The sequence below is a fragment of the Muntiacus reevesi genome, chromosome 9 (assembly GCF_963930625.1).
Source record: "Muntiacus reevesi chromosome 9, mMunRee1.1, whole genome shotgun sequence".
Taxonomy (NCBI): domain Eukaryota; kingdom Metazoa; phylum Chordata; class Mammalia; order Artiodactyla; family Cervidae; genus Muntiacus; species Muntiacus reevesi.
This window is the reverse complement of record NC_089257.1, coordinates 74,020,702-74,142,597: the sequence shown is the minus strand read 5'-3', so window position 1 is coordinate 74,142,597 and position 121,896 is coordinate 74,020,702. Positions and strand designations below refer to the sequence as shown.

General features: G+C 38.7%; 1 protein-coding gene and 1 pseudogene across 3 annotated transcripts; both read left to right on the top strand.

Moving 5' to 3' along the window:
* The first annotated feature begins 363 nt into the window (after nt 1–363).
* On the top strand, nt 364–84,523 carry ELMOD1 (ELMO domain containing 1). Of its 3 annotated transcripts, none has more exons than XM_065944355.1 (11): nt 364–634; nt 24,857–24,958; nt 38,121–38,266; nt 38,404–38,432; nt 39,415–39,512; nt 43,702–43,831; nt 61,388–61,521; nt 64,447–64,515; nt 67,950–68,000; nt 69,100–69,233; nt 83,147–84,523. In XM_065944355.1, the coding sequence occupies exons 2-11, from the start codon at nt 24,942–24,944 to the stop codon at nt 83,317–83,319; spliced, it is 981 nt and encodes a 326-aa protein (XP_065800427.1). In that variant the 5' UTR covers nt 364–634; nt 24,857–24,941; the 3' UTR covers nt 83,320–84,523. The 3 variants fall into 3 exon arrangements, with proteins under 3 accessions (XP_065800427.1, XP_065800429.1, XP_065800428.1); XM_065944357.1 differs by having other exon boundaries at nt 38,083–38,266; XM_065944356.1 differs by lacking the exon at nt 364–634 and adding an exon at nt 18,695–18,794.
* Nucleotides 75,852–75,978, top strand: LOC136176082 (5S ribosomal RNA; annotated as a pseudogene).
* Nucleotides 84,524–121,896: the final 37,373 nt, after the last annotated feature.

Genomic DNA, 121,896 nt, shown 5'->3' with positions numbered 1-121,896 from the left:
TCCCTGCAGGTGAGGTCCCCAGGCTCAGGAGAGCAGGTGAGGGGTGAACGTCTGGATTGGAGAGATCTCACTTGGTAAAATAAGCTGAGCTAAAAAACAAAGTTGGCCCTCTGAACAATTTTCTGGGAAGGGAGCGAGGAATACAGCTTGCCTTCTTATTCCAGGACTCTTTAGGAACCCCATAGACTAGCCTCCTGAGGTTCACCATCTTCCAGCCTGTACTCCTTGCTTTCTGCTCAAGCAGCCAGGTCTGCAGATTTAACCCTTCCGCTCCAGGCGCCCGCGCTCCCTCCCCCGCGACTGGGCATGCTCAGTGGCCTCCCGGGTTGTGCTTCCAGGGAAACCTCCGCACGCCCTACCCGGGGCTGCTCTCGGTTGCCTGCTCGCCGCCCGCCGCCTGGGGCCCATCCCAGCTTGCTCAGCTCCTAGCGACCCAGATTCCGGCCCTGCCCCCGCCCCGCCCGCGTCCGCAGCTAGTGCGGCAGCCGCGGCCGCCCTGGTCCAGGCTCTGCGCTGGGACCGACCTCGTCCAGCTCCGGGCGGAGCGCGCAGCCGGAGCGCTTGAGAGAGCAGAGATGGAGACCCGACAGCCGCACGCCGGGACCTGCTGAGCTTCTGCGGCCGCCGAGTTCACGTGAGTAGCGGCGTCCTGGGGCTACCCACCAGGAGCGGAGAGGAGAGGCGCGAATGCCCTTGAGGAGGAGCGAGGTGGCAGCGAGGACGCGAGGCATCGCGCGAGCAGTGCAGCGTGTGGGGCGCAGCAGGAATGCTGCGGGTGTGGGCAGAGGGTGTTGGAATGAAAAGTGCATGCTACCTCGGTGCAGGGGCTTCGTGGTCATTGAGGACCGTCACCGGTCCTCCCATCTTGCCACCCCAAATTAACACCCAGGGAATGCAGGTCGGCAGGAGAGGCTGTTTACATCTTGGCTGGGGCGCCAATCACCTATTGACCGAACGCAGAGGGCTTCTGAGGAGGCATGGTAGGCAGAGACCAAAATAGGAGCCGAGACAAGGGCGGCCGGGCCGGGCGAGTGGCCCGTCGGGGTCTCGGGGCCCCTTGCCCCACGGCCTGAGGCCCCGGGGCAGTGCAGGACTTCGGGTCGGCGGGCCGCAGAGCTGGAGGGTCATCAGCGCCGGGAACCCGGGGACCTGTCTGAGGGGCTGGCGCGCGGTGCCTGCTACTACCAGGAAACCCCTCACTTAGGAGAACATCTCTTTCCTAGGCAGGTAGAATTGAACAGGCGACTGGGGAGCGACGGCTGACAGAGCTGTTAAAAGCAAAACAGTTTAGTTTAGATAGATGGTGGCGATAACCCTATATGCAAAACAGAAAAAGAGACACAGAAATACAGAACAGACTTTTGAACTCTGGGGGAGAACGTGAGGGTGGGATGTTTTGAAAGAACAGCATGTATATTATCTATGGTGAAACGGACCACCAGCCCAGGTGGGATACATGAGTCAGGTGCTCGGGCCTGGTGCACTGGGAGGACCCTGAGGAGTCGGGTGGGGAGGGAGGTGGGAGGGGGGATCGGGATGGGGAATACATGTAACTATATGGCTGATTCATGTCAATGTATGACAAAACCCACTGAAATGTTGTAAAGTGATTGGCCTCCAACTAATAAAATAATATTAAAAAAAAAAAAAAAAAAAAAGAATACAAAAAAAAAAAATAAATAAATAAATGTTTCAAAGAAACAAAAAAAAAAAAAAAAAAAAAAAAAAAAAAAAAAAAGCAAAACAGTTAGTGTGGTGGTGAGGTGTGCGATTGTGAGTGCCTTGGCCCCCCCCCCCCGCCCCCCAAGTGTGGGTGCTCCTATTCACCGCGTTTCCTCCCGACCTCTACGTGGCGAGTCCGGTAACACACCTTATAAATATTTCAGCAACGACCTCGTCGGCTAGGTTGCTTCAGATCAAGTTTAATGGATATGTTTGTCAGCCTTTATGCTCTGCACAAACAGGTGGAAGCCCCGTGCCTCAGTTTGCCAGGTCTCATCCCTTTCCTATACCCACTAGGGAAAAGATGCTGCTAACCCCCCCGGTGAGCTTTAGATTGGTACCGTAAATTTGACTTTGTCGTTCAGAGAGACTAGTCTTGGGCAGATATCCAAGCGTTGTTCTGCATCTCTGCAGTGTGCGTGTTGAGCCTGGAGCTTGACAAACCGGAGCTTCCAATATGGTGGAAAGCAGGTAATATGCTTATGTTGGAATAAACGTCTTAATTCATTATCATCTTAAGACACCAAGTAGTTACACAGAATTAGTCATTCTCTCCCTAGAAGTTGAACCTGAGATCTAGTTGAAATTTGGAGGAAGGCAAAATTTGTATTCCTCTACAACTTGGAGGCATTTATCTCTCCTAAATTCTTCCATGGGAATAAGAAATGAACGTCTTTTCCATAATCACTGTCAAGAATACTGAAAGAACACAGTAACGTAGGGAACTTTCAGGATTGGAACAAGCTGTAGGGCATCTTTCCTTACACTTTGGGTTATAACTTCCACTATAACACACACACCATTAGTGCTCTACAGTGGTACTCCTTTGCTGAAGAAACCTGCTTTTTTTTCTCCCTTAGTGAGACTCTTAGTATGTCTCTAAACAACTTCTGAGGAATTCCTCTGTTGACCAAGATTTCAACCTCTAAGATTTACATTATGCTGAAAGAGACAAGTCTCTTCTCTTCTAAGACCATGCACATTGAAGCTGAACAATATCGGTATACAGATATTTTTCATTTAGAGAAGACTTTTCCAGCAAAGACCCACTGCAGTTACATCACAGGCTCCACCCCCGCCTCCCAGGCTGCTTCTCCCCAGCCTGTTAGTGAAGACAGTATGTCTCACTGTGCTTGATGAAGAAAAGGAATCCCCAAACGAAAGACATATATTTCTCATATTGTTTTCAAAATTAAATTTTCAAAAAATTTTAGTTATTAATACATAAATGCAAGGACTTAATTCAGGAATAGTATTGATAATGACTCTGAATGTCAGCTTTCCAAGAAATCTGGGGCAAAATTACAGTATTCTCTGTGCTGAAATTATTGATAGATGGTATTAGACAGGAAGTCTATGAAATTAACAAACTAAGTAAAAATTTTGTATAAGAAAGAGCATTTCCTAAAGTATGATACTGACTTGCTCAGAAAGTAACCCAGTATCATTAACAGACATTAAATATGACCAGTTGAGAAGTTTGCAGAGCTCAGATACAAACCTCCAGGTGCTCTAAAGATGCATTCTTTGAGTCCTGTGAGAATTTTTAAAGAGTCACTGGTAAAGCTATCCAATTTAGCAAATAAAAATATAAGCTGCTCAAGAGTTAAATTTTAATTTCAGATAAACAATGAATAATTGTTTTTAGTATAAGTATATCCCGTGCACAATCTGGGGTATACTTATACTAAAAATTGTTTTACTTGTTGTTCATCTAAAATTCAGTTTTGACTGAGCAGCCTGTATTTTATCTGGCAACTCCATAGCCACTGGAAATGTTTCGGTCCTCTTTTTGGGGTCACTGTGTTTTGAAAAATGAAAGTAGAGCGGAAATCATATGCTTTTCTACAGACAATCTGGGACAAGACCAGTTCTGGTTCAAGCTATTGAAAATAACTCATGCTTAAAAGTGAGCTGCATACACATTCCGACTCATCTTGTTGTATAGCAGAAACTAACACATTGTAAAGCACTTATATTCCAATTAAAATTTTTTTTAAAAATGCTTTTTAAAAGTGAATCGTTCAACACATCTCTGCTGGCTAGATTTAGTGAGAGGTGCCAAAAGATCCAAAGATGAGTAAGGGAAGTGGGGGGAGAGGAAGATATGTAAGATATGAGACTTTCAGGGTCCCCTCGAGGAGCCTGGGAAAGCCACTGAATTCTGCTTAGCGGCTCTAGTCAAAAATGATGAGCAGTTTTGACAGGTGTGACCTTGAATGAGAGAGATCTTACCCTGGGAGGCAAGGAATAAAGAAATTCATGCCTTTATACCTAATGGAGTGGAGCTAGAGGTTGACGGCCTCAGTCAGAGGACAAAGAAGCGTGCTGAGAATGGGGAAAATGAAAAGGGAACACTAAAGGATATTACATAGTTGGTGATGGGAATGGAAATGGGAGCTGAAAAGGGACAAGTCCAAGGATTGGTAAACAGTACTTGGGTGAATGCATCTCACTGCGTTTTAAAAAATAGTTGGTTTGCCTTTTGACTGATACCTAAAGGACTTCTACACAGTTCTGCTACCTTGCTGGTTTCCTCAGGTTAAAAAAAATCATCAAACAAATCTGGTGTATAATATTTTTAAGTTTTGTTATTTTTATGTAAAAGATATTTAAATTTGATATTTGTGATGCTGATCAATATTTGGTTGCTTCAGCACAAATTCCTGAAATAAGATAAGCAGATGTTTTGGCTTTAGCAAGTCTGTTGCTTCCAATAGGAAAAGATACTAAATTGCAATCATTTTCTGATTAGTCCAGCTATTTTTAAGGAAGCAGATTCTGATAATGGAAAAAAATGTAGATTTTACAGAAATAGAACTATGTGAAAATGACCATATGCTTGTAGTACTAGAGAATACCTACTCAGAATATTTCAAATGTAATTAATTCTGAAAACACACCACTTAACATTTGTGTCTCTGAAGACCCAGTGGGTACTTTCACTATTGATCATTATAGGAATTTTCCAAAGATCAAACTACTATGGTCCAAGTAGAGAACAGAAAATCTCCTTTTTCTGAAGGTTCCCATTTGCCAGTCTCAAGCAAATGATGATAGAGTGCCATTCTAGATGGCGCGTCTGTCAACAGATGTGGTTATCTCTAGGGACCATCTTCAGAAAAGCTTCATATGATTGAGTATCCATGCAGTGCTGTGCTTAGTAGCTCAGTCGTGTCCAACTATCTGGGACGCCATGGACTGCAGCCTGCCTGGCTCCTCTGTCCCTGGGATTCTCCAGGCAAGAATGCTGGAGTGGGTTGCCATGCCCTCCTCCAGGGGATCTTCCCAACCCAGGGATCGAACCCAGGTCTCCCACATTGCAAGCAGATTCTTTACCATCTGAGCCACCAGCGAGGCCCAAGAATGCTAGAGTGGATAACCTACCCCTTTTTCAGGGAATCTTCCTGACCCAGGAATCGAACCGGGGTCTCCTGCATTGCAGGCAGATTGTTTACTAGCTGAGCTACCAGGGAAGCCCTGAGTATCCATATGTATGGTTAAATTTCTACTTTATATTACAGTAAATAAGCATATAAAATACAAACTTTAAATTACAGCAAGTTTTTAAAATCACAAATTTACTCTATGCTAAAATGCGTAGTGAAGCAGTTAATTCAGGTTTTTCTTATCAAATTCCTTGAAAAATTCCTTATCAAATTCCTTAAAAATAGAACAGAAAACACTCTATTTCAAGTATTTGTATTGTTCCTCTTTGTAGTGTCTGGCAAACATACTGCCTTATAATTCTGATAGTACATGAGAAAAAGAGTGATCAAAGACATATTGAAGTTGCCAAAATCTCAAAGCAATTAGACTACAGTTTCTATTTTCAGCAGGGTTTCACTTATTAAAGTGATATGACTTATTAAAAAAGCCTTACTTCAGTGATCTCTAAAGACAGCTTATGTGAACTGTCACCCAAAAAGAGCTTTAACTGAAATTATGTGCTCAGTTCACATTCTAAGTCTTCAGTAAATAGTCTGAATTTAGAGAATCTGAAGACAGTATGTTTTTGCATCGCAGGAATTTTTAGCCCTCCAGTTCATTTATGCTGACCATGAATAAGTCTTATTTAACACTAGTTTCTGTGCTGAAAAATGAAAGATATACACATTTCGAAAGAGAATATTGTGTCAACTCCAATCACCTTTGTCTATAAAATGAACATTAATTGTATTCTAAGGGATAAATAACTTCAATCTCAATGTAATTAGACAATTTCTATATTGTCTGTGTACAACCTGTAATGTTTTTGATGCCATCAGAATAATTCAGAATTTGCTATGTTTGATCTTTTGCTTTTTTTTTTTTTTGTATAAATCGAGATGATTGTGGTAAATGTTTAAGGAGAGCTCATTAAGCCCCCTTAAAATCAGTTTCAAACAAGCTAATGACTACAGATTCAAAAGTCTTTATATGACTTTTAAATGTAGTTTCCATTTTAATTATTGGGATTGGGACTTTGTTAATTAGAATGTGTGGCATAAGGTCTTATTTCAGCTGATATAATTCTCAGTCCTTTTTCCCTTGTATAAGTAAAGATGCTGTACGTTTAGAAGCTTTCATTCATGATGAAACTAATAACTTATTTATACCACGGCTGCATTTTGGTTTAGCAAATGGTCATCAATGATAACATAAACTCTGTTCCCCCCCTTTTTTTTACATTGCAGTTTGCCATTATAAATATTTTAAGTGTGAATCAGTCTCTGAAATGAATTAACTATACAAGTATATTTCTTCCTTTTGCTTCAGAAGAAGAATCAAGATGCTGTACCCTTCAGTATTTGAAAGCCAGATTTTCTGAAGATTCTGTATTGTAGTAGAACAGTTACATTTTAATTTCAGATTTTCTTTGGTCTTAGAATCCATTTGGATTAGCAAAAATCTTAAAACAGTTGTTTTTAATTGAGAAGTTTTATCATATATTCTTTAAAATGGTAAACATTTATCAAAGCTATTTTAATTAATATATGTTATGCACATCATTAATTACAATAGTTGTAAATATATATTCACCCAACATAGGACCACCTAAATACATAACTTAAAACTTTGAAAACTTACATTAAAATATCTGGCATAGAAATTTGATTTTCATATTCTGTCTCATGTATGATCTATATGTAGCCCAATATGTGAACTAGTACATGAAAATCAAGACATAAAACAGAAAGATTGGATTAAAGTTTTTGAATGTTTTGTATCAAGTGTTTTTTCTATTATTCCTTTAAATTGTAGATAACCTAGAATATTTAAAATAGAGCCAGACTTATCAAATTTTTACATCTGCACCAACCTTCTGGAATATATCTGTCAACTAGACTCTTGAGTAATCTTTGTAGATGAAATGAAAAAATGAGATCTGGGATGAGATCTAATAGCTGGATTCATCAGCTGTAACCAAAGAATGTTTCTAAGTGTGATAGCCACATAGAACCTTGTTTCTGTTGGCCTGCTTCAGATCTCTTCCCTTGACCCTGACATTTCTACAATTTTATCAATGACTCAGATATACTTTGACTTCCCAGGTGGCTCAATGGTGAAGAACTCCTCTGCTAATGCAAGAGATGCTGTAAAGACGTGGGCTCTATCCCTGGGTCAGGAAGATCCTCTGGAGGAGGAAATGGCAGCCCACTCCAGTATTCTTGCTGGGAAAATCCCATGGACAGAGGAGCCGGGCAGGCTACAGTCCATGGGGTTGCAAAGAGTCAGACGCAACTGAGTGACTGAGCACATACACACACAGATAAACTATACATATATCAGGTTTGTTGATAATGCAAAGCTCCAAGAACTAGTGAATTTGAATGACAATCAGGGTTACACTTAATATCCCTTAGCCCAGAGCAAGAGCTGAAACTAAACTTATGTGCAGAAAGAGTTGGTTTCATTTAGTTTCTAAAATTAGTTACCTAAGGCCAGGGAGTGGGAATCCTTCTTTAACAACAGTTTGAGTTGTAGAAGTTAGTTCACTTGAGTATTAACCAACAGTACAGAAGAAATTAATGCTTTCTTTGGTTGGATTCATGGAGTCCACATGAAAAAATAAAAAATAGACACTATTAATGTGCTGTACTGACAGTGATGCATTTTGGGCAATCTATCAGGAAAAGTAGTAAGGGAATGCCTGACTGTTGTGAGCCTGGGTAGGATGTTGGCTCATATGACTTTAAAAGCAGCTCCTAAATCTGATTATGCATTTTACATTGAGTTCTTAGGCATTTATATATGAATCTGCCAACATCTAATTAGTAACATTTATGTAGCACATAACTATTGTACTTCCTTTCCTTGATTAATAATGAATATCTCTCCTCATTCTTTTCTACTTAAATATTATTCTTTAGATAATTAACCAATCATCACTTAAATGCTTCTACTTTGTGACCACCAGTGGGTTCACCTAGTTAAGATCAGACTTGAAATTCTTAGATAAAATAATATGTTCTTTGAATAGCCACAAAGTAGCCACAAAAGATCATGTCCAGGTTCTAAAATAAAATGGCACAAACTAGACAAGATGAAAGGCAGACATGTATTCACTCAGTGTATTCTATGTGTACTGTTTGCAGTGTGTTTTGGCTTTCAAAGGTATTTGTTTATAGAGTGGACGCCTATCTTTACTCTTGAACACTGCTGTCTTAACCCCTTTCCTGTGTTGAGCAGGCTGTCTCACATTACGAGACAGAGGCCACTTCTCACTATAGCAGCTGAAAGTGCCAGATGCTTTCTCTCCCGGGCATCCTTGCGTGCGATAAGACATGGACTCATCAGAGACATGGACGCAGACTCTGCCCCAGCAGCACATATTTTTTTGGCAACACTCTTGATTAGTCCTGGGGAGGGGTCAGTGGAGCCAGCTATTGAGTCTGGACTTGATAATGGAAGTAAAGGTGTCTTTATTAGACTGGCTGTATGTTGTCATTTTAAGCATTATTTTTGTCTATGTAACCTCTAAACCCACTTCTCCAGTCCTTCTGGAGATTCTGTAGATTACCTTCAAATTCCTTTTCTGCTTACATAGGCAGAGCTAGTTTCCATTCCTTGTGATAATAAAAAACCCTGACTGGTACAAGGCAAACAAGTCCATGCTTACATTGGCATCTTAGTCAGTCACTGGGACCTACTGAGTACAGAGTACTCTGAAAGGCTCAAAAGGAAATATTTATTCATTTTCTGAGTATTTCTGTAACAAGGCATCTTGCTTGTCATTTGGTAGGAGAGGCAAGCAAAACTGGTATTTTCAAATTAGTGCTATGAGGACAAGTAGGAGAAGGTAGGGATGCCACTGTCAAACTTTGATGAAGGCAAATATTCTTTGAATTCCTGACTCTCAAGATTGATTTATTGTAGGGATGAAAGATTGGGGTGAGAAAGAATGCTTTGGGGGGAAAATATATGTTTCATACGAGTCAAATTGTTTTCTTTTTTTTTCATTTATTTTTATTAGTTGGAGGCTAATTACTTTACAGTATTGTAGTGGGTTTTGTCATACATTGACATGAATCAGCCATGGATTTACATGTATTCCCCATCCCGATCCCCCCTCCCACCTCCCTCTCTACCCAATCCCTTATGAGACAAGTGCTCGGGCCTGGTGCACTGGGAAGACTCAATTTGTTTTCTTCATCTTAACTTTTATGAAATTAGAAAACATTAGAAAAATTAGAAAACAAGTGTGTCATGTTTTAATTGCCACCTTTCTCTCTCCAACCCATCTAACATATTTCACCAAGTCTAAGATGTCACTGAATATATACTACTACATTTTTACTATTAAGAAAAAGGCTCTGTAAGTAATTATTAAAAAATGATGATATGTAACAGCATATTGGGGGCTCTAGAGTAGATTTAAGGAGAACTTAAGATAATTAGATCAGTCATGGAAATGTTGTGAGTTAAACACCAAATTCCGTTTCATTGTTCTAATAGTCTCCCAAAGCTGTTATAAAGTAGTAGATTTACGTTATGAACAAATTCAGGTACTAATCATTTTAGCTTTGTTTGACTATAAAATATGCCTGTATACTTACAGTGATTCTCAGTTTTGTGGATGGCACATTTATTTTTTATGACTTTTCTATTTGTACAAAAGTCAACAGAATAACATAATGGATTCTAGTACTCGACAATTATCAATCCATGATCGACGCTGTTCGATTTTTAGCACCTACTCTCTATCCACCCAATTTTATTTTGAAGCAGATCTCAGACATCATACCATACCATTTGTGAATATTTCAGTGTATAGCTCTAAAGCACATACTTAATATATTGTTTCTACTTTCCTAGAAATAAAATTTATAGTTTGTAGCACCTTTTAAAATAAACCAATTGTGTGTTTATTTTAATTATGTTTTAAGCTACCTTTTGGGGGAGATTTTTAAAAAGAAAACCATATGAAGAATACACCAGTGCCCACTGATTTCTTTTTAAGACATTTATATGATGCTAGTAGGTCATATCATAATCCTGCACTAACATTTATCTTGATTTTGCACTCTGCAACTTTCTTTTGAATATGTTCTCTAGTTGAAGATTTGCTTAAAGAAAATACTGCTGTTCTTGCCATTTCCAAAGCAACCTTCAGAAATGTCATATCTATTCTGTTATTATTTTTGGCCCCAAGAGGAGGATTCCTAGTTATTATATCAAATGACTTGAACTGTGTCAACATTTGTCAGCTCAAACTCTTCCATTTTCCCATTAAATATTTTCAATACATTTTAATTTGTGTCAAATTCAACAAACAACCTACAGTGTGTGGTCTGGTGGCACACTATTATAAAGTAACTTGGTCTTTTTGAATCTATCTACTTGATGTAAGCAACTGACTAGGAACCTTACTTTCTAATTTTTTGTTTTTTTAAAGTGTGGGTTCACAGGGTTTCAGGGCACTGGACCTCAGGAGGCTGGAAACACCACCCTATGTATGTCACCTTTTTAAAAAAAAAGTTTTTGTCTTTAATCAAAGTAATACATATCATTTAAAACATTATATAGTTATACAGTATTATAATGTAAAGTAGACCTGTTGCCCAGTCCTTCTCCATTCCACATGTGTTTCTCAGGTATACTCACTTTAATTCTTTTAGCTTATTCTTCTGGTGTATTCCACCTTACTTTTAAATAATACACTAATATTGCTATTTCTCAATATTTAAAAATATCAGATCTACTGATTTTCTACTATGGAAGTGAAGATTTAACTTTCATACCTAACATCTTTCCCTTATATACATTCTTTTCTCTTTCCTCCGTTCTCCCATTATCTCTGTTTTTACCTAAGAGGGTTTCACATGTGTCTTGGTTTGGATGGTTTTCTGAAGGGTAAATCTGAGGACTAGTAATCTGTCTGCCACTGTTCTGGGAGCTGAATGGGAGAAGAAGGCTGGATAAATCTCACCTTTATCATGTAGACTTTCATTTAACTTCCTAATATTCAGTATAGAGCTCAGCCTCATTTCTTGTTTCTAGAAATTCAGAACTTATTTAGCTCATCCCCTTCAAGAGTTAATCTCACCTCTTCTGATGGAATGGAGAGGGGTTATGCCTATTCCCTTTAAGTGGGGAGGAGGTCCAGGCCCTAACTTGTCCTTATGAAAACTTTCAATCAAGTTGTGTTGTTTCATTCTGCATTCCCATTTTTAGAGGAGTTTGGCACCCCTAACTCCTGAACATGACTGAGATTCTATACTCTAAATTATATTGCCTTTGGGTCACTTCCCTCACTGTAGGTTTAGTCAGGTAGGTGAAGTAAATTACCATTTGCTTAACTTTCAGCTTCCAGATCCTGCTGACATCTCATGTGCACTCCTGTTGCCCTTAGTCTTATGGATTTGTGCTTTTTGATTTCTTTATGTTAGTTGGATTCAGTTCAGTTGCTCAGTCGTGTCTGACTCCTTGTGATCCCATAGACTGCAGCATGCTAGGCTTTCCTGTCCATCACCAACTTGGGAAGCTTGCTCAAACTCATGTCCTTCGAGTCGGTGATGCCATCCAACCCTCTCATCCTCTGTTGTCCCCTTTTCTTGCCTTCAGTTTTTCCCAGCATCAGGGTCTTTTCAAATGAGTCAGTTCTTGGCATTAGGTGGCCAAAGTATTGGAGTTTCAGCTTCTGCATCAGTCCTTCCAATGAATATTCAGGACTGATTTCCTTTAGGATTGACTGGTTTGACCTCCTTGCAGGCCAAAGGACACTCAAGAGTCTTCTCCAGCACCACAGTTCAAAAAAACATCAATTCTTCAGTGCTCAGCTTGCTTTATAGTCCAACTCTCACATCAGTTCATGACTACTGGAAAAACCATAGCTTTGACTAGACAGACCTTTGTTGGCAAAATAATGTCTCTGCTTTTTAATATGCTGTCTAGGTTGGTCATAGTTGGATTATGTGTTGGAATACATGTGTTTTATTTTCATGTTTAGATGGAAGTCTATAAACATGTTTAGATGGCAAGAATACACGGAAGAACTATACAAAAAAGATCTTCATGACCCAGATAACCACAATGGTGTGGTCACTCACCTGGAGCCAGATATCCTGGAATGAGGAGTCAAATAGGCCTTAGGAAGCATCACTACAAACAAAACTAGTAGAGGTGATGGAATTGCAGCTAAGGTAGTTCAAATCCTAAAAGATGATGCTGTGAAAGTGCTGTACTCAATATGCCAGCAAATTTGGAAGATGCAACAGTGGCCACAGGACTGGAAAACGTCAGTTTTCATTCCAATCCCAAAGAAAGGCAATGCCAAAGAATGTTCAAACTACCACACAATTGCACTCATCTCACACACTAGCAAAGTAATACTAAAAATTCTCCAAGCCAGGCTTCAACAGTATGTGAACCGTGAACTTCCACAGTACATGAACTGTGAACTTCCAGATGTTCAAGCTGGATTTAGAAAAGGCAGAGGAACCAGAGATCAAATTGCCAGCATCCATTGGGTGATAGAGAAAGCAAGAGAATTCCAGAAAAACATCTACTTAGGCTTTATTGATTACGCCAAAGCCTTTGACTGTATGGATCACAACAAACTGTGGAAAATTCTTCAAGAGATGGGACTACCAGATGACCTTACCTGCATCCTGAGAAATCTGTATGTAGATCAAGAAGCAACAGTTAAAACTGGACATGGAACAACAGACTGGTCCCAGATTGGCAAAGGAGTACGTCAGGGCTGTATATCGTCTCTCTGCTTATTTAACTTCTATGCAAAGTACATCATATGAAATGCCAGGCTGGATGAAGCTCAAGCTGGAGTCAAGATTGCTGGGAGAAATGTCAATAACCTTGGACATGCAGTGGACACCACCCTAGTGGCAGAAAGCAAAGAGGAACTAGAGTCTCTTAATGAAAGTGAAAGAGGAGAGTGAAAGCTCAGAGCTTCTATATTGACTTCAGAAAGGGCAGTAGATCCCTTACGTGAGATCTGCTCGATTTCACATTGCTTGTGGGCAAAGACTTTTACTTATTTTGAGTCTCTAGTGAACGTAATAAGTGCACAATGATGTTTATTGACTAGAATTAAGAACTGAGGTCTGTTCCTACCAATTGGATGTATGTCCTTGGATAAATCATTTATTGAATTTGTTTGAGGCCACACAAGGTCACTTAGGAAAGGTATAGCAGAAGAATAGGAACATTGGGGAACACCTAAACTTAAAGGGCAGGCAGAGGAAGAGTGTGAGATAGACAGAAAATCAGGAGAACATGGAAACATGGAAGCCAAAAGCAGACCTTTCAAGAAGTAGCATCACATGAAATCATATCAAATGAAGATAGGAAAATAGAGCTTGGATTAGACCATGTTCTGCCTTCAACCAAACATTTATATACTCACTCACTCATTCTATGTGTAGATAAATGTTTATCATTCCTGAGACGTTTATGGTCAGAGTGATGTTAGTAGTATAAGGAAGTAGTCTTGAACCCTGTGTATAGGTGAGAATATGAATGGAATGACTGTGATAGCAGAAGGGAATCAGAGCTCAGAGAGACTATGCAGTATAGAGTTGGGAGGCTGCTTTTGAGGCTAAGAAGGACATGAGTTAGTCATATGTGATCACCCTATAACATATTACAGACTTAATTAACCTGGTTTACCTGGAGAAGGAAGTGGCAACCCACTTCAGTATTCTTGCCTAGAGAATCCCATGGACAGAGGAGCCTGGTGGGCTACAGTCCATGGGATCGCAGAGTCAGACATGACTTAGCGACTAAACAACAACCTGGTTTAACCTGAATAAAAATGTTTGAGTCAGAGAATATGTTTTCTGTTTCATCATACTGCAGATGGTGGTTGCAGCCATGAAATTAAAAGATGCTTACTCCTTGGGAGGAAAGTTATGACCAACCTAGACAGCATATTAAAAAGCAGAGACAGTACTTTGTCAACAATGGTCCGTCTAGTCAAGGCTATGGTTTTTCCAGTAGTCATGTATGGATGTGAGAGTTGGACTATAAAGAAAGCTGAGTGCTGAAGAATTGATGCTTTTGAACTGTGGTGTTGGAGAAGACTTGAGAGTCCCTTGGACTGCAAGGAGATCCAACCAGTCCATCCTAAAGGAGATCAGTCCTGGGTGTTCATTGGAAGGACTGATGCGGAAGCTGAAACTCCAGTACTTTGGCCACCTGATGTGAAGAGCTGACTCATTTGAAAAGATTGAGGGCAGGAGGAGAAGGGAATGATGGAGGATGAGATGGTTGGATGGTATCACTGACTCAATGGACATGGGCTTGAGTAGACTCCAGGAGTTGGTGATGGACAGGGAGGCCTGGTGTGTTGCGGTTCATGGGGTCGCAAAGAGTCGGACACGACTGAGTGACTGAACTGAACTGAATTGAAGCTTCATCAAGTTAATGTCAGCAGGCTGGTGTATAAAATACTTGAGAAGTCTATCAGGGCTACTATTTTGTTAGAGTGCCATGCAAACAAAAAGTAAATTCAAATTTTCCCTGAGCTTAGGCCATGCCCAGCCACTTCAGAAATGCTGTTTTGGCTACAAAGGAGTAGATTAACTCAGCACCACTTATGGAAAAACAATTCAAAGGACATTTCTCATCAGTAGTGTCTCAGAGCATCATACATTGCATACCAATTATGATTTGTTCCTGTCTTTTATATAGATTTTCTAGTTAACAGTAATTAGTATATTAGCAGGTATGCCTCCTTTAAAACAAAGCTAGATTTAACAAATAAAGTAATTCTTTTTGCTTTCTATAGAAAACATTTGGAGAAGTTATTTAATGAGCACCCAGTGAGCCGGGACGTAATACCATTTGCAAAATGCTTTCTTCTACCACCCAAAGCCATTTTTGGTGTTTCCTCTTTAGGGACAGATAATTAGAACTAATTGCTATTTTTGTTTTCTGTTTGGAGAACAAATAATTAGGACTAATTACTATCTTCCTTCCCGTCACTTGTCCTACACAATCAGCAAGTCAGTTTGATTCTACCTTTGAATTATTTTTTACTTCTGTTTGCTTCTCTTTAACCCATCTTTGGTATGCCAGTTCAGGTCATAACCTGCCAGAATTTATCTAAACAGTCTCCTAAGTGATTCTTGACAAAATGAGCTTTTTACTGTAGGGGAGGATAAGTTAAGAATGACAAAGCATTAATAATAATACTAGAAATGAGTAGCAACTCATTGATTGGATATTGCATTTAACTATGCCGTGCTTTGGTTGATTCATTTCTTAGAGCATTCCTTTTAAAGGTAGTTGTGATTTCTCTCCCCATCTAACTGAACCCCGGAGTGATTAAGCAACTTGTCTAAAGCAATTTGGCTATTGGCGAAACTCAGACATGAATTCTGTCTCCAAAACTTGTGCTCTTAACCACCATGCATCTTCTCTGCCATATTTGACAAACTTCCCTTAAATAGTAAGGATCCTTTGTAGTGTTAAACTATGTTGCCTTACCCAGAAAGGGCTCCCCCTGTGGTTCGGTGGTAAAGAATCCACCTGCAGTTCAACAGCCCCAGGAGATTCAGATTCGATCCTTGGAGGATGGCATGGCAGCCCACTCCACTATTCTTGCCTGAGAAGGTCAGTGGACAGAGGAACCTTGTGGACTACAGTCCATTGGGTCGCAAAGAGTAGGACACAATTTAGCGTGCATGCACATGTTACCCAGAACAGTACCGGCACACAAATATTCAAGAAGTTTTTGTTTTGTTTTAATGGAAAGACTCAGGAACCACTATGTACAGGTCATGAAGCTGAAGTATTATGATGCTTCATTTGTCCTGCATCATTATGAATTTTTTTTTTAGGTAAACCAGTTTTCTAGCTAACTGAAATTAAACCATTAAGTATAATTTTTAAAAAATTTTATAAAAGTCTTTCTGAAATGTACTCCATTACTTTATTGCCTTAGTACTATGACAATCCTAATTTAATATTATCCTGATGACAAAAAGCATTGTTAGGAACAACAAATGTTGCGTATGCTATTTATTTATCATTTCCTCTGGTTTGTAGTTTTAACTACCACTTATATGCTGAGGAAACCCAAATCTTTGTATACAACTAAGATTTCTTTCCTGACCTTCAGAAGCATGTATATCTACAACCCCTCTTGAACCTGAAAATTCAAAATGAACCTAAGATCCCCAGATACACCCAGACCCCCAAATCTGCATTTCCAAAATTCTATATCTTAGTAGAAAATTCCACTGTCTACCTAGTTGCTAGCCATAAACATGGGCATAATGTTGGACTCCTCCTTTTCCTTCACTAATCACCCTCAATCAGTCAATTAACAAACGTCCTATTGATTTTACCTTCTAAATATCTCTCAGATCCATCACACTTTGTCTGTCTTTTGCCTTATCCTGTGATTATTGTTTGCCTAGATGATTGTAATAACCTTAAAAATGATGCACCTACTTAATAATTTCACCACAATCTAATTTATTCTCCATTCTACAGTGAGATTACATTTTTAAGAGTATAACTCTGATCATGTCACATCCCAGTCTATAACTTTCAATAGTTCTTCACTGCTCATGGAATAAGTTTGAAAGGTCTTTAATATTACATAAAGCCTTCAATGACCTGATTCTTTCTTGACCATCCATATTTTGCCATCTCCGTTTGTACCTGTTCTTCTCATTGAGCACTACACTAGGCCATATTGAATGTTTTCCCCTCCATACATTGTGTATAATATATTCTTGCTTCTAGGACTTTGCATGTGCTATTTGGGGGAACCCCCAAGCCCTACATCTAAGGTAAGCATCTCTTACATTCACTGTCACAGCACCCATTTCCACTTGTAATATTGTGGTTAAGTACCTATTTGTCTTTGTATTGGTATACCATCTTCTCTTCTCCCTTCCTTAAGACTGTTGGGTGTGGAAGATGGAATTCATAACCTTTTGTTCACCCTATATCCTTAGTGCCTAACTCTGTGTTTAGAGCATAGTAGGTGCTAACATATTGTAATAATTTTTTAAAATAGCTTTAGATGTACAGAAGCATTACAAAGATACTATAGCGCTTCCTTGTACTAGTGCCCATTTTCCTCTGTTGTTAATTGTGTGTGTGTGTGTGTATGCATGTGTGCTCAATTGTGTCCAACTTTTTGTGACCCCATGGACTGTAGCCTGCCATGCTCCTTTGCCCACGGAATTTTCCAGGCAAGAATACTGGAGTGGGTTGCCATTTCCTTCTCCAGAGGATCTTCCTGACCCAGGGGTCTAACCCACATCTCTTATATCTCCTTCATTGGCAGGCAGATTCTTTACCAGCTGAGCCATTACTCAGCCACAAAAAGGAACAAAACTGGGCCATTTGTAGTGAGGTGAATAGACCTAGAGTCTGTCATACAGAGTAAAGTAACTCAGAAAAAGAAAAACAAATATCATATGATATCATATATTAACATATATGTGTGGAATCTAGAAAAACTGGTACAGATGAAGCTGTTTGCAAGGGAGGGATAGAGACGCAGATGTAGAGAACTGACATGTGGACACAGGGGAGGGGGAACAGATTGGGAGGATAGCACTGACATGCGTCCACTGCCACGTGTGGACAGGTAGCTGGGGGAGCTTCTGTGTCGCACAGGGAGCTGTGTGGTGCTCTGTGATGACCTGGGGTGGGATGGGGGGCTAGGAGGAAGGTTCAAGGGGGACAGATGTATGTATACACACCACTGATTCACTTAGTTGTATAAAACAAACTAAACAACATTGTGGAGCAATTATACTCTGATTTTTAAAAACCTTATGCTAATATGCTGTATTTGTCACAACTAATGGACAGATATTGATCCCTATTAACTGAAATCTATGCTTATTCAGATTCCCCTAGTTTTAACTTAATGTCCTTTTTCTGTCCTAGGATCTGATCCTTGATACCACATTGTATTTAATAATCATGTCTCCATAGGCATCTCTTGACTGGGACAGCTCCTCAGACTTTCCTTGTTTCTGATCTTGAGAGTTTTGAGGAATACTGGTTATTTTCTGGTATATCCCTCATTAAGTATTTGTCTGAGGTTTTTATCATGATTAATCTGGGTTTAAAGGACAAAAACCACAGAGGTAAATTGCTGTTATTTTTCTTTCTTTAAAAGATTTAATTTTTGCCCCTCCAAATCTGAAATACACTGATGCTCCAAGAAAGTGCCAGGTTTTATCAGTTTTGTCAAAGATAAACATCACTGGTTAACAACTTTCATATATACATAAACCTCATCTTCTATACTGTGACATACTTTCTGACAATCACACTGCTGTAATTTTATATCTTTGTAGTTTCCTATTCACCCAGCATCCCAAACACTGAGTCCCATATTCAGACACATCAAGGCCTTCCTAAGCCCAACCCTATTCCAAAAGCATATTCTAAGTAACTAGCCAAAGCTTTGTACATAGCTCACAGATCTCAGCTGTTCACCCCCCCAACAACTTCTGCATCCTCACTCCACAGGGTATTGACCACAAGTCACAAGTCCATGGAGAAAGTCCTACATCATGTATACTTTTGTCTGAACCTGGACATCTAGAAGCTGGACCAAAACTCTTAGGATTCCTTGGAGGTGTCCGGGCAAGGTCAGTAAGTCAGTGTGGACTGAGCAGACCAGCACCTGGGAGAAAGGATGACCATCCTCTTGTGGGTTCAGCAAATTTGCAGTTTGGGGCTGCATTTCTTAAAGTGCCATTTCATTACATCAAGGGTATATACTGTCAACATGAATTATCGCTGTAATATTCATCTTTATCATCCACCCAAGTTAATATTTCTCAGCTTTCTCAACTGTAAAGTTACTTACTTCTCCACTTTCCATATTATACTCAGGAAGTCACTACAGGCATACCTCAGAGATTTTGCGGGCCTGTTTCTAAACCAATGCAGTTAAGTGAATCGTAAGAATTTTATGGTTTGCCGGTGCATATACACGTTATGTTTAAACTATACTGTAGTCTATTAAGTGTGCAGTGGCATTATGTCTAAAAAATGTGCATGCCTTAATTATTAGTATAACATATTTACTGCTAAAAATGCTGGTCATCACCTGAGCCTTCTGTAAGTCATAATCTTTTTTCTTGTGGACTTTCTTGCCTTGATGTTGAGGCTGCCAACTGATCAGGGTGGTGGTTGCTAAAGACTGGAGTGACTGTATCAATTTCTGAAGACAATAGCAAAGTTTCTTGAACAATTTCTCTGTAGTGTTTGATGGCACTTTACCCACAGAAGAACTTCTTTCAAAATTGAAGTCAATCTCTCAAAGCCTGCTTCTGCTTTATCAACTAAGTTTATGTAATAAATTCATTGTTGTCATTTCAATAATCTTCACAGCATCTTCACCAGGAGTTGATTCCTTCCCGATAAACCACTTTCTCTGCAACTTCTCATCTGCTCAAGTTTTATGAGATTGCAGCAATTCAGTCATAGCCTCAGACTCCACTTCTAATTCTAGTTCTCTTACTGTTCCCACCATATTTGCAGTTACTTCCCCACTGAAGTCTTCAGCCCCTCAAAGTCATCCATGAAAGTTGGAATCAAACTCTTCCAAAATCCTGTTCATCATGAATGTTCTCAGTAACATCTGGAATGGTGAATCATTTCCAGAACGTTTTCAATTGACTTTGCCCAGATCCATTAGAGGAGTCACCATCTATGGCAGCTTTAGTGTTACTAACATATTTCTTAGTTAATAAGACTTAAAAGTTGGAATGACTCCTTGACCCATGGCCTACAGGATGGATGTTGTATTAGCAAGCATGAGAACAATATAGATCTCATTGTATATCTCTGTTAGTGCTCGTGGGTGATGACCAGGTGTATTGAGTAGTGATATATTTAAAGGAATCTTTTTATCTAGCAAAAGTTCCCAACAGTGGGCTTAAAAGAGTCAGTAAACCATGTTTTAAGGAGATGTGCTATCATTCAGGCTTTGTGGTCCCATTTATAGAGCACAGGAAGAGTAGATCTAGCCTAATTCTTAAGGGCCCTAGGATTTTCTGAATGATAAGTGAGCATTAACTTTAACTTAAGGTCACCAGCTGCATTGGCCCTTAACAAGAGAGTCAGCCTGTCTTTTGAAACTTTGAAGTCAGGCAGTAACTTCTCTTCTTCATCTCTGAAAGTCCTAGATGGCATCTTCCAGTATAAGACTGTTCTGTTTACATTGAAAAACTGCTTCATGAAACCACATTCATGAATTATCTTAAACTTCATACTCTTTAAAAGACACAAAAGTACAAAGAATAGTATACAGTCCCACTACTCAGAATGAACACATTTATCATTTATTTTGCTTTTTAATAAATAGAATATTTAAAAAATTGGAGGCCATTATCTCACTCCTCAATCCTAAAACCCTCCTTCTTCTCAGAAGCAACCACAATCATTTTTTTTTCCATTTATTTTTATTAGTTGGAGGTTAATTACTTTACAGTATTGAAGTGGGTTTTGTTGTACATTGACATGAATCAGCCGTGGATTTTAAGTTGACACTTAACACTTTTTTCACACATAAAATATTTACAGAAATTGCTGTGTATTAAAATATTGGCAAAACTCCCAACAAACAAAAGTCTAGCCACCAGATGGCTTCAAAAGTGAGTTCTACCAGGCATTTAGAGAAGACTTAATACCTGTCCTTCTTAAACTACTCCAAAAAATTGCAGAGGAAGAAATTCTTCTTAATTCATTTGATTAACTCACCATGATACCAAAACCAGACAAAGATATCACACAAAAAGAAAATTAAGGCCAGTATCACTGATGAACATAGTTGCAAAAAACTCAAGAAAATATTAGCAAATCGAATTCAACAATACTCTAAAAGGATCATTTACCATACTCAAGTGGGATTTATCTCAGGGATACAGGTAACCATAAATCAATCAATGTGATTGATTAACAAATTGAAGAATAAAATCATACTATTGAGAGGGGCAAGATACAAGATGGTGGAGTAGAAGAACTTGAGTTTAACTCCTCTCATGAAAAAACCAAAATCACAGCTAACTGCTAAACAGCCATCAACAAAAAAGACTCAAACCTATCCAAAAAGATATTCTACACCAAAAGACAAAGAAGAAGCCACAATAAGATGGTAGAAGGAGCGCTTTTATGATATAATCAGATCCTATACCTGCCAGGTGAATGACCCACAAACTAGAAAATAATTGTATTTCAGAGGTTCTCCCACAGGAGTGAGAGTTCTGAATCCCAACCTCAGGGCCTGGCATTGGGAGAAGGAGCTGCCAAAACATCTGGCATTGAAGGCCAGTGGGACAGGAGTGCAGGAGCTAAGCAGGACCTGAGGGAAACAGACTCTATTCTTGGAGGATGCACACAAGCTTTCATGTGCACTGGGACCCAGAGAAAAGCAGTAACTCCACAGGAGCCTGGGCCAGGCCTACCTGCAGATCTTGGAGGGTCTCCTGGGAGATAGGAAATGGCTGTGGCTCACTCTGGGGATAAGGACACTGGTGGGGGCCCCAGAGAATGTTCATTGGTGTGAGCTCTCCTGAAGGACACCATTTTGGCAGCAAGACTGGCCCCACGCAACAGTATACAGGCTTCAGTGCTGGGACACCTCAAGCCAAACAACCAACAGGATGGTTAAAAGTGCCTAAAGTCATCCTGAGCCTACTGCCAACTCTAAATGCACCCCTTGATGTGGCCCTGTCCACCAGAGGGACAAGAACCAGCTCCACCCACCAGAGGACAAGCCGGTCCCTCCCACCAGGAAGCCTGCAATACTCACCAGGGGGCAGACACCACAAAATAAAAAGGAACTACAGTCCTGCAATCTGAGGAATAGAGACCGCAAACACAGAAAGGTAGACAATAAGAAATGGCAGAGAAATATGTTCCAGATGAAGGAACAAAATAAAACCTTGGAAGAACAACCAAGTGAAGTAGAGATATGCAAACTACCTGAAAAAGAATTCAGTGATGACAGTAAAGACCATCCAAGATCTTGGAAAAAGAATGGTGACACAGACTGAAAGGATACAGGAAATGTTTAATAAAGAGTTAGAAGCTTTAAAGAACAAACATAAATGAACAGTATAAATTCAACACCCATTTATAATAACAACAGCCCAGAAAGTGGACATAGAGGGAACATACCTTATCATAATAATGTCATATATGACAAACCCACAGCTAACATCATACTCAACAGTGAAAAGCTGAAAGATGTTTCCTCTAAGATCAGGAACATGACAAGGATGTCCACTTTCACCACTTCTATTCAACACAGTTTTGGAATTCTGAGCCATGGCAATCAGAGAAGAAAAGGAAAAAGGAATCCAAACTGGAAAAGAAGAAACAAAAGTGTCACTCTTTGCAGATGACATAATACTATACATAGAAAATCCTAAAGATACTACCAGAAATTTCCTAGAGCTTATCAACAAATTCAGTAAATTTGCAGGATACAAAATTAATACACAGAAATCTGTTGGTGCCATCAGAAAAACAGAAATAGAGATCAATGGAGCAGGATGGAAAGCCCAGAAATAAATGCACACACCTATGGTCAATTAATCTATGACTAAGGAGACATTGAAGGCCGGAGGAGAAGGGGCGACAGAGGATGAGATGGTTGGATAGCATCACCAACTCAATGGAGATGAGTTTGGGTAAACTCTGGGAGTTGGTGATGGACAGAGAGGCCTGGCATGCTGCAGTCCATGGGGTCACGGGAAGTCAGACATGACTGAGTGACTGAACTGAAAGAGGTGAAAATATATGGTGGAGAAAGATTGTGTATAATAAGTGGTGCTGGGAATACTGAACAACTGCATGCAAAAGAATGAAAGTAGAACATTCTCTAACACCATATATAAAAACTCTAAATGGATTAAAATCCTAAGTGTAAAGCCAGATACTATAAAACTTTTAGAGGAAAACATAGGCAAAGCATTCATTGACAAATTGCAGCAAGATCTTTTTTATCTACCATGTAGGATAATGAAAATAAAAACTAAGCAAATGGAACCTAATTAAATTCAAAAACATTTGGAAAACAAAAGTAACCATAAATGAATTGAAGACAGCCCACCAAATGGGAGAAAATATTTGCAAATGAAGTGACAACAAGGGATTAATCTCCAAAATATACAAACGGCTCATGCAGCTCAATAAAAACACACACACACACACACAAATAGCCCAATCAAAAATGGGCAGATGATATAAATAAACATTTCTCCAGAGAAGACATACAGATGGCCAAAAATACATGAAAAGATGTTCAACATTGCTTGTTATTCATGAAATACAAATAAAAAAATACAATGAGGTATCACCTCAAACTGGTCAGTATGGCCATTATCAAAAAGTTTACAAACAGTAAATGCTGGCATGAGTGTGGAGAAAAGGTCAATCTTGTCTACTGTTGATAGGAACGTAAATTGGTGTAGCCACTGTGGAAAACAATATGGAGCATTCTTTAAAAACTAAAAATATTACTACCATATGACCCAGCAATTCCACTCTGGAGTATGTTCCCAAAAAATATGAAAGCACTGATTTATAGAGTTAAATGCACGCAATATCATAGCAGCATTATTTACAGTTGCCAATGTATGGAAGCAACCAAAGTGTCCATCAACAGATGAGTGAGTAAAAATGGATGTGGTGTATATACACAATGGAATACTACTCAGCCATAAAAAATGAACAGATTTTTGCTGTTTGCAACTTGGAGGGTGTTATGCTAAGTGAAATAACTGAATACTGTGCTGCATGGTATCTCTTATATATGGAACATAAAAAATAAAATCAACTTGTAAGTAGACAAAAAAGAAACATATTCCTAGGCTGTTCTAGTTGGTAATTATGTCTCTACTGAAAGCCGTTTGTCCACACATGTAGTTTCTTGCATTATCCTTGTTGCAGCTAGTGTTGTTTTTCTGTCTCTCATGAGGTAACTTCATTCTGCTGTTGCTCTCAACCATTCTCTATTCTCTGGTCTGTTTCTTCATATCTCATCCCAGTTTACTGCTTTGTAGGCAGCTGCTGGTGTCCTTCCTTGTTGGAAGACCATTACCTTGATATTGTAGATTTTGTGAACGTGTGTTGTAAACTGACATGCATGAAACAAATACATAATTTCACCATTTTATTTAGAGTGCCCTCCAGAGATGGGGTTAGGGACATATTATTCATTTGTTTGGAGTACTTGCTTTTTATCAGCTTTTTTTTTTTTTAACTTAAAAAACATCACCAGTTGCTTCTAGTTATTTTTTGAGTTATACTTCTGAAAGGTTGAGGCTGCCAGATTTAAGACCATCTGATATCTGGAAATCAGAATAGTTAATTTATTGGTTCTTCATTTTTATCTTTCATATGAATACTGTTCTTCAAGATATAGGAACAGTATCCAAAATAGATGAAAAGTTTACTATTGAGATTGCTCATGAAACTAGCAATTTCTCCAGCAAGTGACTTGGAAGACATTGTGTAATTATAAAGTGAAAGGTTTTAGCTTTAATCTCCACCCATTGAATTACATTGTTGTGTGGTAAATTTGGTTGATAAAGTTTTGGGTACATAGCACCTTATCCGCTTACTAAGATTAGCAGAAATTTGAGGTTTGATTTTTCTAGCCCCATTAACAGTAAATGTATCTAATTTCTTCCCACAGTTTACATTTACTTTGACAAAGGCAAATTTGGAAACAATTACTTAAGAACAGTTTGTATAACATCTGGATAATCAAAATAGTCACAATGAAGCACTTCCTGAGGTGAGTATTTATGGTTTCCTAGATGAGCCCTATGAAATGGAGAGACTTCCTTAACAATTAGTATAGTATTTCTGTTCACCATATGTGATCCTATAAGCGGGTCTCTTTGGATTGCATGAAATAGCATTGTATTTTGGCTAAGAATAATTTGAACATAGAGTTCCTTCTGCTAACTTTATTTGCATACTGATGCTGAGAGAGAGCACTTGCAAGTAGGAGATTACAAGAGATTATAAAAGAATATAGGCACAAAAGCAGGTATACTTCAATGCTTTGTGTTTATAAAGCCCAAAGGTTTAGGTTTGAGGAATTAGTAGTCAAGGAATCAGTATAATTTGTATAGAATCATTTTCTTTGAAAAAAGTAATTTTAAATATAGATTTTGGTTGGCCAGCCAATCCATACAAGCATTTTCAAATCTTCATTTTTGGGGAAAAATATATAGTCTAAGATGTTGCATTTTCTGCCTCGGTGATTCTTCTGAAATCTGCATTAATTCTTGGTTCCCTGAATATTATGCTGTATAGGGTGCCGTATATGTTTGTGTATTTTAGAATGATCTTGTTTTGTTTTGAAAACCATTTAGTTGGACATACAGTCATAATTATTTTTAAGAGTATTGACTTCATTCACAATTCTATAAATGCTCAGAAATTTTACATTAAATTAAAATATGACAAACTAAAGTTAATTTGGTCCTGAATGTTACAAAATGAAACACACTTTCTACAATATTGAGTTTCTTTCTTGCAAGATGGTGACCTACCTATATTTCATATTCTCATCCCTTGTTCTGGCTATTTTTTCTAAGAAAATAATTAGTTGGCTTATTTCTTTTAGGAAATGATTTAATTCTTTCAGTAGATGCAATTTAAGATTTTCTTTTTCCCACTGGTTTTCATTGCATTGTTATTTCTGGAGCACCTAAATCATTTGTGTGGAATTCACTATGTTTTGGTGTGTCTACTGGTATTTATTCAATCTTAGAATTGTGAAAAGTCAGAAGGTTGGAATTAAATCATTTACATGCATTAGCATTTATTTTGTTGTACAGAATATTCCTCAACCTGTTTATTTTAGATGTGTAAAAAGATAGTATTTGAAAAATCATTGGGACATTTACCATCAAAGTACTTAACACATACATTTTTGGTTGCCATGGCAATTAAACTATCTGTTTACACATTCATGAAAAATGAGTAACTATAAATCTCCCTTGAATGTAAATGTGGTATTTGTTAGCTATAGAATCATATTAACAGATAGCTTTAGTATTGGTTGAAGATTAGGAGTTCCTTTTGTAAAGGCGGGTTGGTAGTGGTGAAGCGTGTACCAAGCCTTGAACTACTGAATTTCTTCTTCAGTGTTTTATTTGTTTTAGAAAAACTTGAGTGGCCTCAAAACCAGCCATTTAGAGAGAAATAGCATTTGTTTCTATTAGTTTTTGTTAAGTTGAATAGGTATAGAGATTGTATTTTTAATATTAATTTGTATTTGATGATTTGAAACTGATACAGTGGAAAATCTACCACTCTCATTTCACACAGAGCAGCACCAAGGGTGATGGAACTGACATATCCCTTTCAGTTATGTGTTCTGATACAAATTTTCCTCTTTTAACTTGGCACATTTGTTTTATAGACATGACTTAACTTTGAAACTGAAGCTAGGATAATAAATTACACATCAAGAAAGAAATGTGAGGATTTTCTCATTAACCCTTAGTTTTGAAATAATAAAAGGAAACTCAGTCATCATTTCTTCTTAGTTGATTATTGCTTTTAACTTTAATTTTTGTTTTTAATTAATTTTAATTTAATTTTAATTAATTTGCTCTTATTAAGTTATAACTTGTATGTTTTCATTATATGTTAATGTTTGTGGGATTTGGAGAAATAGGAGGACAAGGAGCAAGAATCCTGCATCACAGGGTCTATCAGGTCATTTAGATTGCCTTCTGTTCCCTGTGGTCCATTCCTACAGATGCTGGACAATTTAGCAATCTTTTCATTGGAACCAAAGAGAAGGTTACATAAATACAACTTGAACAAATCTTGTGTTAATTCCTGAGCTCAGCAAATATATTATGCAGAATAAGGAGCTGACTTTCACTGAGGAGAATCAGCATCATTTAAAAGCCCACAGAGTGATTAATCTACTTCTGAGTTACTCTAGAATAAGCAATTTCTGAGGTCATGTACAGCCTCAGAAGAAATGAAGTTAATCTTAAAGAAACAAAGGGTGGGAAAAAATGAATTTTAATCCACATTTAAGGTACATGGAACCCACACTCCTCTCTGACTACCGGCTACCATCACGTATTTTGATGGTGTAACTACTCAAAGCTTAAGGGAATAGAAAACACATTATATGAGATATTAGAAATAAATGCTATAGGATTAATACACCCAGCTGAAGGGTGTGTTTTAAGTTGACATTAGATATGGGATATTGGATAAGTACCCCATAGTCACCCAATATGACTTTAGCCTTGATCTACATTAAAAAAACACAGGGGATAAAACTGAGAAGAAAGTGTGTCTATGTGTGATCAGAAAGAGGGGACACTTTTTGAGTCTGAAATAGAACTGAAGCTTAGAGATTAGTTTATTTAGTATATTTCATTAATTTCAACATAATTGATGTTTATAATAGAGAGAACCTAACACTTATATTAAGATCTTTTCCTTTACTAGAATTTAGTTATTTAGATTATATACTTTTAAGGTCACTGGAACATTATTAATTTTGAATTTTTCTAATAAAGGGGATGTTAGAAGTCACCCCATATAAATAATTGCTTTCAACTATTTCAGCCTCAAGATCTCAGTTTCTTGGCGTGAACCTTACTGCTTACTTTCCTTCCTTAGGCAGAAGAGAGGAAAATGAAAACATCTGCCAACCTCAAACCTCCATGGGAGAAACTGAGATATAAAGCAGACTTGTACTGGCTGTGAAACAGTAGAGGGAGAAACAATATTTCCCTACTGTGATTAGTAGATACAGGCTTCCAGTTCACAAAAATATCTATAAATGGAGCTTTAGAAGTTCATGCTTGATTAATAGCTTCATCCACTGATTGAATTAGTACCATTTAGTACTACTAGTAATTTTAGTACTATGCCACATTTTAACTTTTATTTTCTCTTCATAACAACTGTAATAAAATAGGAATTAATACTTCACTTTATAGCACAGGGCATAAAGTTTATTAGCAAAGTTAAAAAATCTCATGCAAAGCACACAGATATTGAATGCATGCCTATCTGACTTCAAAGGTTTTTTCTCTTAATATCTGTATCATGTTACTCCCTTACTGTATACCTGTTGTTAGGCGTTCTGTGATACAGAAGTGAATATGAGGTGGCCTCTTCTCTAAAGTAACATACCACTTGGTAACGAGATAAAGCCACACATATAAAATTAAGATATAAGAAGGAATGTGCTTGGTGACATGCTGCAGCTATTTTGTGACAGGAATATTCAGGGAAGACTTCACTGAGTTGATGTTGAAGGAAAGAGATAGAGGATGTAATAGATGGAGAAGGTGCTTATGAACAAAGTCTGAGGAAATATGACCAGCTGCCACAAGCATCATGTGGTCAAGCTTTATTGGAAGTAAATCCTGTTTAGGGTGAGTACAAGATTAGGTGCAAAGATAAATTTGGGGGGCAATTCTTGGACACCTTTGGAAGCATGGCATAAAACAGTCCAGAAGCATGGTAACACTTTCACCAAGAAATAATATGAACCTTAAAGAAAAAGATGAACCCGAAAGTGAAAGTTAGTCGCTCAGTCATGTCCGACTCTTTTGTGACGCCATGGACTGTAGCCCACCAGGCTCCTCTGTCCGTGGAATTCTCCAGGCAAGAATGCTAGAGTTGGTTGCCATTTCCTTCTCCAGGGCATCTTCCCAACCCAGGGATCAAACCTGGGTCTCCTGCATTGCAGGTGGATTCTTTACTGTGAACCTCTAGGGAAGCCCTTAAAGAAAAAGACGTCAGGCCAAAAAAAAAACCAACAAACCACTTTTCCCCTTGTAACATGTCTGACTTTATCTTAGAGCCAGATATCTAGTCCATTGCTTCCATTATGAGTAACTTGTGCACAGTCACACAGCTCATAGTTGTATCGAGGCTAGATTTGAAGTCAGACTTCAGACACTTTTCTATTTAACTGGGTAGCATTTCCATTCAGCACCAACTAATTTCCATTGCTTTTGAAGGGCTGAAGGTGCGGGGTCATGTAGTTCTTCCAGAATTTGAGTAGCCTCGCTTGAGACTTTAACTGAGCTTATTTTTTGGATGTTTAAGCAAAGTCCTGAAAAAATGGTAGATTTATGTTGCATCTGAATACCTCTCTCATCGTAGACTGGTACTTTTAGCCATAGTTTTCTCTCTCTCTTTTTTTTTTTAGGACACATACATACACACCACATATGTATATACACACATAAATATACATGTGTATACATATATGCATATATGTGTATATATTATACATAGACCCATACATAGGTACACATGTTTACACATATATATTTCAAATTACTTTCTTTCTTGGATTAAAACAAAGTATCCATACCCTTGGTGAAATATGTCAACCTGAATAGTTTTCTAGGCGGTTTCCTATAGGTAATCTCACCAGAGCTTGCCATGACATATTTTTTGAACCTGCAATATTGGTTCTCCTGCCCTGTCTGTTTCCTTTCCCAGGTTAGGGAAGTTTTCAACTCTTATGTCTTCAGATATATTCTCTGTCTCTTTCTCTCTTTTCTCTTTCTGGGACCCTTATAATGTGAATGTTAGTATAATTGATGTGGTCGCAGAGATCTCTTAAACTGGCCTCATTCGTTTTTCTTCTCTGTTTAGCTTTAGTGATATCCACTGCTGTGTTTCCAGCTCACTGATCTGCTCCTGTGTCTCATCCAAGCTACTGTTGATTATTTCTAGAGTATTTCTTATTTCAGTTATTCTATTCTTCACCTCTGTTTGATTCTTCTTAATATTTTCTAAATCTTTATTAAAAAATTCTAATTTCTTACTCTGTTCATCCAATCTTCTACCAAGTTCTTTGAACATCTTTAAAGTCGTTAACTTTACCTCTTTATCAGGTAGATTGCCTGTCTCTACTTTACCTAGTTCTTCTTCTGGGGTTTTTTCTTGTTCCTTTGGAAGATTTCTCTGTCTTCTCATTTTGCCTGATTTGCTGTTTTTATTTCTATGTACTTGGTAGGTTTGTTTTGTTTTCTGACCTTGGAGAAGTGGTCTTTCATAGGAGATGTCTTATGCATCCCAGCAGTACACTCCCCTCTTATCACCAGAGCTCTGTGCTCTTGGGGTGCCCCCTATGTGGACTACATGCATCCTTCTACTGTGTGTGTGTTACTTGCTTAGTCGTGTCTGACTCTATGCAGCCCCATAGACTGTAGCCCACCAGGCCCCTCCGTCCATAGGATTCTCCAGGCAAGAACACCAGAGTGGGTTGCCATTTCCTTCCCCAAAAGGAACTATAGAAAGAAAGAAAGTGAAGTCGCTCAGTCGTGTCCGACTCTTTGCGACCCCATGGACTGTAGCCTACCAGACTCCTCCATCCATGGAATTTTCCAGGCAAGAGTACTGGAGTGGGCTGTCATTGCCTTCTCCACCTTCCACTGTAGCGGGCTGAATGCTGTAGATGGTCTGGTAGGCATGGCTGTCCTCACCCCTCACCCCCACCCCTGCCTTGATCCGTCAGTTGCAAAGTGAGCTTTGTGCAGAAGCTACTGGCAGCTGCTGGCAGGGATGAATCACAAGACAGCTCGGTATAACACTTTGGGGAGTCCAGAGGCTAGTGTTGGCCCTCCTATGGGTTGACCTGGGATCCAGGACAAGTGTTTGCGGGCCTGGGGGTCTTTGATCAAGTGTTGGCCTGCTGATGGGCAGAGCCTGTTCATTACATGGCTCACTGCATGGCCTAGAATGTCCCCAAATAGTTTCAGCTCATTGGTGAGTGGGGCTGGATCCCACAATGACTGGCTGAGGGGTCCACAATGTCTCAAAACTGGTATCATATCAGCCTGGGGTAGGCAGAGCCAGGTTCTGGGTTCTCCATCTGCATAGCCCTGGGGGCCCTGGAGCTGAGGTAGGATGATGTCCGTGTGTTACTGGGTGAGGCCAACTCCTGACTCAGCTGGCTGCAGGGTCTGGGGTGTCCCAAAGCTTGTATAAGCCCACTAGTGATCTAGCGGCTGGATCCTAGGGTGCCTGACAGAGAAGTCTTAGAACTGGTGTTGGCCTGCTGTTGGGCAGGCTGAGTTGTGACATTTTAGGCTGTGGGGGTACTGCCATGGTCCTGGAAGTGGTGTCTGTCTCCTGGTGGGTAAGCCCTGGTCCTGGGGTCTCAGGCTGTAGGACCCGGGGTCCTGGAGCTGGTGTCAGCCTGCTGGTGGGTAGGGCTGAGGTCCTGGGGTCCCAGGGCTAGTTAGTGCTGGGGCCCTGGTGTGTGGGGCCAGGTCTTGGGCCCTCTGGTGGGCAGGGGGTCTTAAGGCAGTAGTCCTGTTGGTAGGTGGGACCGTGTTCCTACCCAGCTGGTTGTTTGGCCTAAGGCATCCCAGTACTGGTGCTGACAGGCCGGTGGATAGGGCCAGGTCCCAGAGCTAATAGGTTCCAGGGAGGATTCCACATTGGCACTTGCCGGCATACACGTCCCTGTGGTGGGACACACCCCCCCACAAGGGCTGCTGCAGTGTCTGTGTCCCCAGGGTGACTCCAGCTGCCTCCTGCCTCTCCAAAAGGCTCTCCAAGATCAGCAGGTAGGTCTGACCCAGGCTCCTTTCAAATGACTGCTTCTGCCCTGGTTAACAGAGCGTGTGAGATTTTGTGTGGTTGAGTCACTCAGTCATGTCTGACTCTGTGGGATTCCGTGGACTGGAGCCTACCAGGCTCCTCTGTCCATGGGAATTTCCAGGCAAGAATACTGGACTGATTGCCATTTTCTTCTCAGGGATCTTCCTGACCTGGAAATCGAATCTGCATCTCCTGCATTAGCAGGCGCATTCTTTACCACTGAGCCACCAGGGAAGCCCTGTGAGATTTTGTGTGTGCCCTTTAACAGTGAGGCTGTTTTTCCTACAGCTCTCTGGGTCTCCTGACTGGCCTTCAGACCTTAACTTTTTGGTGATCATCTTCCTGGTGCAGGATCCCCAGACTGGGTAGTCTAATGTCGGACTTGAACTCTTTGCTCCTTGTGGAGACCCTCCGCAGTTGCGATTGTTCTCTCATTTATGGGTCACCTACCCAGGAGTCGGATTGTGCCTCATCTCCACCCCTCCTACCTGTCTTGCTGTGGTTCCTTCTTTATAGCTTTAGCTGGAGAAGATCTTTTCTGAAGATCTTTTCTGCTAGTGTTCTGGTCTTTCTTATCAACTGTTGCTCTGTAAATAGTTACAATTTTGGTCTGCCATAGAAGGAGGGGAGCGAACAGTCTTCCTACTCTGCCATCTTGGTCAATCCCCTTGACTAAATGTTTCCTGAATGTCAAGGCATAATGTGTTTGCTGATTCCCTTACAAATAAACTAGTAAATATGTTGTCCAAATAGAAAAAAAAATCTGAATTTTAAAAATAAATCCTGTAAAATGTATGGATTTAACATTGTTTATAATTGAATAGTAATCTCATTAGTAATCTAAGAGATGCTTATGTCTCTTTTCTTTGAAAGGAAAAGAATAAACCGTTAATTTATTATTTCAGTTGTACCACAGTCAGCTATTGCTCTTTAATCCCTCACATGAAATGTCCCTGGAATTAAAAAATAGTGCTCTTTACTATAGCAATAGCATTTGGAATAATGTCTATTTATGATAGATTTACACCCACTACTTTTGAAAGGCAGCATGTCTCTTCAGATAAAGAATGATGGAAATGAGTGGGGGAGGGACTTCCTTGCTGGTCCAGTGGCTGGGATGCTATGGTTCTACTGCAGGCCATGCAGGGTCCATCCCTGGTCAGGGAACTGAGATCCCACATGCCACAAGGCCAAAAAAAAAAAGAATGATGAAATTCCATCCAAGGGGCTGCATACTGCCTCACTACCGCTCAATGTGGGGGAAATAATCTTGTTTCTCTAGAGGCTCACAAATAGTTTATTTGTATGATTTCACATTTCTAATTCATGTATCAAGTCCTCCAGAGCCTCTTTTCCTATGGATTCTCATTATTTAGAAGGGCCCATTTACTAGGCCAAATACCTGTTGACAAGTTAATTTCCATCTGACTGCCAGTGCTCCTAATTGGGAACTTCAATAGAGCAACTAAAAATTTTTAAAATGTCATTTCAGAAAGTATATATGATGTTGGAAACATTCAGTAATGTGCTGTTCGTTATGGCCATTCAGATGAAAAGTATTTTGTTTAAGAAAGTTGGTTTGATCCAAGAATTATGATTATTTTGCATGTGTCCTTCCTCACCAATAGTGTACTTCTTGTTTATTATAGGATTCCTTCAAGCAAGAATTAACTTTCAGTAGCAAAATAAGCTGTTCAAAATAAGCTACTTTTCTCTTCCTGTTTCAAAAGAAGATATCAGAATCACAAATTTAAGATGATGGAGTAGTGTACAGGTACCCACACCCCCACCCCACAAGCAGGAGACTACATGGTCCAAGGTATATCTCCTGTTTTAGAGGCCTTATCACTGCTGAATGGATTCCTCTAACAAAGAAGTACAAGACAGGAGCTCACTTACTTGGTAGAGATATGATTCATTTTGAATAATTTACATTGGGTGGCTATTCTTGTGCAAACTAGAGGATGACTGTTAAATGATAAAAGTGATCATTTTTGCCTTATGGAAGGACATTGCTGTGAATTCAGCCATAAACTTCACTCTGCAGCATATTAGTAAATAACAGTAACAGAAAATGTTGGAAATAGAACATGCGTAAGTAGCTCTTGTTTATTCATTCATTTTTTGCTCCTGGACAGGGACGTGAACCCTGGGCCCTATATAAGTAGCTGTATAAGACTGTATAAGTAACTCTTACGTTAAATCAGATTCTTCCAGTGCTTAAGCCAGGCATTCATCTTTGAAACTGCAGTAGCTCCTTTTGGAACATGATCAAAAAGCTGTGATTGAAAAAAGAGAAACAAACACAAAAAAACTACTGACAGTACATATAGTTGTTAAAAATAGGAGATGGTGGGAATTCCCTGACAGTCCAGCGGTTAGGACTTTGTGCTTTCAATGTGGGCCTTGGTTCAATCCCTGGGCAGAGAACTATGATCCAGCAAGCTATGCAGCGTGGCAAACAAACTAAACACACACAAAAACACATGCATATAAAAAAAACAGAAAACAGGAGATGTGACAGTATTTTCTTTTTTTAGTCTTGAGAATTTGATTAAGTTCCTATAAATATAGCAGATCTTTACAGTAGTGATTTGAGAATCTTCCATAAGAACTAAGAAAACTGAGGATAGTGTTATGCCTTCCCTCCAGGCATGCGGTCAGAAAGGAGATAAAATTAAAAGAAGGAAAAGTACTATAAATCCAAAAGTTCCTATTCCTAAACACAGAATGGAAAGGGACACACCTTTCTCCCTTTTTCCCTCCTTCCTTTCTTTTTTTTCTTTCTTTCCCTAAACCAACTACTGATTAACTTAAGAGCATTTAAAGATCCACTTCTTAATTTCTTCCTTTTCAAGGTAAACATGACAAACCAATTTAACATTCTCCCCAAATATTTAATCATTTTTGTTGTTCTCTGGACCTTAATCAGTTTCTCCACACATTTTACAATTGATGCACTTAAATAGATTCAAACATTTAAGGAGTGATCTACTGGTAGGTGGCATTTGATGATGAAGAACAGCCATCCTGAGGTGCTTATATGGAGGTTTTGCTGATCTGGTCCTTTCATGAGGAAGCAACTTGGGTACTTGTTCTCATAAAAATAAGGCTTTCAAATTAAGAGGAAGCAGTGATTTTTCCTTCTCTGATCATGCCTTAGGTTTATGATCTAAATGCAAAATAAATAGTATCTGGCAAAACATGGTTTGATCTGATGATTGGCTGGAAAATACCTCACATAGAAAGAAAGTACAGTGCCTCCCATAACAAGCTGGTTACTTAATGAAATATTTGTGGGCATGTTGGCCGATTAAAAACACAAGGGAAAAAAATCAAAATATATCCTGGATAGTACTGATAAATAGCATAATTGGTCTATCGGCCCAGAAATTATGAAAGGGTAAGGAAGCAGTGTATAAAAGTCAGCGCCTGTAATGCAGGAGACTCAGGTTCAATCTCTGAATCTGGAATATCCCCTGGAGAAGAGAATGGATACCTACTCCAGTATTCTTGCCTGGAGAATTAATGGACAGAGGAGTCTGGCAGACTACAGCCCATGTGGTCACAGAGTCAGACACAACTGGGTGACTAACACTTTCTCAACTGAAAGGAGCATTTCTCTTTCATGGTTTGTGATAGTCTTCCTGTGATTATATGAGAGGGTTGTGATGTACTTTACAGAGCAGTGAGCCCTAAGAAATGAGGCATCATCTTTAACCCCTCATTGTGGGTTTCCACCAGATTTTGTTGTCTTTGACAGTGTGAATAGCCTCAGGGGAACTGAAAAAAAGACATGCACAGAACATGATATCTTTTCTCTCCTTTTGTGTAAGACTGTCTGATGCAAAATAATTCCGCAAGCATTTTCTTCTCATTTGCAAGGAGGCCAGTGGGAGAAATTATAGATGGGCTGAAAGTCACTTTACATCTGACTGCCCCCTACCACCTAGAAGGACACCTCTAGGTCTCAAGCCACACCTTTGTATAGATCTGATGAAGAATTTGCATGGGGGAAACTTTCTGCAGTTTAACTTAGTTGGCTTGTACCTAAGTAGGGTGAATACAAAGATACTCCTTAAACAGTAATTAGAACCTTTTCTCTAGGAAGATTTAGTACTACAAGAACCTGATTATTATGCAGTCCTAATGTATAGACTTAAAAGAGGCTTCATCTGAGTAGCTGGCCCACATGCTAGACAAAGTTTACGGGAAGTTGCACATGGGGACCATAAGGGCAGGTGTCATAGAAAGCTTTATTTTTGACTTAGTAATACGATTAATGCCAACCAGTTATTAATATCATTACCATCTGGCTGATAATCAGTTAATAAGGATATTGCTCAATTGCTTCTTCTGTCATAGCTATCCAGTAGTTGGAAAAATGGAAAATTTTTTCAAGAGAGCAAGTTGAAGTTTTGTATAATTTCTCACTCATCTAATTAAAATGTTCCATTTTAATCATTTAATCATTTTCAGGGTTATGTTTTTTTAGAAGCTGGTAATCTAAATCTTAATAGATCTTAAAACATATTTGACTAAAACAGTTGAATTGCAGACTTCACCACACAGTAAATCCATTTTTTTGTCTTTCAGTAGAATCTGACTTTATATAGAAATTTCATATGTACTTGTTTGTAATGATTTTTCATGATCACTGTTATAACTTTATTTTTTCTTAAAATAATGTATCCATATTAAAAAAGAAAATTACTTAACCAGAAAAGCAAGTAAAAATTACTCATAATTCCATTACCCAGACAAACCTCTGTTAACCTTTTTGTTGTATATCCTGCCAATCTTTTTCTCCTTATTTGTATGTCATCATTAAATTTTTTTGTTTTACTTATTATAAGAAAAGATATATTATTCCATACATGTTCTATGGATATTTTATGTAATTAGGTCCTCTAGAATCCATTTTTATTATCTACAATGGATTCTCTCATATTTCAATGTAGCAGCTTGGTTACTTGTATGTTTCCTCTGTTCCTTTTGCATTTATATGATATACACTTCATGCTTTTGTACAAGTTAGTTTGTTGGAATTGTTGTTTTTAACTTAGGCTGTTCTAGGTATTGGAGCCAGAGCACTGAACAAAGGAACACAATTAAGGTGTTTGTTCACATCAGGGCTTCATCACATCACTGAGGCTAATGTTAACTGCACTAATCCATCTGAATGACCCTGGATCACCATATGTTAGAATTGGGGGAAAGTAGTGAACATATGAGAAAGATATCTTTTAGAAATGACACCAATAAGAAGCATTATAAATAATTCTGCCTTCTAGGAAAATAACTCTACCTTCTAGGGAAGCTCTCGTATTCAGAGAAGATGAGTTGAATACAAGTTCCTGGATAATAAATCTTTACCTCTATAGCCTGAGTCATTTGAGACTCTGAACAGTATCATGAAGTAGTAGTCATGTTAAGAACTAAATATGTGGACTTACATATTAAATATGCGCATAAAACACAAATTTACATGTGCCAGAGACATTGTGAATAAGTACATGATTGGTGACAATATACTTTATAATTTGTCCAATAAAGTATAGTTCCAATACTTTATTGGAGTGAAACAGAGTGTGCAATGAAGAAAACTTTGTTTAGCAGGAACCAGGAACAAACTTGTCAAGAGGGGGAGATTTTGGAAGGTTTAAATCAGAGAGTGTTGAAGAACCAAAGGTCAACGTGCTTGTTTAGTGAGCTGATGAGGAGGCATTCTGGCACATCCAAGAAGTATTGGGATTGGTCAGCAGAGAAGACAGGTGGCCACACAATCAAGTCCTCAAAGAGGACAACAGTACCAAAACAAAAGCAGAGGGAAGGAGAAAAATGGGAGCAAGGGAAGAAATAAACAGCAGCCAAAAAAGGCACGAAGGAAAAGCTGTAAATTTACTAGGGTGAGCTGAGAGGCTGTTCATGGAGGCAGAAGATGAGAGTTGCTATAGCATGTTCTTCCCCACGTCTATAGGAGAGACAGCTTCTAAAACACAAGGATTCTGTGTTTGAGGTAGTGATCTGTTTCAACAATATTTTTAGGCAAAGGTAGGAAAAGAAAGGATTCCCATGCTTCACTCTCTGTTGGTGTATCAAATTTACTAGAACAGGCATTCTGGAACTTGCTGTCATAGTAGGGCTTCACTTCTGATGATGGATTTTGTAGCTACCTCAAATAAAGTAACATGGGATTGAAATAATGAAATACGCTTGTGAACCACGAAGTCTAATGGTTGATTTTCTTCTGGGCTTGTTGCTTGCTGGTGGTGGCTGCTTTCTATTCTCTTCCAGAGTTCTGTTGGAAGAGTGCTGTCTTTTATTTTTGACAGAATGCTGATCCAGGTCTGCCTGTATTTTTATTGTAAATTTTTGTGGCGTTGCCTGAAATTTGTAATGAGAAAACTGACTGGAAGATGTGAACTGCAACGAATCTGTTATAATACCAAGCCTGGAGCTTCTAGAACCATGAAAATTGGTAAGCATGAAACAAAGAAGTAAGCAAAATGTAGGCTTTCTGTAATTGAGGATACAGTGTTATATTTCAGTACAGTAATTGTAAACCACTTATAAAAGATAATATTTGAATAGCTTTTAAAATTATCTCTTTTGCAGAAACATCACTGAGAGATTCAAAAAGTAAGGTAAGTAAAATTGTTTCTGTATTTTTCAGCAACTTCTCACTTGGAGGCTTACCTCCAATCATCCAAAAGTAAAAATCTTAAGAAACAAAATATACCTTTGGCTATGGGCTTCCTTGGTGGCTCAGACGGTAAAGAGTCTGCCTGCAATGCAGGAGACCCAGGTTCAATCCCTGGGTCAGGAATATTTCCTGGAGAAAGAAATGGCACCCCCTCCAGTATTCTTCCCTGGGAAATTCCATGGACAGAGGAGCCTGGCCGGCTACAGTCCATGTGGTCACAAAGAGTTGGATACAACTGAGCGACTAAGCACTTGAATACTAAGGCAAACTGAGAACAAAGATTTTTTTCCCATCACAAAACACTGCTTTTTATCTGAAAACAGGCACTCATGAATTTCCAGACAGATTTATGCTGCACATATTACTTCATTCTTGAATTCATCCCTTTTTATATCTCTTTCCAAATCATAAATATTCTGTGGAAATAAGAGAAGTGTTATCTCTCTGCTAGTTCCTCAGTATCCAAATCATTTAACTTTATACTCAAGATTTTCCAAGCCACTCTGCTAACATTTATAACACATAGTTAAGCATTCACATAAGAAAGAAAAATTTGTTTCTTAAGATTCTTGAATATTTAACTTTGACATCCTTAAGACTATATCTCCCATGTACTTCAGACAGTCATAGATGTATGCTCATTAACAGTGGAAACCATGTGAATTCAGTAAGAAAAAGAAAATATATTATTTCTATGTGAGTAACTTGAAACAGATGAAAGTGGTAAAAAAAAAACAAGCTTATGTATTTTTGTTTTATGTTTATTACCTTAATCAGAAAAATACCTAATTTACTAGATTTTAAATGCTACATCAATTTTTGTTTTTAAGCTTTAAACAAATATTTGAAGCCCCAATTTAAACAGACCCCACTTAAGATACTAGTGTTCATGACAAGTGAACTGATTTAAACTTGTTTTCTAGCTATTACAGACTTCAGTGAGTGTTCACCCTGATGCTATTGAAAAAACTATAGACGACATCATGGAACTGAAAAAAATTAACCCCGACATAAATCCACAGTAAGAATATGTTCATTATGTTATAAATATAAAACAGAAGTCACATGCCACATACTTAGTGTTTCTAAATATTCTGTTTCTAAATACTTTTTCACATACGCTTCCTCTCTCTCTCTTCTTTCTTTGCCCCAGATAATTATCTGCATGTTTTGACTTTCAGGTGAAAAATAAAGAAAAAAGATGCCTTTTTCATATTTGTAAATAGCAGCAACTTTGTTATTCTGTTGTGATTTATGTTTATGCTTTTGAGATGCAATGAATGTAAGAAATCTAATGGGCACCCTTGATATCAGAAGGTGAAATAAAGGGAGCCCATTCATCAACAGTCACTCCATATGATGCCTATGTTTTACATTAACAGTAAATGTACAAATTGTAAGTGTGCTTGAGCTGACTCTGCTGTATGAAGAATATTTCTTCAGTTCATGACAGGCTGTTAATCTTGGAGACAGTTACTACCTGCTTGTGAAGAAGACAGACATGTGGGAAGAGAGATGACTTTTATATGAAGACTTTTGAATTTTGTAATTAGTTGTCTTATCTTGGAAGTATTAAAATGCATTTGGTGATGTACATGACATTTAAAATTAACTTTATATTTTCCATTGGGTACAGGAATTTTTCTGTAAAATTTTAGTCTAAGGATATTGGGTAGAATAAATTCTGTATGCAGATACATTCAGATACAGTTTAGGTAGGTAACAGTAAAACTGTCTTTTAGATGTTCATGCTTAACTTCAGATGTTACATTCAGAGTGCACTGGGCATAGGTCTATATATTGGAGGGATTCCAGGTACTAGCTAATTGCTCATCACAGAACTCCATTTCTACATGGTATCCATAGCATTCTTCAGATGCTTCAGCTAATTAGCTGCTTTCCCTTATTCAGGGATTTAATTATATAGTAAATGTGTTTTTTGAAACCTACTGATTTATTTCTCTGAAATGGTGGTAAGAATGCAATTCATTTAAAATTTAAGATTACAATTAGGCATGAAAGATATATTAGACCTGTAATCATACTTAGAGATTGGGTTAGATTTAATAGCAAATCTTTTCTGTCTCTTTTATGAAAGTTATATATTTCATTCAGAAGTGTTTCCTTACCATCTATTCTTTTGATTTCCTTTAGGAAGAAAAAACTTTTATAGGTAGTATTTAATTGTGGTTTTGGACCATGAATTTTAAATGATTATAACTGGGCTCAAACACATCTTCATTAATCAAAATAGGAACCATTACAATCAACACATTTTTGCCAATGAAAAATGTTCATTTATTCCTGTAGCATAAAAACCCATGCTTTGGGATTTGACAAACCCTTGGAAAGCATTTTCTGCCAACTGCTGGTTGTAGAAGCATTTTCCTTGCAAAAAGTTGTTAAGTTGCTTGAAAAAGTAGTGGTTGGATTTTGAGAGGTCAGGTGAACATAGTGGGTAAGCAAAACACCGTAGCCCAATTTGTTCAACTTCTGAAGTCTTGGTTGTGCAACATGTGGTTGGGCATTGTCATGGAGAATTGGGCCCTTTCTGATGGCCAGTGCTGGTTGCAGGCATTGCAGTTTTCAGTGCAGATCTTCAGTTTGCTGAGCAGACTTCTCAGATGTAATGGTTTTGCCAGGATTCAGAAAGCTGTAGTGGATCAGATCTGCAGCAGACCACCGAACAGTGATCATGACCTTTTTTTTCATGCAAGTTTGGCTGTGAGGAGTGCTTTGTAGCTTCTTCTTGTTCAAGCCACTGAGCTGGTTGTTGCCAGTTGTCATACAAAATCCACTTTCATCACACATCACAGTCCAATCGAGAAAAGCTTTGTTGTTGTTACATAGAATAAAACACTTCAAAACGACAATTTTTGATTTTTGGTCAGTTCATGAGGTACCCCCTTATCGAGTTTATTCACCTTTCCAATTTGCTTCAAATGCTGAATGACCATAAAATGGTTGACATTGAGTTCTTCGCCAACATCTTGTGTTGAAAGGGTCAGCTTCGACAATTGCTCTCAGTTGGTCATTATCAGCTTTCAATGGCTGACCATTGCGCTGTTCATTTCCAAGGTTCTCATCTTCTTTGCAAAACTTCTTGAACCACCACTGCACTGTACGTTCATTAGCAGTTCCTGGGCCAAATGCATTGTTGATATTGTGAGTTGTCTACATTGCTTTACAATCCATTTAAACGCGAATAAGAAAATTGTTCAAATTTGCTTTTTGCTTAAACATCATTTCCATAATCTCAAATAAACATAAACAGCATCTAATAAGTCATTAGCAAAAAACATAAAGCAAGAAATGTGCATTAAAATGATGTATAACATGACCACATTTATTTAAAACTATTCCAATATCAAATGGCAAATTTCAACAATGCAGAAATTAGGGTTAGGGTTAGAGTTAGGGTTAGGGTTAGGGTTTAGGGTTAGAGTTAGACCCTGACCCACTAGATTGTCTTTTACAGCCGAATAGGAATTTTAGTATTTTTTTTTCCAGTTTGACATTGACAAGATGTGATCTTTAAAAAATTAAATAATTTTCTGGAAAAAAAATCAAGAAATAGAGCTGAGGGAAATACTATGTAATCTATCAAGTCATCACTACTATTAACCTTACTTTGTTTTGTACATTTTTTCAGATGCCATTTATGGTGGTGGTAAGAATTACTACTGTAAAATTGAATTGGCTACCTTGTTTTCTTTTTTATTTCTCCCACTCTCCTCTTTCCTCAAAATTAACTCTCCTCTCTGTCCTCTGTTGATTTTCTGGGTGATGAGTACCACTGTGCCTTTTTCCTAAATTTAAATATCAAATTCAGTGTTTTTTTAAATTGAGCATTCAGTTTTATATAAGTTTAGTGTTCTGGGTTATCTGACACTGCCCTTTGTGTTTGAAATAAACATGCAGTCCTAAAATAAGATTTTCTATTGCCCTCAACTTTGAGTTAAACTCTGTACATCTCTTCCCTCTCAAAAAGATGGTTATGACACTGTCATTGTGATTATGATGTCATTGTGATTATGATGACCATTGCAACAAAAAATGTTCAAATTTAATGAGTGAATTAGAAATCAGAGTATATTGAACAGTAATTCTTGGCTTGAATCATATGAAATTGCTATTGTTGAATCACAAAGTTGAATGACTATAAAGAAACTAGCAGCCATCAAATGAGTACAGGAGGGTAATTTATGTAACAGTAATTTATAGAAAAACAGGATCTTGGTGATTAATCACCTGTTCAATGAACTCATAATGTTATTTGACTGCTTAAGGAGACTCTATTTTGCGTTTTGCGTTGTAGGAGAGAAAAATAGCATTCAGATCACAGGAAATAATGATCATCTCTATGTCATGCTTGCCAGATTGATTTTTGTTCCAACAATGTGTTTTAAGGGGAAAATCACACAGACTGTACATTCAGCGAAGACTGAGAAAGATAGTAAAACATCTGAAAACCATGTCCCATGAGAAGGAACTGAAGAAAGTGGGGATTTGAGATAAGACCCTGGAGATGAGACTAGAAGAAAGAATTCCTGTCTTAAAATTAATAGACATGGCAGGGAAATGTGGAAATAAATTTTCTCTGAGAACAGCATTTGAACCATTTTGTTTTAATAAAGCATGTTTGGTTTCAGCATAAGAAAAAGCGTTCAGATAAGTAGAGTGGTTCAAATGGAATGGGAAATGTAAAGTAGTGAGTTCTTTCTCTTGGCATTGCCTTGTCTGTCAGGGGTGCTTGCAAGCAGAAGTGTTTTAATTTCTGTTGTTTTCATTTGTTTTGAAATTTCTCTAAGCCCCTGGGATGATTTCTTTCTCTCACACTAATAGCTGCCCCCACACACCCTTCTGAAGAGTTTCTGATATATCTACCTAAGCTAGTAAAATGATCCCTATGAAACTGTGACCACCTGTATTTTCTACATCTTTCAAGTCACCTGCATAAAGAGCTCCCATGTTTTTAAGCCATATTATTGCAATTTGACTTAAGAAAAGACTGGAATGAGGTAAATTTAACTAACTTCCACAACTGTCCATGTGGAGTTTCAGTTAAAAATTGTGCTTCTATTAGATCCTATTTCATAAATATTATATAAATATGAAAACCCCTATTGTACATACATCAATTGAGCAAATGTCAAAGAATATGTTTTGTTTTTCCTCATATGTATTTCTTCTATTTTTTAACACCTTAGATTGGGAATCTCTCTTCAGGCTTGCCTTCTGCAAATTGTTGGCTACAGAAACCTTATTGCAGATGTGGAAAAACTGCGCAGAGAATCCTACGATTCTGATAATCCCCAACATGAAGAAATGCTTTTGAAGGTTAGTTCTTGAACACATTTCAGTTCTTCACTTAGGTCAGCTAATGTTTGCCAAGCCCCTGCTGTATGCTAGGCACCGGTCTGAATGTGGGGGAAACAAATGTGAACATGACACGAACACTGAACTAAGAGGTAAAGCCTACCTTTTCTTGCTAGTTCAGATGTTGAAGGTTAATTTTTCAATAGAAAATTCATGTGAGAAGTTAAAAATAAAGCCACTTTTCATGTGTAATCTGAAAAGGTATCAGAGGTGATTTCTATGGCCTCTCACATTTGGCTCAAGTTTAGATTGTTTAGAGCTTCCTTGGTGGCTCAGATGGTAAAGAATCCTGTGCAGTGCACGAGACCTGGGTTCGATCCCTGGGTTGGGAAGATCCCCTGGAGAAGGGAATGACAACCCACTCCAGTATTCTCACCTGGAAAATTCCATGGACAGAGAAGCTTGGTGGGCTACAGTCCATGAGGTCACAAAGAGTCAAATACAGCTGAGCAACTGTAATACTTTCCCTTTCACTTAGATTGTTTAACTGTGTTAAAAGCCAATAGAAATAGCATTTGTCAAAGAGTGACCTAGGATTTCCATTTATGGCTTTTAGTAGATGGCAAAGAAGATAAAGTTGGTTTCTGCTTCCACAATAGCTCCCTGGGGAAATTACCCAAGATCTTAATGCTGATTATTTATTCATGTAACTTGGAGAGTATTAAAGAGTAGGTAAAAGTTTATATATGTATTAAAGCTGTTTGAAGAATAATACATAGTTTTAAACACTCCTTCTTGGCTGTCAAAGCAAAAATCTTATCTGATCTGATACTGTATTATGACACATCAATAAAACTTTAAAAAATCAAGACACATCTTTAGAACTATTGTTTTATAAATTCATTTCTGAAAACAGATGCTCTTTAAGTTGGAGTGCTTCTTTGTCTTTTCCTAGAATTCAAAACAGCAGTAATGAAATTGGAAGAAAACATTTGTTTAGCTGCTTTAACTTATTTTATTGAAAAATGTAAATAGAAACTGTAATTTGGAAAATGTATCCTTTTGTGATTTTGTGTGTAGTATATATTTTTGTGTATGTAAATACTTAAGCAGATGACTCTTTTATCCCTACTAATGAATGCTAGATCTGATGTCAATCTTTAAAAGTAACAATAGTTTCATTCTTAACAATAGTTTCTTCTTTTTCTCCTCTGCTTACTTTTAGCTACTTATTAGCTGAGCCTCATCTCTTTGGTTGTTTTTTCCCTGTGTTCTGCTGGGATAGTCAACTTTAATTAAATGAACTCAGAAGCAGGAAATAAGAGGTGATGAAAGAGAAAAGAAGTGTAGTTAAGGCACTGGCCATATGCTCCTGAACAGTTAATTAAAATGACTAAAATGCCCTCTGAATCAATGACATTTGGTTACCTGATATACATCATCTTAGTTGATCTATTGTATGTGTCCTGGCACATAGGTTTTCAGTAAAAATGAGTGAATGAATGAATTATTGAAGTCATTAGATACAGATCAAGAACTTTTATGATATGACTTTTATCTGTGGTCACAATTTGAGTATGTCAGTGTTATTTTTATAGTCACAGCTATAAGAGATAGGCTGGGGACGATTGTTTTTGTTATTTAGTAGCTAAGTCGTGTCTGACTCTTTTGTGACCATATATACTGTAGCCTGCCAGGCTCCTCTGTCCATGGGGTTTTCCAGGCAAGAATAGTGGACTGGGTTGCCATTTCCTTCTCCAGGGGATCTTCTCAACCCAGGGATCAAGCCGTGTCTCCTCCATTGGCAGATGGATTCTTGATGATTCTTATCTTAATTTTTTCATCATTAACTTTATTTAAAAAAACTTTTTTTATAGAGGTACTGTTGATGTACAATATTATGTTTCAGGTTATACACAATGAAATTGAAAATGAAAGTGGCTCAGTTGTGTCCAACTCTTTGAGACCCCATGGACTATATAGTCCATGGAATTCTCCAGACCAGAATGCTAGAGTGGATAGCCTTTCCCTTCTCCAGGGGATCTTCCCAACCCAAGGATTGAACCCAGGTCTCCCGTATTGCAGGAGGATTCTTTACCAACTGAACTATCAGGGAAACCCTAAATAATAATTCATAATTTTCAAAGGTAATACTCCATTTACTTATAAAATATTGGATATATTTCATGTGCTATGCAAAATACCCTTATAGCTTATTTCATACATAGTAGTTTGTATCTTTTAATTCCCTACTCTTATCTTGCCCCTCCATGCTTCCCTCTCCCAACTGGTAACCACTAGTTCGTTCTCTATATCTGTGATACTTGTTTAACATTCTATTTACTAGTTTATTCTTCTAGGTTCTATATGTAAGTGATATCGTGTAGTATTTTTCTTTTTCTGTTTGATTTATTTCACTTAGCATAATATCCTCCAAGTCCATAGGGCTGAATTCCGTTGTATGTATAATATATATACCATGTCTTTATCCATTTATCTGTTGCTGGGCACTTAGTTTGCTTCCATATCCTGGCAACTGTAAATAATGCTGCTATGAACATTGCAGTACATGTATCTTTTCAAATTAGTGTTTTCAGTTTTTTTGAACATATATTCAGGAGTGGAATTCCTGGGTCATATAGTAGTCCTATTTTTAGTTTTCTGAGAAACTGCCATACTGTTCTCAGTGGATGCACCAATTTATATTACCACCAACAGTATACAAAGGTTATCTTTTCTCTACATCCTCACCAGCAGTTTTTACTTGTGGTTTTTTGATGATAGCCATTTTGACAGAAATGAGGTGATATCTCATTGTGGTTTTGATTTGCATTTCTCTGAGGATTAATGATGTTGAGCATCTTTTAATATGTTGGTGAAATATATGCCCTCTTAGAAAAAAAAGTCTATTCAAATCTTCTGCCTAATTTTAAATCATATTTTTTTAAAATTTTTATTGCAGTACAGTTGATTTGCAATGTTGTGTTAGTTTCTGGGGGCTTCCTAGGTGACTCGAGTGGTAAAGAATCCCACTGCCAATGCAGGATATACAAGAGATGATAGCTTCTGGTATATAGCAAAGTGATTCAGTTTCATACACACACATATGCATATATATATTCTTTTTCATATTCCTTTCCATTATGGTTTATTACAGAATAATGAACATAGTTCCCTGTGCTATACAGTAGGAATTGTTGTTTATCCATTCTATATTTAATAGTTTGCATGTGCTAATCTCAAATTCCCAATCAATCCCTCCTTACCTACCCTCTTGGCAACCACAGATCTGTTTTCTATGTTCTGAGTCTGTTTCTGTTTCGTAAATAAGTTCGTTTGCATTATACTTTAGATTTCACATGTAAGTGACACCATATTTTTTGTCTTTCTCACTTACTTCTCTTGGTATGATTATTTCTTTCTTGTTGTTCAGTCACTCAGTCATGTCTGACTCTCTGCGACCCCATGGACTGCAGCATGCCAGGCTTCCCTGTCCTTCACCATTTCCCAGAACTTGCTCAAATTCATGTCCATTGAGTCAGTGATGCCATCCAACCATTTCCTCTGTCTTCCCCTTCTCTTCCTGCCTTCAGTCTTTCCCAGAATCAGGATCTTTTCTGATGAGTCAGTTCTTCCCATCAGGTGGCCAAAGTATTCGAGCTTCGGCTTCAGCATCAGTCCTTCCAATGGACATTCAGGACTGATTTCCTTTAGGATTGACTGGTTTGGTCTCCTTGCTGTCCAAGGGACTCTCAAGAGTCCTTCAACACCACAGTTCCTGCAAATGGCATTGTTTCATTCTTTTTTATGGCTGAGTTGTGTTCTATTTTTATCCATTCATCTGTCAATGGACAATTATGTTGCTTCTATATCTGGGCTGTTGTAAATATTGCTGCTATGAACTTTTGGGTACAGATATCTTTTCAAATTATACTTTTGTCCAGATATATGCCCAGGAATTGGATTGCTGGATCAGACGACAAGCCTATTTTTAGTCTGTTGAGGAGACGCCACACTGTTTTCCACAGTAGCTATACCAGTTTACATTCCCATCAACAGTGTAGAAGGATTCCCTTTCCCCCACACCTCTCCAGCATTTGATATTTGTAGCCGTTTTAATGATGGGCCATTCTGACCAGAGTGAAGTGATATCTCATTGTGGATTTGATTGGCATTTCTGTAATAATTAATGATGTTGAGTATTTTTTTCATATGCCTATTGGCCATCTGTATGTTTTCCTTGGAGAAATGTCTGTTTAGATCTTCTGCCCATTTTTTGGTTGGGTTGTTTGTTGTTTTGTTATTGAGTGCATGAACAGTTTGTATATTTTGGAAACTGAGCCCTTGTTGGTTGCATTGTTTGCAAACATATTCCCCCAGTCCATAGACTGTCTTTCATTTTGTTTATGGTTTCCTTTGCTAGGCAAAAGCTTGTAAGTTTGGTTATCCCCCTGTTTGTTTATTTTTGCTTGTATTTCCATTGCCTGGGGAGGTTACTGGTGCTGGACTTTGTTTATTGAGAGATTTTATTTTATATCACTACACTGATTCACTTTCATTACTTGCAATAGAACTGTTTGTATTTTCTATTTCTTCCCCAGTCAGCCCTAGGATATTGCACTTTCTAGGAATTTTTCCATTTCTTCTAGGTTGTTCATTTCATTGGCATACAGTTGTTTATAGTAGTCTCCTACAATCCTTTGTGGGCTTTCCTGGTGGCTCAGATGGTAAAGAGTCTGCCTGCAGTGCAGGAGACCTGGGTTCGATCCCTAGGTCAGGCAGTCCCTTGGAGAAGGGCATGGCAACCCACTCCAGTATTCTTGCCTGGGAAATCCCATGGACGGAGCAGCCCAGCAGGCTACAGTCCATGGAGTCACAAAGAGTCGAACACAACTGAGTGACTTTATTTTCTTCACGATCCTTTATATTCTGTGGTGTCAGTTGTAATTGGTTGTTTTTTTCCTTGTTGAGTCTAACTAAAGGTTTATCAATTTTGTTTATCTTTTCAAAGAACTAGCTTTTAATTTCATTGATCTTTATATTATTTTCTTTATCTCTGTTTCATTTATTTCTGCTCTGATCTTTATGATTTCGTTACTTCTACTAACTTAGGTTTTTGTTTGTTCTTTTTTTAGTTGCTTTAGATGTAAGATTAGGTCTTTATTTGCATTTTTTCTTATTTCCTGAGGTAAGGTTTTATTAATATAAACTTCCCTCTTGGAACTACTTTTGCTGCATTCCTGGGTTTCAGATCATTGTGTTTTCATTTGTCTCTAGGTATTTTTTAATTTTCTCTAATGTCTTCAGTGATCCATTTGTTGTTTACTTTTATATTACTTAGCCTCCATGTGTTTGTGTTATTGTAGTTTTTTCTTGTTGCTACTGCTGCTTCTAAGTCGCTTTAGTCATGTCCGACTTTTTGCGACCCCACAGACGGCAGCCCACCAGGCTCCCCCATCCCTGGGATGCTCCAGGCAAGAACACTGGAGTGGGTTGCCCTTTCCTTCTCCAATGCATGAAAGTGAAAAGTGAAAGTGAAGTCGCTCAGTCGTGTCTGACACTTCACGACCCCATGGACTGCAGCCCACCAGGCTCCTCGTCCATGGGATTCTCCAGGCAAGAGTACTGGAGTGGGGTGCCATTGCCTTCTCCCATTTTTTTTCCCTTGTAGTTTATTGCTAATCTCATAGCATTGTGATTAGAAAAGATGCTGGATGTGATTTAAATTTTCTTAAATTTTTAAGGCTGACCTTGTGGCATAGCATGTGGTTAATCCTGGAATATGTCCCATAGCTCCTGAGAGTAATGTATATTCTACTGCTTTTGAATGGAATGCTCTATAAATATCAATTAAGTCCATCTGGTCTAATATGTCATTAAGGCCTACTTCCTTATGATCTATATGGATGATCTGTTTGTTGATGAAAGCAGAGTGTTAAGTCCTCCACTATGATTGTGCTGTCGATTTCTCCCTTTATGGTTGTTAGTATTTACCTTACATATTGAAGTGCTCCTATATTGAGTGCATACATATTTATAATTGTTGTACCTCCTTCTTGTATTGATCCCTTGATCATTATGTAGCATCCTTCTTTGTCTCTTATAACAGTCTTTCTTTTAAAGTCTATTTTGTCTGATACAAGTATTGCTACTCCAACTTTCCTTTGATTTCCTTTTGCATGGAATACCTTCTTCCAACGCATCACTTTCAGTCTGTATATATGCCTACATCTGAGGTGGGTCACTTGTAGACAGCATACATAGGGGTCTTGTTTTAGTATCCACCCAGCCAGTCTATGTCTTTTTATTGGAACATTTAACCCATTTACATTTAAGGTAATTATCCATATGTGTATTCCTATATCAATTTTCTTAATTGTTTTGGGTTTGTTTTTGTAGGTCTCTTTCATTTTCTTCTCTTGTGATGACCATCTTTGGTGTTGTGTTTGACTTGCTTTTACTTTTCTGTGTGTATCTATTGTAGTGTGGAGGTTTACTGCTCCCATAAAGTTGTGATATAACAGTTCATCTGTTTACATGGTTTTTTTGTCTGTCTGTCTGGTTTTGTAAATTGCTAGTCTCTTTCCCACCTAGAGAAGTTCCTTTTGTTGCACAGTTGATCGGGTGGTTCTCTTAGGTTTTGCTTGTCTGTGAAGCTTTTGATTTCTCCATCAAATCTGAATGAGGCCTTCTGGGTAAAGTGTTCTTGGCTGTCGGTTCTTCCATTTCATCCCTTTAAGTATGTTGTGCCACTTCTTTCTGTCTTCCAGAGTTTTTCCTGAGAAATCAGCTGATAACTTTATGAGAGTCCCCTTGTATGTTATGTGTAGTTTTTCCCTTGTTGCTTTTAAGATTTTATCTTTGTCTATAATTTTTGTCAATTTGATTACTCTGCATCTCAATGTGTTCCTCCTTGGGTTTGTCCTGCCTCAGACTCTCTTCTAGATCTTTTTTAAACATTTCTTACATCTTCTCAATCTTTGCCTCCATGTTTCCCCAACATCCTATATTATCTTCACTAGCATTATTCTGAATTCTTTTTCTGGAAGATGGCCTATCTCCACTTCATTTCATTGTTTTTCTGGGATTTCATTTTTTTCTTTCCTCTGGAACATAATCTTCTGCCTTTTCATTTTGTTTAACTTTCTGTGAGTGTAGTTTTCTTTCTGGATGCTGCAGGATTTCAGTTCTTTATGCTTCTGTCTGCCCTCTGGTTGATGAGGCAATCTAAGAGGCTTGTGCAAGCTGCTTGATGGGAGGGACTGGTGGTTAGTAGAACTGTATCTTTCTCTGGTGGGCAGGACTGTACTCTGTAAAACTTTAGTCAGCTGGTCGGCTGATGGGTGGGCCTAGACTCCTTTTCTGTCAGTTGTTTGGCCTGAGGCAACCCAGTCCTGGAGCCAGAGGCTCTCAGTTCAGTTCAGTTCAGTTCAGTCGCTCAGTCGTGTCCGACTCTTTGCAACCCCATGAATCACAGCACGCCAGACCTCCCTATCCATCAAACTCCCGGAGTTTACTCAAACTCATGCCCATCAAGTCGGTGATACCATCCAGCCATCTCATCCTCTGTCGTCCCCTTCTCCTCCTGCCCCAATCCCTCCCAGCATCAGGGTCTTTTCCAATGAGTCAACTCTTCGCATCAGGTGGCCAAAGTACTGGAGTTTCAGCTTCAGCATCAGTCCTTCCAATGAACACCCGGACTGATCTCCTTCAGGATGGACTGGTTGGATCTCCTTGCAGTCCAAGGGACTCTCAAGAGTCTTCTCCAAAACCATAGTTCAAAAATCAGTTTTTCGGTGCTCAACTTTCTTCACAGTCCAACTCTCACATCCATACATGACCACTGGAAAAACCATAGCCTTGACTAGATGGACCTTTGTTGGCAATGTAATGTCTCTGTTTTTTAATATGCTATCTAGGTTGGTCATAACTTTCCTTCCAAGGAGTAAGTGTCTTTTAATTTCACGGCTGCAGTCACCATCTGCAGTGATTTTGGAGCCCAAAAAAATAAAGTCTGACACTGTTTCCACTGTCTCCCCATCTATTTCCCATGAGGTGATGGGACCAGATGCCATGATCTTAGTTTTCTGAATGTTAAGCTTTAGGCCAACTTTTTCACTCTCCTCTTTCACTTTCATCAAGAGGCTCTTTAGCTCTTCTTCACTTTCTGCCATAAGGATGGTGTGATCTGCATATCTGAGGTTATTGATGTTTCTCCCGGCAATCTTGATTCCAACTTGTGCTTCTTCCAGCCCAGCATTTCTCATGATGTACTCTGCATATAAGTTAAATAAGCAGGGTGACAATATACAGCCTTGACGCACAGTGGGGCAAATGGTGGCCTCTAGGAGGGCTTACACCAATGAGTACTTTCTAGAATTTCTGCTATCAGTGCCCTTGTACCCACAGTAAACCACAGCCACCCCCACACCTTTGCAGGAGACCCTCCACCACTAGCAGATAGATCTGGTTCTGTCTCCTTTGTTCACTGCTCCTTTTCCCTGGACTCTGATGCACACAGGACTTTGCGTGTGCACTCCAGGAGTAGAGTCTCTGTTTCCCCTAGTCCTGTGGAAGTCCTGCAGTCAAATCCACGTTGGCCTTCAAGATCAGATTTCCTGAGCAGTCCTAGTCCCTTTGCCTAATTCCCAGGTTGGGAAGCCTGACGTGGGACTCAGAACCTTTGCAACAGTGGGAGAACTTCTATGATATAATTGTTCTGCAATTTATGGATCGCCACTACGCTAGTGTGGAATTTGATTTTATTGTAATTGTGCCCCTTCTACCATCTCATTGTGGCTTCTCCTTTGTCTTTATACATGGGGTGCTTTTTTAGTGGGTTCCAGCATCTTCCTTTTGATGGTTGTTCAGCATTTAGTTGTAATTTTGGTTCTCTTACAGAAGGAGGTGTGCGCACGTTCTTCCACTTCACCATCTTGAACCAATCTCCTGCTTTTTTTATTTTTATGATCTAATAGGTTGATTATATCTCCCACACTTGGGGTAGTAGATTTTTGTAGGAGATGTCCTATGTGTCCCAGCAGTAAACTTCCCTCTCTTTACTCGAGCTTTATGTTTTAGGGAGTCCCCCTGTGAGAACTGCATGGGTTCTTCTGTTGTGGGGGGCTGATTATGTGGGCAGTGTGGCAGGCTTGTTAGTCACTGATCCCATTGGTTGCCAGACCCTGCTTTGTGTGGGGGCTGCTGCCTGCTGGCTGGTGGAACCAGGTCGGGAGGTAGCTGCTGTGGAATCGTGGGTAGCCCTGGGCTCGTGCTGGCACATTGGTGGGTGGAGCGCAGTTCTAGGGATCTGGCTGCAGAACCGAGGGGATTCCAGAGCTGGTGTCAGGTTGCTAGTGGATGGAGTCAGTTCCTGATACAGTTGGGTGTAAGGTCTGGAGCACCCCAAAGCTTGTATTGTTAGCCTGCTAATAGGTGGGGCCAGAGCCTAGCTGGTCCCAGTGCAGGGCCTGGCCTACTGGCCGATAGGCCTTGTACATAGGCTTATGACTGTTATCTGCTCCCTGGTGGGTGAGGCTGCTCTAGAGGCTAGAGAAGGTCCCCTAGAGAGCAGGGCCAGAACCCAGGTGATTCTTAGACTGGTGCCTGCCCAGTAACTGATGGAGCTGGATTCTTCGTTCTCTGATTGGAAGGGCCATATTCCAGAAGCAACTGTGGGTTTAAAATGTCATAAGGTCACCTAATCTGCTGGTGGGTGGGGCTCTGTCCCCATCCAGTTAGTTACTTGGCCTGAGATGTCTAAGTGCTGATGCCTGCAGTGTTCTGGGCCAGAGCAGGGCTGGGTCCTGGGTCTACAGTGGTTCTTGCCAGTACCACTATCCATGTGGTAGAATGAACTCCTCAAAATGGCAGCCATAAGAGTCTGTGTTCTCGGGGTGAGCTGCAGTTGCCTTCTCTCTCCCTGGAAGACTCTGCAAGATCAGCAGGTAGGTCTGACCCAGGTGCCTATCAAATTAATGCTTCTTGCCTGAGTCCCTCTGCATGTGAGATTTTGTGTGTGCCCTTTAAGGGTGAAGTTTCTATTTCCCCCAGCCATTTGGTAACTCAGAAAGAAAGACCCCACTGACCCTCAAAGTCAGATACTCTGGGGGCTCATCTTCCCAGCACAAGATCCCCAGGCTGGGGAGCCTGATGTGAGACTTAGACCTCTCACTCCTTGGAGAGAACCTCTGCATTTCTAATTTCTAATTATTCTCCCATTTGTGGATCACCCACCTGGAGTATGGGACATGACTATATTGTAACTCCACCCCTCCTACCCGTCTTGTTATTCCTTCTGTTAATTTTTAGTTGTAGAAGATTTTTTTCTGGTAGATTTTGGTCTTTTTCATTGATGGTTATTCTGTAAATAGTTGTGAATTTGATGTGCCTGTAGTAGTAAGTGAGCTCAGAATCTTTCTACTTTGCCATCTTGCCCAATCTTGGTTTTCATTACTGCAGAGATGAGCAAACTAAAGTATGTTAGCCCAGTCTCTGATGCACACAGCTAGTGAATTACAAAGCTATGGCTGTCTACTTCTATAACAGGCACCTTGAGGAAAGACATATTTTCTACCCTCAAATGGCTTGTAATCTAATTTGGGAGGTATTCTACATCTACAGAAGTCACTAAATCTTATCCATAGAGTGTCTCTAAAATACCTCTCAAATGATTTCTGTTCCCACTGCCTTATTTTAGCCATCATTTCCAACTTGAGTTATTAGAATAGCCTTTTAATTCTGCCACTGACCATTAGCCTTCTGCTTCCATCTTCTAAAGTACCACTGGAGGGATTATTTTCATTGTATTCTCAATGACAGACTTCAGGTTTCCGGTGTCTGGTAGTAAAAAACCAGAATGCATCTTCACATGCATTTTGGATGCTTTCCAGTTTATTTCTTTAAGCTATTTGTCCTTTATCCTATTATGTACAGCACATTTTCCCCCATACTCTGTCATTCAGATTAAGCCATGCCATCCAACTTGTGGTTCACAAAATTCTTTAGAGCTAAAATAAGAAAACCAAAACTTGTAGGTTAAAATCTGGCCTGCCACCCATTTTTTCTAAGTAAGGTTTTATAGGAGCATAGCCATGCTCATTGATTTATGTGTTGTCTATGACTGCTTTTGTACCCCACTGAAAAAATCAAGTAGTTGTGGCAGTGAGCTTATGGCCAACAAAGCCTTAAGATAGTTGCTGTCTGACCCTTTACAGACAAAGTTTGCTGACCCTTGGTTTAGAGGCTTGAGTGATATATTGCCAGATTGTTTTCATTTATATAAACATAAGAGACCATTATTGCTTTCATTTATATAAACATAAGAGACCATTATCAGTGTTTCTTCTCATAAACTATGAAAAAGAAATCTGGGGCTTCCCTGGTGGCTCAGCAAAGAATCTGTCTGCCAGTGCAGGAGACATGGTTTCCACCCCTAGCCCAGAAGGATGCCACATGTCACAGATCAACTAAGCCCAGGCATCACAACTCCTGAGCCCGTGAGCTGCAGCTATCGAAGCCCATGTTTCTAGAGCCTCCACTCTGCAGCAAGAGAAGTGACTGCAATGAGAAGCCCATGTACTCCTGCAACTAGAGAATGGCCCCTGCTCACCACAACTAGAGAAAAAGCCCAACAACGAAGTCCCAGAACAGCCAAATAAATAAAATTATTTTAAAAACCCAAAATTATAAAGTTATTTTAAAAAGAAAAGAATAAAAAGCCTTGATTGTTATGGTCATTTAAACATAGGCTGGGATAAAACTGATTAACATCAGTTTACACTGACGTAGCACTGTCCATATGACATCCTAATTATGTGTTTTCTAACCAAATTAATAGTAAAGGCAAAACTTTAGGTGCATTCATGTACTAAATGGGAAAAATTTAACTCAAAATTAAGAGATCTGATCATAGAGCTGCTGCTTCTTCAGTGGAAACATAGACAAATGCTCTTTCTCTTTCTGTTCTGCAGCAAACCAGAGACAGGGCAGAAGTGTTCAAATACACTTGCAATAAAGTCTGAAAGCAGAGGAGAGAATAAAACAGGGCACAGAATGATGGACTGACTCAGCATGCAGCTTTCACATCTCTGGCTTGTCATCTGCACAAGAATGACCCTTCTAACCCTTGTCTCCTTGGGTTGGCAGGTGGCTTTGTAATAATTCTACTCCCAGTAGTACAGCCTTAGATGGCTAGACTCATCAAAGCCCCCCACCAGAGGCCCACCACCTTAGTTAAGATTTCAGTCAGTTTCCAGGTGCAAGAAATGACCTTACCTTTCAGAGCTATCCTGCTGCCTCCTGGTATTTTTCTGGGAAGAGCCTATCTATCAGAAGAGAATCCAGTAGGCAGTAACTCAAGCATTCTTACAGGAAATGTACACTTGGTAGCACTTCATGTAAGTGGTTTAGCATCACTGGCTTTCATTTTCCATGAAAGTGATGTTAAGAAATTAAGAACACTTTTTAGCCATTAATCTCGTCTGTTGTGATACAGGAAATTATTAAAATGGAATTTCTTTTTTAAATTTATTTTTAAAACATTTTATCATTCAAAGCTTTTACTTTCCCAAACCAAGTATTCTCCGAATGAAGGAAGTTTATCATTCAACTGTAGAAATGAAATGCTTGCTGTTGGCATTTTACTCCACTCACTTGATCAAACCAGGTATTTTTAAACGATGTAGGGCCTTGAGATTACTTCCAGATATTGTTCAAGTGAATATGATGAGCTTTACAATCTGTTTTTGTTTGCTTGGTTTTCACTGTGGCAGTAACCAAATCAGTTCCCAGAGGATTTTTTTTTTAAGGAGATCTTTTCTCTCAGTTTTCTGTACTCGTCCAGTGAATTATAGCATTTTGTCTTTTGATGAATAAAGAGCACTGGCAAATTCTTATATGGGGAATATAACAAGAGATTTCTGGGAGCTTCCCTGATGGCCCAATAGTAGAGAATCCACCTCCCAATGCAGGAGACACTGGTTTGATCCCTGATTTGTGAAAATCCCACATGCGTCAGAGCAGCTAAGCCTGTTTGCCACAACTCTTGAGCCTGTGCCCTAGAGCCCAGGAGCTGCTCTACTGAGCCCATGTGCTGAAACTACTGAAACAATAGAGCCCATGCTTCATAAAAAGAGAAGCCACTGCAATGAGAAGCCTATGCGTTGCAACTAGAGAGCAGCCCCGCTTGCCTCAACTAGAGAAAAGCCTGCCCAGCAATGAAGAACCAGCACAGCCAAAACTAAATAAATATTTTTTTTAAAAAAAGAGATTTCTTACATCAGTTTGATACTTTACTTTCAAGCATGATACATATACTTTCTTTTCTCTGAAAAATTTTTCTCACCCTTTAGATTGAATTTACCTCTTGTGCTAAAACAAAATATTATATCATTTGAATAATAAGTAATTTTGCATTAATGCCTAAAAGAACTTTGATAAATTACAACTTTTTGTTAGTATTTCCTGTCATTGGACTTTCCTTTATACTATGTCAGATGTGACATATACTGGTCCCTTTAAGCTTTAAAATCCATATAACAGGATTAGCAATTTAAAAGGTGAATTATATCTTAAATAGTAACAGGAAATTTTATATTTCTATTTATCCTTGTCTATAATGAAGATATAACATGAAATGTTATTAATATCCTAAAAAGTAAGTTTGTTTACATACCCATGTTCATTTACTAGAAAAAAACTAATATTTTGAACATTACATGTATATACAGTTGTGGGTCTCAGTTTTTCTCACTCTCTCAAGTAATAATACATACTGAGTTTATTTTTCTATAGGAAGTTGGAAAAGTACAACCAGTTTCTTAAGCAGTGAAGAGCATGATGTCTAGAATTTATATTTGTCCAGTAAAATGTAATTGATCATAAATTAAATTATTTTAGGTAACTGTTAACAATGATAATATCTTTTTGAGGTTTATTCCTGAACATTATCCAAGAAAGCAATGGCACCCCACTCCAGTACTCTTGCCTGGACAATCCCATGGACGGAGGAACCTGGTAGGCTGCAGTCCATGGGGTCACTGGGAGTCGGACACGACTGAGTGACTTCACTTTCACTTTTCACTTTCATGCATTGGAGAAGGAAATGGCAACCCACTCCGGTGTTCTTGCTTGGAGAATCCCAGGGATGGGGGAGCCTGGTGGGTTGCTGTCTATGGGGTCGCAACAGAGTTGGACATGACTGAAGCGACTTAGCAGCAGCAGCAGCAGCATGAACATCATTGTCTTTTTTATTTTTCATTGTTGCTCAGTCACTCAGTCATGTCTGACTTATTATGACCCCATGGACTGCAGCACGCCAGACTTCCCTGTCCTTCACTGTCTCCCGGAGTTTGCTCAAACTCGTATCTATTGAGTTAATGATGCCATCCAACCATCTCATCCTCTGTCACCCTCTTCTCCTCCTGCCCTCAGTCTTTCCCAGCATCAAGGTCTTTTTCAATGAATTGTCTCTTTGCATCAGGTGGCCAAACTATTGGAGCTTCAGCTTCAATATCAGTCCTACTAGTGAATATTCAGGGTTGATCTCCTTTAGGATTGACTGGTTTGATCTCCTTGCTGTCCACGGGACTCTCAAGAACCTTTCCAGCACTACAGTCCAAAAGCATCAGTTCTTCAGTACTCAGCCTTTCTGGTCCAACTGTCACATCTGCACATGACTCCTGGAAAAACCGTAGCTTTGGCTGTATGGGCCTTTGTGGACAAAGTGATCTCTCTGTTTTTTAATATGCTGTCTAGCTTTGTCATAGCTTTTCTTCCAAGGAGCAAGCATCTTTTAATTTCATGGCTGCAGTCACAGTCCACAGTGATTTTGGAGCCCAAGAAGATAAAGTCTGTCACTGTTTTCACTTTTTTCCCCATCTATTTGCCATGTGAAGTGATGGGAATGGATGCCATGATCTTAGTTTTTTGAATGCTGAGTTAGGCCAGCTTTTTCACTCTCCTCGTTCACCTTCATCAAGAGACTCTCTAGTTCTTCTTCGCTTTCTGCCATAAGGGTTTTATCATCTGCATATCTGAGGTTATTGATATTTCTTTACCAGCAATCTTGATTCCAGCTTGAGCTTCATCTAGCCCAGCATTTCGCATGATGTTCTCTGCATACAAGTTAAATAAGCAGGGTGACAATATATTTTTATTTTTAATTGAAGTGTAATTGCTTTACAATGGTATACAGCCACATGAAATAGCTCTACGTGTACACATATCCTCTCCCTATTGAGCTTCCCCACCACCATCTCACCCCTCTCGGTCATCATCGCAGAGCACCATGCTGAGCTCCCTGTGTTCTGTAGCAACTTCCTACTAGCTAGCTGTGTTGCACATGGGAGTATATATTTTTCAATGCTGCTCTCTCAATTCATCCACCCTCTCCTTCCCCAGCTGTATTCACAAGTCCATTCTCTACTTCTGTGTCTCTGTTCTTGCCCTGTAAATAGGTTCATCAGTACCATTTTTCTAGATTCCACATATAGGTATTAATATATGATATTTGTTTTCCACATTCTGACCTACTTCACTTTGTATAACAGGCTCTAGGTTCATCCACCTCACTACAACTGACTCAAGTTCATTCTTTTTATGGCTGAGCAATATTCCATTCTGTAGATTGTACCACAATTTCTTTATCCATTTTCTGTCCATGGACATCTAAGTTGCTTCCACGTCCTACTTATTGTAAATAGTGCTGCAGTGAACATTGGGGTACATGTGTCTTTTTGAATTATGGTTTTCTCAGGGTATATGCCTAGTAGTGGGATTGCTGGGTCATATGGTAGTTTTAGTCCTAGTTTTTTGAGTAATCTCCATACTGTTCTCCATACTGACTGTATCCATTTACATTCCCACCAACAATGCAAAAGGGTTCCCTTTTCTCTACATTCTGTCTCGCGTTTATTGTTTGTAGACTTTGTGATGGTAACCATTCTAACAGGTGTGAGGTGATACGTCATGGTGGTTTTGATTTGCATTTCTCTAATAATGAGCAGTGTTGAGCATTTTTTCATGTGTTTGTTGACCACTTTGTATGTCTTCTTTGGAGGAATGTCTGTTTAGGTCTTCTGCCCATTTTTTGATTGAGTTGTTTTTCTGATACTGCATTGCATAAACTGCTTGTATAGTTTGGAGAGTGATCTTTTGTCAGTTGTTTCATTTGCAATTATTTTCTCCCATTCTGAGGATTGTCTTTTCATTTGTTTATAGTTTTCTTTGCTTTGCCAAAGCTTTTAAGTTTAATTAGGTCCTGCTAGTTTATTTTTGTTTTTATTTCCATTACTCTAGGAGGTGGGTCAAAAGGATCTTGCTGTGAATTGTGTCAAAGAGTGTCCTGCCTATGTTTTTCTATAAAGAATTTTGTAGTTTCTGGCCTTATATTTCAGCCTTTAGCCCATTTTGGGTTTATTTTTGTGTATGATGTTAGAAGGTGTTCTAGTTTCATTCTTTTACATGTAGCTGTCCCATTTTCCGAGCACCACTTATTGAAGAGGCTGTCTTTTCTCCATTGTAAATTCTTGCTTCCTTTGTCAAAGCTAAGGTGCCCATAGGTACATAGGTTTATCTCTGGGCTTTCTCTCTTATTTCCTTCGTCTGTATGCCTGTTTTTGTGCCAGTACCATATGCCTTGATGACTGGCTTTGTAGTATAGTCTGAATTCAGGACGGTTGATTTCTCTAGCTCTATTTTTCTTTCTCAGGGTTGCTTTGGCTGTTCAGGATCTTTTGTGTTTCCTACAAGTAGCAAATTTTTTTGTTCTAGTTCTGTGAAAAAAAGTGTCATTAGTAGTTTGATAGGGATTGCATTGAATCTGTAGATTGCTTTGGGTAGTGTAGTCATTTTCACATATTGATTCTTCTAATCCAAGAACATCTTTCTTTATTCAACTATATGATCCTTATTTATTCTCATCCCTGTTATAGATGAGAAATGAAACTCAAGTCAGTTCACTTTCTTTTTGTTAACAGTGCTGCTAATTGTTTTGCTATAAAGTTAGCTAATCATTTCTGAGGACTTGAATAATGCACGACCTCAAAATTATTCCTTTTCTTCCCTTCCCTTTATTCTCTTAGATGTTTTTGAAGATTCCAAAAATCTTTTGTAGAAGATTGTGTGTATGTAATCACATATATACACATAAACATATCACTGACTAGGAACTAAAACAGAAAGATTAAACACACTAAAATATACACAAGTATACATTCCATTGCCTTCAGTGCAATGACATCATCACATGTCATTCAGCCTCTGGAAAATTCCACTGTATTTTTATGAGAAGATGAGAGTAAAAAGACAACTAACCTCTTAGTTCTATTACAAAATAATATTTGCTTCCCAGGCTTCCTGGAAACATCTTAGACTCCCTCAAGGAGTCTTTCAATCATACTTTGAGAGCTGTCGTCATAGATAATTGAAAGATAATCAGATCTGCAATTGTAATATACTTGCATATATTCAGATTTCCCAAGTTCTTCTTAATAGTGTAGTTTACTAAATTTTAGCCAGTAAGAAATAGTATTATATGTGTGTATATTAACAAGCTAATTATTTCTTTGTCTTCAGTTATGGAAATTCTTGAAGCCCAATACTCCACTGGAATCCCGGATTTCTAAGCAATGGTGTGAAATTGGTTTCCAAGGTGATGATCCTAAAACAGATTTCCGAGGAATGGGACTTTTGGGACTGTACAATTTGCAGTAAGTAAAATGAAGAATGGTTGAGTTTTAAAGTGATGTCTGGCCTCCTCATATTGAAATGTCAAAGTTGAGTTATTAGTCCTAGAAGCCACTACCCAGAAGACTCCAAGTAAACATTCAGGTCCTCTGACTTCAACTCAGGTTCATAAAATTTAAAAAACTACTACCATCTTCCTTTTATGTGGCGAACTTTATGCATTCTTTTAAACAAGTCTCAAATTTATTTTAATTATTTTATTATGAAAAATTTTCATTGTATACAAAAACAGAGGAGAGATTATAAAGAATCCCCTTTATACTGATCATCCAGATTTAGTAATTATTAACATTTTGAAATACTTGCAGCACTTTTTTTTGGGGTAGAATTATATTAATGAAAATCTTATACTGTTTGTAGTTTCAGTCTCATATGTCAATATGTAGCTTTAGAAGACATGAATATTACCTTATGTTAACCCCAATGACATTATTACACCTAACAAAATTAACAATGATTCCTTGGTATTATCTATATGTCCTGACCATATTCAAATTTCCCAGTTCTCTCAAAAATGTCTTTTATAGTTGGTTTGTCATAATCCAGTTCCATGTAAGATCTATGCATTGCACTTAATGATTATCTCTCTGGTCTTTTTTAATTCAAGCAATTTCTCCCCCTCTGTCCTCTCCTTTTGCACCCCCAATCATGTCATTAAACTCATGCAAGAATCTAGGTCAACTTTCCTGTACTATAAAATATCCCACAGTCTATATTTGTCTGTTTGCATTTGTACCCATCCCGGCATTTCTTGAAAATAAGAGATATTCGAAAACACTTGAATAGGTTCATGTTGAGAGTGTAGCATCCACACTGTCAGTTTTACGCTGAAATGAGTCAGAGGAATCACAGCCTGATGTCTCCATTGCCGTCTACCCATTTAACCGTTTCCTAGTTTTGTTTTTCTTCCCACAGTTTTTGGCTGGAAATCTATAAAGACTGTTTCTTTTATTAAATGCAGTTGTTTAGTTTCTCTAAAAAACAGGCAGGATAGCTGCTCAAGTAAATAAGTTACCAATTTTCAGAGGAAGGAGTTGGTGCCCTAGTGCCTTTGTTAGTGATCAAACTTTGGGGTTTTTTTGGGGCTTTATCTCTATATTTTTAAATTATCATTTTAACTCCTGGTTTTTGTGTGCTTATGTGATTTAATAATTGTCCTCATTATTTTTTTCATGCTTAAATTGGGTCATTTGTAGCCATTCATTTTCAAGAAAAAAGGAGTCCTTGTAGGTTGTTCTTAGGAAGGGTAGTGATATGTTTTTAAATGAAAAAATGACATTTTTAATAGCACCCATTTCCCCCCTAGATCTTTGCTTTTATTTTAAATTTATGAAGTTTAATAATCACTCAATGCCTTTTTTTAAGATGGTATATATTTTATACAGTTTTTGCTTCCACTCCTCATGTTTTAAAATACATCCTTATAGCTTGTCTTACACCCAACAGTTTATATCTCCTACTCCTTTACTCCGATTTTGTCCCTCTTCCCCGTCTCCACTGGTAACCATTAGTTTGTTCTTTATATCTGAATAGTCACCCATTCTTTTGTAAAGTGTTTTAAATGTTACATTATTATGTAATGTGTGAATGGATAGAAAAGTAAGGGTGGGGTTGCAAATAAGTATGTAAAGGATGAGCTTTTGATAAGTACAGCTGGGACAGTTGACTTTCTGTTTGAAAAATAAATGTCTACCTCACCTCAGTTTACAACTTGAATGTCAAAAACAACTATTTACAACTTTTAGGAGAAAATCTTTGAAATATGTGAGTAAAGAGGGATCTCTTAAAGACAAAAACCAAAAAGCACAAGCTATAAAAGAGAAATCAATGGATCTCAGACATTAAAAATGAAACTTTCTGCAAGATAAGCCACCATAGATAAAATGAAAACCAAGGTTGACATTCATATACATGATAAAGGATCCATCTCCATTATATTAGGCTCTGAGGCTTCATTTATCTTATTTATTTGAATGCATTTTAAGATATACTGGACCAAGAAATATTAACAGATAGGCTATAAAAGAAGAAACCTAGATGACCAACAAAAGTATGAAGAGACTCAATTTCATTAATAATCATGGATATGTTTATGAAATTTGCTGACTATTTTTGAACTTTTTGAAAGAAAATTTAAGAGCTTGTTTTATCCTTTAGATATATTCAAAAAAATTATATATGCATCAAATCAAATAATATATGCTATTCTTAATTGTATTTTATAATTGTCTTTATGAAGTAACTTTTATGATATATTTTTGAGGGTATGTAAGCTTTTTGCATTTGTTAGGAAATTCATTGCCCTTTTCCCCAAAAAACAGAATTTTAACATCTCTATGCTCTGTAAGATGTTTTCATCCAAAATTTGCCCCAAGAATATTCTCCAAGAAAATACACTGAACCTCATCTAGTCTCATCCTTTCTCTGCTGTTTGGCTGTCAGAACCTCTCACCATGTTGCCTTCATCCAGGCCTTTTCTGCCTTCTGAGGGGCCCCATTCTGCCTTCCTACTAAAAATCTATAACCCTCTTCTGTAAAGCAATTATCCTTCAATTAAAAAATAAATAAAATTAAAAGCAAACAAAAGAATCTATAACCCTCATTAAGAATGTCATTGGCTCTCTGGGGAATGGTAAAGTTCATAGTTAAATTTTCAAACCTCCTGGAATCATTCCTAAAACTGTGTGGGTTTTACAAGTACCCTATTAGATTCTCATTCTATTTGGAAAATTCTGTTATGAAAAGCAGTTCATTCTCTGGAGCAGCTGAAACAAGTGATATCACTTATGTTGGTATCCATCTCTGAATCCAAAATGACCTCAGATTGGGTTGAAATGAATGTATTCTAAAGGTCTGGAGTTATGGTTTTCTTTTCCCTCCAACTCTAGGTATTTTGCAGAAAGAGATGCTGCAGCAGCTCAGCAGGTCCTCTCTGATTCTCTTCATCCCAAATGCAGGTAATCATTAAAAATAAAAGGTGAATTAGGTTTTGTAGATTAGGTAGAATTAACTTCATCTCCTATATGGTTCTATTGATGAGAATCTCAAGAGAGTCAACCCACCAGAAGTGAGGCTTAAAGCTCTTTCAAACAAGCACTTTTGACAAATGCTGAATAGGAAGGTTAAAATGTCAGACTTGTTACAGGTTTTAGGATGTAAAGTGGCACTGTTCAAGTGAAATATGTATTTATCTCAAGGGATTGGTAATATCTCTGGTGTCTGGGAAGATTGAGGAGATGGGCAAAGAAGAAGGAGAAAGTAGAGTAGAAAGAGAGTAGAAAGTAGAGTAGAAAGAGAGCAGAAAGTAGAGGTGGGAAACAAGGGACCACAGAGGGGGGGAATAGAGGGAAGAATGGAAGTCAAAGTCAGAGACCAAGTGAGAAAGTCTAAAATTGCTGATGCTCTTTTATTTTCTTAATAAAATTCTAGATTGTAAATTGTTTGTATTTTCATTTAACTTTCTAAATTTTTTTTAACTGATTGCATTAAGGGATATCACTAAAGAGGAAATAAGGTATTTTTCTTTGTTTTTGCTTTTTCTCACTTCTATTTTAGGCTAAGTATGGGTAAGAATTTTTCAAGAAATAGAAATTCATGAAAATTTTCTAAAAGCAAACATTTCCCGACAGTTTATATAATATAGTTCATTACATTTGGCTTGCATTTTGGTAAAGGAAAAACCAGATTAGACTGACCTGATAGAAAATGTCACGAGTCTTTCTACAGCTGTGTCTATTAGAAAAACATTTTGAAACATCACCTAAATGCTGAACACATTACCACACATCTCTGATCTCGTCTACTCCAAGAGATGGACATTTTATTTGGGAATTTTGTTGCACAAAGCATATTAACTCTCCTATTAATGTATTTCTAATTGTATTATTATGAAGAGTATATACATGCTTTAGTCACTCTTATTATAAAGAGTTCTATTATGCATTCATATTTTTGTATCACTTTTTTCTCCTCAGCATGAGCAGAGTCCTTGTTAGTGTTCATGATTACTAAATAAGTCCCAAATTTTATCATACCACTCTCAGAATCTATGAGTAGTATAGACTGACTTTGGGGCTCCCCTTTTATCTTACTATTATACTGACTGTAGCTTCAATGGCTAAGATTCATTAAATTATACTATACTTCCCAAATTTATAATTATAATCTTTTACAAGGTTAAATTTTCGTTTTCCTTGCTTTTTATTTACTTTAAGAAAAACACTAAGATCCCTTAACTCTTTCTTCATATATTGCATGGCCGAAATCAAGCTATTTTAATTTTTTAACTACATCGAATTACATGTTTCTGTTAATGTAGAGATTCTGAAATCTCTATAATTAAAATTGACTGAGGAGTCTCTGTGCACTGTTCTTCTGTGGAGAAGCATTAGGTAGAAGACATGAATCCTTCACGGTCCTTGGGAAGTGGCAATAAGCTTAAAATATTTGTTAATAAGCTGTTGGAGAGGGATTAATTTTGTCTATGAACGATCTTGAAAGAAAATCTTTATAATTTTATATCCTGTGTTGGCCATCAGAGAGGAAGTATTGAGGGTTTGTGTGTTTACCCTTATTTAAGAAGAGACTAGAATGTGTGGGGTGGAGGAGCATGCAAATCCTTTGTCCCTCAAGCTACAAATAAAATTGACTAGATGAAGTTCAACTATTAACCACTTCAAATTGATGGTAAATGTCATTGAATACAAATCAGAATGTCTTGAAATCACCACTGTCCTTCACTAGTGTCTGAAAGAAATATTTATTAACCCATTGTGATATCACCCTAGATTCTTTCACACCCTGAGTATCTCAGGTGTTGAACAGGGAGAAGCCAGTAAATACTAAGGAAAGTTTTTCCCTGTCTACCCTTATACATTGTTGCTCTTGTGAAGATCTATCCTGAAGTAACTTGAGGGATAAAAGTAGATTCAAGTTTAAGAGGAGAATTTTGACAGTTTGTTTTTGTGCTTGTTTGTGATGTGTGTCTCCTGAAGAGAGGAGTTCCTTCTGTTTGGGCTGGGACATCCTATAGAGTATCACTACTTAAAAGTATTGAAATGAGTGGAGGTCATTTGGCCTTTTCTTATATTTCCAATGCATGTAGATTTAATTTAACAAAATACAGAGACACTATGTATTTATAAAGTTTTGTTGAAAAGAGCTGCTTATAAATTTGTTTATACAAAATTTCTTTAATTTCACACTTAACTCTTTTTAGTTTGGGTATGAGTTGTTTAAGGTAAAATTCTCCTGATGCCTCTTTGGCTGATAATTGGCAGCTAGACTTTAAAAAGAAGTGGCTTGTTTTTAACATGAATTAAAGACAGTGACTTTGAATTAGAGCCAGTCATTTACAGAGTAGAAAGTACTTAGAGTAAAACACCAATTTTGCATTGTTTTCGTGGGCTTGTGCTGTGTATAACATGTGTGTCTTTTGATGTAGTGTTTGCATTGTTTTATGAAGAACTCTTTCTGTTAGTTAGATGGAAGCTAAATATTCGTAATAACTCTAGTTTTAGAATTGTGTTTAGTTCCAAGACTAACAACAGTTTTTAGTGTAGAAAACTGCATGAAGGTCACATTGGCCGCAAAGAAGAATGCAAGGTGGTTCCTGCCTACCAGATGTTGGCAGTATGGAAGTGGGTGAGAAGGGGTATAAGAAAGTACACAAAGTAATAGAATGCAAGCTAGTATTTTCAGAATGCCCTTATTATAGAACCCTTTCCTCAGATAGTCTTATTCAGAAGCTGTAAGTGTAAAAAAGTGTTAAAACGTATCTGCTGCGGTTTAGTTGTCTTGGCTTAGCCTGAGGAAATGGTACAGCACTTGGAACAGAATTTTTAAAGCTTATGTGTCTCTCCTTGCCTTCTCCCCTCCCTCCCTCATTTTCTTCTTTCCTTCTTTTTTTCACTATCAGTAAATGTTTATTTGGCATCTGCTGTGTATAAGACATCACAAATAAGGCTAAATAATATAATTTCCATGAGGGAAAACCAGATGAAATGCAGGAGGGCGGGGAATCATTAGAGAGTGAGGTAGCATCTTATTAGAGGAGAGAGAGATGCCAGGCAAGGTTTCATGGAGGAAGTATTGTTTGATAATTAATGGATAATATAAAAGAGTATGCTTGGTTTTTAGGTCTGTCTCTCACTACCATAATATAGTGAATAAGGGATAAGTACCATGGCTTTAAATAATTCCATTTCTGAGCTCTGTATAATTATACCATAGCTTTTTAGTTAATAACATTTAAATTGATTAGTGTTTGATACCTGAGTTATAGACATCCCCACATCTAGTCAACAGTTTAAAAAAAAACATTAAAAGAGAATATGTGCTAATTAGAGATCAAATCTTACATATTTATTTATTTGTTCACTCATTTATGCAGCAAATTCAGCAAAGCAGAATGGGAGAAGAAAAGGATGGATAAAGCAATTGGGTGAGTGTGGGACTCCATGTATAAAGGGTTGTCAGTCTGAGCCAGAACCAGAACAAAAATATCCTAAGAGCACTGCAAAAAATGACAAGGATGAAAATCCACTTGTCCTGATGGAAATAAATAATCCAGTTTTGAAAAGAACCTGTTTATGATTTTTGGATTTACTTATATGATTATATGATACTGCTTTGCCTATGGTCTAGTCAAAGGTTTAGCAAGTTATAACTATATGGAAATGATTTTCAAAAGTCATAATTTGGAATTTGCTAGTTTGCTTTGAAGGATTTCTATCAAGGGTCAGGCTATTAGTTGAAATTTTACTTTATAAAATTTTTTATAATGCTTCATGTCATCCAAAAATATTTCTGAACAGAGAACTTCTTTTTTATGTGCTGGGTTTATAGTGCCAGAGAAGACTTAAGAACTGCATTTGACTTAATTCTGAATAGACGTGTGGAAAATGAACTAGAAAATATACGCTGAATATTAAGATACTAATTTTTCCTCATTTTAAGAGTAATATTTGATTTATTATAGAAAATTTAGAAAATAAAGAGAAGTAAACAAAAACACCCTAGTCATATTACTCTAACATACCCATATTAATATTTTGTAGTATTTGAGTCTTAGAATATTTTTGTTCACATTTGAATGTATATAATAAAACTTGGCTTGTTCCTTATATATTGTTTTATATCCTGCTTAAATCATCTTTAGGAATATAGTTTTACTAGCTGTAGTACACTGTGTGAGATTATCATAATTTATTTCACCAATCATCTTCTTTAGGATATATGAATAATTTACATATCTTTGCCATATAAATGACTATCCTTGCGTATAAAGCTTTTTCATTTTCTGTTTTTTTCTCATGTATTTGGGAATGGAATTAGTAAGTCAAGGCATACAAACTCTCAGTTCTCTTGGCAAACATTATTAAAATTTTCTGTTAATAAGATTGAGTTTTGATAAGGCTGTGAGGAAGGGAAATCTGCCATTCTCATAATTTAATGTAATGTAAAAATCAAAGTATCATTTTTTTGAGATGCTTACTTCCCATATGTGACACACAGTTGGTGTTGTGGCTTGTACTTTACAGGTACTCATTTGCAATTGTGGGCATCAATATAACTGATCTGGCATATAATCTACTGGTGAGCGGAGCACTAAAAACCCATTTCTACAACATCGCTCCAGAAGCTCCAACATTATCTCACTTCCAGCAAACATTCTGTAAGTGTCTTGTTGCTTAATTATTGCCATAGACTTCTATAGAGAATACTCTGGACAAGGGCTGAAGCTGAGAGATCTTTGTGATTTGGTTGCTTTGGAGTCTTTGAACTCCTCCTTTGGTTTTTATTTTATTTTCTCATTCAAAACCACATATTTTCAGGCATCATGAATCTTTGCTCATTCCCACCTCTTGCCAATATATTCAGTGTATCAACTTCCCATCTGACTTAAAGACATCATGAATGTCTTTCTCCCTCTGATCCAGCATGTCACTTAACCGCACAGGCTTTGAAGACAGCCTGAGTTTACTCCAGATCTACATTTACTACCCTCCCCTAAACCTCAGCTATCTCATCTATAAAATGGATGCAAAATGAAATGAAGATAAAATGGTTTTTTTTATTAGCTAGTCCCATTGTTAGTATTCTGTGAATATTAGAAAGAGGAGGTGGTGGTTTAGTGGGTGATACAGATGGTGTTGGAGTTGTTGGTATTAATTTTAATGTTACCACTACTATTGCTACAGAGGGTAGTGTTTGCAGTTCCCTCTAACTGTAGGTGCTAATAGAGGGAATTATTGTTGACCCTGAACCTAGCTTGCAGTTGTGCTGAGGTTTCAGAAGATAAAGATCAAGACTGTTTAGTAGAGTCCTGGGATGCTATTGTCTAATTTTAAAGGCAGAATCTTAAAATGTAGCTGTATGTCATTATTATCTTTGCAGGCCAGACATTAACTGGTTTGGAGGAACATAGAAAGATAATCTGACAAATCATCAAGTAACCCTAAGCAATTTATAGAAGAAATGCCTTTTAAGTTATTTTGTAATTTTTGTTGTTCAGTCACCAAGTCATGACCGACTCTTTGTGACCCCATGGACTGGAGCACGCCAGGCTCCTGTCCATTTAGACATTGCTTATTGTACTGAGGGCCTGTACTTAAGCTTTTTTAGCAAGAAAATGTCAAAGTTCTTCTCTTTTTGTTTATTTTGGCCCTTTTTTTTCTGTTGTTAAGTTGGTAACCAGATCTGCTCTCTTGCTGATTTTGGTTAAGACCCAATCATTCCACCCCAAATCTACCACAGGAAAGTATTGTTCTCTGGTTCATTTTTTAAATGTGGTAAAAGTTAACAGATATTTATTTTATTTAAATTTCTAAATTAATAGTGCTTATATTATGTAGGATTCTGTCATCTTTTATATCTGTCTAATCAGGATATCCAGTTTAAGATGACATAATTAATGTATGTATTATACTCCTTTCTGAAATTCCACTCAATAGGAAGTTCTTAGGAAAATCCTAAGACAGAGGATGAGATGATTGGATGGCATCACTGACTCATTGGACATGAATTTGAGTAAACTCCGGGAGTTGGTGATGGACAGGGAAGCCTGGCGTGTTGCAGTTCATGGGGTCACAGAGTCGGACACAACTGAGCAACTGAACTGAACTGAACTGAAAGAAAGCATAAACCCACAAGGATAAAATTCAGAAACAAAACAAGAAAATCTCATTTTGAAAGCTGGAAAACAGATTAAGTGGTGAATGAGTTAGTGGTCTTAAGAAAGCAGATGCCTAACAGGTGGCATAGAAAGTAAGAAGCAACCTGACTTATTCTGCAAGACTCTCCAAAAGGTTCAAGAATTGGCAGCATCAACATATCTCAGCAATGAGGGTTAACATAAGACCAAAACTAGCAAGTTTGCTTGAGAATATGTTAAGAATCTCTTAGAGGCCTAAATCCCATTTTCCAAGAGACAGCTTCTGTCCTGCCCCCTCCTCAGCAAAAGCTGGTTACTTTCCAGAGAGAGAAATTAAAGGGTCTCTGGTCTGATGAGAATCAGGCACAGCTAATGGCAAACCATACTGAAGTGATGATGAAGACTGACACCCAGGCTCCTTCTCCTACCTGGTTCCTGTCACTTTGGCAGCCAGTCAAGAGATTGACAAAGGCCTTCTCTGAAATCTGAACATCCCAAGAGAAAATAGCTGAAAACGCTGACCTCTGGGTCTGCCCCATGAAGCAGCCCAGCCATATCACTCTACAGTCATGCTCACGATCAGCAAACCCTACCTAGTGCTTAGAGCTGCCAATTAACTTTTACTCCAATTGGCTTTTTATTTAGTAAAATACACTGCAGAGATCCAGGTATTATCGGATGTTTGAGTGAGATGCTTAAAAACATGTCCTCAAATTCTTCGACACTTCTTCTGTTAAGAAGTAGGATTTTTGTGTTTCTCTCATCCCAGCCCAACTGGACTGACCAGTTGGTTGACCAATAGAATAAGCAGAATTCATACTATGTGACTTCTAGGGCTACATTAGGAAAGGCTTTCATTTGTGGGTAAAGAAGATGTGGTACATATATACAATGGAATACAGTATTACTCAGCCATAAAAAGGAATGAAATAATGCCATTTGCAGTAACATGAAAGCAACTAGAGATTATCATTCTAAGTGAAGTAAGTTAGAAAGAGAAAGACAAATACCATATGATATCACTTATATGTAGAATCAAAAATATGACACAAATAAACCTATCTATGAAACAGAAACAAACCCATGGACATAGAAAACAGATTTGTGGTTGCCAAGGAACAGGAGACTGGGGAAGGGCTGGAATGAGCTTGGAGTTAGTAGACACGAGCTGATATATATAGAATGATAAACAAAAAGGTCCTACTATATATATAATGGGGAACTATATTCAATATCCTATGATAAACCATAATGGAAAAGAATATTATAAAGAATGTGCATATATGTATAACTGAGTCACTTCACTATACAGAAGAAATTAACACAACATTGTAACAACTATATATCAATAAAATAATTTTTTAAAGAAAAAAATTTTTGATCTGGAGATCAGGGATTGAGCTGCCTTTGGAAGCATGAACCACCACGTAAGGGATCTGACTCCTTTGTGTTGTGAAGAAATCCAAGATATACATAGGAGCCATATGCAGTAATCGAGATTGACAGCCCCAGAGGAGGTCCCAACGGATAGTCAGCATCCACTACTAGAAATGTGAATGAATATGCCTCCAAATGATTCCTGCCACCAGCTGTCAAGTCACCACCCCCAACCTTCAGATCTTCCCATTTGAGACTCCAGGCATTGTGAATCCATCCCTCTTATCAGTCAGTCAGTTCAGTTGCTTAGTCATGTCCAACTCTTTGCGACCCTTGGACTCTTTGAAAGCCCATGGACTTCCCAGTCCATCGCCAACTCCTGGAGCACATTAAACTCATGTCCGTTGAATTGGTGATGCCATCCAACCATCTCATCCTCTGTCGTCCCCTTCTCCTCCTGCCTTCAATCTTTCTGAGCGTCAGAGTCTTTTCCAATGAGTTGGTTCTTCACATCAGGTAGCCAAAGTATTGGAGCTTCAGCTTCAGCATCAGTCCTTCCAGTGAATATTCAGGACTGATCTCCTTTATGACTGACTGGTTTGATCTCTTTGTCGTCCAAGGGACTCTCAAGAGTCTTCTCCAACACCACAGTTCAAACATCAATTCTGTGGCACTCAGCTTGCTTTATGGTACAACTCTTACATCCATACACGACTACTAGTAAAACCAGAGCTTTGACCAGACAGAACATTGTCAGTAAAGTAATGTCTCTGCTTTTTAATATGCTGTCTAGGTTGGTCATGGCTTTTCTTCCAAGGAGCAAGTGTCTTTTAATTTCATGGCTGCAGTCACCATCTGCAGTGATTTTGGAGCCCCTGAAAATAAAGTCTGTCACTTTTTCCATTGTTCCCCCATCTATTTGCCATAAAGTGACGGGACCGGATGCCATGATCTTCATTTTTTGAATGCTGAGTTTTAAGCCAGCTTTTTCACTCTCTTTCACTTTCATCAAGAGGCCCTTTAGTTCTTTTTCACTTTCTGCCATAAGAATGGTGTCATCTGCATATCTGAGGTTATTGATATTTCTCCCAGCAGTCTTAATACCAGCTTGTGCTTCATCCAGTCCGGCATTTCACATGATGTTCTCTGAATATAAGTTAAATAAGCAGGGTGACAATATACAGCCTTGATGTACTCCTTTGCCATTTTGGAGCCAGTCTGTTGTTCCATGTCCAGTTCTAACTGTTGCTTCTTGACCTGCATACATATTTCTCAGGAGGCAGATAAGGTGGTCTGGTAGTCCCATCTCTTGAAGAATTTTCCACAATTTGTTGTGATACACACCGTCAAAGGCCTTAGCATAGTCAATGAAGCAGAAATCTCATTTAGAATCCCTCTTACGCCCTTTCCTAATTTCTAATAACCCATTGAATAAATGAGTATATTAAAGTAGTTGTTTTAAGCCACTGAATTTTGGAATAATTTCTCAAGCAGCCCTCAGTTCATTTCAGTTCAGTTGCTCAGTTGTGTGTGACTCTTTACAACCACATGGACTGCAGCACGCCAGGCTTCCCTGTCCATTACCCAGCTCCCAGAGCTTGTTCAAACTCATGTCCACCGAGTCGGTGATGCCATCCAACCAGCTCATCCTCTGTTGTCCCCTTGTCCTCTTTCCCAGCATCAGGGTCTTTTCAAATGAGTCAGTTCTTCACATCAGTTGGCCAAAGTATTGGAGTTTTAGCTTTGGCATCAGTCCTTCCATTGAATATTCAGGATTGATTCCCTTCAGGATAGACTGGTTGGATCTCCTTGCAGTCCAAGGGACTCTCAAGAGTCTTCCCCAATACTACAGTTCAAAAGCAACAGTTCTTCAGCACCCAGCTTTCTTCACAGTCCAACTGTCGCATCCATACAAGACTACTGGAAAAACTATAGCTTTGGCTAGACCGACATTTGTCAGCAAAGTAATGTCTCTGCTTTTTAATATGCTGTCTAGGTTGGTCATGGCTTTTCTTCCAAGGAGTAAGCGTCTTTCAATTTCATGACTGCACTCACCATCTGCAGTGATTTTGGAGCCCCTGAAAATAAAGTCTGTCACTTTCTCCATTGTTTCCCCATCTATTTGCCATAAAGTGATGGGACCGAATGTCATGATCTTCATTTTTGAATGCTGAGTTTTAAGCCAACTTTTTCACTCTCTTCTTCTACTTTCATCAAGAAATTCTTTAGTTCCTCTTCACTTTCTGCCGTAAAAGGGTGGTATCATCTGCGTATCTGAGGTTACTGTTATTTCTCCCAGCAATCTTGATTCCAGCCTGTGATTCATCCAGCTAAGCATTTCACATGATGTATTCTCCATATGAGTTAAATAAGCAGGATGACAATGTATAGCCTTGATGTACTCCTTTCCCTATTTGAAACCAGTCTGTTTTTCCATGTCCTGTTCTAACTATTGCTTCTTGATCTGCATTTAGATTTCTCAGGAGACAGGTCAGGTGGTCTGGTATTCCCATTTCTCTTGAAGGATTTTCCACAGTTTATCGTGATCCACACAGTCAGTGGCTTTGGCGTTGTCAATAAAGCAGAAGCAGATGTTTTTCTGGAACTCTCTTGCTTTTTCGATGATCCAGCAGATGTTGGCAGTTTGATCTCTGGTCCCTCTGCCTTTTCTAAATTCAGCTTGAACATCTGAAAGTTCACGGTTCACATACTGTTAAAGCCTGGCTTGGAGAATTTTGAGCATTACTTTGCTAGAGTGTGAGATGAGTGCAATTGTGCAGTAGTTTGAACATTCTTTGGCATTGCCTTTCTTTGGGATTGGAATGAAAACTGACCTTTCCTGTCCTGTGGCCACTGCTGAATTTTCAAATTTACTGGCATATTGAGTGTAGCCCTAGATAGCAATAACAGTAAGGAAAGCCTCAAGCATGAGAGAGAGTCTAAAGCTGGCAGAAATAAAGCCACTCTAAGTGAAAAAGTTGGCTTAAAGCTCAACATTCAGAAAACTAAGATCATGGCATCTGGTCCCATCACCTCATGGGAAATAGATGGGGAGACAGTGGAAACAGTGTCAGACTTTATTTTTTGGGGCTCCAAAATCACTGCAGATGGTGACTGCAGCCATGAAATTAAAAGATGCTTACTCCTTGGAAGGAAAGTTATGACCAACCTAGATAGCATATTAAAAAACAGAAACATTACTTTGCCAACAAAGGTTCATCTGGTCAAGGCTATGGTTTTTCCAGTGGTCATGTATGGATGTGAGAGTTGGACTGTGAAGAAAGCTGAGCACTGAAAAATTGATACTTTTGAACTGTGGTGTTGGAGAAGATTCTTGAGAGTCCCTTGGACTGCAAGGAGATCCAACCAGTCCATCCTGAAGGAGATCAGTCCTGGGTGTTCATTGGAAGGACTGATGCTGAAGCTGAAACTCCAGTACTTTGGTCACCTCATGCGAAGAGTTGACTCTTGGAAAAGACCCTGGTGCTTGGAGGGATTGGAGGCAGGAGGAGAAGGGGACGACAGAGGATGAGATGGCTGGATGACATCGCCGACTCGATGGGCATGAGTTTGTGTAAACTCCGGGAGTGGTGGTGGACAGGGAGGCCTGGCGTGCTGCGATTCATAGGGTCACAAAGAGTCGGACACAACTGAGCAACTGAACTGAACTGAACTGAAAGAAATAGAAACAATGCAGAGAGAAGAAAATTTTAGAAATATGTATCATTAATATCCCCAGGAGATAAGAGAATTGCTACTGTGGTCTACGGCCATACCACCCTGAATGCGCCCGATCTCATCTGATCTCGGAAGCTAAGCAGGGTCGGGCCTGGTTAGTACTTGGATGGGAGACTTGCTACTGTGAAACAAGAACAAGATGCCATAGAATGAGCATTCGGAGAATAAAAGAGTACTCTTAGAAATTAAAAATCCAATTACATAAATGAAACCTTGAGGGAGAATTAGAAGATAAAGCCAGAAACTCTTTCAGAAAGTAGAACAAGAAATATAGATGGAAAATAGAAAAGAAAGGTTGAGAGGACCACTGCTAGATGTCTATAATAGAAGGGCCAAAAAAAGAACAGTGAAACTAAGGGGAGGGAATCAAAGTAATAAATCAAGAAAAATATTCACAGCTGAAGGATGACTTCATATTTCAGCTAGTAAGATCTAGTGTAACAGATTAAAATGGATTCACACTCAGGTCCATATCATTGTGAAATTTTATGACTTAGAAAAGAAGGGATTCTAAAAATTTCCAAGTCTGTCACATAAAGACTTGAGAATTAAGATGGCATTGGACTTCTCAACAGCAACATTTTATTCTAGAAGATAGTAGAATAACATCTTCTAACATTTAAGAATGTTATTTAAAATCTAAGGGAATATAGTTTCCAATTTAGAATTCTATAACCAGTCTAACTTACTAATTAAGTGTGGGAATAAAATAAACACATTTTTTAAGTGCAAGGTCTTAAACATTTTACTTTTTTGTATCTTTATAAGGAAGCTCTTAAAGGATATATTTCCACAAAATAAGAGAGTAATCCTTACAGGAATAAGTGGGGTCCAGAAAGCAGGAGATCTGTAAGGAAAGAGAAGAGAATCTTCAAAATGAAGGAAGTAAGAAAACCAAGCAATGGAAAATATGTTATTTAGAGCTGTGGAAGTCAGTAATCAAAGAATCAGCTGAATGAATTGAAATGTTGTTTATTTAAGGAAGCAGGAATTAGCATAGGAAGGGTTTCTGGGGTTTTGTTTGTGTTTTGTAACAAAACTTATTAAACTATTTGACTCTATGTATAGTTTGATGCTCATCATCGTTAATTGGGCTTCCCTTGTATCTCAGCTGGTAAAGAATCTGCCTGCAATGCAGGAGACCTGGGTTTGATCCGTGGGTTGGGAAGATCCCCTGGAGAAGGGAAAGGGTTCCCACTCCAGTGTTCTGCCCTGGAGAATTCCTTGGACTGTATAGCCCATGGGGTCGCAAAGAGTCAGACATGACTGAGTGACTTTCACTTTCACTTTTCACTTTCATCATTAATTATTGGGGCTTCCCTGGTGGCTCAGTGGTAAAAAATCTGCCTGCAAGTGCAGGAATGGGAAGTTTTATCCCTGGATTGGGAAGATCCTCTAGAGGAGGAAATGGCAACCCACTCCAGTATTCCTGCCTGGGAAATCCCATGGACAGAGGAGTCTGTCGGGCTGAAGTCCACGTGGTTGAAAAAGAGTTGGACATGACTTAGCGACTAAACAACAGCATTACTAATTATTAGAGAAATATAAATCAAAACTACAATAAGATTTCACCTCACTCTGGTCACAATGGCCATCATAAAAATGTCTACAAATAATAAATGAGAGGGCATGGAGAAAAGGGAACCCTCCTACACTGTTGGTGAGAATGTAAATTGATACAGCTACTATGGAGAACAGTGTAGAGGTTCCTTAAAAAAAAACTAAAAGTAGAACTGCCATCTCATTCTTGTGCATATATTCAGCTGCTGCTGCTGCTAAGTCACTTCAGTCATGTCCGACTCTGTGTGACTGCATAGACATAGGCTTTCCTGTCCCTGGGATTCTCCAGGCAAGAACACTGGAGTGGGTTGCCACTTCCTTCTCCAGTGCATGAAAGTTAAAAGTGAAAGTGAAGTCGCTCAGTCGTGTCCGACTCTTAGTGACCCCATGGAGTGCAGCCTACCAGGCTCCTCCATCCATGGGATTTTCCAGGCAAGAGTACTGGAGTGGGTTGCCATTGCCTTCTCTGCATATATCCACAGTAGACTATAATTCAAAAGGATACATGCATGCCAGTGTTCATTGAAGCATTATTTACAGTAGCCAAGGAATGGAAGCAACCTAAATGTCCATCAACAGATGAATGGATAAAGAAGACATGATATGGACAGATAGATACACACATGCATATATATATATATACACACACACACACACATACAATGCAGTATTACTCAGACATTAAAAAAAAAATGAAATAATGCCAATTATAGCAGCATGGATGGATCTAGAGATTATCCTACTAAATGAAGTAAACCAGGGAAAGACAAATATCATATGATATTGCTTTTATGTGAAATCTGAAAAAATACAAATGAACTTATTTACCAAAAAAAAAAGATAGACTGACCCACAGAAATGAAAAACAAACTATGACTACCAAAGGGGAAAGGTGGGGAGGTTAAATTAGGAGGTTGGGATTTACATATACACACTATACATAAAATAGATAACGAAGAAGGACCTACTGTATAGCACAAAAGTATACTGAATATGTTGTAATAATCAAAAAGGGAAAGACTATGAAAAAGAATAGGTATACATATGTATAACTGAATTATTTTGCTGGATACCTGAAACTAATACAACATTGTAAATCAGCTGTGCATCAATAAGTTCACTGACTATGCTAAAGCCTTTGACTGTGGATCACAAGAAACTGTGGAAAATTCATCAGAGTTTGGAATACCAGGTCATCTTACCTGCCTGCTGAAAAACCTGTATGTAGGTCAAAAAGCAACAGCTAAAACGGGACATGGAACAATGGACTGGCTCCAAATTTGGAAAGGAGTAAGTCAAGGCTGCACATTGATATTGTCACCCTGCTTATTTAACTTCTGTGCAGAGTACATCATGCACAATGCCAGGCTGGAAGACTCACAAGCTGAGATCAAGATTGCCAGGAGAATTATCAACAACCTCAGATATGCAGATGATACCACTCTAATGGCAGAAAGTGAAGAGGAACTAAAAAGAGCCTCTTAATGAGGGTGAAAGAGGAGAGTGAAAAAACTGACTTGAGACTCAACCTTCAAAAAATTAAGATCATGGCATCTGGTCCCATCATTTCGTGTAAATAGATGGGGGAAAAGTGAAGACGGCACATTTTATCTTGAACTGTAAAATCACTGCAGATGATGATTGTAGCCACAAAATTAAAAGATGCTTGCTCCTTGGAAGAAAAGCAATGATAAACCTAGACAGTGTATTAAAAAGCAAAGACATCACTTTGACAACAAAGATCCATAGAGTCAAAGCTATGATTTTTCCAGTAGTCATATATGGATGTGAGAATTGTACCATAAAGTAGACTGAATGCCAAAAACATTAATGCTTTTGAATTGTGGTGCTGGAGAAAAAGACTCTTGAGAGTCCACTGGACGCCAAGGAGATCAAACCAGTCAATCCTAAAGGAAATCAATTCTGAATATTCATTGGAAGGACTGATGCTAAAGCTGAAGCTTCAGTACTTTGGCCACCTTATGTAAAGAGCCAATTCACTGGGAAAGACCCTGATGCTGGGAAAGATTGAGGGTAGGAGGAGAAGGGTAACAGAGGATGAGATGGTTGGATAGTATCAGAATTCAATAGACATGAGTTTGTGCAGACTCTTGGAGATAGTGAAGGACAGGGAAGCCTGGCATGGTACAGTCCATGGGGTCACAAAGAGTCAGACACAACTTAGCAACTGAACAGCAAAAACATGTATGACTTGAATAAAAAAGCAAATTTTAAAATACTTACATTTTAATGACTTATAATGGAAAGTGGAAGCCCCTTACATTTGTGATTACAGCTCTTACTTTGAAAACTAGGTGATTATATTTACTTCTATAATAGAGGAACTAGGCCTCTTTAGAAAAAGCAAACTGTGCCCTGGACTTTTTACTCCTCTATCAAACATAATCAGTTTTGCACATCTCCTCTTTAATCTTGCAGTTACCTGTGTCCTTATGTATGTTTCTATTGTGTACTAATCGAATGCAGTGAAGCAAAACCAGGACACAGTCAGGCAACAACAAATTTGCTGCAGTCCTGGATTGGAAAGGCAAGTTTGTATTTCAAACAGGCATTTCATCTAGGTGAAAGACTACAAGAGCTCTATCATTTTGACTTTATAGTATTATTCAGTGAGCACTGACTGCACTGCCAAGTCAATATGCTATGAAAATTACATTCAATCTAAAGCTCCACTGAACATGCAGCTGCATTGAAATGAAATAAGATTAGGTACAATGAGAAGGAAGTACAATGGCCAGAAGAGAAAAAAGAATTAGCTTTTCTTTGACCTTCAAAGAAGGAACCAGAAGAAGAGAGTCCACTGGAAAAGGCAGTTTATTTCATGTCCTAGCTTCCAGCTATAATTATATGATTGTATACCATCTGTTTAAACCCACTGTCCTCATCTGTAAAATGTAGACTTATCTGCATTTCCTATTCTATAAAACTGTTGTGAGAATTAAATAAGAGACTGTAAGCAATAGTCTGGCTTCTCTTTCCTTCCTCTGCTCTCCATGTCATTATGTTAGCTTCCTTAGCTAACAAATCATTATCTGAAATTTTCTGCCTTGGTCCCTCTCCAAAAAAACTGAGAGTTGGGGAGCATGGATCTTTACCATTTCCTTGTATCTGTTACATGTTTGTTAATTAGCAGATGAGCCAACTGATCAGTAAACCAAATGGATTTGTGAACACTCTGTAATGTTATATAAATTAGTGGTTTTATGATTATAATACGTACCCTGGAAATCAAGCCACCATTTTCACAATTTGATTAGAATAATGTTACAGTGTCTAATTATTTTTCTGATGTGGTAGAGAAAGAAAGTCCCAAGGAATCAGTTTGCAAGATTTACAGCTTGACTTTTGTAACCTTGTGAGGAAGAAAAATGGTGTTAGGTTATTAACAACCCCTCCACCTTCAACTCTTCTTCTAGTCATTTAAACCTTTCAAAATGTTTTCCTATAGTTGTATGTAAAGCAGAAAAATGGTGAAACCAAATGGATTTGTATTCTTCTAAAACCCTGTGCTGTCCTAAAGTGAGTGAAATTCTCATTGTGGAAAAGTGAATTCCTCATTAAAGAATTTTTCACAGTGCCTGTTTATTGTCAAGAGTGGTAAGTAACACAAAGCTAGTGGAGGTGATGGAATTCCAGTTGAGCTATCTCAAATCCTGAAAGACGATGCTGTGAAAGCGCTGCACTTAATATTCCAGCAAATTTGGAAAACTCAGCAGTGGCCACAGGACTGGAAATGGTCAGTTTTCATTCCAGTCCCAAAGAAAGGCAATGACAAAGAATGCTCAAACTACTGCACAATTGCATTCATCTCACACATAAGCAAAGTAATGCTCAAACTTCTCCAAGCTAGGCTTCAACAGTATTTGAACAGTGAACTTCATATGTTCAAGCTAGATTTAGAAAAGGCAGAGGAACCAGATATCAAATTGCCAGCATCCATTGGATCATCGAAAAAGCAAGAGAGTTCCAGAAAAACATCTGCTTTATTGACTATGCCAAAGCCTTTGACTGTGTGGATCACAGCAAACTGTGGAAAATTCTTCAAGAGATGGGACTACCAGACCACCTGATCTGCCTCCTGAGAAATCTGTATGCAGGTCAAGAAGCAACAGTTAGAACTGGACATGGAACAACAGACTGGTTCCAAATAGGAAAAGGAGTACGTCAAGGCTGTATATTGTCACCCTGCTTATTTAACTTATATCCAGAGTATATCATGCGAAATGCCAGGCTGGATGAAGCACAAGCTGGAATCAAGATTGCTGGTAGAAATAACCTCAGATATGCAGATGACACCACCCTCATGGCAGAAAGTGAAGAAGAACTAAAGAGCCTCTTGATGAAAGTGAGAGAGGAGAGTGAAAAAGTTAGCTTAAAACTCACCATTCAGAAAGCTAAGATCATGGCATCTGGCCCCATCACTTCATGGTAAATAGATGGGGAAACAATGGAAGCAGTGACAGACTTCATTTTTCTGGGCTCCAAAAATCACTGCAGATGGTGACTGCAGCCATGAAATTAAAAGACGCTTGCTCCTTGGAAGAAAAGGTATGACCAACCTAGACAGCGTATTAAAAAGCAGAGACATTACTTTGCCAACAAAGGTCCATCTAGTCAGAACTATGGTTTTTCCAGTAGTCATGTATGGATGTAAGACTTGGACTTCCTAAGAAAGATGATCACCGAAGAATTGATGCTTATGAACTGTGGTGTTAGAGAAGACTCTTGAGGGTCCCTTGGACTGCAAGGAGATCAAACCTGTCAGTCCTAAAGGAAATCTGTCCTGAACATTCTTTGGAAAGACTGATGCTGAAACTGATGTGAAGAACTGACTCATTTGAAAAGACCCTGATGCTGAGAAAGATTGAAGGCGGGAGGAGAAGGGGACAATAGAGGATGAGATGGTTGGATGGCATCAATGACTCGATGGACATGAGTTTGAGTAAGCTCCGAGAGTTGGTGATGGACAGGGAAGCCTGGTGTGCCACAGTCACAAAGAGTTGGACACTACTGAGTGACTGAACTAAACTGAACTGATTCATATTTCAGTTCTAAATATGGTAGAAGAAGGGCATAGTGGGGAAGCAGAATATAACAAGTAGGTTCTCATATCAAATACTTAGCAGTTATTCCAAAATGTCCCCAATCTAGACAACATTTTTGAGACAAAAAATTTGAATGTGAAATTACGGTTCAAAGCAGAAATGTCTTATTAACAATTTCATGTAGTTTAATGACCAGTCTGTATTGTTCAGAGTTGATTTATAGTTTTGATTGTCTCATAATAGAATGCAATTGCTTGACTTGTCAGGATAATTTAAAACTTTATTCAAATCAAATTTCAAGAGAAAAAAGGCTGAGTGGAGCACTTTTGAAAAATCAGACCATTATGTTAATTTAACTAAGAGGGGAAGAATGAAGTAGTTACTGTCTACCTTTTAGAATATGTTCCAGATGTTTTTCATACTCTAGAAATGGCAGAATTGATTTTTCTTCCTCTTTTAGAAGAGTGAGAATACTTCTGGGACCAAGTACAAAAATCTTGTAGATTGGTAGCTTCTACTTACACTAGTTTTAAAGAATAATTTTTAACAGTAGTATTTATTGCATTTTGATCTCGTCTTTGTGCTTCAGAGTTGCTGATACTTGGTTTGACATCTTTTTCAGCATTCAGGGTGATTTTGAATAAGGATTTTTTCTTCCTCTTGCATTCTTATCACTTGTGTTATCTCTAACAGGTTATTTGATGCACGAGTTTCATAAGTTTTGGATTGAAGAGGACCCTATGGACATAATGGAATTTAATCGTGTGCGGGAGAAATTCCGCAAGAGGATCATAAAACAGCTGCAGAATCCAGACATGGCATTGTGCCCGCACTTTGCTGCCTCAGAAGGTTTAATCAACATGTAGTCACCCACACTTGTTTTAATGGATACCCCGGAACACTGCCTCATTATTGTGTTAGATCTCTGCTTAGGTCCCAGCTCATGCCCTGAATGCACTCAGTGATTGTATGCATGCCTTTTGTTACAGTGTTTGCATATCTTGGTCATAATTACCAGATCCCCAGATACCACAGTTTCTGGAGTATCTGCCATCCAGTGACTGGTCATATTGTGGCATCATGCAGTGTTACATCTTGCCTTGACACCCAGTATGGAGAGAGTTTTCTATTTTTTTAAATTGTCTTCCTCTCACTCATAATTGAGCATTGAAGAATTGTATTTCTCTAGCTGTATTTTATATGTAAAAGATTTAGCTGAATCTTGTTCTGTGAAAGCCTTTTAATTTATTGATATGTTTTGTGACTGCAGCTGCTAGCTCTTCAGACCAGGTTCATGCTTGGACCTCATTCCAATAAAGTATAAGACTTTAAAATGATACAAACAGACACATGATAAGATAAATCATTATTACAAACACCACTGCACTTCATGAAAATGTAACAAGGCTTACAAGAAGCAAAATTTAGGTAGGTGTTGTTTTTGTCTGAAGTACTACAGAATTATATTGTAATTTACCCCCAGTTGTAATTGTGGCATAGTCATCTGGACATCATATTATTTTATTCTCATAATTTTACTGGCTTTAATGCCTAAATATGTTTATGATGCTTCAGCCTCAGAAAAGAAGTACGCATACTGCAAATGCTGCAAAAGCTTTTTCACTGCCTGCCTCTTGCTGAACTCAAGTTAAACCCAGACCCTGTTCTGATCCAAGCATCTTTGCTTGGGGCACTGAGTGCTGGCTGGTTTGTTGTTTATGTCAAAGAGTAATATTAAAAAAATTTTTGCAAGAAAATGTGTTGCAAGAGAAGAACTTGACTTATGAAACTAATGGCCCTGTCTTTTATCAGTGGAAGAAGTAAATTGCTTGGCAGGGGAACAAAATCAAATCATTTCGAAACTGCTTAAAGTCATTTTAAAAACCATGATTTAGTTAAGAATTATGCTTATAGTCTGTTGAATAGTATTTTACCATGGCATTTCATCCCCATGGTATTTTATACCTTCTGACTATCAATTTTAGTATTATTAGACGTTTGTGTAATCATTTGCTTATTTAAGTGAATTTTGAGTACGGCCTAACTCAGTTATGAATAAATTACATGTCATTCTACTATAATGCATAGTGGATTTCATTTTAATATTTTTGTGTTTGTACACCTTCTGAATATGCAAACGTGTGGGTGGGTAGAATGTCAAAGACTGACAACCTGGAGCTATATATAAATCATGCCATTGTTCAGAGTAACCAGGTATGAATTACAGTGTGTTATGTCTGAGAGAGTGCTTTTATTTAACTAACCTTGAGGCCTGATGTTGCTATAATGAATGAATAAGATCCAGCTTTTTCTTTGCAACTTCCTTTAAAGCCTGATTTCTCTACTGTTAGCTGATATAGAAGATATTAAGGTGGCTGTTGTTTCCTAGTCCATTCTAGCTCCTCCTCTAGGATTTTCTGTCCTTTCCCTACAGCTGTGTGCCAAGTGGCAGGATTTTGCATTGCATTACATACCTTTGTGCCCTTTCTTAGAATGGGGAAGGGAAGGAGTTGATTTAATGCATGATATATACAATGAGTAGTGACAGGAATATATATTCCTCTTCAGAATAAGTGAGAATTTGTAAACCTGGTAAGTGATCTGTTTTGGGAGCCCTGAGTTTCCATCACAGCTGTCACTGTTATATATGAAGGTGTTATTCTCTTTTCACGCCACATATATGCATTGTCTCTTCCTATCCAGTATGGTCGTGTATCACTAACGTGGCTTGATAATGTATGGTATTTAACCAGCTCATGTCTCTTCTGTAAGGCAGAGATCAGTTCAGTTCAGTCGATCAATCATGTATGACTGTTTGCAACCACATAGATTGCAGCATGCCAGGCTTCCCTGTCCATCACCAACTCCCAGAGCTTGCTGAAACATGTCCGTCGAGTCAGTGATGCCTTCCAACCATCATCCTCTGTCATGCCCTTCTCCTCCTGCCTTCAATCTTTCCCTGCATCAGGGGTCTTTTCCAATGAGTTAGTTCTTGCATCAGGTGGCCAAAGTTTTGGAGTTTCAGCTTTAGCATCAGTCCTTCCAATGAATATTCAGGACTGATTTCCCTTAGGATTGACTGCTTTGATCTCCTTGAAGTCCAAGGGACTCTCAAGAGTGTTCTCCAACACCACAGTTCAGAAACATCAATTCTTTGGTGCTCAGGTTTCTTTATAGTTCAACTCTCACATCCATACAACACTACTGGAAAAACCATAGCTTTGACTAGACAGACCTTTGTCAGTAAAGTAATGTCTTTGCTTTTGAATATACTGTCTAGGTTGGTCATAACTTTTCTTCCAAGGAGCAAGCGTCTTTTAATTTCATGGCTGCAGTCACCATCTGCAGTGATTTTTGGAGCCCAAGAAAATAAACTCTGTCACTGTTTCCATTGTTTCCCCATCTATTGGCCATGAAGTGATGGGGCCAGATGCCATGATCTTAGTTTTCTGAATGTTGAGTTTTAAGCCAGTTTTTTCACTCTTCTCTTTCACTTTCACTAAAGAGGCTCTTTAGTTACTCTTTGCTTTCTGCCATAGGGGTGGTATCATCTGCATATCTGAGGTTATTGATACTTCTTCCAGCAATCTTGATTCCAGCTTATACTTCATCCAACCTGGCATTTCACATGATGTACTCTGCACAGAAGTTAAATAAGCAGGGTGACAATATACAGCCTCGACGTACTCCTTTCCCTATTTGGAACCAGTCTGTTGTTCCATGTCCAGTTCTAACTGTTGCTTCTTGACCTGCATACAGATTTCTCAGAAGGAAGATAAGGTGGTCTGGTAGTCCCATCTCTTGAAGAATTTCCCACAGTTTGTTATGATCCACACAGTCAAATGCTTTGGTGTAATCAATAAAGCAGAAGTAGATGTTTTTCTGGAACTCTGTTGCTTTTTCGATGATGCAACAAAAGTTGGCAATTTGATATCTGGTTCCTCTGCCTTTTCTAAATCCAGCTTGAACATCTGGAAGGTCACAGTTCACATACTATTGAAGCCTAGCTTGGAGAATTTTGAGCATTTCTTTGCTAGCATGTGAGATGAGTGCATTTGTACAGTAGTTTGAGCATTCTTTGGCATTGCCTTTCTTTGGGACTGGAATGAAAACTGACCTTTTCCAGTCCTGTGGCCTCTGCTGAGTTTTCCAAATTTGCTGGCATATTGAGTGCAGCACTTTCACAGCATCATCTTTTGGAATTTGAAATAGCTCAACTGGAATTCTATCACCTCTACTAGCTTTGTTCATAATGATGCTTCCTAAGGCCTACTTGATTTCACACTCCAGGTTGTCTGGTTCTAGGTGAGCATGCACACCATCATGGTTATCTGGGTCATTAAGATCTTTTTTGTAGAGTTCTTCTGTGTATTCTTGCCACCTCTGCTTAATATCTTCTGTTTCTGTTAGGTCCATACAGTTTCTGTCCTTTATTGTGCCCATCTTTGCATGAAATGTTCTCTTTGTACCTCTGATTGTCTTGAAGAGATCTCTAGTCTTTCCCATTCTATTGTTTTCCTCCATTTATTTGCATTGATTACTTAGGAAGGCTTTCTTATCTCTCCTTGCTTTTCTTTGGAACTCTGCATTCAGATGTATTTATCTTTCCTTTTCTCCTTTGCCTTTAGCTTCTCTTCTTTTCTCAACTATTTGTAAGGCCTCCACAAACAACAATTTTGCCTTTTTGCATTTCTTTTTCTTAGGGATAGTCTTGATCACTGCCTCCTATGCAATGTCACAAACCTCCGTTCATAGTTCATCAGGCATCTGTCTATCAGATCAGGCAGAGATAGTTGATGGTAACAAAGCTAGGAGCTTTCCCTCCCAGCTCCTTGAATGATTTCTCTCTGTTGTTTCTTAACATGACTACACAATTTTAGGATGAACAGACTCTGCCAACTCCTTCTAGTTCTGAGTATTATTAGATTTCTTGTTCACACCTCTTTGTGAAAGATGTATTCTATCCTGTCATATGAAGTGAGGTGTGAAAAAAAAGGGGAGAAGCTTTCAAAGGCATACTTTAAAGTGTTATGTGCTGTGTGTTTTTCTCTTGAACATTTTTAGCTTGCTTATAGTTACTCCATTGAACAAGGGTCAACCGCTTAAAATGTAAATTATGTAGCATGCCTTTACTAGGTTTTTCAAAACACTACTTGCTATGATAAAAACAGTTTGCCCAAGAAAGAAAACTTTTTGAAGCACCATTTCTGAAAATTGTGACTTCAATCTGATTTTCCTTCTCACAGTTCTTGTTATTGTAGTGAAAAAAAATATTTTTTGCTTGGTCACCCACCATCTTTACTATTTGAATTGAAGCTTAAATATATACTAACCTGAAAGATAGGTCTGGAAGATACATCTTCCAAACCAGGGTACTTCTGAGAGAAAAAGAGGATGTTGTTAATTTCTTTAGGACAGTAGGGTGAACTGGGACAATTTGCAGAAACTGAGATATTAGGTGACTAAGAGAGACAAAGAGACAGACATAAGTAGGAATCATCCACTCAGTACTCAATTAGACAAATGCAAACTAACTTCACTTTCCAACCTCTGGCAGGAAAAATACATCATAGGGACATAGACATTTTGATATCTAATGTACTACCACAAAATCTTAAGACACATCAGAGATAAGGGCTTGGTCTGAACTGAAAGGTCAGCTGAACAGGCTGGGCTTATAGGAAGTCAGAAATGGGGGAACAAAATCCAGCAACCAAACTTCATGGTGACAAACTATCTTGATCCATAAGCATAGAGGGCCAGATCCATACTGAACAGGAATGAGGAGGGGACCAAGGTTGCTGGAATGTAGAGCTAGGGCATGGGAGGTGGAGGGAAGAAAGAAGAGGCAGAAAGGAAACGTGCCAGCTAAGCCCAGAGCCACATCTAGGAAGCTGAGCTATAGTGACACGTGCTTCATCCAAGCAATGCTTCTGACCCTTCAGGGAGCTTGACAGAAGTGACTGCTCTAATCCAGAAACAAAATGGCAAAAAAGCAGGACAAAGTATAATATCAAGTCACAGAAGATGAAAGAGATTCTGGTATGGATTCCATTTCAAGAATTAACATTTAGTGAGTGTTGCTGCCAAGTGCCAGGACTGCTAGTCTTTCCCTTACATTTTTTCATTTTCTCAACAACATGCAAAGTGAGATTGTTTGCATGCTTGTTTTTCTAGGCAAACAAGCTTAGAGAATTTCAAAATATTACCAAAAGTCTCAAGAGAAAGAAAATCACAGGGAAGTATTACCTCATACCTGTTGGAATGTTATTATCATAAAGAAAAGAAATAGCAAGTATTGGTGAGGACATGAAGAAAAGGGAATTCCTTGTGTGCTATTGATGGGAATGTAAATTGGCATAACCACTGTGGGAAACAGTAGAGAGATTCCTAAAAATAAAACTACCCTAGGGTGCAGAAATTCCACGTTTGGATATTTATCCAAAGGAAATGAAAACACTAATTCAAAAAGATACATGCACCTCCAGGTTCATTACAGCATTATTTATAATAGCCACATCATGAGATTAACCTAAATGTCCTTTAATGGATGGATAGGTAAAGAAAACATGATATATTTATATACATGATGGAATATTATTCAGCCATGAGGAAGAGGGAAATCCTTTTATTCATAACAACATAGATGGATCTTGAGTCAGACAAAGAAAGACAAGTACCATATAATCTCACTTATATGTGAAATCTTTTTTTTTTTTTTTAAGTAACTTTTAGATACAAAGAACAGATTGGTAGTTGCCAGAGGTATGAGATATGGGCTGGGCCAAATGTGTGAAATAGTCAAAAGGTAATAAATGAATAAACAAATAAGTAGCATCACATAGTGAAGGTGGTCAAAAGACAATAGATAGATCATAAATACGTAAATGATAGATAGAGCATAGCAAGATCTTGAACCCAGAGCCTTAAACGCTGACTTAATCGTTATGCTATCTACCTAGTTGGAATTATTTTCTACTGTCAAGGGTAGATTATAAACATGTAGATTATATACCCCTCCCAAATTATAATACACTATATATAAATAATATCTCTTGCTCAGATGTCTGTAGGATAAATTCATACTTTATCATACTATCCCTCAGAACTTGCCATATTTTTGGTCAGAATTTCTTCCTTGATACAGAAAGAACGATTCCAACAGGATTGTGAACTCATCTCCAGATCCTTGCTTCCTCCAACAGCAATAGAAGCTGGCGTACCTCCTTCTGGCCCTGCGGTGGAAAACCTCAGCAAAGTGCCCTTGCAGGGCCTGACTGCAGTATATTCAGTCTAGGAGCTATAGGGCATCATGTGAAAAGAAATTTATAGAACTTCAAAGATGTGAACTCTTTGTAAATAAAACATTCCTTTTACTTCAAAGATTCTTGTGTCCCATGACCTGACATAGCCTCTAGAATGCTACTACTGATAGGCACCTTAACATGTGTGATGTCATCTGTTAACAACACTGGGATACTTCACAGAAACCAAGGGGTAGGGTTGCAAAAAATGTTGACTTCAGTTCAGTTCAGTTCAGTCGCTCAGTCGTGTCCGACTCTTTGCGACCCCATTAATAGCAGCACACCAGGCCTCCCTGTCCATCACCAACTCCCGGAGTTTACTCAAACTCCTGTCCATCAAGCTGGTGATGCCATCCAGCCATCTCATCCTCTGTCGTCCCAAATGTTGACTTAGTACCTTTCTATTATTTTATCTATTATGTACCTAGCATTGTGTCTTGCAAAGAGACTATAGAGGAAAGTTGATGGCAACTAGAAAAGTGTGGTAAAGAGATGAGAAAGGTGAGATTAAATTTGTAAAACAACAGTTAAACCCCCTCTGTCATGCAAGGTGAATCAAGACAGGGTTGGGGGTTGGGGGAGTCCCTTCATGGTGGATCAGTGCCTACTATGCAAGAGCTTGAGTGAATTCCACAGCATCCCAAGACATGGGTTTGGAATAGACTCTCCTAGGGAAATTTCAAAGCAAGTATTAGTAAGAGAAAAAGATGGTGTGAGTGCTTCCCATTGTCCCAAGGCTGCCAGGGCCTGTGTGCTGTACCAGATGCACTGTCAGTCTGGGTTCAGGTGAAGAGCTCCTGCACTTCTCTTCCTCTTCTCTTCGGGGGCAAACTAAACCACACCTTGGCAGAGGGAATGATCTGATAGGTGCACTCTGTGGCCAGGCAGTCTGGATCTGGCTGCCAGCTGCTCTATCCCTGCAGACTTTGGGGTCTATGGGATGTCACCATAAGGAAGGAAACCTCCAGTCCTCAGGGAGGCTGAGCTTGCATGTAGGTCCTTCTGCTGGGAGAAAGAAGAGCAGATGGTTTCTCCCAGAAGCCCAGAGAGAGCTTGTGAGTTATTTTTTGCCAAATCTCATATCACACCCATGCACTTATATTCTAGATGTATTAGCTCTTCTGTGCAAATCATGTAGCAATTACTGAGGAATAGGAACATCAACAGACTGAAGCAGTATGATACCAAGAATTTTGTAATTCAATTTTGGTCAAGATTTTACTATTTCTTCAGGGTACACTAGGAAAAATCTGCAGGCAGAAGACCCACATTCCAGTTTCTGTGCTGCTAGCCTCCTCAGGCTAATGACTTACCGTCTCAAAGTTGGCTTACCATCTGTAACAGAGAAATAATAATGGCAGCTCCCTTTCAGAAGATTACTGTAAGAGTAAAAATCAAATAAACTATCATTAATTAAAGTGCTTGGGAAGCTCCAAAGTACCAATTAAACACATTGATAGTAATTATGGTACTAATTATGTCTAATTATGGTTGGCTTTTATCCATTTGGTTTTTGGCTGTGAGCTCACTCTAACAGAAAATTAAGCTATAAAATTTGTCCTTGCAGCCAGTGTCCCCATTAATTTTATTCAGCAAGCATTTATTGAGAACTTATTTTTGTATCAGGGATTTGCCAACTATGGGAATCAAATGGAAAAGAAGATGGTGCTATTGATCTCATGGAACTCATAGACTAAATCTACTGCCTTGCTTCTTGCTCTAAAAAATATTGATCTGGTCATTCTCCACTGAAACCTTACAAGGTTTAGTCTCAACTATTAATAGTTTAGAAGTAAATCAAACACTTCCTTTGCTTTCCCTCAACTTACTTTGTCAATATAACTTGACACTCTACCCACCTCTAACAAAGGACTACCTGTTTTGTTGTCATTACCCAGAGGCCCAAACAGGAGTTAGTATATAGAGGAAGTGGAAAGTTGTTATGGACTGGATATTTGTGTCCTCCCAAATTCCTGTGTTGAAATCCTAACCCTCAAGGTGATGGTATTAGGAAGTGGGATCTTATATCACCTTTGGTGGTAAAACTCATAAATAGGATTAGAGCCCTTATAAGAAAAGACAGAGAGCTTCCTTTCTCTCTCTCCCTTTCTCTGCCCTTTGAGGATACAGTGAAAAGATGGCCATCTACAAGCCTAGAAGACAGTCCTCACCAGACACCAAAGCTGCAACAAAAGTTTCCTGTTTAAGCCACTCATCCCACAGTATTGTTATAGCAGCTCCCCAAAATTAAGACATCAATGCAGATACAGGTCCCAGGCGAATTGTCAGCCCTCCCACCCCAAATGCTTCTTGAGAAGTTTCCCACAGTAGCCAAAGCTGCTGCTGCCCCAGATGCATACACCCCCTGATGGCCATTCTCAAAGAATTTCCTTCTTTCAAGGTGTCAGTCAGGGTAGCTAGCTTCCTACATGCTGGAGAAGACAAAGTCTTTGCTTACTAGCCAAACTAGCCAAACTTTTCACCTCACTGAAGAGAGGTGAACTTGCAACTTGGCAGGTAGCTCAGTGGTAAAGAATCTGCCTGTAAATGCAGGATATGTGAATTTGATCCATGGGTTGGGAAGATCCCCTGGAGAAGTAAATGGCAACCCACTCCAGTATGCTTGCCTGGGAAATCCCATGGACAAAGAAGCCTGGTGGGCTAAGAGTTGGACACAACTTAGCAACTGAGCATGCACAACTATCAGAGAAGTAATTTGAAGTCTGAGCCTAGAATGAACCCAGGAACTTGAAAACACCAAAGAGAATGACAATCAAAATAACAGAACTCTGCTGCCCAAGTGTTCTGACACTATATAAGAGCGTACCAAAACAGAATAGAGCCATTCTTAAATAAACCAAAGACTCTCACACAGATTAACAACAATCTGAATCTTTTTTCATGATTTAGAATAAAGGTAGTAAATTTAATTTAGAATACTAGCCAGTTCAAAGAAAGCTATTAAAATATTCTTATGACATAGCTAGACTTGGAGTTACATTTACACATAACTAATTTCCTGGCTTTAGGGCCTAAGTTGTACTTGTGTTCCTACCTCTATTTAAATATGAAATGGATTAACATGCATGAATGTGCTACACAAATGTGAAGATCCATCTAAAATGCCATTAAGTTGCTGTGGATATTTAATTTAATTTAGTTATTTGTTTTATTTTTGTCCTGTTTTTAATCATTTAAGTTGTGAAGTTTAATAGAGATATAAGAAATGTAGCAAAAATGAAATATAAATTATTTACACCACTCAGGTCAAGGAAGAAAATATTATCAGCATCTCGGCCACGCTCCCTTCATGCCCACTCCTTTGAAGTCATAACTCTTCATTTGGATGGTAGTATCAGTTTTAGTTTACCATATAGTTTTACCACCTGAATGTGTGTTTTACCTGTATATATTGCCATCCCTGTATACTTTGTTGGGTTTCTCCTTCTTTTAAACGTCATCTAAATGCAGTCATACTGTATATAACCTGTTGGGTCCAACTTTCTCCCTCAAAATTTGAAATTCATCTATATTATTGTATATACTGGAGGATTTTTATTTTTATTTTCATTGCTGAATGTTTTCTATGGTGCGAACATATCATAGTTTATTCTCTCCATCTGACAACACTTGCCTTTTATTGAACTCTTAGTTCCACAAATATTTAATGTGATTATTGATATGGTTGGATTTAGTTCTGTAATTTTGCAATTTGTTATTTATCTCCTCTGTTTTTAAACTTTATTTTCAATAGACTTTATTTTTTTAGCCCTTTTAGGTTCACTGGAAAATTGAGCAGAAGTTTCAGAGTTTTCTCAACTGTTCCCTGTTCTCACGCATGCTGTCATTAACAACATCTCCCACCAAAGTAGTACAGTGGTTCTAACTGCTGACTCTACACTGGCACATCATACCCACCCCAAATCCATAATTTATATTAGGGCTTACTTTTGATGTTGTACATTATATGGATTTGAACAAATATATAATGGCATGTTCTTTGATCTTTTTTCCTGTCTAGCCTTCTTTTAGCTTAATTGATTACTAATAAAATTTCCAATTAGCTTTAGCTTTTTAGCAAAGTTTTCCTTACTTTTAAAAAATTTATTTTAATTGGAGTATAATTACTTTATAATACTGTGGTGGTTTTTGCCACACAGTGACATGAATCAGCCATGGGTGCACATGTGTCTCAGCTATCCTGAACCCCTTCCCACCTTTCTCCATACCCCAACCCTCTGGGTTGCCTCAGAGCACTGGCTTTGTATGCCCCACTTCATGCTTCGAACTTGCATTCGTCATCTATTTTACATATAGTAATATACATGTTTCAGTGCTATTCTCTCAAATTGTGCCACTGTTGCCTCTCCCTCCCACATACTGCAGAAGTCTGCTCTTTACATCTGTCTCTCTTTTGCTTTCTTGCATATAGGGTCGTCATTGCCATCTTTCTAAATTCCATATAAATGCATTAATATACTGTATTGGTGTTTCTCTTTCGACTTATGTCGTCTGTAAAATAGGTTCCAGTTTCATCCACCCCATTAGAACTAACTCCAATGCATTCCTTTTTATAACTGAGTAATATTCTATTGTGTATATGTACCACAACTTCCTTATCCATGCATATGCCAATGGACACCTAGGTTGCTTCCATGTCCTAGCTATTGTAAACAGTGCTGCAGTGAACACTGGGGTACATGTGTCTCTTCCAATTCTGGTTTCCTCAGTGTGTATGCTCAGCAGCAGGATTGCTGAGTCATATGGCAGTTCTATTTCCAGTTTTTTAAGAAATCTCCACACTGTTCTCCATAGTGGCTCTACCTGTTTGAATTCCCACCAACAGTGTAAGAGGATTCCCATTTTTCCACACCCTCTCCAGCATTTACTGTCTATAGACTTTTTGATGGCAGCCATTATGACCAACATGAGATGGCACCTCATTGTGGTTTTGATTTGCATTTCTCTGATAATGAGTGATGCTGAGCATCTTTTCACATGTTTATTAGCCGTCTGTATGTCTTCTTTGGAGAAATGTCTGTTCAGTTCTTTGGTCCACTTTTTGATTGGGTTGTTCGTTTTTCTGGTATTGAGCTGTATGAGCTACTTGTATATTTTGGAGATTAGTTCTTTGTCAGTTGTTTCATTTGCCATTATTCTCTCCCTTTCTGAAGGCTGCCTTTTCACCTTAATTATAGTTTCCTTCATTATGCAAAACCTTTTAAATTTAATTAGGTTCCATTTGTTTATTTTTCTTTTTATTTCCATTAATTGGGGAGGTAGGTCATAGAGGATCTTGCTGTGATTATAGTTTCTGGTCTTACATTTAGATTTATAACCCATTTTCAGTTTATTTTTGGGTATGGCGTTAGAAGGTGTTCTAGTTTCAGTCTTTTACACGTGGTTGACCAGTTTCCCCAGCACCACTTGTTAAAGAGACTTGTCTTTTCTCCATTGTATGTTTTTGCCTACTGTGCCAAAGATAAATTGTCCATAGGTGTGTGGATTTATCTCTGGGCTTTCTATTTTGTCCCATTGATCTGTATTTCTGTCTTTGTGCCAGTACCATACTGTCTTGATGACTGGGCTTTGTAGTATAGTCTGAAGTCAGACAGTTTGATTCCTCCAGGTACATTTTTATTTCTCCAGATTGCTTTGGCTATTCAAGGTTTTTTATGTTCCCATACAAATTGTGAAATTATTTGTTCTAGTTCTGTGAAAAATACCATTGGTAACTTGAAAGGGGTTGTGTTGAATCTATAGGTTGCTTTGGATAGTATATTCATTTTCACTACATTGATTCTTCCAATCCACAAACATGGTATATTTCTCTATTTGTGTCATCTTTTATATCTTTCATCAGTGTTTTATAGTTTTCTATATATAGGTCTTTTGTTTCTTTAGATAAATTTATTCCTAAATATTTTATTCTTTTCGTCACAATGGTGAATGGGATTGTTTCCTTAATTTCTCTTTCTGTTTTTTCATTGTTAATGTATAGGAATGCAAAGGATTTCTGTGTATTAATTTTATATCCTGAAACTTTACTATATTCGTTTATTAGCTCTAGTAAGTTTATGGTGGTATCTTTATGTTTTTCAATGTAAAGGATCATGTCATCTGCAAACAGTGAGAGTTTTCTTCTTTTCCAATATGGATTCCTTCTATTTCTTTTTCTTCTCTGCTTGCTGTGGCTAGGACTTCCAAAACTATATTGAATAGTAGAGGTGAGAGTGGGCACCCTTGTCTTGTTCCTGATTTTAGAGGAAATGCTTTTAATTTTTCACCATTATTGTTCATTATTGATTGACTCATCTTTACTTCTTCTAGGTCCTTTCTAAACATTTCTTGCATCATCTCAATCCTTGTCTCTAGTCTATTTATTTGTAACTACATCCTATTTTCTAGATTTGGGATCATCTTTACTTTTATTATTCTGAATTATTTTTCAGGTAGAATCCCTATCTCCTCCTCTTTTGTTTGGTTTAGTGGATTTTTATCGTGTTCTTTCACCTGCTGGATATTTCTCTGTCTTTACATTTTGTTTAGCTTGCTGTGTTTGGGGTGCCCTTTCTGCAGGCGGGAAGTTCATGGCTCCTTTTAATTGTGGAGTCCACTCCCTGTGAGTGAGGTTGGACCAGTGATTTCTCAAGGTTTTCTGGTTGGGGGAGCTTGCATCTGTATTCTGGTGAGTGGAGCTGGATCTCTTATCTCTGGAGTGCAATGCAAGTGTCCAGCAGTGAGTTTTGAGGTGTCTATGGGTTTGGCATAGCTTTGGGCAGCCTGTCTTTTAATGTTCTGGGCTGTGTTCCTGTTTTGCTGGAGAATTAGCATGGTGTGTCTTGCACTGGAACTTGTTGGCTCTTGGGTGGAGCTTGGTTTCAGCGTAGGTATGGAGACTTTTAGGTGAGTTCTTGTCTATTAATGTTTCCTGGAGTCAGGAGTTCTCTGATGGTCTAAATTTCTGGAGTTAAGCCTCATGCCTCTGGTTTTCAGGCCTTCTCTTACAGTAGCTCCAAGACTTCTCTGTCCATACAGCACAGAAGATAAAGCCCCTTGGTTAATGGTGAAACAATTCTCCATAGCCAGGAACACCCAGAGAAATTTTCAGAGTTATATAAAGATGAGAAGATGGAGGACGGAGATAGAGGTGACCTGGAGGAGAAAAGGGAGAGAGCAATCAAGCCAGTAATCAAATCCCTAAGTGGAAATGGATACTGAAGACTAGATTCCTAAAGGTACAAAATTGATAACAAATATCAAAAAACAATGATTAAAAACCTAGAATAGAGGTTAGACTCTCAAAAATACAATGTGAAAAATACAAAACAAAATCTTATCACAAAAATTTTTTAAAATATATATGAAAATTGGTTTTTTTGAAATATTTTTTAAATAAAAGTTTTTTAAAATGGTAATAGTAGGCTATATAAATGAAAGTTAAAGGAATAATAACTAAATTTTTTTAAAACTTAGAAAGTGATAATAGTAAAAATTTATCTGGTAATTTCTCTAGAGCCGTTGTGAGCAGTGTGGGGTCAGTTCAGTGTCAAATAGTCCCTTGTTCCAGCTTGTACTTGTTCTCAAGGTCTAAGGTTGCCCCTCAAATGCACAGTCTCAGCATTAACTGCAGGTTTTTACTTTGTTACACCTGTCACTTCCAGAGCATTTCCCCCTCTTTGTTTCTGCTTCCTTTGTTTGCAAGTCTCTTCAGTGTCTAACTTTCCCTGACACAAGGGGGCAAAGGAGGCCACTTACTTAGGCTCACTTGTTCCGTTGTGCTGTGGGGAGGAAGGGGTACTGCAAACAAACACGGCTGGCGTGTGTGGGAAGTGCTCACAGTGGATGGACAACCCTGGGTTTGCCAGAGTCCAAGGTGGCGTCACTTCCAGGTCCACACTGCTCAGGCTTCAGGGGGCTGTGCACGGGCACTGTCCCCGGCAGGCGCCGCATGCCATGCACTTCCCAGGTCTAAGCCACCTGGCTTCCCAGGTCCTCCGCAAGGGTGCAGACCCAGATGGACTGTGTCTTTTGTACCCTTCCCAGGTGCTTGGCGAGTGCACTACCCCCAGTGGGCCGTGCGTCTCATGCACCTCCCTAGTCCCGGCCTCTCAGTGTCCTGGGTGTGCTTTTAGGGCACAGTCCCAGATGAGCCATGTGTCTCCTCTGCAGAGCTGATCTCAGGCTGTGACACTCCTGACAGAAGTCAACCGTCCGGGATCCCAGGAAGACGTGGTTATCAATGGGGAGCCTGCTCACGGTTTGGTGGAAGATGCAGTCTCTGAGGCCAAGATTGCAGCAGCCCCTTGTCTTGCAGTTCTGGCTGTTGCACAACTGCCTCTTGGCCTCTGCGGAGGAAGGGCCCTCTATGGCAGTTGTCTTGCTCTCCTCTGATATTTGCTCAATCCTTTGTTCTGTGAGCATGCCAGGGGTCACCATGTGGAGTTAGAACTTCTTGTGGGAAAGGGTGTTTTTTTTTTTTTTTTTTTTTTTTTTTTGGTCTCTCTGGCAATCCCACGGTTGGGTTGCTATCTCACATTAGCTCCCTCAGATTGTCCTCAGGGTATCCAGGCCCAGTCTTAACCCTAAGGACCAGTGATGCAGCTTGTGCCTCCTTGCCCAACCCCACTCACTGCTGGTGGATGCCAGCATCAGTGTCACTTCTCCTGTAGTAGTTGTAGTTAGGTGTGTATTCTGTGGGTTTTTTTGTTTGTTTTTGCCCTCTGAGATTCCAAAGTTCCCCACAGACACACCTGTGAGAGGGTTCCTACTGTGTGGAAACTTCTCCTTCACAACTCCCTCCCCAGGATGGATCTCCATCCCTAAATCTTTTGCCTCTGTTTTCATCTTTTATATTTTTTCCTACTTCGTTTCAAAGAGACTGGTCTGCCGTTCTGTGTGCCTGGTGTCCTCTGCCAGCATTCAGAAGTTGTTTTGTGACAACATTCAATGATCTTTTGATGAATCTGTGGGGGAGAAAGTGGTCTCTCCATCCTATTCCTCTGCCATTTGGGACCACCTCTAATTATGTTATTTTTTTATTTTTCCCCTCATCTTCTGAAAGCATTTTTTATTAAACTTCTTAATATAACTATTTTATACCACAGTGCTATCAAAAGGACTAATATGGAGAGATCCCATATACCCTTCATCCATTTACCCCCAATGATAACATCTTGTGTAGCTGTGCTATAATGCCACAAACAGGAAATTAATATTGATGTAATCCACCAACTTCAATTTCACCAGTTATGTTAAAATAACTTTTCACATCTCTAGGATAAATCCCTAACTGTGCAATTGCTAAATCATGTGGTAATTCATGTTTAGTTTTCTGAGAATCAGTCAAATTGTTTTCCAGAGGGGCTATACCATTTTCCATGAAAGATAAGAATTTCTTGGTACAACAAATAATGCTAAACATTCCCCGGTATTTTATTGACTCATCTCTCATAGTAATTGAAATCCCTAATAATAAGCTGGAGCGCATGGCTACCCAAGACTAAAGACTTACATTTCCTGCCTTCTCTTCCAGCTAGGTGTGATCATTTGACAAATTTTATTAAGCAGAATGTAAGTGGGAGTGCTGTGAGAAGCTTCTAAGAATGTTCCATTAAAGAATTGCCCTCTGTCACTTTACTTGTTTCTAGTTCCCTCTGCTACTATAAACTGGATGTGACCATCTCGGACCATAAATACAAAAGCTACATTGTAAGGGTGTTAGTGATGACCTAAATGTAGCCCAGGTCCCTGAGGGCCTCAGCTGATCTACCAGCCCTAGGCTGTCTTCTCCAGACTTTTCTGTGAAAGTGAAACACATTATCTTTCAGTTTCAGTTGGTTTAGTCTGTTCTTTATTTAAGTCTTTATTGTTTATGGCTGGACAGAATTCTGACAGAATATACCAGGTGCCAAAGCATAGAGACGTACACGATCCATCCAGGGAACACCATTAGCTCAGCACACCTTTGGACAGAGTATTCATTGACACCGAAACTAAAAACTAGCCAGAAGCCAAGGACGAAGGCAGAGGCCTGATCATGAAGGGTGTGGTATACCAGGCCTGCTAATATTCAGGAACACAGAACTTTGATTAAAAATTTTCCCTAACAATTCAAAAGATGCTCACATGCCCAGATGTGCTCTCTCTCAAACAACTGAAAGGGAACCTTGACCTTGACACTGTGCTGGGGCTTCCCCTGAATCTACTGCTTTCTGCGGGTCTGCCAGGCACTCAGCCCTCCTGGCGTCATTGCTGGTTTGGTACTGACACTGCAGCTGTGGGTCTTGCAGACATTATATGAGATAATCTAGAGTCAACCATCCCCATCACCCGGTCCCTCTAGCAGAAAGTTTATAGCTACAGTCTCACTAAACATGTCTAAGAAGACCACTGGTTTGTTTTCTTTTCTTTTCAAATTTTATCAGTGATAATTTGAGTCACTGAAGCAAAAATTCCAGACAGTACATCTTCTGTCAACGCTTCACAACTCCTTGAATAATGGGACCATGAATATATATGTCTTATTATCACTGATGCAAGGAATGACAGTTTCAGCTCAAATAACCATATTTATTTCCATCTCACTGATCAACCATGAATATCCTGTTTTTGTTTCCTACCACTCAGCAGCTCCATGTACCTGATGCAGATTTGTTTATGGTGCTGTTATATAAGTAGAATATCCATGAAAAATGTTATTTTTTCTTTCCTTCACGATCAAAGAGCTAGGGAACTGTGCATTCATTCATCCATTTATCAGCAAATATTTACTGCGGGCCTGTTATATGTTAGGCATCATGCTAATCTCCAGGATACAAAGAGGAGTAAGATGAGCACATTGCCTGCAAGTCTGGTTGGAAGATAGACACATAGTCCATTACACTGCAGTGAGGTGAGTGAAATAGTTGGACTGTATTAGGTGTTATGGGAGACAATACTATGGAGACAATATGGACAAAGGCACCAAGGTGAACAGAGCACAATCTGAATGGAAACCTGTAGGTTGATTTGCCAACTACCTGTTTTTGCAACTTACTTCTACATTTTAGCACTTCCTGGCCCTGTTCTTCCAAGACCTCAGGCTGCTCTGGTGCCTGCTGTAACAACCTGTTTAGGCTGCAGCCCTGTGTCCAACTCTTTCCTGCCATCTTCCTTACTTCTCAGAGTAGTTTATTACTATCTGGGACTTTTTTTAGCTAGAGCCTATTTACAATAGCAACAGGGAAAAAAACAAATCCATAGGTACAAAGCCAGTAAGAAGTGAGACCTATATGAAGGAAATGACAAAATTTTACTGATGAGTCAGATTTGAATATTTGAAAAGAGACAAGAATCTGGATGGGAAGATTCATATTTCATCTATTTAAAATATTTAAATCAACCTACAGGTTTCCATTCACATATTTATTGAAATATTATTAAGTATCACTGTGGCTAGGCCCTGGGGCAAAATAAACTGAGGAGAGACGATTCATATTCATGAAGTGAATACAGCATAATGATACTTGTTGAGAGAGCTAATTCTTAGGTATGTTGGTAAGGAGTCTGGGGGCCCTCGAGGAGGAGAAAGGGACAAGATTTTTTTTTTTCTACATTCCTTCATCTTAGTCACACAATATATTTTTTTTTCTTAAGCTCTGAGTTGTTATGGCAACAATCTATTTCACCTAAGACTAATTTTCTTTAAGCCCAGAGCTAATGATTACACAACGAAAGAACTCATCTTGCTCAAGGGTACATTTTTCCTTAAACTCTGTGCTAATGATTATATAACAACAAAGTATCTTGCTTGAAGACAAGTTTCTCCTTCTTAAGAACCTTCTAACTAATCCTGTTATCCTAAGATGTATGTTGTGGGAGTGGGTCTCATAAGACATTTATAACCTTGAGACATTCTTTTGATCTATTGTTAGTAATCAGTTGAAAAATATAGGGCCTTGATAAGACTAGTGAGTGGGGCACTCTCTACCTGCTTCTGATGTCTATGTCAGAAGCTTTTTCTATCCCTTTTTTCACTCTAATAAAACTTTTGCCACATGAAAATCTGAGTGCCTGAAGCCACGTCTCTGGTCCCGAAGGTAAATTCTCTCCTTCTGAGATCACGAATCCAACACCATTCACCATAAGCTCTCATCTTGGGGGCTCATCTGGTATCTTCAAGACAAAGGACAAGGTAAGCAGGAAGTTCTAGTCTCTCTGCTTTCTCAGTGTACAAGTTTTCTGCCTTTTTTTTTTTTTTTTTTACTAAGTCTACAGTGTGCCTGTGTGTGTGATTGATTGAAAGTCTGAGATATACAAAAGAAGTTCAAAGGAAGTGTTGAGCCCGGGTTTGTAGTTCTGTGGCGCCTCGTAATGACTGAAGGCAGCCCTGAAAGGGGAGCCTGTCAGGGGTTTATACTGACCCTGCCAATGTGAAGAGGCACCCAACATCCCTGTGAAGGGGAGCAGCAAGAAATGGGCAAAGCATGTGGACTGAACTTTCCTTTCTCGGTCAGCTTTCTCTGGTCTCTTTGACCATTTCATAACTGCCTGGGGAATTAGAACTACTAACCTAATCTGTTGGATCATAGACTTTCAAGGGACTTGTGATCCACGTTATTACTGTGTATTTTACATAGACCCCAAGCTTATATGCATAGTCATGAGGTACCCAGCCTTGCTAGCAGCCAAAAGTTACATCTTGGTTGTTTTCTCATGCACTGCTGATGGGAGCTAGGTGGAGCTCTAGCTCCAGGAGTGTCTCTGTCTTGGCTGCTTCCATACTGGACCAGAGCCCTAAAAGTGAGTCCTTTCCAGTGGCTGTAGCTCCAGACTATATGGATGGAAGTGCTGCTAATGAACATGAGGTTTCTAAGAACATAGGATGGGAACCCCAGAATCTGGCCAGATTGGGAGCACAGCGGGATTCTTTCCTTGGCAATGCTAGCTCTTAGCAGACCAGATAAAGTTCTCCAGTGGCTTCTGTCTTAACTCCCTAGATATTCCTCCTGTGGAATCTATGAAAATGAACTGGAAGGATTGGCCCTTGTAGTTCGAGGACAAAAATCACTTTGTCCTTGCTGGCCGACCCACCACCACCTCATTTGCTGTCACATATAGTGGTGTAGTGACACTGAGAAGAGACATCTTGGCTTTTTCCGTTCATCCCTTTATGACTCACTGCTTCTACTGAGGCCAGGAATATGCTCAAGAATGTGCACAGGCACACAGAACACAGATGCTTTCCCTAGCACTCCTAGCTTTGGAAACATTCCAGAAGACTACTCTGCTCCACCCCAGGTGGCACCAGAGGAAAAGGGGAAATCAAGCCAAGGTCTTAATGATAAGGAACTGTAAATCAATTTGGGATGCCCATCAGGTCTACCCCTGGTGCATCGCTACCCTACCTCGATGGTAGAACAAGGAAGGCTGACAGGAATGAGTAAGTTGCCTCCATTGGTAAGGGACAGACTAAGTTCAACCAGGGAAGCAAAGCTTTGGTGGAAAGTCTGACTCCACCCCCATCTAGAGCAAGGAGGGATGACTCCAGCAGAAAAAAAGCCACAGTGCTGGATGCCACTTTTTTCCTTCTTATAGATGGGAGCTAACAGTTCCAGAAGCACCCTTTTGAAATGTATTTTAAACTGGGATAAATTCTATCCCTGAGCTTAACATTACTTGGAGAGATGTAGTGTATATCTTAGGACACAGGCTGACTCCTGACTCAAAAACTCAAGTTTTAGAAAAAAAGCTACTGCCTTTGGAGATGAATGGCTTGAACATGAGTCAATAGGAAAGAGGTAACAAGAGATAGCAGCCCACCCTATTGGGGAATCAGTCCCCAAAATAGAGTCAGACTGGGACTATAACACGGCTAAAGGAAGATGGGATCAGAGTCAATTTGTCAGATGTATTCCTGAAGGACTCAAGCGGGCATGCGCTAAGACTAAATTCTCCCAAATTGGCAAGTATAGAATAGGGAGAGAAGGAAGGTCCTGGTAAATTCCAAGATAGACTATGGGAAGCCATTTGCAGATTCACTGAGATTGATCCTGAAAGTGCGGAGGGAGGAGTAATCTTAAAAGATAGATTTCTCACTCAGGTGACTGCAGGTATCTGCTACAACTATTAAAACAGGTGTTCAGACCAAATCAGTCCTTAGATAAACTGCTGAAGCTGGCTCGGATGGCCTTCTATGGCAGAGAGTATGAGGAGGAGGAGAAGAGGCAGAAAAAGACCAGGAAAAGACTGAAACCCTAGCGATGACTGTCAGATCTGCTCTGAAACAGTCTGAGGAAAAATGCCCAGAGGGGCCCAGGTGAAAAGAGATGGACTTACTATTACACTGGAAAGGGGAGACACAAAGCAGGGTTGCTGTCAGGCATTTAAGCCGCCTCCAGCTCCATGTCTGGTCTGCACAGGACCACATTGAAGAAGAGACTGCCCTCAGAAGCATAAGACCCAGGGGTCGGGCTCTCAAGACAATCAGGAGTGAAGGTGCCTGGGAATCCCCCACACAATCTCCCATCCTAATTACATTTGAGGAACCCCAAGTATTAAAAACTGTGGGGGACCAATCAGTCGATTTCCTTTTGGACACTGAGGCAACGTTCTTTGTGCTCACTGGAGCCCCTGACCCACTTTGCTCCTGATCTACTACCATAATGGGCTCTCTGGTTGAGGCAAATGCTATTATTTCAGTCATCCTTTAAGCTGCAACTGGGCATTTGTGCTGTTTTCTCAAGAGTTCTCATTGTGCCAGAGTCTCCCTCACCCTTTCAGGGGAGGAATATACTGAGCAAGGTCCAGGCCTCTGTTTTCATGTATATGAAATTTACTCTTTTTCTCCCATTAATTGAATAAATGTAAATTCTAGAGTGTCAGCTGATGGAAAAACTGGGTCGAGCACAAATGCTGTTCCTGTCATTATCAAGCTCAAAGGCCCTCACCTATTTCTGCATCAAAAGCAGTATCCATTAAAGCAAGGTTAAGGAGGGGTTAAAACCCATCATTAAAATTTTCAAGGAACTAGGGCTATTAATTCTCTGTAACAGTCCATGAAACACTCCTATTTCGGTGTAAAAAAGTCAAATAATAAATGGAGATTAGATCAAGATTTACAAATAATAAATGAGGCTGTGGTTCGTTTACACCCCATGGTGCCTAGTCACTATACTTTATTGTCTGATATTCCTGAACAAGCCAAATATTTTTCAGTCATTGATTTAAGGGATGCTTTCTAGAATTAAACCTATAATAAATTAAAACCTTCCTCAGTTATCAATGCAAAGAAATGGAGGGAAACAATGGAATGGGAAAGACTAGCAATCTCTTCAAGAAAATTAGAGATACCAAGGCAACATATCAAGCAAAGATGGGCACAATAAAAGACGGAGATGGCATGGACCTAACAGAAGCAGAATATATTAAGAAGAGGTGGCAAGAATACACAGAACTATACAAAAAACATCTTCATGACTCAGATAACCACAATGGTGTGATCACTCACCTAGAGGCAAACATCCTGGAATGTGAAGTCAAGTGGGCCTTAGGAAGTATCTACCAGCAAAGCTAGTGGAGGTGATAGAATTCCAGTTGAGCTCTTTCAAATCCTAAAAGATGATGCTGTGAAAGTGCCACACTCAGTATATCAGCAAACTTGGAAAACTCAGCAGTTACCACAGGACTGAAAAAGGTCAGTTTTCATTCAAACCCCAAAGAAAGGCAATGCCAAAGAATGTTTAAACTACCACACAATTGCACTCATCTCACATGCTAGCAAAGTAATGCTCAAAATTCTCCAAGCCAGGCTTCAACAGTACATGAACCATGAACTTCCTGATGTTCAAGATGGATTTTAAAAAGGCAAAGGAACCAGAGATCAAATTGCCAACATCCATCGGATCATTGAAAAGCAAGAGAGTTCCAGAAAAACATCTGCTTCTGCTTTATTGACTATGCCAAAGCCTTTGACTGTGTGGATCACAGCAAACTGGAAAATCTTTAAGAGATGGGAATACCAGACCACCTGACCTGCATCCTGAGAAATCTGTATGCAGGTCAAGACAACAGTTAGAACAAGACATGGGACAACGGACTGGTTCCAAATTGGGAAAGGAGTACATCAAGGCTGTATATTGTCACCCTGCTTACTTAACTTCTTTGAAGAGTACATCATGAGAAATGCTGGGCTGGATGAAGCACAAGCTGGAATCAAGATTTCTGGGAGAAATATCAATAACTTCAGATATGCAGATGACACCACCTTTAAGGCAGAAAGTGAAAAATTAAAGAGCCTCTTGATGAAAGTGAAAGAGGAGAGTGAAAAAGTTGGCTTAAAACTCAACATTCAGAAAACTAAGATCGTGGTATCTGGTCCCATCACTTCATTGCAAATAGATGGGGAAACAGTGGAAAGAGTGACAGACTTTATTTTGGGGGGCTCCAAAATCACTGCAGATGGTGACTGCAACCATGAAATTAAAGATGCTTGCTCCTTGGAAGAAAAGTTATGATCAAACTAGAAAGCATATTAAAAAGAATAGACATTACTTTACCGACAAAGGTCTGTCTAGTCAAGGCTATGGTTTTTCCAGTAGTCATGTATGGGTATGAGAGTTGGACCATAAAGAAAGCTGAGCACTGAAGAACTGATGCTTTTGAACTGTCGTGTTGGAGAAGACTCTTGAGAGTCCCTTGGACTACAAGGAGATCAAACCAGTCAATCCTAAAGGAAATCAGTCCTGAATATTCATTGGAAGGACGGATGCTGAAGCTGAAACTCCAATATTTTGGACACCTTATGTGAAGGATTGACTCACTGGAAAAGACTCTAATGGACAGGGAAGACTGGCATACTGCAGTCCATGGGGTCGCAGAGTTGGACATGACTGAGAGACTGAACAGATACTAAACCATCCTCTACTTACCATGACTTTAAGAAAATTCAGAGGATTCTTGGGCATTACAGGCTATTGCTGCATTTGATTTCTGGGTTACGGGGAACTTACCCAGCCTTAATATAAACTTATAACTGAAACTCAACAGGTCAAGCCTGGTAAGTTTATCTGGTCATCAGAAACTCAAAGGGCTTTTAAGGCTCTTCAAACTGCTCTCCTGCAGGCTCCTGCTTTAAGCTTGCCACAGGGTCAGGGTTTAATCTGTTTGCTACTGAAAGAAAAGGTATGGCCTGGGAGTGATGACACAACCGAGAGGGCCTCAACAACGTGTAGCTTATCTAAATGAAGAATTCAGTTCAGTTCAGTTCAGTTCAGTCGCTCAGTCATGTCCAACTTTTTGCGACACCATGGACCACAGCACGCCAGGCTTCCCTATCTATCACAAACTCCTGGAGTTTACTTAAACTCATGTCCACTGAGTCAGTGATGCCATCCAACCATCTCATCCTCTGTCTCCCCCTTCTCTTCCTGCCTTCCATCTTTCCCTGCATCAGGGTCTTTTCCAATGAGTCAGTTCTTTGCATCAGGTGGCCAAAGTGTTGGAGTTTCAGCTTCAACATCGGTCCTTCCAATGAATATTCAAGACTGATTTCCTTTAGGGTGGACTTATTGGATCTCCTTGCAGTCCACGGGACTCTCAAGAGTCTTTCCCAACACCAGAGTTCAAAAGCATCAATTCTTCGGTGCTCAGCTTTCTTTATGGTCCAACTCTCACACCCATACATGACTACTGGAAAAACCATAGCCTTGACTAGACAGACCTTTGTTGGCAAAGTAATGTCTCTGCTTTTTAATATGCTGTCTAGGTTGGTCATAACTTTCCTTCCAAGGAGTAAGCATCTTTTAATTTCATGGTTGCAGTCACCATCTGCAGTGATTTTGGACTCCCCCAAAATAAAGTCTGTTACTGTTTCCACTGTTTACCCATCTATTTGCCATGAAGTGATGGGACCAGATGCCATGATCTTAGTTTTCTGAATGTTGAGTTTTCACTCTCCTCTTTCACTTTCATCAAGAGGCTCTTTAGTTCTTCTTCACCTTCTGCCATAAGGGTGGTGTCATCTCTGTATGAAGTTATAGATATTTATCCCAGCAATCTTGATTCCAGTTTTTGCTTCATCCAGCCAGGCATTTCCCATGATGTACTCTGCATATAGGTTAAATAAGCAGGGTAACAGTATACAACCTTGATGTACTCCTTTCCCAATTTGGAACCAGTCCCTTGTTTCATGTCCGGTTCTAACTGTTGTTTCTTGACCTGCATACAGATTTCTCAGGAGGCAGGTAAGGTGGTTTGGTGTTCCCATCTCTTGAAGAATTTTCTGCAGTTTGTTGTGATTCACACAGTCAAAGGCCTTGGTGTAGTCAATGAAGCAGAAGTAGATGTTTTTCTGGAACTCTCTTGCTTTTTTGATGATACAATGGATGTTGGCAATTTGATCTCTGGTTCCTCTGCCTTTTCTAAATCTAGCTTGAACAGCTGGAAGTTCTCAGTTCACATACTGTTGAAACCTGGCTTGGAGAACTTTGAGCGTTACTTTTTATCATGTGAGATGAGTGCTATTAAGAGCTAGTTTGAACATTCTTTTGCATTGCCTTCCTTTGGGATTGGAATGAATCTGCCATTTTATATTAGAAAACTGTGGCTTAGGGAATTTAATTTACTTGTCATTTAACAAATTGCTAGTAAGTGTCTGATTCAGGATTAAAACTTAAGTCTAATTGTTGTCAAACCCATGTTTCCCCACTATGTTCTCTTCTGAGGAAGAAACTGTGGAAAGAATTCCTTTGGCATATCTTTAGGAAAAGGATATTGTGTCACTAGGAAGATTGTCTAGCCAAGATCCTATGATGATTCATATTTAGATCATGTTCCTTGAGAGTAAGGAAAGAGATCTGTAAGCAACTGGTTTTAGCATCTGAGAGTTGTAAAGAAAGTTCTCAGGGAAACCATCCAATGATATTGTTGGAAATCTCAGAGGTCACAGGGCTATTTATTCCTCTGCACAGCTAAAATTTCAACCCTTGCTAAAATTTTTGTTCTATATCCAGCCATAATGAAGGTTAAAGTGTTTATTATTAAGCAACCATAAAAAAAGAGTGAGAGATTCAACAAACTTCTGATTCAAGCACCTCTGAGCCCACACTTTTCAGGTAATTGTTCAATTATAAAGCTAAATATTAAATAGAGAGTCCTAGGCATCCAGTTAGGATGATGTGCCAATATACTTTCCAGTCCATGGCAAGAGAAACATGGTCATAAATATCCTCACAATCGCACAGTTTCAATTGTATAAATGTGGAATATTCAGAAGAACATTTGCCGATATAATTGTATTGCAAATAAAAAGCAATACTTATAAAAATATATGCCCTGTACAAAAAAGTAAAGGTCAGATACTATGGCATGATTTCTCTCAGAAGAGGTAAGCTTTCAATTCCACTCCATATATGAGTGATAATGTGGCTTTTACAGCTAAGTGTGAAGCATTAGGCTTGCTTTATCTTTTCATTATAGATAGAAGGAATATCTTATTATTGGGAGGATTGGTTTGTAGTTTTACTGCAACCTGAGCTAAAAGTTCATATTAATCATCATGGTATCAGAATAAGCATATTTGGGACACAGAAAACACCAGGAAAATATGGAAAAGGGGGAAAACAGAACCAACTACAGAGATCTACAAGGAAAATATATTTTGTTATACACAACTTTCTTAGGAAGAGAATGCTTTATGACGCAGGAGCTAACCATGAGTAATGTTAAATATCAAAGATATGAGTTTTCATGAGACATTCAAAATGGACTGGTCCACAACCATCATTAAATTCCATGACATATGGTATTATATATAATGTGTTTCAGGTTTTAATCTGTCAAAATACAAATGGTTCATTTCCAAAATCAAGGTGTGGTTGTTTCATCACATGTATCAAAAATCAAATCTTACAAGTTTAGCTTTCCACTTTTTTGGTTAGTCAACTATAGTCATTCTGACAGAGTGGAGATGGAATCCATTACTGACTGGGCCTAAAGGAGGAAGAAGGTCAAGATGGTAGAGTAAGATGGTATAGAGATCACCTCCCTCTAAAAACACATGAAAAATAAATCTACACATGAAACAATACTCACAGAAAACTAACAGGAAACAGGCAGAAGGACTCCTACAAGGTTGTAAGCAAGATATACACATAATCAGGTAGAGTGGGAAGCAAAGCACTAGGTTGGGACATGTGCCCCGGGAGGGGACTCAGAAGAAAAGGGAGATCACATGGTAGACTCCCACTCTGGGGAGTGAGGGAGTCAAGCCACAGACTGAGCATCCCAGCCCTGGGATCCCATGCAGAGGAGACAAGCTCCCTGAGCTAATCAGGGAACCACTGGGGCAGATAGGCTGAAGAGGCCTAGACTCCACTCAGGAGTGGGCAGGTGCTGGATTCCCCATAGACAGGGCAAAAAGAGGTTTGCCTTAGCAGTTACTGCTTCCACCACACTCCCAGTCCATGTGAAGTGAACACCCCAGTCCCACTCACTCCATGCCACAGCTTGGCACTGGATCTGTGATGGTCAGGACCAGGGGAAACACTGGATCCAGAGACACAGAAGCAATGCAGGTGTGATCCAGGTAGGGTGGCAGTGGCCATTATTGGCACTTAAGTGCACCACAGAAGAAGCCCACACTTCTGACAGAAGTGCCATCAATTGAACTCCCACAACTTCCACACCATACTTGTCAGTTTTAGCCAAGCTTCTGCACCGCCCACTCCATGACACAACCTAGCACTAGATCTCAGGTGGATGTAACAAAGGAAAAGATACCACCACAGGCTGCACTTGAGCAGAGCCAAAGACACTTAAACAGGCAGCACCTCTGTAAGTGCACAAACCCCTTACATAAGCACCCTTCCTTTGGGGCAAAGTCCCAGGGAGGGGAGAAGGAAAAACATACACTTAAAGGGAACAGAGCCAACTCAGGCTCAACCCTCAGGTCTTTCAATTAAGCAACTTGGGAACAACTTGGGAGCCAGTGATGATGGCCACTGATCAGAGATGATGTCCCATGTCACACCCTGAGTAGTCTCTAGCTTCTCCAAAACCAGTCACACTTCATACCAAGGTGATAGCAGTCAGCAGACATGAAAGACATGACTGGTATCCACATCAAATCCTGCCCTCCCCCTCAAAGGCACTCGAGACACACAGTCTACTCAGGGACACTCCTACATAAGAACACTCCTTCAAAAGCACCATAGGTGGCTGTTTCATCTAAAACATCTAAAACTAAATACAATGAAAGGGCAGAGGAACTGTTCTCAATTGAAAGAGCAAGAGAAAGAAATAAACAATGAAAGAGAGTCTATTAGAAAATGAATTTAAAGTGTGGGTAATAAGAACAGTAACTGAATTAGGAAAGAAAATTAATCTAAGCACTGACTCATTTTAAAAAACACCTAAAAAATATCAAGAAGATTCAGACAAAAATAGATAATTTAATATTTGAGATAAAAAGCACTCTAGAAGCAACGAACAGCAGACTAAATGACACAAAGAATGCATAAGAGATTCTCAGACAAGCAAAAAAACTAAAGAATTCATCAATATTAAACTTACCCTAAAAGAAACATTGAAGGTTTTTCTCTAAATATGAAAGAAGACTCTACAGGAAAGGAAAAATTCCAATTAGGAAAGAAAAATATGTAGTGAGGATACTGAAGATCACTCAAATAAGAAAAATATAAAGACAACTATAACTGTAATAAACAGCAAAGGAATAAGCATAATGATGTAAAATATGACATCAAAAACAAAATGAAGGTGAAAGGACTAAAAATAAAGATCTTTTAGAATGTATTTGAACTTAAAAGACTATCAGTGTAAATCAAGTACTATAATTACAGTTTGTCATATATGAACCCCATGGTAACCACAAATAAAAAAATCTACAATAGAGGAACAAGATGGAGAAGTAGGTGGACTTGGAGTACATCTCTCTCCACAGATACATAAAGGAACACACCTTCAGAACACCAGCTGAGAGTGGACAGGAGGACCTGACCATTGGAAAAGAATACATTGTACCATGCAAAACTCAGTAGGATGAAGGAACTAGGGGGGGAAACAAGAATGTTAATAAGACTGGACCTGCCCTCTGTGGGTGGGGGAACTAAAGCGGGGATCTGATCCCCATATCATGGCAATTGTCTGAGTCAGAGGAGAAACATTTAAGGCTGAGGGTGAAACAGCTGATCTGTGGCAGCCTAAATGGAATGAGAATCAGACAGTCCTTGCTGCAGCCATACATATCCCGGACAGGAACTGCTGGTCCCCTGGAAGGTGCAGTAGCTGGGAACTGGAGTTTAGGGATTGTGGAGCAATCCCAGGGAGAGGGCTGATGTTGACTGTGGTGAGATGGATCCAGGGGGTGTGAGGGAAGAGATCACGGTGGGAAATGCCAGTGGAGGAAAACCAGACAGGCATGGAAACGAGGCGATACTGCTGAGTCATGCATAGGGGGCGGAGCCATCACCATAGCCTCTCTCTCCCCACATGCCAGCAACCGGTAGCTGAACAATAGAGAGGCTGGCCCATCAAATGCCTCACACACTGAACTACAGAGTAGGCCCCACCTAGGGTGCCCCTTTAAATGCCTGGTGCACTGATCTACAGAGTAGGACCCCAGCCAGGGGGGCCCCTCTATGTGCCTGATGAGCCAAACAACAGAGAAGGACTGAGGGCAAGGGAGCCCTCTAAGTGCCTAAATGGATGGAGCTATGGAGGAAAACTGGCCAAAGAGGCCTTCTGATCGTCAGCTACAAGAGTCTCAATAAAAGACTCTGATAGGGCCTCCTGCAGCAGAGGCAGTCCATGTCCCTACACACTAGGAGCCACCAGGGTCCCCGCAAGCCAAGCAACTGCTCCACCTTCATGCTAAACTCTCACTGGGGCAAAACTGCCATAGACAAAAAAATGTCTTGTGTCTACGCATGCAGGGCTGCTTCAGTCGTGTCCAACTCTTTGTGACCCTGTAGATTGTGGCCTGCCAGGCTTCTCTGTCAGGGAGGGAGGGTCTCCAGGCAAGAATACTGGTTGCCATACCCTTCTAGAGCACTATATTTTCTGCTGCCCTAGCTGCCAACTCCCCTGAATACCTGGTGCTGCCAGAACCCCTATGATCCAAGCAGTTGCACCACCTCCACACCTGGCCCTCACAGGGACAAACCCAAGTCCTCCAGGGCAGACTCAGGAGCTAACCCCAGTGGATGACCCACATGTAGAGGTGGAAATAAAATCACAGTTGAAACCCAGGGATAAGAATGAAGACCCAAAACCTTCCCACTAGCTGTACAAGCTGCAGATTAAATCCACATAATCCACTAGGCAGACACTGTGTCTATGGAATATATAAAAGGACATTGAGAGCTCCCACAAAAGAAAATGCACTAGTTCTGATAGCTGTGGACATTGGAGGCAAGAACACACAGGAGTAGGACCAGACTAGAATCTGAGCTGCTCCCACACCAGGTCCAGAGATCAGCACAGTGTTAGAAGGCATCCTAGGGAGGTGAGATGGACTGTGACTCCCAGCAAGGGAAAGGACTCTGACAGTAGTGACTCAAGAAAAACATTTATTATTCTTATGTTTTGACCTGTCCTGCAGATTCTTTTGGAATATTTCTTTCTTTTTCTTTTTCCTCATTCCCCTACCCCCACTGTACTTGTCAATTTTATTGGCATTATGTAATCCAATTAAACTTTTCAGCATTTTTTTCCTCAGTCAAATTTTTTATTGTTGCTATAAACCTCTGCCTCTACTTTGGGCTTTTGCAGCTCTATGGAGTTTTCCTTCTCTCTCTTTGTCTCTCTTTTTAATTTTTTAAACCTATTATTACTTTTCTCTACATCTATTCCTTTGTTTGCTTTTCCTACTTACTGTTCTTTTCCTTTTGCAGTTAATCTTTAATGTACATAAATCTTCTTTATCTACCTCTATTTAACTTTGCATATCTCTTGTTTCTTTCTTTTCTTTCTCTCCTTTCTTTTCAGCATATTTCTTAGTTTTATTTTCATTGCTTTATTCCCCAATTGGCATCTTGCTTTAGTTTTGTTTTCAAGTTTGTGCTTTAGTTAATTTTGTTCTTAAATGATAAATATAATTTTTTATTCCCTTTGTTCACTGGGTCAATATACTATATTTTTGTTGGACGGTTTTTACTTTACTCATGGGTGTATATGTATATGTGTATATTCCATTATTTCAATTATTATTTGCCTGATTTTGTAACTGCCATTTGTCTGGGGTTCATCTTTGGTTTCTTGTTTCTGGATATTTGTTTTAATCTCACTTAATGCCATAACAAAGCACTTGTGGAATCTTTGTTCCTGACCAGAAATCAAGCCCTGAGCCTTTGGAGTGGAAGCATTGACTCCAAGACCCTAGACTACCAGAGAACTAACCATAGGGAGTGTCAAATAGTGAGAATTCTCACAAATGAGACCACTTGAATACAAGACACAGCATCACCCAACCACCAGTAGCACCCTGTGCAGGATGCCTCATCTAAACAACAGCAACAACAAAAATACAAACCCAATGATCAGCACACAGGAATACCACCTCACTCAACGTTGTCCAACAGAGGAAAAACAAGCAAGCAAACAAACAAAAACTCAGCACGAATCTCACTATACATGAAGCTTACACAAACCACTGGATCAACCTTAGAAGGGCAGAAACCAAAAGGAAGAAAGAATTCAACCTTCTTCAAGGTAAGACTTCCACTTTCTCTGAAGCCTGGGAAAAGGAGATCTAAAACACAATAAGTTAAAAATCCTGAAAAGACAGAGAAACACTGTACAAATAAAGGAATAAACTAGAAACACAGAAGTCCAAATAAATGAAGAGGAAATAGGCGAACTACCTGAAAAAAATTCAGAATAATGATAGTAAAGATTATCAAAAAGTTTGAAAACAAAATGGAGAAAATGTAAGACAATTAACAAAGACCTAGAAGAATTAAATAGTACACATACAGAAACAAACAACATAATTACTGAAATTAAAAATATTCTAGAAGGAATCAATAGCTGAATATTTGAAGTGGAAGAACGAATCAATGACCTGAAAGATAAAATGTTGGAAATAACTTCTGAAGAGCAGAATAAAGAATAAAGAATGAAAAGAACTGAGGCTAGTCTCAGAGACATCTGGGACAATATAAAATGCACCAAAATTTGAATTATAGGAGTACCAGAAGAAGAGAAAAAGAAAGGGTATGAGAAAATTTTTGAAGAGATTATAGTTGAAACTTTCCCCAACATGGAAAAGGAAAGAGTCAAACAATCCAAGATGCACAAAGAGTTCCATACAAGATAAACCCAAGGAGAAACATACCAAGACACATACTAGTCAAACTAATAAAGACTAAACACAAATAAAGAATATTAAAAGCAGCAACGGGGAAGCAACAAGTAATATACAAGGGAAACCGTATATACTTAACAGCTGATCTTTCAGCAGAAACTCTGCAGGTCAGAAGGGAAGGGCAGAATATATTTAAAGTACTGGAAGGGAAAAATCCACAACCAATATTGCTGTACCTGGCAAGGATCTCATTCAAAATTGATGGAGAAATAAAAAGCTTTTCCTACAGGCAAAAGAATTCATCAGCATCAAACCAGTTTTACAATAAATGTTAAAGGGACTAATATAGTCAAGAAATAGAAGAGAAGAAAAAAGATCTACAAAATCAACCCCAAACAATTAAGAAAATGGCATAGGAACATATATATCAATAATTACTTTAAGTGTAAATTGATTAAATGCTCCAACCAAAAGACACAGACTGGCTGAATGGATACAAAAACAAAACCCATCTTTATGCTGTCTACAAGAAACCCACTTCAGATCTAAAGACACATATAGATTGAAAGTGAGAGGATGGAAAAATATATTCCATGAAAATGGCAAACAAAAGAAAGCTGGAGTAGCAATCCTCATATCAGACAAAATAGACCTTAAAATAAAGATTATTACAAGAGATAAGGAAGGACACTACATAATGATCAATGGATCAATCCAAGAGGAAGATATAACAATTGTAAATATCTATGCATGCAACATAGGAGCACCTCAATACATAAGACAAACACTAACAGACATAAAAGGAGAAATTGACAGTAACACAATAATAGTAGGAGATTTTAACACCTCATTCACACAAATGGATAGATCATCAAAACAGAAAATTAATAAGGAAACACAAGTCTTAAATGATACATTAGATGAGATGGATCTCATTGATATGATCAGGACATTCCATCCAAATGCAGAAGAGTACACCTTCTTCTCAAGTGCACATTGAACATTCTCCAGGATAGAACACATCTTGGGTCACAAATCAAACCTCAGTAAATTTAAGAAAATTGAAATCATATCAAGCATCTTCTCCAACCACAAAGCTTGATATCAATTACAAGATATCAGTTACAAGACAAAAGTGTAAGAAACACAAACAAATGGAGATTAAACAGCACATTTCTAAATAAGCAACAGGTTGCTGAAGAAATCAAAAGAGAAATCAAAAAAAGTTTCCAGAAACAAATGACAATGAAAACATGACAACTCAAAACCTATGGGATGCAGCAAAATCAGTTCTAAGAGGGAAGTTTATAGCAATACAATCCTACCTCAAGAAACAAGAAAAACATCAAATAGACAACCTAACTTCACACCTAAAACAACTGGGAAAAGAAGAAGAAGAGCAACAATAAAAAACCCCAAATTCATAGAAGGACAGAAATCATAAAGATCCTAGCAGAAGAAATGAAAAAGAAATGAAAGAAACAATAGTAAATATTAATAAAACTAAAAGCTGGTTCTTTGAGAAGATAAACAAAATTTACAAACTTTTAGCCAGACTCATCACAAAAAACAGAGAGAAGAATCAAATCAACAAAATTAGAAATGAAAAGGAGAGATTACAACAGACAATGCAGAAATGCAAAGGATTATAAGAGAGTGTTATGCGTGACTATGTGGCAATAAAATAGATAATGGAAGAAATGGGCAGATTCTTAGAAAAGTTCAATCTTCCAAGACTGAACCAGGAAGAAATAGAAATTATGAACAACACAATCACTAGAACTGAAATTGAAGCTGTGATAAAAAATCTCCCCAAAAAGCAAAAGCCCAGGACCAGATGGCTTCATAGGAGATTTCTATCAAACATTTAGAGAAGAGCTAATGCCTCTCCTTCTAAAACTCTTTCAAAAATTTGCAGAGGAAGGAACAATACCCAACTCGTTTTACGAGGCCACCATCACCCTGATATAAAAAACCAAAGACAACACAAAAAAGAAAACTACAGGCCAATATCACTGATGAACATAGATGTAAAAGTCCTCAACAAAATTTTAGCAATCAGAATTCAGTAACACATCAAAAAGCTGAAGCACCATGATCAAGTCAGGTTTATTCCAGAGATGCAAGGATTCTTCAATATATGCAAATCAATCAATGTGATACACCATATTAACAAATTGAAAGATAAAAACTATGTGGTAATCTCAATAGATTCAGAAAAAGCCTTTGACAAAATTCAGCACCCATTTATGATTAAAACTCTTCAAAAAATGGGTATCAAAGGAACCTATGTCAACATAGTAAAGGCCATATATGATAAGCCTACAGTAAACATTATTCTCAAGGTGAAAAACTGAAAGCATTCCCCCTAAGATCAGGAGCAAGACAAGGGTGTCCATTGTCACCACTATTATTCAACATAGTTCTACAAGTCCTAGCTACAGCAATCAGAGAAGAAAAAGAAATAAAAGTAATCCAGATTGGAAAAGAAGAAGTAAAGCTCTCAGTGTTTGCAGATGACATGATACTGTACATAGAAAACACTAAAGATACAATCAGAAAATTACTAGAGCTAATCAGTGAATTTAGCAAAGCTGCAGGGTGCAAAATCAAGACAGAGAAATCACTTGCTGAAAGAGAAATTAAAGAGTCAATCCCCTTCACCATTGCAAAAAAAAAAATAATTAAATATCTAGGAATAAACTTACATATGGAGACAAAAGAACTATATACAGAAAATTATAAGATGCTAATGAAAGAAATCAAAGATGACATAAACAGATGGAGAGATATTCCATGTTCCTGGTGAGGAAGAATCAATATTGTGAAAATGACTATAATACCAAATGCCATCTACAGATTCAATGTGATCCCTATCAAATTACCAATGCCATTTTTCACAGAACTAGAACAAAAAATATCGCAATTCATATGGAAACACAAAAGATCCCAGATAGCCAAAGCATTTTTGAGAAAGAAGAATGGAGCTGGAGGAATCAACCTTCCTGACTTCAGATTATACTACAAAGCTACAGTCATCAAGACAGTATGGTACTGGCACAGAAACAGAAATATACACCAATGGAACAAGATAGAGACCCCAAAAATAAACCCACACACCTATGGGTACCTTATTTTTGACAAAGGAGGCAAGAATATACAATGGGGCAAAGACAGCCTCTTCAATAACTGGTGCTGGGAAAACTGTACAGCTACATGTAAAAGAATTAAATTAGAACACTTCCTAACACCATACACAAAGATAAACTCAAAATGAATTAAAGAGCTACATATAAGACCAGAACTACAAAACTCTTAGAGGAAAACATAGGCAGAACACTTGATGACATAAATCAAAGCAAGATCCTCTATGACAAAACAACTAAACAAGTGGGCCCTGATTAAACTTAAAAGCTTTTGTACAGCAAAGGAAACTATAAGCAAGGTGAAAAGAAAACACTCAGAATGGGAGAAAATAATAGCAAAGGAAACAACTGATAAAGAATTAATTTCCAAAATATACCAGCAGCTCATGCAACTCAATATCAGAAAAACAAACAACCCAATCAAAAAGTGGGGGAAAGACCTGAACAGACATTTCTACAAAGAAGATATACATATGGCTAACAAACACATGAAAAGATACTCAACATCATTCATTATTAGAGAAATGGAAATCAAAACTACAATGAGATATCACCTTACTCTGGTCAGAATGGCCATCGTTAAAAAGTCTATAAACAATAAATGCTGGAGAGGGTGTGGGAAAAAGGGAATGCTTTTGTCTTGTTGGTGGGAATGTAAATTGATACAGCCACTATGGACGATGATATGGAGATTCCTTATAAAACTAGGAATAAAATCACCACATGACCCAGCAATCCCACTTGCAAGCATATACTCTAAGGAAACCAAAATTGAAGAAGACACATGTATCCCATTGTTCATCACAGCACTATTTACAATAGCTAGAACATGGAAGCAACCTAGATGTCCATTGACAGATAAATGGATAAAGTTGTGGTACATATACACAATGGAATATTACTCAGCCATGAAAAGGAATGTATTTGAGTCAGTTCTGATGAGGTGGATGAACCTAGAACCTATTTAGAGTGAAGTGAGTCAGAAAAAGAAGGATAAATATTGTATTCTAACACATATATACGGAATCTAGAAAAATGGTAGTGAAGAATTTATTTTCAGGGCAGCAATAGAGAAACAGATATAGAGAATAGACTTATGGACATTGGGAGAGGGGAGGAGAGAGTGAGATATATGGAAAGAGTTACATGGAAACTTACATTACCATATGTAAAATAGATAGCCAATAGGAACTTGCTGTATGTCTGAGGAAACTCAATCAGGGGTCTGTATCAACCTAGAGGGATGGGATAGGGCAGGAGATGGGATTGAGTTTCAAAAAGGATGGGATATATATTTACCTATGGATAATTCATGTTGAGGTTTGACAGAAAACAGCAAAATTCTACAAAGCAATTATCCCTCAATAAAAAATAAATAACTTTTTTTAAATGGGAGAGGATATATATATACTTATGGCTGATTCATGTTGAGGTTTAATAGAAAACAAAATTCTGTAAAGCAATTATCCCTCAATGAAAAATAATTTTAAAAATTCTACAATAGATACACAAAAGATAAATAAAAAGAAACCCAAACATACCACAGAATAAAATCATCAGGGTACAATGAGCAAAACAAAAAGAAGAAATGAACACAGAAGAACTACAAGAAAAAAAAAAAAGAAAAAGAAAAAAGAAAACCAACTGGTAAATAAAGATTAAAATGGCAGTAACTTCATACTTAGAAATAACAAATTTACATGTCAGTGACTTAAATACTACAATCAAAAGAGTTGGGTGGCTGGAGAAAAAAACTAGATCCATCTATATGCTGCTTACAAGAGCCTCACTTCAGGGTGAAAGACATATAATGACTGACAGTGAGGAGATGGAAAAAGATATTTCACAAAAACAGACACAATGAGAAAATGAGGGTTGAGCAATATCCAGATTAGAAAACAGAGTTTATACAAGGCCATAATGAAAGACAAAGAAGGGCATTACATTATGATAAAGGAATTGGTTCAAGAAGACGATATTATACTCATTATTATATACACACTCAATACAGGAACACCTAAATATATAAAGCAAATTACACCTCACTAACAGACATGAAGGGAGAAATTGACAATAATACAGTAATAGTAGACTTGACACTTCACTGACATCATAGACATGTCAACCAGACAGAAAATTAGTAAGAAAATAGAGTTTCAAATAACACAATAAACCAGTTGGTGTTAATTGATGCCTGAAAGACATTATATTCTAAAATAGGTGAATACACATTCATTTCCAGAGCATGTAGAATGTTCTCCAGAATAGATCATATACTAGGTCACAAACCTCAACAAATTTTAGAGAATAGAAATTATATCAAGCATTTCCCCACTGATATGAAACTAGAAATCAACTACAGAAAGAAAAATGGAGAAAGAACAATAAATAAAAATGCTATGAAAAATCAATGTCAATGATGAAATCAAAGATAAAAGTCAGAAAAGACCCCAAGACAAGTGAAAATGGAAACATGACTTTCCATCAACAAAATGAAAAAATCTACAGAATGAGAGAAAATATTTGCAAATGGTGAAAGCAACAAAGGGTTAGTATCCAAAATATACAGGCAGTTCATACAATTCAATATATATTTTTTTAAAAAAATCAAAGAATAGGCAGAAGAGCTGAATGGACATTTCTCCAGTGAGGACATAGAGATGGCTAACAGACACATTCACATGAAAAGACGTTTAACAGCACTAATCGTAAGAGAAATGGAAATCAAAACCACAATGAGACACCACTTCATACCTGTCAAATTGTTGCTGTTGTTATTCAGTCACTCAGTCGTGTCTGACTCTTTGGGACCCACGAACTGCAGCACATAAGGCTTCCTTCTCCTCCACTATCTCCCAGAGTTTGCTCAAACTAATATCCATTAAATCAGTGATGTCATCCAACCATCTCATCCTCTGTCACCCCCATCTCCTCCTGCCTTCAATCTTTCCCAGCATCAGGGTTTTTTTTCCCCAATGAGTCAGTTCTTCACATCATTTGGCCAAAGTATTGGAGCTTCAGCTTCAGCATCAGTCCTTCCAATGAATATTCAGGACTGATTTCCTTTAGGATTGGCTGGTTTGATCTTGCAGTCCAAGGAACTCTCAAGAGTCCTCCAGCACCATAGTTTGAAAGCATCAATTCTCTGGCACTCAGCCTGCTTTATGGTCCAATTCTCACATCTACACATGCTGCTGCTGCTAAGTCGCTTCGGTCGTGTCGGACTCTGTGCGACCCCCTAGAAGGCAGCCCACCAGGCTCCCCCATCCCTGGGATTCTCCAGGCAAGAAAACTGGAGTGGGTTGCCATTTCCTTCTCCAGTGCATGAAAGTGAAAAGTGAAAGTGAAGTCGCTCAGTCATGTCCGGCTCCTAGCGACCCCATGGACTGCAGCCTACCAGGCTCCTCCGTCCATGGGATTTTCCAGGCAAGAGGACTGGAGTGGGGTGCCATTGCCTTCTCCGACACCCACACATGACTACTAGAAAAACTATAGCTTTGACAGTATAGTTGGACCTTTGTCGGCAAAGTGAAGTCTCTGCTTTTTAATATGCTGTCTAGGTTTGCCCTAGCTTTTCTTCCAAGGAGCAAGCATCTTTTAGTTTCATGGCTATGGTCACCATTTGCAGTGATTTTGGAAACCAAGAAAATAAAGTATGTCACTGTTTCCACTTTTTCCCCATTTATTTGC

Coding starts and splice junctions, on each gene's coding strand:
- ELMOD1 (XM_065944355.1), top strand. Junction 43,832..61,387: donor ATGAAGAAATGCTTTTGAAG/GTTAGTTCTTGA, acceptor CTTTGTCTTCAG/TTATGGAAATTCTTGAAGCC. Junction 69,234..83,146: donor TCACTTCCAGCAAACATTCT/GTAAGTGTCTTG, acceptor TATCTCTAACAG/GTTATTTGATGCACGAGTTT.